Consider the following 136,943-nt stretch of genomic DNA (forward strand, 5'->3'; position numbering starts at 1 on the left):
GGCAGCATGAAAGATGCACTCCATCTTTTCAGTTCAACAAATAATCCGAAAAAGTCCCTTTTGGTTAGAGGAGAGCTACACTTTTCATCTGATATGTGTCGTGATCTCTGCTCAGAGTTGAAGATCCCGAACTTTCAGCGGCAGCCAAAATCCAACAAAGTATTTCTAAAAGCCCAAGGGCAAGGTATCTTTAAGAAGATGTTCCACCTGTGTCCCTAAGCTACCCTGATCACAGAAGGTATCCCAAGCATGAAACGAGAAAATTAAAAATCAACTCAGCCCTCTGGAGTAAATCAGTCAGCATTTTCTGTTAGCGCTGTTGGTCTCTTTCTAGAACATTTCGAGGCAGAATGTGTCACAAACCCGACAGTAATTATTGCAACCCTGCGACATCAGCGATAGACACAGCAGTACCTTTCTGCAGACTGTGAAAACAATAACTTGGAATGTGTTGAATTTCCACTACTTTTGTGCCGCCTCAAGCAGTCAGCACTTCCATCTGTTTTAATGGAATAATACGCACCCTGTCGAAGCGGAATAAAAGGATGGGAATCATTCATATGAGAAATGTTGAACTATTTCTGTGTGTGTTTGGTTATAAGTGAATAAGATCTAAAGTGTTGTGCCTGCAGTACACCCGGGTGTGGATCCCTGACCCGGAGGAGGTGTGGAAGGCAGCGGAGATCATCAGGGACTACAAGGAAGGAGATCCCATCCTGCACCTCAAACTTGAAGATGAATCGGTAAGCTCATTCCAACCCACCAGTTCAAGACACCCATGTAAAAAATATATATATAGGGAAGAGATTACTATTTTATGATCCGTGAGGAGAGTATGCACAGGTGATCGAAACAGCCAGATGACCAGTGGAATGTGGTTTTTATAACGTTGTTCGTGACTGTTGCTCCTTGATCTCAAGAGTGACAGACTGTTCCAACTTCCAACACTACACCTGCATCCTCCACTGGCTCTTTGACTTTGAAATCTCCACCGCTGATATCTTCAGTCTGACAGTTGACCTAACCAACGCTTTTATCCTCTCATCACACGTCTTGTGTTGTGACCTCTATGCCTCCTCAGACTCTGGAGTACCACATCGGGCCCAAACACAACGTCCTTCCGTTCCTCCGTAACCCCGACATCCTGGTGGGGGAGAACGACCTCACGGCGCTCAGCTACCTGCACGAGCCGGCCGTCCTGCACAACCTCAAAGTCCGCTTCCTGGAGTCAAACCACATCTACACATACTGTGGTGAGTGACCTGACCCGTCTGCACATGCTCCCTGACCCGACCCGTCTGCACATGCTCCCTGACCTGTCCCCTGTCTGCACATGCTCCCTGACCTGTCTCCTGTCTGCACATGCTCCCTGACCTGTCTCCTGTCTGCACATGCTCCCTGACCTGACCTGACCCGTCTGCACATGCTCCCTGACCTGTCTCCTGTCTGCACATGCTCCCTGACCTGTCTCCTGTCTGCACATGCTCCCTGACCTGTCTCCTGTCTGCACATGCTGACCTTGAACATCCAAGAAGAGGCCTTGTCAATAAAAACAAGAGTCACTAGAAAAGGGTGTTCCTCAGTACGAATGTTCTTCATACACACTGAAAGTACAACTTTTTTTTACTGGCGGTCTTCAACCGCCAGGCTTGATAATGACCCCAAGCTTAAGTCGCATTGATTTGAAACAGACACTCAGTTATCATGAGCAGCATCTAGAATGCAGCCTCATAGAGGCAGACAAAGGCTGGTTGAGCGAAGGCAGTCTGGGATGGTATCGCTGGCACTGGTCATGGGCATTTTTTTATTAGGGGATGTCTGTCCCCATGGTAACCACGACAAGGCATTGACTGGGTAAATCGTCCACATTCCTCCGGTTATCTGGCAGTTTCTATTAGTGTTTCTGTGGGATTTGGCCTTACTGCCTACGGCCAGCATTACAGTATAACATTGTACCGTACAGGAAACATTTGGATATTACGGTCGATAACAAAAAGCAGTAATGCATCCGGGTGATTCTCCAGAGGAACCCATCAGTTTTTGTAACGTGCGCATCTTTCCCCGTAAACAAATTCCCCATTCTGATCCCGTGGGTGGGATTCCCAGCGAGATACCAAGTGTGTTTGTGCATGCTGGGAGGTGATTGTGAAGAGCAGGCAGCGTGTCCAGATGGCTGAGTGTCCTCTCTGAGTGTCCGCTCTGAGGGTTCTCTCTGAGGGTCCGCTATGAGGGTCTGCTCTGAGGGTTCTCTCTGAGGGTTCTCTCTGAGGGTTCTCTCTGAGGGTCCTCGCTCTGAGTGTCCGCTCTGACTGTCCGCTCTGAGGGTCTTCTCTGAGGGTCCTCGCTCTGAGGGTCCTCGCTCTGAGGGTCCTCTCTGACTGTCCCCTCTGACTGTCCGCTCTGACTGTCCGCTCTGACTGTCCTCTCTGAGGGTCCTCTCTGAGGGTCCTCGCTCTGAGTGTCCGCTCTGACTGTCCGCTCTGAGGGTCCTCTCTGAGGGTCCTCGCTCTGAGGGTCCTCTCTGACTGTCCTCTCTGACTGTCCGCTCTGAGGGTCCTCTCTGAGGGTCCTCTCTGAGGGTCCGCTCTGAGGGTCCTCTCTGAGGGTCCTCTCTGAGGGTCCTCTCTGACTGTCCGCTCTGAGGGTCCTCTCTGAGGGTCCTCTCTCAGGGTCCTCTCTGACTGTCCGCCCTGAGGGTCCTCTCTGAGGGTCCCCTCTGACTGTCCTCTCTGAGGGGTCCTTTCTGAGGGTTCTCTCTGAGGGTCCTCTCTGAGGGTTCTCTCTGAGTGTCCGCTCTGAGGGTCCTCTCTGACTGTCCGCCCTGAGGGTCCTCTCTGAGGGTCCCCTCTGACTGTCCTCTCTGAGGGTCCTCTCTGACTGTCCTCTCTGAGGGTCCTCTCTGACTGTCCGCTCTGAGGGTCCTCTCTGAGGGTCCTCTCTGACTGTCCTCTCTGAGGGTCCTCTCTGACTGTCCGCTCTGAGGGTCCTCTCTGAGGGTCCTCTCTGAGGGTTCTCTCTGAGTGTCCGCTCTGAGGGTCCTCTCTGACTGTCCGCTCTGAGGGTCCTCTCTGTGCTCCTCCTGACTGCAGGGATCGTGCTGGTGGCCATCAATCCGTACGAGCAGCTGCAGATCTATGGGGAGGAGGTCATCAACGCCTACAGCGGACAGAACATGGGCGACATGGACCCTCACATCTTCGCTGTGGCTGAGGAGGCCTACAAACAGATGGGCAGGTACGAACGACCAACTGCCTGCAAACTGCGACGACACAACTACAGTTACAACTACTATTAGAGCTACACAACTACAGTTACAGCTGCACAACTATATATATAGCTACACAACTAGCTTCACTGCTTGTTGCTAGAGCTTCACAATTACGGATAAAGCAGGGAGTGTAGCCACCAGTATGTGTATCAGTCCCCTCGTTAGGTCAAAACAGTTTGTGTTTTATAGAAGCAGTATGAGGGACATGTTTATAGGCTCCCAGCTGAAGACTGGAGGAGCAGCGCTTCGTGTGGAGCTGCAGAACCACAGCGGTCTGCTGCGCTGCGGTCGTGCGGGCCGTGGGCGGATGATTGTAGTGCTCAGCCTCACGTCACTGACGCCCTCCTCCCAAATGCGTCCCTCGCTGCCAGGCGAACTGCAAATCAACACAGGCATCAAGCTATAATAACAACCCACATCGCTTAGGTTTTATCCATGTGTAACAGATAGCGTGTGTGTTAATCTTGTGGCGTTTATACATTGTTTGATGTAGGTTAGGATTATTTTGGACTGGGTTCGATTGTAATGCCAGGTCCATCATTCAAAGCAAGACTGGAACCGGGATCGGTTTTCTCTTTCCGTGTGATTCCGGAACATGCCAAACATGTCATCCAAGCAGCCATGCTAGGCTTCGAAGGAAGTCTGCAGGGCCGTTTCCCAGTCGTGTCTCATGTAGTTCCAGTGGAGATGTCCACGCTCGGTCTCAAGTGTGCCAGGTGCTGAGGGAGTCCATCAGGGAGAGGGAGTGACAGGGGGCTGAGGAGCTTGTCCACTAAGTGACACCATGATCAGAATGTACAATAGTGCTTTTAACAGGAAGTGAAGTCGTGGAGCCACAGCTGGGTGGCTACACAGGGAATGGTTGAAAACATTTGTTCAAAAAGTTGTGACTGTACTCTGCCCACTTTCCCTCCTTCTCTTCCTCTTCACCGTCCTCCCCCCTTCCTGTACACTCTCCTATATCCTGTCCTCTCCCCTCCTTCCTGTCTTCCCCTCCTCCGCCCTCCCTCCTCCGTCCTCCCTCCTCCGTCCTCCCTCGCTCCGTCCTCCCTCGCTCCGCAGAGACGAGAGGAACCAGTCCATCATTGTGAGTGGGGAGTCGGGGGCGGGGAAGACGGTGTCCGCTAAGTACGCCATGCGTTTCTTCGCCACGGTGGGAGGGTCAGCCAACGACACAAACGTGGAGGAGAAGGTCCTGGCCTCCAGCCCCATCATGGAGGTGAGACGAGCTTTGTTTGTTCATGTCAAAAATCATTGTTCTTTTCTCTTTCTCTCTTTCTATCTCCCTCCCTTCCTCTCTCTTCTTTAATATCTATTCATGTGTTTATTTTACAGGCGATAGGAAATGCAAAGACGACACGCAATGACAACAGCAGTCGGTTTGGGAAGTACATCCAGATTGGTTTTGACAGGCGTTATCACATCATAGGTGCCAACATGCGTACCTACCTTCTGGAGAAGTCCAGGGTGGTCTTTCAGGTACGACCTCAACAGAGCGCTGAGTTTCCCTGTTTCCTCCTCCGAGACCTACGTCTACTGCACTAGCTAGGTACTAGCTAGACTGTACTAGTTAGGTACTAGCTAGACTGTACTTGCTAGACTGTACTAGCTAGACTGTACTTGCAAGACTGTACTAGCTAGACTGTACTAGCTAGACTGTACTAGCTAAACTGTACTTGCTAGACTGTACTAGCTAGACTGTACTTGCAAGACTGTACTAGCTAGACTGTACTAGCTAAACTGTACTTGCTAGACTGTACTAGCTAGACTGTACTAGCTAGACTGTACTTGCAAGACTGTACTAGCTAGGTCTTTTGACGTGTGGGACTCACCTATCACCTACGTACGAACTGCAGTGATGCAAGTGCCGGACGAGCAATGCTTATTTATGTAATTATTGGTCTTTTTTTCAGGCTGAGGATGAGAGGAATTACCACATATTCTACCAGCTCTGTGCGTCTGCTACCTTACCGGAGTTCAAAGACCTGGCCCTGAGTAAGTGTCTCTTAGGGACGAGTGATTCAGTTTCTCCTCCGTGGGGGAAATCACTCTGCACAGATTTTGTGATATATTTCAGATATTTCTTCATATTGCCATGTCTTATTCAACAGAGCAGCATGTTCTTAAAAATGAATCTTTTACAGGGTAGTGTTTGATGTGAAATTGGTAATCGAAAATATGTCATGCATTTTTAATACACTTACCATTCTGGACCTCGTGCTTTAGTTTGATTGTAACTTAATATTTCATATTGTTCATGTCACATAACACTGTGATAAACTTCAATAATACAATTTATTTATGGAAGTTCTCTGCTAGCATTAGTTTGCCAGTTGAACTTTCTACTACCTAAACTGTTATTGTAGTTTATGCCACAACAAAACAATTTCCTCCCATGTCGTCTCCCTTCCCTGCGGCACCTCTTAGGTATTAAACAAAGATGAAACTGTTTCCAGAACAGTTGATGTTACCATCTTCTTATTGGTTTAAGGCTTAGTTTAGAGTGTATGTGTGTTGCTGTAGGAGCTTTTGATTTAATAAGAACATGTGCTTTGATCTGGTCCTCTCTCCTCTCTCCCCCCTCTTCTCCTGTCTCTCTCCCACGCTCACAGCAAGTGCTGAGGACTTTACTTTCACCTCTCTCGGGGAGAACATTTTTATCGAGGGGGTCAACGACGCTAAAGACTTTGAGAAGACGAAAGAGGCCTTCACATTGCTGGGTAGGCGTATGAATTAACGGCTGGAACTGTGGCGTGAGACGTGCACAGAATCCAGTACTGAATAGGGTGCCGTTTATTTCCGCCCTAAGCCTGGTAAACGATACTTCTCCACTTCCAGGCAGGATGTGTGCGATGATGCGTTTCCTGTTGTGCTTTGCAGGGGTTAAGGAGAGCAACCAGAGCAGCATCTACCGGGTCATGGCCTCCATCCTCCACCTGGGCAATGTGGAGATCTGCTCCGAGAGAGACGGAGAATCCTGCCACATATCAGTACGTCTCGCTGTGATTGGCCCGTTTTTGTCCGTCTTCGCCATGGAGACCGGAGTTTGTTTATAATTGTTTGTCTGTGTGTGTCTGTCTGTCTGTGTGTGTCTGTGTGTGTGTCTGTTTGTGGATCTGTACGTGCGTTTGCATCTGTGTGTGTGTGTGTGTGTGTGTGTGTGTGCCTGCGTGTGTCTGCTTCTCTGTGTGTGTGTGTGTGTGTCTGCGTGTGTCTGTTTCTCTGTGTGTGTGTGTGCGCCTTCCAATCCCAGAGAGACGACCCTCACCTGGGTCACTTCTGCCGCCTGCTGGGGGTGGAGCTGGAGCAGATGGAACACTGGCTGTGCCGCAGGAAGCTGGTCACCACCTCGGAGACCTACGTTAAGAACATGTCCTGCAAGCAGGCCGCCAACGCCCGCAACGCTCTGGCCAAGCACATCTACGCTCACATGTTCGACTGGATCGTGGAACACGTTAACCTGGCCCTGCAGACTTCCTTCAAGCAGCACTCCTTTATCGGGGTGCTGGATATCTACGGGTGAGTGTGCGGAGTGGGAGAAAGAACGGTCTGTCTCCACCTGTGATTGGACTTTGCAGTCTAGGGAATGGGAATTAGTCAGAGCTGCTGACAGAAGTGAAATGTAACACCGTACAGAACGAGTGGTCCAGATCAAAAACACAAAGGTAGTTTTATTCCTAAATCTTAATCTCCTTCCTGTCTGCCAGTTGACAAACGTATGAATCCGGAACTTAGACAGAAGTCGCTCCGTAAATAGTGGCAGAACTTATTTTCTTTCACGCGAGGCTGCTTTAACAAGTAACGAGCAAGTTCATAAACTCCTAGGCTCAAGTAGAATCTGAAAAGAACCAAAAGTCCTGGCTGGTGCCAGCTCCTGCCTTGCTTTGTGAGTGGCGTGTCCTGGGCCAGGGGGGTCCTCGTCCTCGCTGCTCGTTAGTGAGCTGTGACGTCCACGCAAAACCGCTTCTCTCCATTTTTCATCCGCCCCTCGGCTCTGACACACTGTGTTCCCTGCAAAGGCAAAGAACACAGCTTTCTAGGTATTAAGAGAGAGTGTTTGTGTGGGTGTGTGTTTGTGTGTGTGGTTGTACACAATGGAAAGCATGAGGTGTGGAAGAGGTGAATAAGGTGTGTGTTGTTGAAACACACACACACACACTCCTTTCTCTCTCTCTCTCTCTCTCTCTCTCTCTCTCTCTCTCTCTCTCTCTCTCTCTCTCTCTCGCTCTCTCTCTCTCTCTCTTTCACACACACACACACACACACACACACACACACACACACACACACACACACACACACACACACACACACACACATGCTTAACTGTCCATTGTTTAATGAACTTGTCCCTGGTGTCTTTTCTCATTACAGTTGAGGATAGATCCATATTGACAAAGGTAGCTTCTCCTTTCCCCTGCTAGAGCCTGTTTGACTGCAGACCTAATTGGTTGCCTACTGTGGGCCAGCTTATTGATAAACTGTGGAGGTGTGTGAGGAGAAAGCCAAGCTAGAAACCTCCCAGAAGAAGAACAAATGTTGCGGAGCCTAACTGCCTTACCTGGATTAGGAGACTAATACGGATCGTAACACTTTAAACTGACTGAGTTCTCTGTATTGGATTCAGAATGTATCATTCTTCTCCTTCTCCATCTGTCTGTAGATTTGAGACCTTTGAGGTGAACAGCTTTGAGCAGTTCTGCATCAACTATGCCAACGAGAAACTGCAGCAACAGTTCAACCAGGTAAACCACAGGATCAGTCACAGTATGTACTGCATTGATTTGAGAATTCCCTCGCCGTTACTATGGAAAACAGACGGTTTGTGTCAAATAATTATCTGTATGTGACGGACCGTGATTAGGCATTATTCCTGTGGTGTAACAGGAAGAACTGTATGAATACTTTACATGGTGCATGATGAACAAGGTGTCACGGGTTCCAGACACGAATGTTTCGGAAAGTGGCCCCTTAAATTACATTTACATTTAGTCATTTAGCAGACGCTCTTATCCAGAGCGACAGGGACATTCCCCCCGAGGCAAGTAGGGTGAAGTGCCTTGCCCAAGGACACAACGTCATTTGGCACGGCGGGGAATCGATCTGGCAACCTTCTTATATAAATAAATCTATCTGACCCTGGTACTCTCCCCACCCTGCTTCTCCCAGCACGTGTTCAAGCTGGAGCAGGAGGAGTACGTGAAGGAGCAGATCCCCTGGACCCTCATCGACTTCTACGACAACCAGCCCTGCATCGACCTCATCGAGGCGCGGCTGGGAGTACTGGACCTGCTGGATGAGGAGTGCAAGGTGGGAGGGCAGACACTGGGAGACAGGCCGGAGCCTGAGGCTCTGACCTCTGACCTGTGTCAGCCGTGACACAGGTCAGCAGGTCAGCCGCTGCTGACTCTCTGAGCTCGTCGTCGCTGTCGGAGAAGCATGGGCCTGTGTGTCACTCCATGGCTACGTCCCAGACCATGACTACCAGTTTACTTGCGTTTTCATGCTTCATCGGACAGTTTGGAGGTGAAATGTGACAGATAGACAGAGACACAGAGAGAAACAGAGAGAGACAGAGACAGAGAAAGAGAGAGAGACAGAGAAAGAGAGAGAGACAGAGAAAGAGAGAGAGTACATGCAGTGAAGGGCCGAGAGAGAGAGGGGAGAGGGGACAGGGAGAGGGAGAGTGAGGGGACATGCAGCTAGCCCAGGCGGGGATTCAAACCCAGGCTTTAGTCGTGCTTAGGCCAGTCTATCCTAAAGGGGTCCTATTCACAAATGGAGAGCATTGCTAAGATCAGAGATAAAGATTATCGGTCCTCTATATCAAAGGTGATGGGAGTTTAGAGGAGGTTCAAGGCATTGAGGTGGAAAGCAGAAACTGCAGAGCCATGTTTTCTTTAAATCCAAACATTGGGTTTCAGTTAGGGGGCTTCATCCAGCACTCGTCTGCAGCCTGTCTCTCCCTTTACTCTGCGTCCTGATCTTTATCAGGGTAAACGCCTTCGGAACAAAACAGATTACTTATTTATTCTAAGCATCCTGTCTCATCGCAAAGCCCTTTGAAGTTACTGACAATAACTTGGAGCCTCTTCACAAGGATAGGCTTAATTGTTATTCGGAGCGCAGGTAACCCGGATAAAAAAGTTGTATACAATATCCCATCTCTTTCTCTCCTCCTTCTCTCTCCCTATCTCTCTCTCCCTATCTCTTTCTCCCTCTCTCTCTCTTTCTCTCTCTCCCTATCTCTCTCTCCCTCCCTCTCTCCCTCTCCTCCCACAGGTGCCCAAAGGAACAGATCAGAACTGGGCCCAGAAGCTGTACAGCCAGCACTCCAGCAGCGTGCACTTCCAGAAGCCGCGCATGTCCAACGTGTCCTTTGTCATCGTCCACTTCGCTGACAAGGTGAGCAGAACCAGGGAGTCAGGTGGCTGAGCGGTCAGGGAGTCGGGCTAGTAATCTGAAGGTTGCCAGTTCGATTCCCGGCCGTGCCAAATTACATTGTGTCCTTGGGCAAGGTACTTCACCCTACTTGCTTCGGGCTAATGTCCCTGTACTTACTGTAAGTCACTCTGGATAAGAGCGTCTGCTAAATGATTAAATGTAAATGTAGAACCAGCGGGCATCATGGAGCGCCGTATCGAGTGAAGGAAAGCTGTCCACTGTGACTGTAACCCAGGGGAGGGTCTTGAGTTACACACCAAAACAGATTGGTCCCCCTGTCAGCGTGACTGAACAGCTTCCATATATTCCAGTTATTCATCTGTTGACAATTGACTTTTATAATACATAATACATCCTGATTTAAGGTCTGAAACGGGCACTGAATCTGTGAGTCAGAATGTGTTCTTCTCCCAGGATACTCTGAGTGCTCTCAGAGAACGTCATGTTCGGGGCTCGTTTAAACTCCTTTCCCTGCATTAGATATTTCAGATACTGTGGTGAGAAGAGTGCCTTGTTTGGGAGAGCAAAAATATGTGTGGTAGTTTCAGCTTGTTAATAACCTCAGCTGTTCTTGCCTGGGGGATGATCATTTCGTCACCATACAGAATCCTGTATAGCATCGACAACGTGTAGTGTCTTGATTGCACATTTTCAACATTAAGTTAATCGATTCTTATGATTACACATTATTACGACACAGAATCCCGAGAGGTGTCTTTGATGAACATTTAACATGAAGTTTAATAGATCTTATTCAGTTTCCCCACGACTAAACCCTTGAATCTCCTGCAGGTGAAACACTCTCACATATCACTACTGTACAGAGCCCTTGGCATCTTTTAGTGTTTATTTTCATAACAACGTTTGAAAGATGTTGTTAACCAGAGTCAATCTAAAGAAGCTTCCTCACCAGAGCTCTGCTTCTCCTGCAGGTGGAGTACCAGTGTGATGGGTTCCTGGAGAAGAACAGAGACACCGTCTATGAGGAGCAGATCAACATCCTGAAGGCCAGCAAGGTGAGGCTGAATCACCCAAACATGACTGGGGAATGGCTCAGTGGTTAGAGCTTAACTGTTGATAAATAGGTTGCAGGTTTAAATTCCCCCCTCCCGTATTTTGCATTGTTCCGGATAAATAAAAGCACTCGTTAAATGAAGACATGTATTTAGTAGACAGTTTTATTGCATAAGTTATGTTAATTTGCATTCTTAAACCATAACTGAATACCAACCTTAAGAACAATAATGAGATTGAATTACCTTAGGGTTTGGCTATACTCCCTTGCTCGGTATGTCTTATAAACCAGCCTTCACGCCCCAAATACCTTCTCACAGAACGCCCAATACAGGAAGTCTATCACAAATAGACGGTCGATTTGAATATTTCTTTTTTCTTCTTCTTCGTAAATATTTTTGCGCTCACTGTGTCCGTAGTGTCTGGAAAAACTGGCACCAACATGAGACTTCGATCTAATCAGTTTTGCCGAAGAAGGCCTCAGCATAAGAGAGGTTGAATGCAAATCTAAATCCGTTGATCTGATTTTGAAGGGGTTTTCACTAGGACCTGTGTCTCTATGCCTGGAGGGCGGGGCTCACCATAGAATAGCACTATTGTTAACGCCAGACCGACGACCTAGAAACGCCATGGATGAACTATACATTAAGTCTTTCTATTTGTGGTCTTTGTACATTAACTCCTTAAAACCAAACTCTATATGAACTGTGTATATACTACAGGAACATGTCTTTATATATTAACTTTTTAGATGTGAACTTTGTATATGAACATTTTACGCATTAACTATTTAAATAATGCATCTTTAGAGGGTGTAAAGTATACTGTAAATGCTAATGTATAGTTAGTAAATGATGTAAATCACTGACACTACTAGTTTTAGCCTACTCCTACACAATATGTTGACCATCACCTTCGTCGCCAGTCGCATGACAATTCTCTGCCCACCATTGTTCACACGCTATAGGTGTGTGCTACAGGGAGTTGTCTGACAACTGCTTTTCCTTTATTCAGAAAAGATAAAGGTGCCGTTCTGTGTGACACGAAGGGACGCACAACTAGCGCTTCAAAACAAACCTTCACCTCAGAAGCACTCGCCCTTTTATGGATCACGTGATCTCGTTCGCTTTGCCAAACGCAACCTGCGTGATTGGAAACTCACTTAGCTAAGCTCATGTTCTATCTCTGCCTGACCTTTTTTTTTTACCCATTAATTAACTTTGGATAGTTACGAGATGATGACGTTTGATCGAGAGTTGCTCCGATCTAATTTATCCTCTGATAAACTCCGGTCCGGACTTTTATCTGTAGTGGAACTAATTGGAAAAAGATTCTCTCTTTTTTTTTACGTCGATATCTCTCCACTCATTCTTCATGTGATGTTGTGTTCCTAATTTGCCATCGTCTCTGATTCATCTTTTGCTATACAGTAGGCCTGCAGTTTACTTCAAAGTAACCAATTACCATTAAGCAATTTAGGGGCACTGTTTTGGTTTTGGCATGTTTGGAATAGTTTTGCAATCATACACGTCCTGAAAGACGCCTATCAATTAAAATTAGAGAACTAAAGATTCATAATTAATGCCAGGTGTTGGTCGGTTCCTGAATGAACTTGTGAACCCATTTCTAGTTTTGTTGTTGTGTTAGCATCGCCTAGTTAGCAGTCTGAAATGGCACAGGGCCTCATTCAACCCCCACCTCACTAGGCTGTTTTACAGTAGATGTGCGCTAACTAACCTGGAAACCGGATTGGAAACCAACTCAAGGAGAGCCGCCTGTTTGTCAGAGACAGTTCTGAGACAGTTAGCAGTAAGGATGATGTCTTCGCAGCGTCAGGGAAAGGCTGCACTCTGAGCTTATCTGTGACAGGGCTATTATTGGACCGTGCGTGTTCCCTCCCCGTCCGGCTAAATATTCCGCCGCCTCTCCGCCTTTCATCTCCTCAGATGTGTGATTAGACAGAAGTTTGACTCTGATCTCTCCTCCTTTCTCTGTTTTTGATGCTGCTGTGAAAGGAGAGGGGGAGTGGGAAAAGGAAAACAGAGTAAAGCAGAGCAGAGTACAGTAGAGTAGGCCTACAGTAAAGTCCTCATCAAGTACTCATCAATGATGCAAACGTTTAAATGTTTTACTTAATAATTGAAAAAAAAAGTATACTTAAAAATACAAAAATATCTACCTTTTTGTGGATGTATTTTTTTCAACCTTTCTAAACGTTTCCTTTTTCAAACCTTTTTTTTCCTAAACTTTTTTTGCACACATATTGAAAGGAGAGGGGGGATGAGAACAGAGAAGCCAAACCAGAGTAGAGTAAAGCAGAGCAGAGTACAATGTAATACAGTAGACTCCTCATCAAGTTGTTAAGAAAAATAACTAGTGAAGTAAAGTACTGATAGCAGAAAAATCTAGTTTTCATCTCATTGTGTGTGATGCCATTAAGTTCCGTAACAGTAGCCAACATTAACTCCATTTTGATGGAGTTAATATTGTGAGTCCAGTTCTTCTTTACTTGTAAGATGTACTGCAATAACTTGTTTTGTATGAAACCACCAGCTAAACACCCAAATCACTATCGTGATAATTTTCCTGTCCTCGTCTCTCAGTTCCAGCTCGTGGCCGATTTGTTCCAGGAGCGTAAAGACAGCTCTGCCCCAGGCTTTTCCGGTAAGTCCTCCAAGATCAACGTGCGTCCGGCCAAGCCCGTCCCTAAAGTCCCCAACAAGGAGCACAGGAAGACAGTGGGCCACCAGGTGAGTCTGCCTGTTATGGACAGGGGTTAAAGGTCACAGTCGTTTCATAAGCAAAAGATAACAAGTTATCTTACACTTTATGATTTTTTTACAAGTAGACATCCACATGTGGATTTACTTTAGCTGTATACGATATATGAAATAGTGCATCTTAATTATTTAATTTATATACATGTATATATGTAGTTTGAGCTTTATTAATAGTCATAATAAAGGTAATAATACAAAATATATAATACTTATATAATTCATTATCATTCAATAGTTTAATGATATCGTTTTATACCTATTATAGTCTAAATAAATATTATAATAATTAACTTTTAATTTTTTTTGTTAACTGTTCCTCTCATCCCTGCGTGTGTGTACGTGTGTGTGTACGTGTGTGTGTGTGTTCTGTAGTTCCGTAGCTCTCTCCAGCTCCTCATGGAAACCCTGAACGCCACCACACCCCACTACGTGCGCTGCATAAAGCCTAACGACGAGAAGGAATCATTCATGTGAGGGAACGTCTTAACATTCGACACGACAGCCAATCCTAGTCTCATAATATGGATCAGATGGATTTCTGAAATGGCTTGTGTGTATGAACCTGCCTATGTAGGTTACATGTAACTAATGTAACTTCTGATCGTCAGCATCGCCTTCTCGTTGACGAGCCTGAGGTTAAACAGATCTTGGGGTCGACAGTGTGGCTCTTTGTGCTTGAATCAGAAGTCAGGCTTTCAACTGTGTTCAGTTTCCCTAATCCGATTCATAAGGCTTGTAAAGGGAAGCCTCTTACAGTTTGCCGTAGTCGTAACACATGCTCCCAAATGCATGGGGCTCTGTTGGGTGGTGTGATTATTCTGGAAAGGTCAAATGTTATGTACAGACCCGGGTGAACTGTATTGGCTATCTTTGTTGTCCACTGAGCTTTAAAAGATGAATTTAGCATCGGTTGTAGAGTAACCAGTAATTAGAACTACCACAGGTACCTAGGTACTGATAGCTGTACTGGTATTTGAAACTTATAGGAAATGAGGTTTATGTTTACCGTTATTTATGTTATACGATACGGTCGTGATAAAGGTGTCCACTGCCTGGAAGCACAGAATAAATCAGCAAATTCTAGGAATCAGTGACTAATACTAAAATAAATTGTCGGTTGAGAAGTTGGTTTGCTATTGTATCAAAAAGGTTTCCATCAAAACGGCTGTTTAGTTTATGCGGTGTGGTTTGGCGTCGATTGTTTACTACAGAAACCAAGAAAACTCTTCAGAAGACGAGAGAGGGATAGAGAGGGTGGAGAAATGAGAAGTCCAGTTGTGTTCATCTCGTTGATTCATTCTTTCACACAAGGACTTTTTTCAGGGCTGCTAAATTAGATGATGCTAGTCACATGCTGTGGCTGAGCTGGTAGCAAGGGACCTGAGGTAGAGATAGACAGTCAGGCCAACACACACACTCACACACAAACACACACACACAGCAGCTGGCCACAGCACGTCTCGTCCATGTCTCAGCCAGTACCACGGGGAAAACATCTTAGCATGTGTACAATGATGAAGAAGAAAATCAGGTAGGTTACGTTTGTTATTTTTGTCTTCTAGCTGACATTTTTATCCAAAGCCGACATACAAACCGACCCGTGTTTGTGGTTGGTAGGGAAGGCAGTCAAGGACTAAAACAGGCACAGGTTTAGAACACCTCCACAATCAGCAGGGTCGTGAGTTAGGAGGTTCCCCTTCCTCCCATGGAGGATCTTGTACGTACGGTTGCTTTCGGTGTGTCGTCTGAGTGCGTGGTGTCGTCCCTGCCGCAGGTTTGACTCGAGGAGAGCGGTTCAGCAGCTACGAGCATGTGGCGTTCTGGAGACCATTCGCATCAGCGCAGCAGGATACCCATCCAGGTGATTTCACATCCTCAACACGTCCCACCGGAGTTGAGACTGCCATCTGTTCTTGGGTAGATGATGAGGATTATTAATCCCTGATTAGGGAACGTGACGTCCGTTGCCTCGGTAACTTGGGTTTCTTTTACGTGTTTTTGAACGCTTTCAAGATATGCAGAGGCCCCTATGTGTTTGCTACTTGCGTTCTGTTATTTGAATTCCTGGCGTAAATCAGACTGATGTCTGTGCTATGCAGTACTCCCAACCAATGACCAGCCTCAAACTGAATCATCGCGACTATAATAAAATAAAAAACACATTCTGTGGACGTCCTGTGTTTTATAAACCTTTTGACGATGTTGAGGGAAGCACAGACATGGAATGCAACTGACGAGGGCCCAGGTGGAGTTCTGGACTTCAGACTACCAGCCTTGGGCCCATAGCAGAAGTACAGCTCTTCCTCTCTGTCTGTCGTTATTGTTTTCACATCCACAACAACTCTTTCGCACTAGCCTAAATGCGGGGGGGGGGAATTGAATTTCATCCTCCTCTCCTGAGATATGTTCCCCGAGGCAGCACAGAGGGGTCTGGTCTCAACTGAGCATGAGAAACCGCTCAACAACAATTTAATACTTTTATAACACAGGAGGGGAAAAAAGTACAGCATGAGAGAAATAAGTTTTATTGCGTCAAAGTGCCCTGTCAGTCCAACATATTATGTAAGATGATCATCTTACTTAGGAAAACGTGTAAAAAAACGTTGTTTAAATGTAAAAAAAATAATAAAAGGCTTTTTGTTTCCTATGTCATTAATAAAACAGGTCTCAAACATCAGAAGGACATTAAAACGGCCCTCTCCTTGTCTCCCTAGGTGGACGTACCCAGACTTCTTCAACAGATACCGGGTCTTGATGAAGAAGTCTGACATGACCATCTCAGACAAGAAGCTGGTGTGTAAGAAGCTGCTGGAGACCCTGGTGAAGGTAGGAGGCCCTCTCGTACCCCTCCTAGTTATCACAGCGCCCCCTGTGGAGGAAGGTGGGAGGATGCAGAAGAACTGTGGTATGAAACCTTCAGGGGTTTTCATCCAGTTCCTGTGTGTTTCTGTGTTGCTCTGTTCACAGCTAAACACCTGGTTTTAATCATTGTTCAGTGTCAAACTAGTGCAGGATGTTAATGCTAAAGCACACAACAAGGTTTGCTACTGTTAAAACATACCGTCTGTAGGCGATAGGCTACTGCATGGAAGGGTACTGTAACTATTTTAGTTCTCTATGGTACAGCTACAAATACACAGTGTTACATGCTACTGCTAGACTATACAGGACTGGATGCCGACCTGCATGTGTAACACGACAAGGTGATTTTACACTCAGAGGGTGAAAACACCCGTCGATCAATCGGTCCTCCCTTCCCCCCGTTCCCCTGCCAGGACCCGGACAAGTTCCAGTTCGGCAAGACCAAGATCTTCTTCCGGGCGGGCCAGGTGGCGTACCTGGAGAAGCTGAGGGCCGATAAATTCCGCTCGGCCTGCATCAAGATCCAGAAGTCGGTGCGGGGCTGGCTCCAGAGGGTGCGCTACCGGAAGATCCGCCGGTCGGCCCTCACGCTGCAGAGATACGGGCGAGGGTACCTGGCTCGCAGGTGAGGAGGGGGGGAAGCGCATGTGACGAGGGCGGGAAAGGGAGGGCCTGTGGGTTTGAGGATGTTGGCTGTAGCTCCCCCCCCCCCCCCCCAGAATCAATCAGTGTTGTCAGCTACTGTAGGTGTCTCCTGTTCTCTCTCTCTCTTTCTCTCTCCCCCCCCTCTCCCTCTCTCTCTCTCTCATATCGTGTCTCATCTCTTGTATCAGTGATATGTCAGTAATAGGTGAAGTTCTCTCTCTCCCTTCTTCTCTCAGGCATGCGGAGCAGCTGCGTCTCACCCGTGCTGCAGTGATCTGTCAGAAGCAGTACCGCATGGTGAGAGATCGACAGGCCTACCTGAGGGTGAGACAGGCTGTGGTCACCATCCAGGCCTTCACCAGGGGCATGTACACCCGCAGGATCTTCCAGGAGGTACTGAAGCTCCCTATCTTCCTCCCTCCCTCCATCCTCCTTCCCTCCCTTCATCTCCCTCTCTCCCTCTCTCTCTTTCACTAGTTGTTGAGTTTCCTCCCATCCTGTCCCAACCATCCACTTTTCCTCTCCACTCTCTCTCCTATGTCTCCATTAGAATATTTTTTTTCTCTCCTGGGAATTGATTAAATCAATGGAGAGAAAATAGCTGTCCTCGGTGAAGCTTCTCATTGGAGACGTAGTGTCTCTTATCTAAAGGGAATGTGATCAGGAGGGGCTGTGTGTGTAAACACGGCCCTGGTGTCGCTCTGCCAGTCCCTCGAGACAGAGACATACAAAGATTCCAGGAGCCCTAAGTCTGCGTACCATGTAGGCTGAGGCCCTGGTTCCAATCCAGCCTTCGCCCTTTGCTGCATGTCTTCCCCTCTCTGTCTCTCTCTCTCTCTCTCTCTCTGTCTCTCTCTCTCTCTCTCTCTCTCTCTCTCTCTCTCTCTCTCTCTCTCTCTCTCTCTCTCTCTCTCTCTCTCTCTCTCTCTCTCTCTCTCTCTCTCTCTCCTCTCTCTCTCTCTCTCTCTCTTTCGATTGCCTTTCCTGTCACACTTCGCTTCAAAAACTGTCTGGTAAAGCATGAAAAATTCAGAAACAGAAAGTACATTTTTATTTATGACTACAGTGCACCATAACAAGGACCCTGTCTCCTCTCCTCTCCACTCCTTCTCCCCTCTCCTCCACCCGTCCCCTCTCCTCCACCCCTCTCCACTCCTCCTCCCCTCTCCTCCTCCCCTCTCCTCCCTCTCCTCTTCCTCCCCTCTCCCCTCCCCTCCACCCGTCCCCTCTCCTCCACCCCTCCACCAGTTCCTGCTGCACCACAAGGCCATCATCATCCAGAGGAGCGTCCGTGGCTGGCTGCAGAGGAGGAAGTTCAGGCGGGCGCGGGACGCTGCCGTCACCATCCAGTGTGCCTTCAGGCGCGTCCAGGCCCGGCGCCGGCTGAAACAGCTGAAGATCGAGGCCAGGTCCGCTGAGCACCTGAAAAAGCTCAACAGCGGCATGGAGAACAAGATCGTCCAGCTGCAGAGGAAGATGGACGACCAGGTTGGTGTCTGATCCCAGCAGCTCTAACACACACCACTTCTTAAAGTTTGTCCTTTAACTTAAAACCACTAACCAAGTTAGATATGTGGAATGTTTTAGTTGGGCGAATTAGGTATTTTTCTAGCTCCTCTCTTTGACGGAAGTGATGCAAGGTTATTGAAATGATCCAGTGCTTACGAATCGATCTTGCGGTTCCGAGTTAATCTTGCGGTTACAAACTTATCGTGCAATTCCGAAATTAATCTTGTGGATCTCTCTCTCCTTCTCTCGATAGTCGAAGGAGTTAAAAACGCAAAACGAGCAGCTGCTGGTGACCAACGTCGGCCTGAGCTCTGAGATGACCAAGCTGCAGAAGCAGCTGGAACAGGTGCGTGTTCGCCAAGGAGACGGCACCCAACTGCAGGACGAGCTGGAGAAGCTGAGGGCGGAGCTACAGGAGGCCCACGCCCACAGGAAGAGGCTGGAGGAGGAGTACGGCAGTGAGAAGCTGGGTCTGGAGCAGGTGAGAGGGGGAGGAGGGTTGATTAGAAATATTTTTTATAGTGCTGTCAAACGATTAAAATGTTTAATCGCGATTAATCGCATTAATGTCATAGTTAACTCGCGATTAATCACAATTAATCGCACATTTTTATCTATTCTAAATGCCCCTTGATTTCTTTTTGTCCTATTCTTTTTTCAAATTGTAATGCTCTTATCAACATGGAAAAGTGGTTCGGATTGCTTCGTGCAAATATTTTTTGTTATTGAAAACAACATTGCAATCGCCTGGCTTTGACGAGGGGGCGGAGAATTCGCATCATCTGTGTGCTTGGCCATCAAGTGGTATTTCAGACTGGACGTGCTGCGATGATAGCTCAGTTTACAACGACAAAACACACAGATCACTTTGGTCTTGTCAATGGAACCATTTGGCAACTTTTTAAAAGTAAACTTTCCATTCAGAATCTTATTGGCATCCATTTCGGCGTCTCGCGCTCGCCATCAACTCAAAACGTAACGTTAACCTACTACCAGAGAATGTCTCATATCCGTAAACGGGCTCTGCTACTACGCTTTAGCCGGATCGCAAGCCAAACAAGTGTGTGACGTGCCTGTTGTTTTGTTTCCGGTCTAGCTAGATCCAGTGTGGTGTTGTAGTTTTTCTAACTTCGGTAGTTGTTGCAACAGCATGTGAAAAAAAACTACAAAGTTTGCTAGGCCAAAAAGAGCGTTAATCGCGCGATAAAAAAATTGACGCCGTTAATTTGGGTTTGCGTTAACGCCGTTAATAACGCGTTAAACTGACAGCACTAATTTTTTATTTTATTTTTTATACACCACAACAGATTGACCACACAGCCATGAATGTGGTTAAATAATACCAAATCATTACCTTAACAATATTTTAAAAAATCAATCTTAATATTCTCTGACCGCAGTTAAGTGGTGGACCACATGGCCCTGTGTTTGAAGGAATGAAACATGTAGGGTGGATCATTGAGACAACATCAGCATTACACGACAAGGGAACTGTTGAGTGTTGATGTGTTTACTGGATGTAAAACACTTTGACTTACAGAGATTTTTTCCAAAACTATAGTAGCAGTGATTTACTAAACTAAATCATGCTCACCTAAGAAATGATATATGTTTGTGTGTGTGTCTTATTTCACCACTGGCATAAGGGAATAAGGGCCACCATTTTTTGGCACCAGATTGGGTTCCTCCATGGTATCTGACACCCCTCTGAATGTGTCTCAAGGCCAGCCTCCAGGACAATGGGTGGCTGTCTCCTCCTTGCTGTCCTGCTTACTCACACAGTGACCTCTCATAGAGGAGCTGCAGATTGAGGGTTTCTCAGAGAAACTAACTAGCAAATGTGTGTCTTTTTTTCAAGCATCTTCTGGCACAACTAGGTCCAAGTCCGTTGGAGATTGTCGTAGCGAGTTGGACAGATAAATCATGCTTTTGAGCCTGAACTTGAGCTGGCTTCTTATTTCCTCACTCTTGTTTCTTTTTCTCTAGAGGGTGCAGGAGCTGGAGAAGGAGAATATTCTGTTGAAGAGCGAGAAGGAGGAGATGAACCAGATGATTCTCAAACAGTCTAAGAACACCGAAGGTGAGAGGGTTTCCTTTTTCTCGGCCGGTTGTGTGACGGAGAGAGAAAAGGTGAGCGAGAGAGAAGAGAGAGAGAGCAGAGCAGAGAAGAGAGAGGAGGCAAGTGAGAAAAGACAGAAATAGAGAGAAACGAGGAGAGAGAGAGAGAGAGCGGAGAAGAGAGAGAGAGAGAAAGAGAGAGAGAGAGCGGAGAAGAGAGAGAGTAGGAGAGAGAGAGAGAGAGAGAGAGAGAGAGAGTGAGAGAGTGAGAGAGAGAGAGAGAGAGAGAGAGAGAGAGAGAGAGAGCGGAGAAGAGAGAGAATAGGAGAGAGAGGGAGAGAGAGTAGGAGAGAGAGAGAGAGCCTCCCCTCCTTATCCTGGGGGAAGGATGTCTCTCTCTCCAACACAAGAGCAGTTTTTGTTTAGAAGTAGGATGGTAGAAAGGGACAGACTGCATCAGGTTTCCAAGCAGCATGGTGAGAAAGCGTTCCACCCGAGGCAGTGAAGCCATCTATTGTTCAGCTCCAGCTTCACATGGTAAAAGCAGTACAGCCCTAATATTGTCCAATTTAGCTCTTTATCCGAAGTGTTTTTTAATGATATATATTTATAGTTGGTAAGTGAAGTGTGATAGGAAAGGCAGAGAGAGAGAGAGAGAGACTGAGAGACAGAGACAGACAGAGACAGACAGACACAGACAGAGACAGAAAGAGACAGAAAGAGACAGACAGAGACAGACAGAGACAGACAGAGACAGACAGACAGACAGACAGACAGACAGACAGACAGACAGACAGACAGAGACAGACAGACAGACAGACAGACAGACAGACAGACAGACAGACAGACAGACAGACAGACAGACAGACAGACAGACAGACAGACAGACAGACAGAGACAGACAGAGACAGACAGAGACAGACAGAGAGAGAGATGCAGCAAAATGCCAATGCCTGTTTTAAGACTCTGGCGTCTCCTGAACATGAGCTAACGCTAGGTTCTGTTGCCATATCAACAGCGTATAATTTCTGCTTTTTTGTGGGGAACAGTGGGTTGTCCGGCTAGAACGTAGCGGGTCGTTTCTTAATAACCCTGTTTTAACCCCTGCCTCTTTCAGAATGAATTTTCTCTCCATCTCACGGTTCCCTGTATCTTATGCTCCTCTGAAGCACTTTAATACGGGGCTGTAATGAGCCAGGCTAGAGAGTGAGAGGAGAGCCCATAAAAGAGTTACCACGCTGCCCCGCCACAGCTCATAAAGATGATCTATAAACGCAAATAACACTTTAACGCATTAGTTTCAGGTCAGAAATCGAACACAACCTCTTAAATACTGTATGCGTGCGCGCCGGTCCCCGGAGTTCCATATCTCATCATGGTGTCCTCCCTCTCTCCTCTGGCCGCGGTCCAGAGAGAGCGACTCCACTGTCAGGTCCAGTTAGTAAGATCTGAGCGGCGCGGGGGAGATGGACAGATAAACAGTGGAGATAAAAATGGGAAAAAAGAGCTGACAGCCCTATCCACCGCCTGTTCATCTCACACCTATTCATTCTTCATCAAAGATTCAGAGGTTTCCTTAAGTGAAGCTCTGGCAAATTGCTGTGGATAATGTTTAGCCTAGACCAGGAAGATAGGTCTAGGTCCTGTCCAGATGTTTGGACCTCCAGACGTAACGTGATGATGTTGGGTTCACTGTGAATGAGGGTTCACTCCCTGTCACGATGTACAAATTCAATTTCAGGTTTATTGTCATATCCACACGATGTGACAATTATTTGCGTGATTTTCACGATTCCCCAACAGTGCAGACTTGGAGAACACATGATATAAACCAAAACAATGGAACCTATAGGAATACAAACAATATTGGCACATAATCAACAATATTGACCGACCACACACACCACCAAACAGACCCTGCTGGTCTTGCATTTTAATTCTTAAACTCCACTGCAACTTTTATTTTATTTCTTGCTTTTTTAATGTTTTTTAATGTCTTATTGAATATTCTCAATTGTTTTTTAAATCTTGTTTTCTTTCGCATTATGTTTTGATGCTTTTAACGGTTTTAGGTGAAGCCCTTTGAATTGCCTTGTTGTTGAAATGTGCTCTACACATGAACTTATCTTATCTTGCTGTGTGTGTCCCAGACCAGGAGAGTGGCGTGGTACAGAGGGAAAGCAAGCTGCAGACCGAGCTGGATGAGGAGAGACAGCGTTACCAGAACATGCTCAAGGAGTTCTCCAGACTGGAGCAGAGATACGACAACCTCCAGGAGGAGGTCTCCTTGGCCAAGGTGAGTGTCAGGACAGGCTAATCTCCCCATCACGTGACGCTAAATTGTCATTGTCCTCCTGATCAGAGCACTAACCTAGGAAGCCTGACCGCTAAGCAGAGATACTTTCAACCACAAACCTCTTCTTGAGTATTTTGATTACCTTGTCCCCCCCCCCCCCCCCCCCCCCCCCACACGTGTATAATTGTATACTGTAATGTAACAGTATACAATTATGTAATGTAACTATACATAGTGACGTATATAACCTCCTCACATCCTCGTCTGTGCTCCCCCAGTTCCAGCCCGGCCACAGGAGGAACCCCTCCACTCAGAGCTCTCTGGAGTCGGACTCCAACTACCCCTCCATCTCCACCTCCGAGGTGGGCGACACCGAGGACTCCATCCAGCTGGTGGAGGTGAGACTCAACAGTAGAGGAGAGGGGAGGGAATAGGATACTGTACAGCTGAGTACAGTGGCACTTTCTTAATCCTCGAGGACTCCATCCAGCCGGTTCGATTCCCAGCCGTGCCAAATCACATTGTGTCCTTGGGCAAGGCACTTCACCTCGGGGAGAATGTCCCTGTATTTACTGTAAGTCGCTCTGGATAAGAGCCTCTGCTAAATGAATATATGTAAATGTAAAACATTGTGCTTGCAGGAGATGGGAGTGGAGAAGGCAGCGATGGACATCAGTCTGTTTATGAAGCTGCAGAAACGCGTCCGGGAGCTGGAGCAGGAGAGGAAGAGGCTGCAGACCAACCTGGACAAGATGGAGGAGCTGGCGACGCATAAGGTGGACCTGACTTCCTGCTTCCTGTCTCAACAGGAAATTGCTCTTAAAAGTCTTATTTGCAGAATGCGGCCGTGTTTCTGAATTTAGACATTCTGAAAGAAATAACATTTTGTTATTTGTATGTCGCTTTGGATAAAAGCGTTTGCTAAATGTAATAAAATAAATATAAATATAAAAATACTACTTTTGATTAGTTGAGGTTTAAGTCCAGGAAAGGTAATAAACTTTATCGTTAGACTTAGCAACTTAAATATAAGTTTAACAAATAACAATCTGTATCTGTCCTTGCTTTGTGTATAGATGTTGTTGTTGCAGCCTGCCTCTGTCTTATCATGCCGTCTGTAGTCATTACCTCTGTGTTATTATCTCTCAGGGTATCGAGCCAAAGGGTTCTACGTCAGAGCAAGAGGGAGAAGACCTGGCCTACAACAGTCTGAAGGTACAGATCTCTCTCTCGCGCGCACACACACACACATAGGTGTTGAGACGTTTGTAATACGATGTCGTTTTTTGTACTCTTTGATTTCTTCTTCACCTTGGCTGTTCTGGTGTCTTTGGCTGCTCTGCCTGTCAAACTGTGGGTGAGTGGAGGCTGTTATCATGCTCCCTGGGGTTCACCTGAGAGGAACAGATTGTTAGCGGTTAACTGTACAGTGCAGCCTTTTTTCCCCCCCTAGACATTTTCTCCTGCTTTACCCTTTTTAACAATCCTTCTTGAATATAACCATTGTTGCACTTGGTAGGTTGGGGTGTAAGTGTGTATGTGGTGCTTCTTAAACATGTACTGTAGGAAAGAGTCATATTTGGTTTTAGACGAAAATTACAGACTCTTGCATCTGTTATCAAAACATGTATTTTTAATATATATATATATATTTTGGGCCATTTGTCATGTTTTATCGGACAGTTTTGAGTGAAATGTGACAGGAAAGGCAGGGAGAGCGAGGGAACGCACCGGAGGGTCCAGGCCCGATTCGAAAGCATTTCTGAGAAGGCTTCCCAGGACAATCCTCCCTGCAGTGTTTATGCTTTCAGGGGGGAATGGGAGATGTAGTAGTGCCATGGATACAGTTACAGCAGAGGGCTGTTAACAGACATACCTGACAGCACAATCGATTTATTTGTCTTTTTACTTCTCCGACTAATTCTCAACCTCTTTGTATTCCGAACTTTCAGAGATCCATTGTGTCTATTTCTGTGCTAGTAAATATAGTTATCTTTTCTGGACCATAACAGTAAACAGTTTGATTGACACTGATTATGGAAGATAAGACTTCCTCTCAAAGTGCAGTCCTCCAAATGTACCACTGAGGTGAGGAGACAAAGTGCAAAGGGTTAAAGATCGATTTGTTTTGGGAAGGACAAGCGTTTAGTTAAATGTATGTTTTAGCTAAGTATATATCCAGTGATAGGCTTTTGTCCCCTCTGATTTAGTTGTCTGTGAGTTGTCCAATGTTGCCTGGAGCAATGCTGTGTTCAGTTTTATGATCAGAACTGGACCTGAGAGAGATGACCCTGACCTAGGGCTGCACGATTATGGACAAAATGATAATCACGATTATTTTGATCAATATTGAGATCACGATTAATTATCACGATTATTTGTTGATTTTAACCAAAACTATTTTTATTGGCACATAGGCTAATTATAACTGCTTTCACATTCATATTGTACTACATTCCTGCTTATTTACAAATATGTGCATCAAAATAAAATAGGTCTTCTTATTCACCAAAATTCAGTGCATCTCCTTAAAGAGTAAATACAAATAAATAAATAAAACAATAAATAACATTTAGCAAAACTTCAACAGGGCACCATTTTACATTGTGTAAATATATTTTAAGAAGCAGAAAAAAAACATTGATACTATGAATGGAATGACGGATTTTAAATAGTGCTCGATCACACAAATGTGATCGTGGGAAGCCTAAATCGTGATTAAAATTTGATTAATTGTGCGGCCCTAACCTGACCACTGTCACGCGCCCTGGCTCTGTTTGTCCACAGAGACAGGAGCTGGAGTCTGAGAACAAGAAGCTGAAGAACGACCTGAATGAGCTCCGGAAGGCCATCGCTGACCGCGCCTCCCAGAACAGCTCCTCCAATGAGCTGCAAGACGGCTACAACCTGCTGCTCAACCAGCTCAAGGCGGCCAATGAGGAGCTGGATGTTCGCAAGGAGGAAGTACTCATCCTCAGGACCCAGATTGTCAGTTCAGCCCAGCAGGAGAAGAACACCAATCACATAGTGAGTAGATGCGCTGTGGAGGAACGCAGGTCGACCTTAGCTTGGCTCATCTTCGTTGTTTAATATGCACTGATTGACTAATGTTTATGGCTCTATTGGCTCATTGAAAGGGAATTTTGCCCTCATATAAAAGGCAATTGGTTGCGTGTTCATCTTGCGAAACATATCAGGAGTTTGATTGGAAACAAGATTCGGGTGTTTACAACTTGAAATTGAAACAAAAATTGTGGGCAAACTCTAAATGTAGTTTACTTCAGTTGAACTGAAAAATTCAAGACACATAGTGGTCATGAGCGATGAAGGTGTTGAGCTTACTCAGATTGAAACCACATCCAACACGGCCGAAGGGGAGACGGCTGTATCAAAGGTTACCAAGGTAACACGACCGTGAGGTACTGAGAGTCTGACAGATCAGACCCAGGGCCAAGAAATTCACTGAATGCCTGGGCTGAATGGTCACATTTGCTGAATGAGTCAACCCTTCGTTCAAGTCTCCAACACAAACACAACTGACCTCCACATCTCCTCTCATCTCCTCTTGTCTCATTTTCTCATCTCCTTCTGTCATCTCCTTCTCTCATCTCCTTCTCTCATCTCCTTCTCTCAACAGGACACCAACATCGTCCCTGACTGGACCAACAACAGCAACAAGCCCATCGACAAGGAGGAAGCTCTCCTGGCCTACCATGGGATCTGTGAATCCAAGAAGTAAGTGGGATCATGTCTGCGTTTCCCCTTGAAGAACCACAGTGGTTCAGCTCAGAGCGGTTCAACCCTGCTCCCGGAGAAAGACCCTCCTGTAGGTTTTAAGTCCAGCCCTGCCCCTGGAGATCTAGATTTGACCAAACATGATTCATGTTTGTCAACCAGCTGTTAGAATAATGGATATGTGCTGGAATAAAAACCTGCATAATTGACTAATTCAAGGGGCTTTTTCCGTTGTGGTGAAGCATTCATCCAGTAGGTTAGGTAAGGTTATAGTAAACAGTTGGTTTTCTTCAACTAAGAGACTTAACATTTCCCAGAGGTATGAGTCACTGTACCTTTCAGTTTCCCTGACAACATCTCTTATTGTTGGTCTAACGCTGTACCCAGTTCAGGCACCCACCTCTCCACTCGTATCCAAAGTTAATTTTTGGGGCACTTTTTTTGCACAGTAATGGGTCTTGATGATTCTTCCAGGGTAAAATAATTGGAAATAGTTTGCCCAGCCATCCTTCAAATTAGGTTGCCGCTTAGGTATTTAACACACCGTATGAATAACACACCGTTTTTTTTACCATTTCTAGTCAGCACCACCGTGGCTGACAGAGTAGAATACATCCAGAAGATTCTAGAATCATGGCTCTCAGTGACATCATTAGGAGATGTCTCCCAGTCATTCCGTCAGTCTGACTGACAGGGATGTAAACAAGCCTCAGATTGCAGGGGCGGAAAGACATCTGGGATTCTTATGAGCCAGTCAGAGTGCAAAGATTTATCTTGACTATAGCCATCTCTAACATCTATATCTGTCTCAGTTTATTTATTTTTTTCTTTCATTATTGGTGTGGGGAATGTGATGGCAGTGTAATGTATTCAGTGCTGTTGTCTGGGGAGCCAAATCTCTTAACAGGCAGGGGAAAGTTATGCATCCAGGTTATTACACAGCTGCCCACCAGCTACCAGTAATGAGAGGCTGATGCACATAATTACACTCCTCACCGTGCAGAAATGTCTTTGTTAAAAAGGTTAAACATCTCTTAAGCACCTCAGTATGGATATCTGGCCCAAGGAGGAGTTAAATGATATCTGTGTGTGTGTGTGTGTGTTTTGTACAGTATAAAGGGTTTTAGCTTTGCAATGGCTCTTGTGCTACTAATCTCTTCTGATCTGTTCTCAGCTGTGTCGTTTTTTAACTTCCTCCTGTCACGACTTCCCATTTTTTCTCTCTCTCTCTCTCTCTCTCTCTCTCTCTCTCTCTCTCTCTCTCTCTCTCTCTCTCTCTCTCTCTCTCTCTCTCTGTCTCTGTCTATGTCTCTGTCTCTCTCTCTCTGTCTCTCTCTCTCTGTCTCTCCTGTCCCTTTCGTTTTCTCTCTGTTGCCCTCTGCTGCCTTGTGGACACCAGTAGAGCACAGGACTGGGGTTATTTGAATGAAGATGGAGAGCTGGGCTTGGCCTACCAGGGTCTAAAACAAGTTGCCAGGTTATTTCCCTCTGCTTGCTTGCTTGCGTGCTCCTTCTCTTGCAGTGCTACCTCCCCTTTCCCTGTCTCCTGAATACTCCCGACTGTAACTATCATCTAATTTAGGTTTTTGGTTTTGATTAATTGGTAAGATTATTCTGCTTGTGTTTGAGGCATGTCCCCCTCTTCACCCTCACCCCTCTCCCCCCTCCCTTCCACCCCTGTCCTCTCCATCTCCACCCTCACCCCCTCCACCCCCATCTCCCTGCTCCCCTCCACCCCCTTGTTCCTTACCTCACGCCTGTATCCCCTCCCCTCCCCCCAGGCTGTTGGAAGCCCAGCTGCAGTCCCAGACCAGACAGCACCGGGACGAGCTGGAGGCTCTGCACACCCAGGTGGAGCTGCTGAAGGCCGACCTCCACAAGAGGCAGGAGATGCTGAACCACACCCTGGCCCTGTCGCCCGAGGCCCAGGTGGAGTACAGCGTCCAGCAGGAGATCACGCGCCTCACCAACGACAACCTGGTGAGACTCTGCCAAAAAAAACGATGAATACACAACTAATTATAATATACACACACATACAGTATATACATACAGTGCCCTCCAAAAGTATTGGAACAGTGAGGCCAATTCCTTTATTTTTGCTGTAGACTGAAAACATTTGGGCTTGACATCAAACGATGAATGTGAAACCAGAGATCAACGTTTCAGCTTTTATTTCCAGGTATTTACATCAGGATCTGATGCACACATTAGAAAATATCACCTTTTTGTTCGAACCCACCCATTTGTCACGTGAGCAAAAGTATTGGAACATATGACTGACAGGTGTGTTTTGTTGCCCAGGTGTGTCCTATTACATACATTATTCAATCAATAAATACCACTGAATGTCTACACTCAGGTTCAGATTGGGTAAGATAGGTTTTGTCTATGCAGACTGTATTCAGAGGTGAAAACAACATGAAAACCGGAGCGCTGTCTTTGGGTGAAAAACAAGCAATTGTGAGTCTTAGAGAAGATGGAAAATCAATCAGAGCCATTGCAGAAACATTGGCCATAGCCAGTACAACCATTTGGAATGTCCTGAAGAAGAAGAAAACTACTGGTGTACTAAGTAACAGACGTCGAACAGGTAGACCAAGGAAAACATCAGCAGTTGATGACAGAAACATTGTGAGAGCTGTAAAGAAAGACCCTAAAACAACTGTTAGTGAGATCAGCAACAACCTCCAGATGGCAGGAGTGAAGGTATCACTATCTACTGTTCGCAGAAGACTTCATGAACAAAAGTACAAGGGCTACACCAGAAGATGCAAACCACTCATTAGCAAGAAGAATAGGAAGGCCAGGCTGGAATTTGCCAAAAAGTACAGAGATGAACCTCAAAAATTCTGGGACAAAGTTTTATGGACTGATGAGACAAAGATTAACTTTTACCAAAGTGATGGAAAGGCTAAAGTTTGGAGAAAGAAAGGAACTGCTCATGATCCCAAACACACAAGCTCATCTGTGAAACACGGTGGAGGTAATGTCATGGCTTGGGCTTGCATGGCTTCTTCTGGGACGGGCTCATTAATCTTCATTGAGGATGTAACACATGATGGCAGCAGCAAAATGAACTCGGAAGTCTACAGAAACATTTTGTCTGCCAATTTAAGGAAAGATGCAACCAAACTGATTGGCAGAGCCTTCATCATGCAGCAAGATAACGACCCAAAACACACTGCCAAAACAACAAAGGAGTTCATCAGGGGCAAGAAATGGAAGGTATTAGACTGGCCAAGTCAATCTCCAGACTTAAACCCTATAGAGCATGCATTTTACCTGCTTAAGAGGAGACTGAAGGGAGGAACCCCACAAAACAAACAACAACTGAAAGAGGCTGCAGTGAAAGCCTGGGAAAGCATCAAAAAGGAAGAATGCAAAAGTTTGGTGACGTCAATGGGTCACAGACTTGCTGCAGTTATTGAAAGCAAAGGATTTGCAACTAAATATTAAGTCTTATTCACTTAAATATGTTTTAAGTATATCTGTTCCAATACTTTTGCTCACATGACAAATGGGTGGATTCAAACAAAATGTGATATTTTCTTAGTTGTGCATCAGATCCTGATGTAAATACCTGGAAATAAAAGCTGAAACGTTGATCTCTGGTCTCACGTTCATTATTTGATGTCAATCCCAAATGTTTTCAGTCTACAGCAAAAATAAAGGAATTCGCCTCACTGTTCCAATACTTTTGGAGGGCACTGTATACAGTATATATGTGTCAGTATACCTGATATGTGGTTAAGGCCTGTGTGTCTGGGCTGCAGGATCTGAAGGAGCTGGTTGAGAAGCTGGAGAAGAACGAGAGGAAGCTGAAGAAACAGCTGAGGATCTACATGAAGAAGGTCCAGGAACTGGAAGGTACTGAAGCTGAACCGCCACGGTGAAGGTGCTGAGGCTGAACCGCCACGGTGAAGGTGCTGAGGCTGAACCGCCACGGTGCCTGTCCCAACTGGACGGCAGGCATTGTGTCTCTTGCAAGGCTGTTACTGGGGAAAGAAGAAGAAAAAATAATCTTAATTAAAGTTTACTGCCAAATGAACACAACCGAATTGCAATGAAACGTTTGATTTCCAGACATCCCCCAGCAGTGCAGAAAATAGACTTGTTGGTAAAGTAAGCAACAAAACCAAACCGTCCTGTGTGTCCCCCCAGTGTCCCAGGCCGCCCAGCCCAGTAAGGCCAGGCCGGAGCTGACCCGACAGGTGACCGTCCAGCGCAGGGAGAAGGACTTCGAGGGCATGCTGGAGTACTACAAGGAGGATGAAGCTTTGCTGGTCAAAACCCTCATCACAGGTACGACCCGGTTGCAAGCTAGCAGGCGACGCTGCCTCAGCTGCCTCAGCTGCCTCTGCTGTCTCTGCTGCCTCAGCTGCCTCTGCTGCCTCAGCTGCCTCTGCTGTCTCAGCTGCCCCAGCTGCCTCTGCTGCCTCTGCTGCCTCAGCTGCCTCAGCTGCCTCAGCTGCCTCAGCTCTCTGAGGGCAAAGGCCCTTTTCGGGCGTTCAAAAATCCAGTGGTGTTTCTTTTCTATTTGTGTTTTGATTTGGTAAAGGAACAACAGGATGTTTTAACGTGTTTTTTAGCTTTTTGTTGTTTGGGAATGTCGGTTGTTTCTATGTGGTTTTCAAAATCCAATGGATTCTGTGTGTTTCTTGTGTCACGGTGACCTAATGCAGTGTGTGTCGTTTCAGACATGAGGCCTCACACAGTCTCAGCCACCGTCCCCTGCCTGCCCTCCTACATCCTCTTCATGTGCATCCGCCACGCAGACTACATTAACGACGACCAGAAGGTCCACTCTCTGCTCACCAGCTCCATCAACGCCATCAAGAAAGTCCTCAAGGTGAACATGAAGCTCCCACTACTCTCAGCACCTGTCCTAGACCCACATACCTGTCCTAGACCCACACACCTGTCCCACACACCTGTCCTAGACCCACACACCTGTCCTAGACCCACACACCTGTCCCACACACCTGTCCTAGACCCACACACCTGTCCTAGACCCACACACCTGTCCTAGACCCACACACCTGTCCTAGACCCACACACCAGATGTTCACTGTTGTTTACAACTCTTCCTTTCCTCCGCAGAAAAACAACGAAGACTTTGAGATGACCTCGTTCTGGCTGGCCAACACCAGCCGTCTGCTCCACTGTCTGAAGCAGTACAGTGGAGATGAGGTGAGACCTCACTCCCTCACACAACCACACGCACAACCCTTTAACACTCTAGGGGATGGGGATGGCTCAGTGGTTAGAGCAATTTGACTGCAGATCAAGAGGTCCCAGGATCAGATCCCCATACCTCGCATTGGATAAAATTGTCTCCTGTATGGATACTTTGTTAATACAGTATTCAACCGCAAAGGCTGAACCTGCTGTACTAACAATCACATGATCTGACCTCAACCCCTGGATATCTTCCGATCCTAAACGAGCGATAAACGTCAGATAAGAGCCCCGCCCGTTCACCCCTTGTACAGCATTCCTCCCGTGATGATGAAACCTCTCCCTTGTTTCCGGTGTGTTCCCCAGGCGTTCATGACCCAGAACACGGGCAAGCAGAACGAGCACTGCCTGAAGAACTTCGACCTGGCAGAGTACCGGCAGGTGCTGAGCGATCTCTCCATCCAGATCTACCAGCAGCTCATCAAAGTGGCCGAGAAAGTCATGCAGCCCATGATAGGTGAGGGGGCGGAGTCATGCAGCCCATGATAGGTGAGGGGGCGGAGTCATGCAGTCCATGATAGGTGAGGGGGCGAAGTCATGCAGCCCATGATAGGTGAGGGGGCGGAGTCATGCAGTCCATGATAGGTGAGGGGGCGGAGTCATGCAGTCCATGATAGGTGAGGGGGCGGAGTCATGCAGTCCATGATAGGTGAGGGGGCGGAGTCATGCAGCCCATGATAGGTGAGAGGGCGGAGTCATGCAGTCCATGATAGGTGAGGGGGCGGAGTCATGCAGTCCATGATAGGTGAGGGGGCGGAGTCATGCAGCCCATGATAGGTGAGGGGGCGGAGTCATGCAGCCCATGATAGGTGAGGGGGCGGAGTCATGCAGCCCATGATAGGTGAGGGGCTGGCGGCTGCCGTATGCTGATGTTTTGGGCATCCTACGCAACGGAGTCTGCGTCTTGAGAATGGGCCGGAATGTGTCCTGTTTGGTTTAGTGCCAGCCAGGTCAAGGTTGATGGTAAGATGCTCTTTCGCAGGCGTGCAGCTGTAGGGATGTGCTGCATGCCTGCGCTGTTGTCCCCTTCTGTCAGAAAGCAATTCGACCTCCAGACTATGAAAGAAATATATACCTTATGAAAAGGAATACATTGTGCACATCCTAATAATATGACCCTTCCACCTACAACCCCCCCTCCCCCTCTCCCCACCCCCCCCCCACACCCGCCCCGCAGTGTCGGCCATGTTGGAGAGCGAGAGCATCCCAAGCCTGGCGGGGGTGAAGCCCATGGGCTACCGGAACCGCTCGTCCAGCATGGACTGTGACGGCGAGGGCCCGAGCAGCTACACTCTGGAGGCCCTGATCCGGCAGCTGGGTCAGTTCTACGGCACCATGGGCGAGCACGGCCTGGACCCTGAGATCGCAGGACAGGTCCTACGTCAGCTGTTCTACTCCGTCAACGCCGTCACCCTCAACAACCTGCTGCTGAGGAAGGACGTGTGTTCCTGGAGCACCGGCATGCAGCTCAGGTGCTCACACACACACACACACACACACACACATACACACACACACACACACACACATACACACACACACACACACACGCATACACACACACACATACACACACACACACACACACACACACACACACACACACACACATGCAGCTCAGGTGCTCACACACACACACACACACATACACACACACACATACACACACACACACATACACACACACACATACACACACACACACACACATACACACACACACACACACACACATATTAGTAACAGACACAGTAACACTTGTTCTATTGAATTAACTTTATTAAGTACAGACACAGGAACATTTATTCCATTCTGTTAACTTTATGAGATACTAACCCGGGAACAATTATTCCATTCAATTGACTTCACCAGATATGGACATAGAAACACTTGTTTTGTTCAATTAACTTTATTAGACACACATACACACTGAGCAGGTGCCGTGGAGTTCAGATACTGACAACCTACACAGGAACACGTTTTTCCATTTCAATTAACTTTATTAATCCAATGGAACTAGGGGCACAGTACCCACACACACTCACACAGGAGACGTTACGTAATTGGTCGCCGTTGTTAGAGCATGCGTGTTGTGATTGGCCAGGTACAACATCAGTCAGATGGAGGAGTGGCTACGGGGGAAGAACCTGCAGCAGTGTGGAGCTGTGGTTACCATGGAGCCCATCATCCAGGCCGCCCAGCTGCTGCAGGTGAAGAAGAAGACGTCTCAGGACGCCGAAGCCATCTGCTCCCTGTGCACCTCTCTGAGCATGCAGCAGGTACGGACCAGCATGTTAGGCTGCACAGAGTGGAGGAACAACTCACCAGCATGTTAGGCTGCACAGAGTGGAGGAACAACTCACCAGCATGTTAGGCTGCACAGAGTGGAGGAACAACTCACCAGCATGTTAGGCTGCACAGAGTGGAGGAACAACTCACCAGCATGTTAGGCTGTACAGAGTGGAGGAACAGCTCTATATAACAGCATGTTAGGCTGCACAGAGTGGAGGAACAGCTCTATATAACAGCCTGTTAGGCTGCACAGAGTGGAGGAACAGCTCTATATAACAGCCTGTTAGGCTGCACAGAGTGGAGGAACAGCTCACTAACATGTTAGGCTGTACAGAGTGGAGGAACAGCTCACTAGCATGTTAAGCTGCAAAGAGTGGAGGAACAGCTCACCAGCATGTTAGGCTGCACAGAGTGGAGGAACAGCTCACTAGCATGTTAGGCTGCACAGAGTGGAGGAACAGCTCTATGTAACAGCATGTTAGGTTGCACAGAGTGGAGGAACAGCTCTATGTAACAGCATGTTAGGCTGCACAGAGTGGAGGAACAGCTCTATGTAACAGCATGTTAGGTTGCACAGAGTAGAGAAACAGCTCTATATAACAACATGTTAGGCTGCACAGAGTGGATAAACAGCTCTATATAACAGCATGTTAGGCTGCACAGAGTGGAGGAACAGCTCACCAGCATGTTAGGTTGCACAGAGTGGAGAAACATCTTAACAGACCAGCAAATGAGGTTCCACGGTTTCCTAGTTGTAGAAGTAGTGAAGTTCTAATGACCTCATGAAGACGTGCTGACGTGTGTCCTCTTTGCTCCGAACAGATCGTGAAAATCCTCAACCTCTACACGCCGCTCAACGAGTTTGAGGAGAGGGTCACCGTGGCGTTCATCCGCAACATTCAGGTAGCGTCACCTCGTCACTCGGAACCCTTTTCCGGAGCCTTCTGGCTCCGCCTCAAAGCGTGAACCCCACCAGCTTACCTGTCGTGTGTTTCTACCCTTAGAACCGTCTGCAGGAGAGGAACGACCACCCCCAGCTCCTGGTGGACACCAAGCACACCTTCCCGGTCCTGTTCCCCTACACCCCCTCCGCCCTCAGCCTGGAGACACTGCACATGCCTGCCTCCCTCAACCTGGACTTCCTAAATCATGTCTGAGGCTTCGGTTCAGCCTGTCTGAGGCCTGGTTGTTATCAGAGAGGAGGAGAACCCTCAGCGCTGCCCGGCTGTTCACCTCAAACTGCAGAAAGTGCCAGAACTCAAGGACTCACTGGATGGTCGAGAGCTTTCTCTTCGCCCCTACAGTGAAAGGCATTCAGGTCTTATTTGGTGTGAATTGAGCCCAGTTTCCTTAAATGGGTAAACCCTTGCGCCTGGCCATGACGGGACACTTCTCCTGGGTCCCCCTCTTGGGGAGCCTTGTCATATTCCACTGTCTGTGTGAAGTACCCGGGCAGGTTCATTTGATGTACAGAGAGTGCCAACATTTAGCCTTTTTTTTTTTCCTTTTTTTTTTCCTTTTTTTTAACCACTTCCTAAAACTCCAACAAGGATCTTTGTAAACGGATGCTCGTATCCATCCCCAGTTTGCCAAAAGCATTTCAGCCTGTCTTCTACGACCTCAGCCGTTGTGTTTAGTCTGGTTTCGCTCCTCCGCATTATCATGTCCTCCGTGCCTCCCTGACCTCAGAGCATCACGGGACGCCACAGAGGGAAACAGCACTGCGATGCAGAGTCTCAGTCTGTGAGCCCCTGTGTGAGGCCCCTGTGCACGCCTGCCGTGCACGCCCCTGTGCGTGCCCCCTGTGCACGCCTGCCGTGCACGCCCCTGTGCGTGCCCCCTGTGCACGCCTGCCGTGCACGCCCCTGTGCGTGCACGCCCCCTGTGTGTGCCCCCTGTGCACGCCTGCCGTGCACACCCCTGTGTGTGCACGCCCCTGTGTGTGCCCCCTGTGCACGCCTGCCGTGCACGCCCCTGTGCGTGCCCCCTGTGCACGCCTGCCGTGCACGCCCCTGTGTGTGCACGCCCCTGTGTGTGCCCCCTGTGCACGCCTGCCGTGCACGCCCCTGTGTGTGCTCCCTGTGCACGCCTGCCGTGCACGCCCCTGTGCGTGCACGCCCCCTGTGTGTGGCCCCTGTGCACGCCTGCCGTGCACGCCCCTGTGTGTGCACGCCCCTGTGTGTGCCCCCTGTGCACCCCTGCCGTGCACGCCCCTGTGTGTGCCCCCTGTGCACGCCTGCCGTGCACGCCCCCTGTGTGTGCCCCCTGTGCACGCCTGCCGTGCACGCCCCCTGTGTGTGCCCCCTGTGCACGCCTGCCGTGCACGCCCCCTGTGTGTGCCCCCACAGCTGTCCCCCCTCCCCGGTCTCCTTAGATAACCTCCTCGGTCTCCCGAGGAGCTGGAACGCTCTGGCGTGGAGAGGAGCACACGGTGTGTCTCCACGGCGCTCCCAAGACAACCAGACTGTTTTCTTCTTCTTTCACCTCACCGTGTCTGACTCACCGTAGCATCTCTTAATACTGAGGGCAGACAGTGCTAATCTGCCGTTCTGTGATGGACAGGGGAAGTGTGTGTGTGGAGAGGAAGTGAAGCAGAGGAGAGAGAGAGAACCTGATGAAGGGTGAAAGAAGGGGGTATAACACGGTGAAGGTCATTTCAGGTGAGTCCTGCAGGACACAGGAAGTGAAAGCGAGGGATTGTTTGTTGGTAGGTGTGACAAGGGAAAAATTGAAAGTGACACGAAGGAGAAAGGAAAAAATAACCAGACAGCGGATGATGCCTGGGGATGGGCAAGAGGGGCTGCTGAATTTAAAGCCTGGCAGCTTGAATCGTCTGTGATTGAGATACAATTGAGATTGAGATGCGTTTGACAGGCTCCCTAATGATGGTGCTGTGTCTCTTGGGTTCAATTCCCGGCACTGGTACCCTGGTGAAGTGCAAAGACCTGATGTAACATCGATGTGGATGAAAGGTGGAACTGTCATTCTTGATAATACCAGTAAGCAAGACTGCCACGATGCACAAATCTGGAATTTATATAATAGATATAATAACTAGATAAAATATCTCGTCATCTCTTGTTACTTAACTGTCGGGGAGGCTTCTTGTAAAACCAGAGAATTGTCTCATCTTTTATTGTTAAGAATGAATCAAGAATGAATCAACATCACATTTTATAGAACGGCAAGCTGGTCTGGAAATTGCCCTTCCACCTAAAATGCCAATACAAGGGGTATGTATTTAGTTGGAACTGTGTTTGGTTATATTTAGTTAATAAATATAATTCGTTTTTTAATTTGTTGTTATCTTTTCAAACCACACTTGAGGTTGCAACACGTGCAGAAACACAATTTGAGTGCTACTCCTTTCCAAGTCCAAGCATATGTACAGGACCATACGCTTGCGTAACAGACAGGTTTGGGAGGTTTGCCTGTACGTGTGCCTTTGACTGCCCTCTGCTGTCTGTTGTGGATGCTGCGAATGGAAGTTGTTATTGCAGTCTCCTGCAGAATGCTCCCTGAATTCAGCAGAGGTACTAGTACAAACAATGTGTACCAATCACACACTTGGAGTTACGCCGAATATGACACCTCATCCGTGACCTCATCCGTGTGATACGTTGCTAACATTTTATTTTGAAGGCTTAGTCTTATGTGTTTCAGTCAGTGCACCAACTGTTGTTCAGGACTTCTCACCTGAGCCTGTGCATTTAAAGGTTTCTGTTCATCAAGACTGAGATGTTGACTCTAGTTGGAGACTTTGCTTTCCACCTTGATTTCAAAGTTTGGATAATCGTGTTCTACAGCATAACAATGTTTTCAATTTAAATTCAATGTAAAGAAGCTTTTTTCTTCTCAAATCTTGACAAACTAAATACAAAACTTGTGTTGTTTTATGTATACAGTTACATGATTATGATTATGTTCTGTAATATCAGTGTGGTGACATGCACAGTAAATGTTTGACATCTTGCTGAATGACACATGTAGTAAAGAGAATAATGTGTTCATACATTTAAAGGAATATATTTTACATGATATATTAAAAGACAAAAGATTGTCAAAACCAATAACATGTTTTGTAAGACCAGGCTTATACTGTCTCTGATACCAACTTTGGAATTCATATATTAACATACCACTATTTGCCACAGGGTGGAAAAGAACATTGTGTTCTTCTTGCAAGTCTGTCTTAAATATTGTTTATCAAAAGTTTAATGTTGGGGAGTAAAAAAGAAATTATTTGCTACAAATTTTAAGTTGGGCTATGTATAAAATTACACTTCAGTGTATCATTCAAGTGTGATTGATACACACATTTGGGGTTGTTTGTTTTGAGTGTGTGTGTGGGGCAGGCCAGCATTTCCATCCCTGTCACCCGGGTGAGGTTGTGACAGTCTGAAGACAGACCACAGTGACCTGGCTAGTGTGGTGTGGCATTGACCTCAACGCCACAGAAAGGGAACTAAGGGTTCTCTATCAATGGCCTTTGGTGGGTTTTAGTAAACACACTTACGATGTCAGTCAGGGAGGGAGGCATAGTCACACAAACAGACCCCCACCACACACACACACGCACACAGATTATGTGAACAGGGCCTAGGGTTCTTTCCCATACTATAGGAAGTGTACTTTTGGCTGTGTGTGTGTGTGTGTGTGTGTGTGTGTGTGTGTGTGTGTGTGTGTGTGTGTGTGTGTGTGTGTGTGTAGCTGAGCAGATGTGACAAGTCTGCGTCAGAGGCTGTCCGTGGTTACCCTTCTCTTTCAGGTGGAAGTTCTTCTCAGAAACAGCGGAGCGATTAGGCAACTGAGCGTGTGATGTTGACGTTTCTGTTCGATTAGACGAAGTCTAAAATCCCCGCACTCTTTCCACGGCCGTGCTGTTGGGGAGAATGATCATCGGGGGGGACCTGTTGCTCACTTTGCGGTTGGTGACTTGCGTAGGTAAATTTCACCGTGCGAATAAAATGTGTTTAAAAGGCCCTTGTCAAGTTTGACAAGCATCACCTTCTTAGATTATGTCTCTCTCTCTTCCTCTGTGTGTGTCTCTGTGTGTGTGTGTCTCTCTCTCATATTTGCTGCATCCTAATATCCACCTGACGCTGAGGGGAAAAGGATGTGGTGACAACACCAGTCATGTCAGAACACAGTGTCAATAGCTCTGCCTGTTTGCACCATTTTGCAATAAACATTTTTTTTTTTTTTTTACACCTCACCAACTCTATCTTGCGTACAAAAAGACTGTGCAAGTGTTGCTTCATGTCAGCGCTAGTGTTTTGATTGTCTGGAGTGCAACCTGAGGTAGTAAAACAATTGACAAGCACAGGAAGCAAGCGTAAAGTGGAGAGATTCATGTGGCTGTTGGAGAGGAGAGGTTCAAAGACATCTTTATTTTGGTGTGGCTTCACTGAGAATGAGCCCTGGCAGAGGATGAGACCTTGTGTAGGATTATTTTTCAGAGTAGTCCTGGTAGTGTGAGCTGACGATATGCTTTGTTTATGGCCGGAACGAAGGGTCCATTTGAGAGATGAGATCAAAGGTCACAGTCAGGCTTCACAGTTTGAATGAAGAACTTTTCAAGCCAAATTCTTTTTTTGTGTGTGTTGTTTTTCCTTTATCTCAATGAACTTTGTGTGTAACCCTTCCTCCTAAAGACGTTCAGGCACGGACTGCCTCAAAATCCATTCACCCCCCCTTCCCCTTATCCCCACCCCCGATCCTTCATTGTTAAGAATAATTTAACATCATATTTTACAGTTACAAGCCGCTCTGGAAATTGCCCTTCCACCTAAAATGCCAATACAAGGGGTATGTATTTAGTTGGAACTGTGTTTGGTTATATTTAGTTAATAAATATAATTCGTTTTTTAATTTGTTGTTATCTTTTCAAACCACACTTGAGGTTGCAACACGTGCAGAAACACAATTTGAGTGCATCTCCTTTCCGTGTCCAGTCATATGTACAGGACCATACGCTTGCGTAACAGACAGGTAGGTTTGCCTGTACGTGTGGCTTTGACTACCCTGTGCTGTCACCCACCCCCTCATCCCCAACCCCTATCCAGGCACCGAAGCACAGCCACGGTTGAGGATCCAGACTGTCGGCAACAAGACGAGACAACGAACGCCGAGCATTGCAGGAGAGAGATGCATGTTGCGAAACCACAGCCAGACGATGTTTAGCAAAGAAGGGAGGGAGGGAGGAGGAGGTGCGAGGGGACTCTGGCGTGCGGTTTGAGGGGGGGGGGGGGGGGGGGGTGGGGTGGGGGCTGGCTGGCGGGGGTGGGGTGGGGTGGGGTGGGGGCTGGCTGGCGGGGGGGTGGGGGTGCTGGTGGTGGTGGGGGGGGGGGGTGGTGCTGGTGGTGTTTTCTTCACACTGGGGCGCTGTGCTTCATTCCGCCCTGGCTCCACACACTACAGCGGTGTGCTGAGGGATGACCTTTAACCCCTGGCTCTCATCCCTGTTCCCCAGCGCACAGTTCTTGAGCCGTGGGTCAAAGGTGACTGTGTTCTTCGTCTATGGAGGCCTACATCAGCTTTGAGAAGAGTTGTGGAAATTGCCACCTCCCCCCCCCTCCCTTTATTTACCTTGGTTGTTTTTCTCACATCTTTCCCTCTTTGCTAGAAACCCACAAGTTAAACCACAGCTGCCACCCACGTACCCCGAAGGAGCGCGCTCCCAACTTCCACCCCAACTCCACCCACATGTACTCCCCGATACACATTCTCACGCTTGTTGCACCCTCCACCCCCATCCCCCACAACCCTTGTTTAGATGATATCTCTCTCACTCTCCAAGTCTTCAAACATTTTAAACAATATGGGTTTTGTTTCACCCTTGATATGGTCACAGGAACTATCCGACACAGTGTCTTTCAGTATGTATATATATTTGTTTTGATCCCAGATGGTCAGTAACTGAATTTCTTTTGATGGAATGATGTCCGTTGTGAACATAAACATAGCTGCATGAATTTGTGACCCTGGCAGAAAAAGAAAAAAACTATTCTATCTTCAACTATATTTGATCAATTGACTCACTAGTCTGCTCTGTATAAGCCTTTTGGATTTTGATGAAAAGATCGGGAAGAAATTGAAAGACCACTGCACCTTTTTCTTTCATTTAAAAATAAAAGTTGAGAAGGACAATTTTTCCAGAGCTGTATATTTCAAAATTGAAGTCAAAATGAGCCTCTAACAAGCACCTGTCTGGCCAGCTGTGGCAAGACTTTCTTCAGTAATGAGGAATCAGATCATAGACAATCTTTTACCAGCTGACACACAACCACATTTACTACTATGACAGTTAACCACAGCTGCCCATAAAGTCATAAATATAGGTCAATATTATTTACTCTACCCTATTTACATTTTCCCTGACTGAGTGACAGAATATGGGCTGTTTTAAACTTCTTGCTCACCAGTTTGATTGTTTTGAATCACTGGTAGTAAAGATGATGAAGAAAGAATGTTACTTTAAGAGGCAGACCTTCTCAGAAATTATTTTTCCCTCTTAGACCTTCTGGTGTCTTTTCAGAATGAAACTCTAACCTTAAAGATGGGGGAAACAACTAGAGATGACTTTGAAAGTGGAACAACTCAAATAGAAGGTTCAAACAACAGCTGATGATACAGAGTAACAAGAGTAAACTAAGAGTTGGAATAAAAAAATACAACTTGACATTAAGTTAACAGATATGAACTATCACAGCATATGGCTCAACTGCACGTCCTCAAACGTGTGCGTGTCGTTCAAGCGTGTATTGGGTTAAAGTTGGGTTAGACACAATCCGGCCTCATTGAGTACAAACCAGTTCACTGGAGTAGACAGGAAGTGGTTTGTAGGTAACTGGTTTGTTATTCTCAGGCTTGTTAGTTGTCAGCGATAAAGAACGCACGCTTACGAACCTTAGTGTAGCACCTCAACCCATGTTGCCTTTGAGCCCCTTTCTGTATTCCAATCCACCTAATCAAACCTTCCAACCAAGTCTAACAAGCCAAGGACCCTCAGCCTATAGGGTACAAGACATGTACAATGTTGACCAATGCTCCCAACTTCACCACGAGATACAAACCGAAGACCTCCTTTCTCACCCGTCTCTCCCTCGCTGCAAACCCGCCTGTGGTATGTTATGGTTGTATGATTACTCACAGGAGGGAGATAACATGCAAAGGCAATGGGCTGTGACTGCAGAGGAATCATGGAAGACGGCAGGGAAATCAAGGGACTGGACGGATGTCTGTGCAGGCTGATCCTTGAAGAATATCTCGCATGTTCATCAAAGATCAGCATGGTTAAACAACCATTGTGTTAGGGTAACTCTGTCCTTTTTATGAAGGTAATTCACAGAAAGATAAAAACTGACCATGTGTACTCAATTCAGAAGTCATTTAAAAGTTTAGTCTTAATAATACTTCACTTAGTTATGAATATCAAGTCAGCTAAAAAAAATGTTTTTTTAACCCTGCTCCTCCTCCTCTCATTTCATTTCCTCTCCTCTCTCTAACACTCCCTCTTCTTCTCTCTCTCTCACTCTCACTCTCTTTCTCTCTCTCTCTCTCTCTCTCTCTCTCTCTCTCTCTCTCTCTCTCTCTCTTCTCTCTGACACTTCCTCACTCTCTCTCTCTCTCTCTCTCCTTCTCTCTGACACTTCCTCTCTCTCTCTCTCTCACTCTCTCTCACTCTCTCTCTCTCTCTCTCTCTCTCTCTCTCTCTCTCTCTCTCTGACACTCCCTCTTCCTCTCTCCACCCTCTCTCTCTGATAGACACTGAAAGTTCACAGCTGAGGCAGCCCAGTATTGAATGCCTCATGAGTGTGTGTGTGTGCATGTGCCCCTCCCCACCTCCCTCCGGAGCATCCAACCACAGAGGCTGTGTGTGTGTGTGTGTTGTTGAGGGGAAATGGCCCAGATCTGGTGGATAGCTCTCCTCCTGGTCCCGACCACAACTCTGGCCCAGAGTGGGGATCCAGACGATGATGATGGTGGTGAGCTAAACTAATCTCTTCACTCCACAGGCTGTGACAAGACTACTAGCCCTAGTTACACAGAAGACACTAGTTACACAGAAGATATTAGTGCGAGGTACACAGTATATCTGTGATGCCTCTGACGTGGACTCTGTCATCAAAGCAAGGATGAAGTTTGAGTTTAGAAAAGATGTCCAGAATCACGTCTTTGTGTTTTCTAACTTCGTCCAACCTTTTCTTCCTTCATCTCCTCTCTCCCACAGAAGCAAGTCTTACCTGTTCCTCCGACATCAGCATACACCTGAACAACCTCACCTGCCTCCTGAGTGAAGAGGAAGAGGTGGAAGTCGTGACACTCTGGTAATGTCAGTGTATTCGTTTAATTCAAGAGACTTTTTTATCCGAGGCGGTGGCAGCGGTGGGGGGGTGAACCTCAATACCTCGACCTCTTACTATACCACTGAGCTACACCCATCCACATGTTTACACTTGGGCTGACCCCATAAGCATGGAGGAGGATATCTCCCCCCCCCCCGAACCTGTTATTTCAGGTCAATCATTCTTTAGGTATGAAGATATTTTATTCTATTACTATGTAGGGATCTGACAAGAATTGATGTTGACAGTGAGTGTTTTATTTGCAGCTGGTTCAGCGAACCAGGAAGTCAGAAGACGATCTGTTTAGAGGAAAGCAGACCTGGGAAAGATGTCACATTTTCGAATTTGGAAATGTTGACCGTGTACAACCTCACGTACCGTTTAATGGGAGGAAGTGTTACAAAGCAAAAAATCGAGTTAAAAAAAATAGGTAAAAATAATAATAATTAAAAGATTTGAGCTACAGTATTATGATTTCTTCCAAGTTGTTGACTCCACGCTCTGTGGATTTGTGTCATAAAAGCTTGACGTTTGTGATGCGATCCGTGCTTGTGTGTGTTTTGGTTGCAGTGAAACCCAAGACTCCGTGGGTGGTTAACACCACATACGTACCAGGGTCAGACACGCATCTGATACAGATCGGAACACCGTACAAGAACGATTACCTCAGTCAGAAACTGCAGTTTGAGTTAGAAATCTGGAGTGCCGACAGTCTTCCCCTGGTATGTCACCATCACACATGCGTGATTAACACACAGGTTCTGGGGTTACGTTTTTAACAGGGTCAATTAAACAGTGAAGAACCATGGAATTGTCTCTGTGGAATTTAACTCAATATACTCTGGTTTGGAACTTTACTCTCCCAAGCTGTGCTGAAGCAGACTTGTTACTGCTGGGCAAAGAATTGGAAAAGTGTAAATTGAAGACAAATTATCTCTAGTGAATCTGAGTCAGGCTGGTATGTAGAGTAGAATTTTGTTTTATTTCCAGAGGGGCAATTTGTTGTGCAGCAGTAACAACTATACTAACAATAATAACACTCAATATCAAAACACATACAAATGATTACCATACACACACAACAACAATTTCACGCTTAATCACAATAAACACACAGTGTCACAATTCACACACAATACACACACAATACACACACAATACACACACAACATCAAAAGCAGAAGTAGCGTTGTTTTCTCTTGTGTTGTGCTCAGACCCCGACCATCTCGTATCAGGACTATACCATCGAAGGGGAGTACCTTAAGAAGAACACACTGTATCACATCCGAGTTCGGGCCAAACCTATAGGCGATTACTTCAAAGGCTTCTGGAGTGAATGGAGTCCCTCTGTCAGTTTCACTACCTACAGAGGTAAGACCCAGGCAAGACCCGACCAGACCCCGCATCACATGACACATCACATGACCCACATGACATCACATGACAACACGAAACACGACGTGACACATGCACTGAGAAGTTTGGGGGCGTGGGGGAGAGAAGGGTATAACTACAAAGAGAGAAACTCCACAGAAAGAGACAGCAAAGCGATGATTTTAATGGGGGGCTGGAATTGTTTTGTTGTTTCAAAGGGAGTCCAGACTGAAGCAGTGTGAATGCGTGTGATCTCCAGCTCTGTTCCTGGAGAGATGTAGCCTCCTGTGGGTTTTGCCACTCTAACCCCAGTTTTAACTGATTCAACACATCAACCAGCTAACTGTTAGAATCAGGTGTGCTATCGGTTTGGTGCCACAACAAAAAGAAAACGTACAGGAAGGTTGCTCTTCATTACCAGGGCTGAAGACGAGAGGTCCCAGAGTAAAGATGTGATCACTAGTGCTTTCTAACATGCTCTCGTTACTCTCTCTTTCTCTCTCTCCCCCCCCCCCCCCACCCCTCTTCACCCCAACCCAGAGGACCTGAGGTGGGATCAGCCAGTACTGATGTACATTCTGTCCCTGGCCTTTGTAATCTTGCTGCTCTTAACCATGACTGCTGTTTTCTTCTGGCGGAAACGGTGAGTCGGAACGCTCTCCACCATCACACGTCTCGTTACTGTCGTGAAAGTCTCCGAGTGCTGGATGTGTGTTTGTGTGTTCTTTGTGCCTCTACCCAGGATCAAGTCCCTCATCTGGCCAAGCATCCCACACCCTAAGCACACTCTGGTGCACCTGTACCATCCAAGCAAAGTAAGTTATATACAGAGGACATAACAGATATACAAGGGAATCATTGTTATTAGGGATTAACAGACATGCAGGGGACTAACTATTATATGAAGGAATAATTAATATACAGCAGAGGAATTCATAGGGAGCTGACTTTCAGAGGAGTAACAGACATGCAGGGAACTATATAATATGCAGGGGAATAATTAATATACAGGGATAATTCCCATAAAGAGGTCTGATACTGGGCACTAGCATACATTAGACTAACTCATATACAGGCAAGTACCTAATAAAGGGTTATTTGACCTTTGACCCCCTTCTGACCCCACAGCACCCCCCAGTGAGCTTCAACCCCGAGATGTTCAGCGACCTCTCTGTCCGCCTGGTGCAGAAGGTCCCCGAGCTCTCGACCGACGACAGCTCGGGCACTGGAGCGTCAGAGGCCACCCTGCTGAGCAGCGCTGCCTCAAACGAGTGCTCCGAGATGGGGAGCGAGGCCACGACCATGGGGCTTCTGGATTTGGGAAGTGGGCCGGATACGACTCAGACTGACACGGATGCTGGCGATGGAGACGGGGTTCCTGAGAGCGTTGAAGTGAGGGGACGAGGTAAGGAGGAGGCCTACGTCACCATGTCCAGTTTCTATCAGGTTAAACTACAGGAAGCCAAGTCCAAAAAGGTAGAAACTTGACACATCGCGTACTCTCAAATCAGCGATATTGAGACTTGTGTGGGACCTCAAGATGATACCTTTTTCTTGGGTGCTCACCAATGATCTCGTAGCACATTCTTCTCACACATAGTGGTATTTCGGAGCCACATCGATGCACTTACCATCTCCATTATTCTGCTTGTCTGGGGTTTCTGTTGGTGGTTATTGAGAACAGAGACAAGGGTGTTCTGAAAACGTCACAGTGCCTTCCTCTTATCTATTACTTTGCACTCAACGCCACAGAAAGTCACGTCAATACACAACAGAGTGGAGACACATTATCATCACTGCTGCTTTAAGCGTCATTACACACATTTCACCCTGACAACTGCGATATCAGTTTAGAATGTACTATTCACTTGGTCAGCGCAGCACAATTCCTGATCCAAATATGTCATCTTAATGTTAGACACATGCAATGTTAAGTGGGGTTTTATTACGTTTTTTTTGTGATTATCTTGGCCTATTGTGCTTTGTTGTGTTACTGTGTTGAAATCGGATGTACTTTTCTATTCTGTTTTGTACCATGTTTAAATACATAGTACTTTTTATTTTCCTATGTTCAACATGTCTGTAGGACTTTAGCATTAGGCAACGTGTTTCTATCTATATTATGATTAATGGATGATTAATGGTGGACTTCTTTGCATATTGTACTTTTAATACAGCATCTTGATATATTTAATATGTTGCTTTAGTCTGAAAATGTAACAGGATTACTGTTTTGCATTTTATTATTGCATCTTTAAACTAATAAACACATTAATAAACACGCTTAATGAGGTTATTTGGCGCTACAGTATCACTGAATGTTTCTGTGTCCTTAAGCATTATAAATACACACATTTCAAAGCAAAACACAAAACAAAATCATGTACCACCAGTGTTTAAAAACAACATCATATTCTTGAAACCCCCCCCCATTAATTGGGGCCCCCCAATTAATAGACTCATTACATCCGGTTTCATTGGAAATACAAATGTTCATGATCATCTGCATACAATTTAGAAATCAACATAATTTCTGCAAGGAAACATAAAGAAGCTGAACCTAAAACAAGGAGGATGTGCAGGAAAGCCTTCCACTCCTCAAAGTCCCCACGCATTCCTCATCATGAGGATGAAATAGACATCGTTATCGATGGAGGCGCTGACTCCGCAGTAATAGTTCAGGAACTCCTCTTTGGTGACCTAGCAGAGGAGGAGGAAGTGACACGGGGAGAGAAGGAAGTGACATGGGAAGAGGAAGGGACACGGGAGAGGAGGAGGAAGTAACACGTGGAGAGAAGGAAGTGACATGAGAAGAGGAGGAGGAAAGGGACACGGGAGAGGAGGAGGAAGTGACACGTGGGAGAGAAGGAAGTGACATGTGGGAGAGAAGGAGGAAGTGACACGTGGGAGAGGAGACAAAAAGAGAGAACTGACTGTAGGTACCTACAACATCAGACAGACACCCACACAACCACAGGCAGATAGCAACAAAAACAGCAACTTTCAAAAATGGCAGAGGTAAGAGGAAAATAAAAATCCCACTCTGATCTTTTACCCGTGTTTCTCAGTACCAGTCCCAAAGTCAGCAAGAGCAAGGAAACATGACAAAGGGCAAACTCCCACTAAAGTCTACTAAGCAGCTATAAATATTAGTGAAGGCGTTGGAGAGGTCAAATCAGTGACATTATATGAGAGAGAAAGAATCATACTGGTGCTTCCTGGAGCCACTGGACAACAGCGCCATCTACTGGCTAAGGGGAGAAGCGCAGCCACACCGTCCACAAACGACTACTTGATTTGAAAGAACGGTTTGGAAAAAGAGAGACTACCATATGATTCTATTGAGGGAAAGAATAGTAAGAAGGCATCTTATTGCTGTACATTAGGACTTAAAGGTCTTTGTTTACCCTGATGCCTCAGGGAGACTTTAGTTAAAGTTTCCAGGCATTTTTCATCATCACAATAAAGTAGACGTCTGTGTCGATGGAGGCACTCACACCTGCATAGTAATTCATAAACTCCTCCTGGGTGACCTAGTGTATTGAGAAAGCATTATCAACATAAACACAAGGTGATGAGGCATCCCAATATGTTCAATGACAAGCTGGCGACCAGGAAGGTGCACTGCGGAAGTCGTGAGTACACGAGAATTCATTTGACTAATTCTTTGCATAGCTCCCAGGGTGGGGGGGGGGGGGAAACGAATGCATTTACTCATCGGATATCTGATCAAACAAAGCTAACCATGAAATGAAACGTTGCAAACCATGATGCAAATGTGTGGGTTACCTTTCCGTCTTTGTCATATGGAGAGTCGAAGCTGTCCAGGAACGTACGGAACACCTGATCTTCAGTCCACTCGCCGTTCTGATATTTGGGGTGATGTTTGGGGTTGTAAACCCCCTTCAGGTCCTCCACGGTGATCACCCCATCGCCGGTCTTGTCCAGCTTTCTGAAGGCCTGCATGATCACCTCCTTCCTGGCGTTAGACATCGGAGGCTGGAAGCAGGGGAAGAGCGGGGGCGGAGGCAGGGGGTCAGATGGCTGAGCGGTTAGAGAATCGGGCTATTATTCAGAAGGTTGACGGTTCGATTCCCGGCATTGTCAAATGACGTTGTGTCCAAGGCACTTCACTCTACTTGCCTCGGGGAGAATGTCCCTGTACTTACTGTAAGTCGCTCTGGATAAGAGCGTCTGCTAAATGACTAAATGTAAATGTAAACAGAGAGTGTGGCAGAAGAGGAATAGGAACAGGCAAATAGGAGAACTTTCGCGCCTTCTCCAACCCAAGAACCCTATCAAGTTGAAACCGGGTTCAGAATGGCGACTCGTTCAATAATCTACAGTTACAATGATAAAAAGCACAAAAGATTAGTGCCCCATCTCAGACGTTTACCCTGAGAGTGAGGAGAAATTCATCAAAGTCGATCAAGCCGCTTCCGTCTCGGTCGAATTGCTGGAAGAGATTCATGGCCTCCACTTTCTCCATTAAGACGCCGTAGTCATTCAAACCCTTCATGAATTCCTTCAGATCCAATGTGCGGCTGTTGTCATCGTCCATTATTTTGAAAGTTCTTACAAAACAACACAATCAAGAATCATCAAAATTATACAATGGGGGTTACCTTTCTTAGGTTAGGTAGTTAGGTAGTCAGGCCTAGCCTACATCTTGAACTTTCAAACGAAAAATGTTAACCAATTGATTGATTATTTTGTCGTGTAATAGCCTACAAGCTACTGGCAATACTGTAGGATATTTTCTGTCAGACTCTTAATGTAGCTTTTCAACAGGGTATTGTACATTGAGATTAAGCCCCTCAAAATGTTAACATTTGAAAATAAAGTACCTTATCTTAGATGAATGAAAATATATTGTCATTTAACAGCTTCAGTTTACCTGCCCAGTCCTTTAATTCCAGCAGAGCCCCGAGAGAGACATTGTAGTCGTAGTCGCTCTACCGGGTCTGAGCAAGAAGACAGTTGCTTTTTGGCATTCATCGCCATCTCTCGATCATGTCGTGACGTTCCTGCCATAACTACAAACAGACAATGAGTGAAGTTAGATTCAGAGGAAGTAAAGAGCATGTTCTCATTATTATTATTCGCATTGACGCTTATGACAATAAGTGACTTTAGGTAGACTACAGTATAGTACAGTATAGTAAAGCCCACTCGGGACGTATCTTAACCTTGACAGTTGGCTAATTAGCTATAGGCTTACGTCAAAGTAGGCTAACCTAACAGGTGACTTTAAGTTTAAAATTATCATACTATATCTGGGCGTGTTCCTTGACAGTTGGCTAGCTCTAATGACCCAGTGTTAAGCTAGAGCGACTAATGTATCAGTACAGTACAGTACTGTACTAGCTCTGTACTATTACTAGACTAGAGCTACTGTACCAGCTAATTTCGTACCAGTAGGCAAACCATACACATCAAGTTTGAAGCAGGTATGAAAATACATGTGCAGGAAACGTACCTTGTGATATTACAGAAGGAAACAAGAATAGGTCAATGTTGGGGTTGGTAGTAAACACTTCCTCTCCAAACGGCGACATCTGCCCCTCCCCAAGCGTCTACCGTTTCCATAGAGATGTGATATTCTCGCCCTGGGTTTGTTGATGGGATCTCAGTTTTACTCGCTGAGGAACTCTCATTCATTATCAAAGTATATAGCTAGCACTTGGGACACGGAATCACACTAAAGAGTAGACATTCCTTAAAATATTAAAAGGGAACAGACACGCAAACATGTAGCCTACTATTATACAGTAGCAGGACAAAATGTATTTGCATTGAATCCGGCCCAAGGCATAAGCGAACTAAGCGGCTGCTTAGGGCCCCCGTGGCCACTAGAGGGCCGATAGGAGAGCACAATAAATAATTTATTTTTATAAAAAGCGACTCGAAGGGCCCCCCAAATCAATTCTGCTTAGGGCCCCATTAAGGTTTGGGCCGACCCTGCATTTAATGACACTGCCTTCTTGTGGATATAGCAGACGGTGCACTGCATGGTGCTTGCGTAATTTACACCTGCTGGGGCTATAAAAAAAAAGGAAAATGTTGTTAAAAACTTTGTTGTGTTGTCATGATTACTTTGTTTGTTGAGATTGTTATTGTCGCACAGTGGTTGAGAATGTTAACTCATGGTTACTTTGCACCGTGCAGGGTAATAGACCATATACAAAACGTTCCTTCTTTTCACCATCGAAATACTTAAACTATGCATCGCTGATATGGGGTGCCGCTAGGGTTACTCGGCCCAAAGAGTATAGAAGCACGTCAATACAAGTTCTTTGCTGGGCCCCCGTTGCTAATTTGTACAGCCGACTCCAAATTCTAAATCATACAGGAAAGTATATGGGGTTCTGTTGGGCCTCCTGTCTGACCTGGGCCGGAGGGCCCTTAGAGTCGTCCTCATCTCTAAGCGTCAGTTTGTCTAATAGCATTTTTATTTATTTATCAGTTAGTGGTCATTGTTAATCAATAATCGATAGGTTGATTTTGAATTATATTAATACAAATTTGATATGTTTAACCCAGAGGCATTGAAAAAGTCCTTCAGTACGTCACAATCACAATTGTTTGTTCTGCAACATTAAAAAATTAGGTTGCAGTTTTGTCTGTAATGGGACATAATTTGTATATGGCATTTATTTTTATATTAATGTAGAAGGGCCTATTGTTAATTGAAGAGACTCATTAGAAATAGAAAATAAATGATATTTTAAGGGTTAAAACACAATTAAATATATTTAAGTTAGTTAGTTATTGCACTTTAGTATGGGTTTTAATGTCGGCCAAACAACCCTATCCCTACTTCTAATGGAAGAGAGGTAAACTCTAAAAAGAGAGGGGGCACAGTCCCAGGGGGGCACAGCCCTCAGGGGGGCACAGCCCTCAGGGGGGCACAGCCCTCAGGGGGGCACACCCCTCAGGGGGGCACAGCCCTCAGTGGGGCACAGCCCTCAGGGGGGCACACCCCTCAGGGGGGCACAGCCCTCAGGGGGGCACACCCCTCAGGGGGGCACACCCCTCAGATGAGGAAAGAAGTATATTAGAAAAGACTATAAAATTATAATAGGAAGGAGAGCCTCTCCTCCAGCCTTACACCCCCAACCGCCACCTACGGTCTTCTTCTAACAACCGTCTGGTAGTCCCACCTCTCAAGAGCGCCTGCTCCCAATCCAAGCTCTTCTCCTGTCTGGCCCCCCAATGGTGGAATCACCTCCCCACCTCCATCAGAGACACTGACTATCTCCCCACCTTCACGGAAAGGCTTAAGACGCACTTGTTCCGGGAGTACAACTGTACTTAGGAATGATTTGCTGGACCTGATGTTCCTTTCCTCCAGGAACACAATGACTCTTATTGAGGGACTTGTTGGTTAGTTGTAACTGATTTAACTTCTTGTACTCGCAATAAATTATTTTATCGTTGCTTGTTTTTTCTACAGGTACACTTTTGCACTTCTTGAAGTTCATGTTGTTTAATTGTTACTTGTTGAACTTTTTCCCATTGGCACTTATTTGCTTTTCACAACATATGCTTCATGTTTTGGCTGCCCGCAATGTTTTGGGGCTCGTTGTTATGATCAGTGACCAATGCACTTTTGTACAGCTCTTTCTTGGAAGCTTTGGATAAAAGTGTTTGCTAAATGAATACATGTAAATGCAGAGCACATTTCTATTTAATCTTCAAAGTTGGAATTGATATTTAAAAAATTAAAAAATTGCTGCTCTAACATAATTGTCCAGAAACCAACATTTTACCCAGTCCCCAGGACTAAGTCTCACTCACTCGTTGTGACATCATTATTCTTGGCCCCCTGTTCTTCACGTTTATCAGATTACTAGTTAGCCTGTAGTTTCCTAATTCTCTATATTTGCTTTCAACTGGTCTGATAAAGTAACCCATCAACCTTTAACAATAAGAATTTGTTCTTAATGATTCTGCCTGGTTAAATAAAGGTTAAATCAAATACAAATATATACATAGATGTTTCCCACACTGCCCCAGAGTCACTGAGCAGGGTCTGGTACACGGCTGATGTCCTAGAGACACACTGAAATGCAGGGTCAATGAGGAGTCCAGACAATATGACCAAAGGACTGTTTATTTCAGGAATAACATATTTTCTAAGTAGGAAAATCAAGCAGAGTGGTAAATACAACTAGACAGTAATACAATATTTGAGTCTATGTTACTCATTCTTACGTCATGTACTTCATGTTAACCAGGAAGTGAAAACTCATTATCACAATATTTCAGTCATGGAGCTATGACAGGTATTATTGACAAGACAATAGCTGGGTAATTAAATGCTAGAAGATTAAACGTGTAGAAAACCCACAGTATATCTGTTAGATCCTTCTCTCACAGACCCAGAAATTATCAGAATTACACCTGTTATCATTCCATGTTAAAGGAGGGGGAACGTCAGAAGGTGAGTAGTATATCTCAGCACAGTCCTCACCATCATTGCCTGGTGTGTTAGGGTAATTATCAGGCTGAGAGCCCCACCAGTACCTACAGGGTTAAACAACACACAACCAGTCACACACTGAGGTCCACATCTGGGTCATACAGTATAACAAACCATTCTGTATCAGAGTTGTATATGTTAGTACTGTATATTTCTCATATAGCTTAATGTTGATGCTAATGGGATTGGTTGAGTCTGTCTGGAGGGATTTAATGGGGCGATGCTGCTGATGCACCAAAGTCAGTCAAGCAAGGAAAACATATTAAAACATAATACAAGAAGACATTGTTAGAGTTTAGAGTCAGGAGTCTCAAACTATTCAAAAGAGTAGTTTTCTCTTCCGCTGTGGTCAGAGGCAGTTAATCCCAAATGTGTTTGATGGTATTCAGGGATCTGTGGCTTGGTATTCAGGGATCTGTGGCTGAGTCTGTTTGGAAGAATTTAATGGGGCGATGCTGATGGTTTGTATTGTACCAAAGTCAGTCAAGCAAGGCAAAAATATTTGTATGTCTTACAAGTAGAAATGTTTTGTTTTGAGTCAGAAGAATCAAACTAAAAGAGTAGTTTTGTCTTACGCTGTGGTCAGAGGCAGTTAATCCCAAATGTGTTTGATGGTATTCAGGGATCTGTGCTGCCCAGTCAAGGTTCGTAGTGAGGTCTGTACAGAAATGTTTTGTTGAGTTTGGACTGAAAAAATTGATCAGGCTGCAAAGATCCCTGAACACCATTAAACACATTTGGTATCTAATTCTAACGCTATCAGCAAGCCAGGTCTCATCTCCCAACATCAGTATCCAACTTAATTAATGCTCCTGTGGCTGAATGGAAGCACATTGTCATAGACACACTCCAAAACAGCCTTCCAGAGGAGTGGCAGGTGTTGCAGCCTCAAAAGGGAACTCCATATTAATGACCATGGTTTTGGTATGGGATGTTCAGATACTTTTGGCAACACGCTGTATTTCCTTTATAGCTTAATGTTGATTGTGATTGGTTGGGCCTGTCTGGGGTGATTTATGGGGCGATGATGGTATAATGCACCAGTTAGATGCATTCAAGCAAAGGTGGAATATCTCAAACTATTTCACTAAAAATAAGGTTGTTTTCTGTTAATCCAGAAACTACAGAAAGAGTAGTTCCCTTACGTGGGTGTGGTCAGTGGAGTTCCGTCCACCCAGGCAAAGTTCCCTTCTGTTACTGTGTCATTCAGACCGATCCACACTTTCTTGTGGAGGTTATTGAGGAATTCCTGTCATGGAGGAGGATTAAGGAGCAGTTTTATTACCTTGATCTTGAACTTGACTTCATCCTGTATATTTCTGTTGTTCTCAGTCTTTCTTACTTTCCATCTCTCCAACTGTCTCCATCTCTCACCTGTTCCTTTGGGCTGTTTATGATCACCAGGTCTGCTCCTCTGTCTCTACAGTCCTGTCTGCTGCCAGCCCAGTTTTTCTTCTCAGTAGAGACGTAGTAACAGCTCCAGCCAAACCTCCTCCATCCATCTAGATCCTCTGTTTGATGTCATCAAAACGCAGAATTGATATTTAGTTTTCAAAATTTACAGTAGTAACAGCTACAACCAATCTTCAACCAATCTTATGTGAGCCATCAAGAGTGCAGAACACGTCTGTCCGTGTAATTTGCTTTAACATGTGTGTGCATATCTTCTCAAAGTTGCCATTGTAGTAACAACAGCTTGCAGGCTACTCACAAACCCAAGGCAACAGTGCATAGCAGTTTATTAGCAACTCCTCAATCTAGTAATAATAACTCTTTCTTGTAAGTCGCTTTGGATAAAAGCGTCTGCTAAATGACTAAATGTAAATGTAAGTATTAATCCAAAAAGAATGTGCAAAGCAATCTTTTTTTTGTTGTTGACAAAAACGAAATCAACTTAAGCCTCTGCGTTCAGGGTGTAATTCCCAACAGAATAACGGACAAAAAACGTTTTAGTTCCAAACTAACTTAACATAACTTCCTTTAGCACTATAACCTTTCACTGATCATGTTGTTCTGATACTAATGCACATGTACAGTAACCAATTACAGACTCTATGGAATCCACAAATCAAATAATATGTAGAATATAGACACTTTATCTTAAATACCTACAAAATTAGGTACTACAAAAAAAATAGCCTACAAAATTATTAATGGATCATTTGTTACCTATCGAAGTAGAATAATCAATATCAAAACACCAATATTCTTAACCACAACTATGAACCAAATATTACCAATTAACTGAAACATTATTCACCTGAATCTGGCTCTTACACACACACACATTCACTCTCTCTCTCTCTTATTTATTCTGTCACTCGCTCTGCACTAAACCCTGCTCTGCATGGAAGCAGTTGCAGTTGCAGTTTCGACATTCACTTTGTTGCACCTTCCAACACACCTACACACACACGTCTCACACACACAAATCTCTCACACACAATCACAAACACTTGGTTTTGGTTAGCCATTTCTGTCAATAACAAAATAGTTTCCTTTGAAACCCACCTTTGTCACAACCTAGAGCCAGATGTGACAAACACAATGAGTCATTAAGATATTACAATAGCAATTGTTCGATAGTTTACCGCATCACATTAACAACAACTTTTATTTCATACATTTTACAAATAGACAGTATATTAATTAAAATTGTGCTTATGGACTTACCACACATCCTCCTCTTAAGGTCATCGCTCTCTCTGGTCAGGGTGTTGTAACTGGTCTGTAACTGGTCTCTCTCTTTGGTCAGGTTGGTGTAACTGGTCTGTAACTGGTCTCTCTCTCTGGTCAGGGTGTTGTAACTGGTCTGTAACTGGTCTCTCTCTCTGGTCAGGTTAGTGTAACTGGTCTGTAATTGGTCTCTCTCTCTGGACAGGTTGGTGTAACTGGTGTTCAGCTGGTCACTCTCTCTGGACAGGTTGGTGTAACTGGTGTTCAGCTGGTCTCTCTCTCTAGTAAGGTTGGTGTAACTGGTCTGTAACTGGTCTCTTTCTCTGGACAGGTTGGTGTAACTGGTGTTCAGCTGTTTTCTCTCTCGGGTCAGGTTGTTGTAACTGGTCTGTAACTGGTCTCTCTCTCTGGACAGGTTGGTGTAACTGGTGTTCAGCTGTTTTCTCTCTCTGGTCAGGTTGGTGTTGTCTTCACTAACTCTGGTGACTGTTATGGAATGAGACAGAATAACGCGTCATGTTACAGTCATCTGCAGAAATGATTGACATGTTATGTTGAACAATGCCACAAATATAGTACATACATGTACAATGAATGATGTATGTTTACTTAAACATACTCACAGATGACTCCCAGTGCTGTGACCGCAGCCAGTATGAAAATACACAGCAGCCCCAGACAGACTGCTGCGGCTCTGTAGACTCTCTCCTCTGGACGCTCAGCATCTGGACACAGTCGGGACACTGTGTGTGTGTGTTTGTGAAAGGATGAGAGAAATAAATGTAGAGGTAATCCTAAAGGCTACAGTTGTATATGACTGTACAGTACGTATTTGTGATCATTTATGTATGTCATTTGTGTGTATGTGTGTTTGGTGTGTGTTTGGTGTGTGCTTGGTGTGTGTTTGGTGTGTGTTTTACCTGAGAGCTGATCTTCTGCTGTGTTCTCTGCTGTAGGGTCCTCAGCCTTTGAGCAGAGGTCGTGACCTCTGAGGGTGTCAGCACTAACGTAAATGTCCACCATCCTCTCCTCCATCTCCCCCCCGTCAGACTTCACCTTGTGGGTCATGTCTGGTGTAGCATAGATGTCCTCAAATTTCACCTTCTGGGTCATGTCTGGTGTAGCGTAGATGTCCTCCAATTTCACCTTCTGGGTCATGTCTGCATTAGCATAGATGTCATCCAACTTCACCTTCTGGGTCATGTCTGCATTAGCATAGATGTCATCCGACTTCACCTTCTGGGTCATGTCTGGTTTGGCGTAGATGTCCTCCGACATGTTTGCTGTATTCCTGTCTTCCCTGATAATATTTTAGGCAGGTTATAGATTTAGATTATTATCTAGTAACCCTAAAACTACAGTATCAGAGCTGCAGTTTAACATCCACTGTCACAGACAGACTTGTCATCTGTGCTGTCAGTCCGTGTGTGTGAGGAACCTAGAGACACTATTTGGTTACCGTGCTATATTTTCACCTTACATGCACGCAGGGGGATATGTTGAAAAGAGGAAGATGAGTGCATGTTTTACATATATATGTAAATATATATATGTGAGCACTCACATTATTTTCTGTTTTATGATAGCCAGTCCTCTATTCACTGTAGGATGTTACATACACGGTCAATCCAAGGTGTACATGTAATTTTATTGTAGGGTAAAAATTCCTAAACGTATCACATGATTTTTGTTCAGCCCCTTGAATAAAAGCTGAGTGTTTGCACTTCAATTGCATCTTGGCTGTTTCATTTCAAATCCGTTACTGTGGCATACAAAGCCAAAATTATCAAAATTGCGTCACTGTCCAAATATACTCCAGACTTAACTGTATGCCCACAGTGACCTTACAATGTTATGACAGCAGTTTTTATTTTTGCTTGCTAGGTTGCTGTGTGTGTGTGCGTCTGTGGATGTGTGCATGTGCGTGTTGTGTCCTAGTTAGTGAAGAGCCAGACATCCCCCCCTCACTGAGACCTGGCCGGACGGCGCCCTGCTCATGGCTGGAGAGAACGAAAAGCAAAACGAACACTGCTGTCACAACATTGTGAGGTCACTGTGAGCAATCACCTTTATCTTTTCAAAACACGGATGTGGATGTTAAACTGCAGCTCTGATACTGTAGTTGTTGTGTTGTAGTGATCCAACCTGTTTTCCAATTTCCGACACTGAGAATCTATCTTGGTGCAAATTTGGCCCCTTAAACAGCTCTGTTCCTGCATCCTAGGTCAGGGGATGGTTATGACTGGAACAGTCCTCCAGGGGGCGCTAGTAGACCATGGAGACACACCATGGAGTGTCCTTGGGCAAGGCACTTCAACCTACTTGCCTCGGGGGAATGTCCTTGTGCTTACTGTAAGTCACTCTGGATAAGAGCGTCTGCTAAATGACTAAATGTAAATGTAATAAGAGTGAATGTTGACCATGCGGGCCAGAATTTTGAGAACCACTGAGAACCGTAAGTAGCGGTTTAAAGGGCCAAATTTGCACCAAGATGGATTCTCAGTGTTGGATATTAGAAAATGGGTTGGAAATTCTCACGTTTCCTGGAGATGGATGTATAGAATGAGAGAGAAGAGGAAAAGAATGAGGGATGGTAATGCAGAGGATCTGTCTGTATATTGTTATGAAATAGGCAGTACACAAAACTGGGGTGGGGGAATGGAGGAAATGGGATTAAAGGGTGGGGAAAAGGATAGGTTGGCAGCACAGGAGTTGGCTAATTTAAAACTGGTGCAGTCAGTCAGTCAACCAATACTTGTACCTTGTACATGGTTGTAATTAGACTAGCAACCAATCAGTGTGGCAGTATCAGGCTGAACTGAAGTCATCACACGATACAGTTTTTTTTGTATAGCACAGCCAGAAGTATTGACTTCTGAATTATTCCTGACTTCCTGGGCTCCACTCTGCCCTCCAGGTGACCGAGAAAGTCACGTCCAGCATCTGTTCAGAAAGCCTGTGACTGGAGGTGTGCAGGGGGACAGGGTGGTTGTGTGTATGTGACCCAGTTTGACCCCAAACTCCCAGAGTGGGGTGTGGTGTGAACTCCAGGACCTCTGCGCACCCTCTACGCTGCCCTCATCTCGCTCAGAAAGACCCCCCTTTAGTGCAGCAAAGTCTGCTACTTACAAATATAATTCTGGATGTAAGAAACACTAAGCCATACTCATGCATGTAAACACACAATGTTAATGTAATGTACAATGTTAAATACATGAAATAGGCTACATGTGTTTTTGTTACATGTTCCGCAGTGCTACACATTGGCGGTCCTAGCACATTTGGCACCCGGGCATGTCCCCCCCCCCGCCCCCCATGGCGCCCCTGGCGGGGCCTGAAACCGCCCCTGGTGCTACATCACATGCACCACACTGTTTCGTTTCCTTTTATGTAATATAACATTTGTTACAACAACAAAAAACATGAATCAATACCATATAATCATTGTTATTAATAATTATGTAGTTGTGAAAAGCAAATAAGTACCAATGGGAAGAACCATAAGACCAAGTAGTTAAACAAGTTACAATTAAACAACGTGAACCTCAAAAGGTGCAAGAGTGTACCTGTACAAAAAAAAGCAATCAACAATAATATAATTCACAGCGAGTACAAGAAGTTAAATCAGGTAGGCCTACAAGTCCCTCAATAAGAGTAATACCGCACTAAGGTATTGTGCAACTAGGACAGGGGTATAGTGACAGAACACTAAAAATTGTTAGATAGATCACTTGCATTTTATAATCAAACACCAACAATATAAACTCAGGTTCATGCCAATGTCAAAAGAGAGAAATATAGCGCCGGTCGTATTTTCGGTTTGTCGGTGTGTTGATGTTTGGGTCAAAAAGGGCTTTTTATTCATTTAGCAGAGGCTTTTATCCAAAGCGACTTCCAAGAGAGAGCTTTACAGTTTACAGTTTTTCCTACTAGGAATGAAAGTAACAATTTAACCAAAATACCACTTGTAAAGATCGGAAACAACCCTGTATTCTCTGTGTCTTCCCACGTGGTCACAGGCATAGCAGATGGCCTGGAGGAATTTTTGGTTCCGTTTAATCAGGTGAGGCCTAGCAGAGTAATACTGACGCCAATTGAAATAGCGCATATAGGCCTCATCATTCTTGTCCAACTGCAGGAGAAAGTCAGCCAAAGCTTTTGCATCAGGAAAGTCATTTACATGGATGAAGGAATCCCCTGGTATAAAGTTCTCATAGTTCTGTCTGGGGGGACCCAATACAATAGGTACTGTTCCTGCTGCTAGTGGTCCATTCAGCTTTTCTGTGATGTAATCTTTGTCAACGGAGTTCTCAAAGGAAAGGTAGAATTTGCAGCTTGCGATGGTTGAGAAATAATCTTCATATTTTAAGAAACTACCAAACACCTTGCCAAACACATCCACCTTAATATGTCTCACAAGCTCTCTGTAGTAGTTATACCTCAGCTCTGTCCCAGTGTGAGAGTCATTGTTGCTCACAATCCAGCAGACCATTCGTTCTTTCTTGGGCAGCGCAAAGTCATCTTTGGTCTTTTTAGACAACTGCCAGCGAACAGGAATGTCTGCATCCTGCCGGTAGTTTAAAGTCACATTAAAAAGTTTCTCGATACCTGGAACTTTCTGTGTGTTTGTTGGTGATTCCACATTAAACCAAATCCACTTTTGAAATGAGGGTCTTGGTGAGGGGGGTAGATTTGATGCATTGTGGTTTATGGCTCTATGAAAGATGAGCACTGCATCAGATTCACTGTACAGGGTCCTGTTGTCTGTAAGCTTGCAACCGTCAATGTTGAAGAACGTCTTGCAGTCCTTAAAATTAAACCTATCATTTTCAGGCCAGAACCAAAGCAGCATGATCGGTTTAGTTGCCGATGAGTAAGCTGTGTTCTTAACTGAGTAAGAAGGCTGGCTCTGGCAAGGTAACATTGGAGTCTTATAGTACATAGAAAACAGTGTTAAGAATCCTCCGATAATTAATAACACATAAACTATGTTGCTTGAAATTCCAGCGGTGGCAGTTTTCAGCATTTTGAGACCTGCAAAAAGACAAACATGTTTTAATTTTCTCGACATTAAAGATGAAAAATAACATCTCCATCTCATTTGATTACATTAATAAATGTCACTTTTAACCGTCGCTCGCTGTTCAGCGGCCGTGTCAACAGTGACATTGTTACACCGTTCAGGTTATTCAGGTTACACTTGCTGTTTTGACCTGTTTTGACCATCCCCACCCCTTTCTGACGAATGCAAATTCACAATAGTTGCTGCCCTAATTACCCGTTGGGAGCATTCCGATGGATCACTGGACTAATGCAAGCACCATATAGGCGAGGTCTCGCACGTGATCCTCTCCCCCTACATTTCCTCTCCTCTCCAAACACACAATATAGGCTATCATAAAATAATAAAGGCAGAAATGCCACACAAGAAATGTATTTAAAAACATGGACATTACCCTTGTAATTCTCTGACTAAATTATAACCCCATTTGACCCATAATTTAATGGTTAAACTGCTTTTAATGGTTTAAGTGCTTTATTATGGGTCGAATGGGGTTATCGTTTAGTTGGAGAATAAACATTTTTGAAGTAGGCTACACTCTTTTTTTAAATTTAAATTTCTCTAAGCATAACCTTCTTTCAATCAATAAATCAGGTTATTTGGTTAAGATAAAGATGGAAGGAGAAATAAACTAAACGTGGAAAAAAATTGAAATACCGTTCGTTCTCCAACAAATTAGTTGAGTGTAGACCCTGTCAACGATGTGCAATATCCCCGATCCTCATTTCATTAGCGTGTCCACTCAGTGAAATCAATGTGCGTTTTCTATGGCACGTATCTGTGTTGTGCACTTGTGTGTTGTGTTGTGAGAAGACAAACAGCAGAGGCCTGTTCCATAAAAGCCGCTCAAAAAAGCTGGATTTAAAGTCCCAAACCAGACTTGAATAAGTTTAATTAATCAAGCGGGGCTAAAGCGGTGCCATAAAGGCCAATTTTAGCTCACGCAATCCTACAAATTCAAGTCAGATTTTGTTAGTCGATCTAATTGCGCGTGCACCCTATTTTTAAACAGCCCAAAAAGTAAACATGGATCATACAATCCACCACGGCAAAAGCAATGCACACGGCCACGTAACTTCTTCCAGAAAGAACGTTCCCTTTAAGCCGTGTACTATGACAGCTCTCAATCCACCGCTTCATATAACTATAATGACACGTCATGATTGACATGAACGATGGGCTACGTAGGTCGAGATCGTCTAATAAAAAGCCTTTGTATTTATACATTTTGTAAACGTTTGAATACAAAGGCTTTTTATTCATTTAGCAGAGGCTTTTATCCAAAGCGACTTCCAAGAGAGAGCTTTACAAAGTGCATGGTTTACACTTTTAGGTTTACAAACAAATCGTTTTAACAAATCGAGGCGACAAAGCGTTTGCTGAAACGAGTCATTGTGATCCTTTAGGAAACTAGCATTGGGTTCAAACCATTCCTAAGTACCGTTGTAGCCTACTCCCGGAATAAATGCGTGTTTGCGAATTAATGTTCTAATCAACAATAAATGACAGTTCATGCGATTTCATTAATGTAAATTTAATAACATTTTAACAATTTTAAAACTGCAGTAGTAGAACAACAAAACAGTGCTATTTTGTGAAATTGTTATTCCAAACGAATTTGTCACATGTAAAACAGTCATTATTAAATCATTGAAAGTACCACTGGTACAGATCATTAACAACATTGTAGTGTTTGTCTCTTAGCATGTAATCACAGGCTAAACAAATGGGTTGGATGAACTCATCATGAGGAGTTAAGAGGTGAGCTTTTGCACTGAGGTACCTCCTCCATTGGAAGTAACGCATGTACATCTCATCATTCTTATCTAACTGGATTAGGAAGTCAGCAAGACCCTTCACATCAGGAAAGTCAGTAACGTGTATGAATGAATCAGCAGGAACAAACTCCTCGTAGTTCTTTCTGGGTGGGCCTAGTACTACTGGTACAGTGCCTACTACCAGAGGTCCATTCACCTTCTCTGTGATGTAGTCCTTGTGAAGTGAGTTCTCAAATGCCAGATAAAACTTACAGCTAGCAATGGTCGAGTAATAGTCTTCATACCCTAAACGAACCCCTGTGAAGGCAGCACCATAAACATTTACCTTTATATGTTTAACAAGCTCCTGGTAAAAGCTTGCTCTTGTACCTGTTCCGGTTCTTGGATCATTGTTAGTCACGATCCAGCAAACCAGTTTATTTTTCTCAGGCAGCTTAAAATCATTTTGTGACTTGGATTTTTTACAAGCAGCAACTCATTTCGCACCGTGATGTCAGCATCTCGTCTGTAGCTCAATGTCAGGTTGAAGAGGTTTTCCAAGCCTGGAATTCTATATGTATTTGTTGGTGATTCAACGTGAAACCAGATCCATTTCTGAAAGGGGGGACGTGGAGACGGGGGAAGGTTTTTCAAGTCCCAACTAATATCTCTGTGAAACACAATAACCCCATCTGCTCTGCTGTACAGAGATCTGTTGGCCGTCAACTCACAACTATCAATGTTAAATTATTTCTTACAGTCTTTAAAGTCAAACGTTCGTCCAAGGGGCCAGAACCACAGAAGCACGAGAGGTTTGACTTTCTCTTCAGGGTGCCAGACACCATCGTCCTGTTGCAAGTCAAACTGTCTGGATGCACATTCAGAATGTCCAGGCTCAAAGTAAATGAAAAATGCTACTATTGAGCACACAAGACCAAAAACAGCTATGCTCATTGCAAAAAAGGTTTTGTTTGGTAGTGTGTGTGACATTGTTGTGTTTGTGTTTTCCAGAAAGTTGCGTGCATTGTCCTTGATGCAAAATAAAAATACAGAAATTGGAAAAATCAGTTACTATGTCAAATAATAAAATTTTGTAATTGAAACAAAACACAAAACAAATGATATTCAATCCACAGTCACCTTTAAATGACTTTTATTATATTATTATTTATATAGAATGGGATTGTATGTCAAATAGGCCAACCACAGGGCTAAATATTTATTTTATGAGACCAGTCAGTGATTGGACATTTTTTTCATCAAAGATTTACATGAATTATATTTACCAATCAAAACATGTTGTAAAGAGATACTTTGATACATATACTTCACCAACCTTCTAGAAAATTACAAATATACTTTTTAAATATATTTACATGATGAAAAACAGTACAATATTGTGTGTTGCTCAATTACCATAAAAGCAATTAAAAGCAAACATCTTTCTAACTTACCACTGGAAACTGTTGCTGGACTGCTTGGTTCCTTGTTCGGAGTTTGATTTAGAAGCACCACACCTGTGTCTCCCTCTCCGTCCTCCTCTCCCATTTCCTAACCAATGGGTTTACTGTATTATATTTCATAGAATCTGAACAAAGAAACTCTAATCTTTCTTTGTCAACATATTCATGTACTTTTACATACTCTACTGTAACTATCTATGATAAAATCAAGCAGGTTATATCATTTGAAAAGAATAGTTAGTGTAAAAGTGTTTTACATTTTGGTTTTCATACATGATTAATGTATGAAATCTGATCTGCAAATTTGCACTATTGTACTGTACTCCACTTAGGTTAGAATAGGTTATAGGGTTGAAACAGGTTTTATGTGCATTTAGGGTTAGTATAGTGTACTATTTATTGTTATCTGTAATTTAGGAAGTTTTAGTATTAGGGTTAGTATAGTCGATTATTTATTGCCATCTGTATATTTAGGAAGTTTCACTTATTTAAGCCCAGTTTAGATGTAAATTATGTTCCGTGTACTTATATGTTATGTCATGCCAGGTGCTTGCGTTGTCTTGTCTTAAGAATTTCAGTGCCCAGTCTAACTTTGTGTTGTTCTGTGTACCTGACAAATAAAAGACTTGAACTTGATGATTGTATAGTTTTGAACGAAGTGTTTAATTTAGCAAAAGATTGGAGGTGTTGTGTAAATCGTGTGTTCTTCGTGTGAAACCGGAGTGGCAACCGTCTGCTGGTAGGGCTTTTGAAACTCTTTTGAAAAGACTCGTTTAAAGTATGAACTCTGGAACAGGGTCGAACTTACCTATAAGGCAAGGTAGGCAACCGCCTGGGGGCCCCAGATGCCAGGGGTGCCCTTGAAAGACTCAAGATCATCAATAACTAACATAATTATACAAATCGATTAAAAGTCATAACCTCCCCCAAAAGTATAAACAGAAATACCAACAGAGCGTTTATTCTATTTGTGTCAATGCACGCTTCCCCTCCCACCACATAGGGCCTACCTCTATGGACTACTCCATTGCAGAACCGCCACAGCACGTCATATCAGTAAGTTATCAGAGAAAGTTGAAGAGTAAATACGAAGTTAACTAAATGAAACACAATTACCCGAGCGAAGCACAAAAGAGGAAGAAAAAAGAGGAGAGTAATAAAGTAGTTACGAAACTGAAACTCCAGTTGGGAAATTGCCGCCCCCCTCATAATCCCCCTTAAGCAGTCATACTGAAAACACGAAGCAAAAAGAACAACATATATTTGGTGAGTCCGAGTCCATCTAGAATAGGCCTATCTTACAATTTTTTTTTTGAACGGAATACTATTCTATTAGTAGGCTACTACAGTAGCCTAGCCTACTAATAACATAGATTTTTGTAAAGTTCACATGATGTATTTTCTTCTTGATCGAACTTGTACCCTTCATTCTGCCAGTTTTCTATACCTTAGCTCACATGCTCGCGACTGATTAGGTTCGTTCGACATGACCCGACTTCATGCGGGCGGTGAGGGAGTTGGGCTAGGAATCAGAAGGTTGCTGGATCGATTCCCCGCCTTGTCAAATGATGTTGTGTCCTTGGGCAAGGCACTTCACCCTACTTGCCTCGGGGGGAATGTCCCTGTACTTACTGTAAGTCGCTCTGGATAAGAGCGTCTGCTAAATGACTAAATGTAATGTAAATGTATTAAGTCTATGTATGAAACTACAGTAGAATTGCAACCAGTTCAGAAGCCGGAAGTTTCCAGAGAGTGGTAGTCCTCCCTATATTAAACATTGTCTGCTATAGCCATAGCTATGTGTGAGGTGACCAGAAGCATGACCCTGAAAAGGAGGACACTTGGGTCCAAAAAGGAAGACAACAAGTTGTTGACTTGGGGGGGATGGGGGCCATTAGTATGAAATAAAGACAATAACATTATTCATTTTAGTAAGTCAACAGTCTAAACTGCAGTCTAAACTCCTGTAAGAGTGGTGATGTTTCACAGCATGAAATAATTTGGTCACCTCAGCAGCGGTTGAAATCCGCTGTTGTTGTGTTTGGAGCAAAAAATTATGTTAAGGTCGTTGTATGATCAGTGCTGCTGCCACCCTCCACCGTCCCCTTCTCCCCCATGCTGTCTGTATCTATCCAACAGGGGGATTATATCTCTATTGCTCCCTGCCTCATATGTCATGTATGTATGTGTTGCATCGAGGAGGCAGGGAGTGCTTCCCTTAGATCATCCACTCCGCCAAAGTCAAATCTACATGTCCATGTCATGTAACAATAAATGCTCAAATCTAATACGTGATTGTCTTGACTGAACTATCGTTATCCTTGTGCCGGTCTGTAGCGGCATGCTGCTCTAAAGCCCCTTTCCCCCTACTGCTCAGGTCTATATCAATGCGATAGAGCTTACAAAAGGAATTATATTGATCTGTGCTGCTCGAGTGGCAAAGTGGAGTTCTGAACTCCACGTAGGTTTGAAGGAGGTCTTTCTTTTTGGCACTGAAGCCCACGCGAGTGGTCAATTGCAACGGTGGGCAGGAAGGATCAAAAAGGACAAAAGAGCAAAAAGGAGGACACGCAACAGAGGTCTGGACAAAGGGCTGGAAAACCGGACTGTCCGGACTAAATCCAGACGAGGAGGAATGTGCGTGTGAGGTATGTGTGTGTGCTTTTGTGTATGTGTGAGTGTGTATGAGTATGTATATGAGAGTGTGTGTGTGTGTGTAAGAATGATTATGTGTATTTGAGTGTGTGTGTGTACCTGCAGGACAGAAGGTTGACGTACCCTGAGGTGAGCAGGCCCTGCTCTGTTAGCAGAACAACTGGTTCATCAGTAGAGGGAGAGTGTGTGTGTGTGTGTGTGTGTACGTGTGCGTGTGTCTGTCCAATGAGCAGGGTATGTGCGTTATGTGACAGGTCAATGAATGGTAGGTGGGGAAGAATGTTGACACTGACACACTGACTCAACCTTCTTTCATTTCGAACAGAAACACCGTTGTCTATGCAAATGCATATATTATTTAATAAGTATTTCCTTTAATAATTTATCCTTCAACAGCTGGAGAGACAGTCTGGCCCAGCTGCTTTGTGGTGGTTCTGCCTCTTGAAAAGTCTGTTAACTTCTCTCTCCTGAATGGAGAGAGTCGTCACTGTGTGTGTGTGTGTGTGGGGGGGGGGGGGGGCTGAGGGGGGGGGCTCTAGGGTGGGGACGTGCAGTTCAGGACAATCCAATTGTCTTTTAAATCTGCAGTAGAACTCGTTCAGGTCGTTGGACAGGTAAAAGTCGTTAACAGTGGGGGGGGCTCTGGGCTTGTAGTTGGTAATCTGCCTGTGCCCTCTCCAGACAGAAGCAGAGTTGTTAGCAGAGAACTGTTTTTTAGTCTCTTTGAGTACAGCCATTTAGCCTCTCTCACCACCTTGCTAAAACCTGTTCTTCGACTCTTTGAATCTGTTTTCTATCCCTACTCCTATGCTCATGTTTGTCTGGGACACATGTCAGTTGTTACAAAACTAACAACAGGTGCATCATCTGGTTAGGGTTAGGGAGTAGGGCTATTAATCAGAAGGTTGTTGGTTCGCGGCCGTGCAAAATGTTGTGTCCTTGGGCAAGGCACTTCACCCTACTTGCCTCTAGGGGAATGTCCCTGTACTTACTGTAAGTCGCTCTGGATAAGAGCGTCTGCTAAATGACTAAATGTAAATGTAATGTAAATGTAAATGACTAAATGTAAATCTGACTGATGCACTAGATCAGATTTTCAAAATCATCTTTATTTTCTATGATTGGTGTTGTGTTGTGATAAATGACAACACAACACCAAGCTTAGGTCTCTTAATCATGTTCTCTCCGCTCTGAAGGCCGGAGGACCGTCTTGTGGCACAAGAATGTAAACATAGAAAGTGACCGTCAGGCAATAATGGTGTCACAACAGTCACAGAGAAAGAGATTCACAGCTCCCACACCATGACCAGTCTCAGAGCAGAGAGCGATCACCGACAAAGCGACAAATAGACACAATCTACTCTTATCAATAGCAAACTCACATGAGAACATAACTAGGCTACTACTACGTCTGTACTTTGGTGACCTATTTACTGAGTTATTTGCCCCCTTTCCATGAATCATTATGCTCACATACTGTAGGTCAATAATTAACCTACTCTCAGTGCCAGTCCTAGCACATTTGGCATCCTATGCAAGGTTTGCCTACACCGCCCCCTCCCCCCCCGCCCCCCCCCCCCCCGAGGTAAAACCGAGGTGAGCTGAAGGGACAGGTGAGGTGAATTGTCACTGAAGCCCATGCGAGTGGTAAATTGCGACGGTGGGCAGGAAGGAGGAGAAAAGGGCGTCTGGTTAGGACCAGGCTAGGCCTACTTACATGATTCAGTAAAATAACCCGTCATTGGATAATGGGGGGGTCAGATGGCTGAGCAGTTAGGGAATCGGGCTATTAATCAGAAAGTTGCCGGTTCGATTCCCGGTCACGCAAAATACATTTGTGTCCTTGGGCAAGGCACTTCACCCTACTTGCCTCGGGGGGAATGTCCTTGTACTTGTTGTAAGTTGCTCTGGATAAGACTGTCTGCTAAATGAGTAAATGAAGTAGCCTAGTTATGTGCTCATGTGAGTTTGCTATTGATAAGAGTAGATTGTGTTTATTTGTCAGGTTGAATAGGTGATCGCTCTCTGCTCTGAGACTGGTCATGGACTTGGAGCTGTGAATCTCTTTCTCTGAGACTGTTGTAACATCATTACTGCCTGACTGTCACTTTCTATGGTCCTCCGGCCTTCAGAGCGGAGAGAGACATGATTGAGACCTAAACCTGGTGTTGTGTTGTCATTTATTGTCAGAGGTCTGGTTCTTTACCAATCTGGACAAAGGCCTACATTGACTCCAGAAGAAATAAAGATGATTTTGTTGTTAGTTCGTAACAACTTTTTTTTCTCCTTGTTGGGACATGGTGTCCCAGACAAACATCAGCATGGTGTACTTCACTTTGTTACTAAGAGCAGCAAATATCATGCCTTCTGTAAGCATTGATATAGACGTGAGTAGTAGGGGGAAATGGGCTTTAGAGCGGCATGTCGCTACAGAATGGCACAAGGAAGCATGACCCTGATAATTTTTGAATTTGTATTCAAATGACAAATGTTGACTTACAAAAAGGACTAATGTTATTGTCTTAATTTCAAACTAATGGCTCCCATCCCCCCCGGTCAACAACTTTTGGGGATTGTCCTCCTTTTTGACCGTTTGTCCTCCCTTTTCAGGGTCATGCTTCTGGTCACCCTAAGTCTGGGGGTGATGCAAGGTTAGCTCCCCGATCTGTCTGTTTGCTCTTGTCTTGTCAATGTGATGCTTTCTTTTGCTGCTTTCTTTTCCCGCTGTAGCCTCGCTCGCGTCGTGACTCGTGATTCTGTGAGTTGAAATATTCTCTCCTTGTTCTCGAATATAAAAATGTGATAAAGGATATCTTAATAAATGCTTCTTTGAACAACATGAATTAAATGTTAATCAGTGTCAAATTGGCAAAGATAGTGAATTATGTTTTAGGGTGGCACCCAGCAGGGCAAATCATCAGACGTGTCCATTGTCAACCAGACACTCCTCTGACTCCGCGACAGCAAAAGAAGATGGTGTTCTTTTGAAAAAAATATTACCTTGGAAATCTGTATTTAATAACATTTATCAAAAAATTAATGTTGGGGAGAATTTTTTGGGGGGATTTGCTACGAATTTTATGTCGGGCTATGTATAAAATTACACTTCAATGTATCATTCGAGTGTGATTGATACACACATTTGGGGTTGTTTGTTTTGAGTGTGTGTGTGGGGCAGGCCAGCATTTCCATCCCTGTCACCCGGGTGAGGTTGTGACAGTCTGAAGACAGACCACAGTGACCTGGCGTGGCATTGACCTCAACGCCACAGAAAGGGAACTAAGGGTTCTCTGTCTGTAGCCTACATAGCCCAAGTACATCTATTGTACAGATACAAATTGTGACATCTTGGAATATAACAAAAAAGCAAAGAACGTCCGTACTTTGGTGACCTATTTACAGAGTTATTTTATCCCTTATCCATTAATCATTATGAAGCCTCAGGTCACATACTGTAGTTCATTAATTAACCTACTCTTACCATATACCAGTCTTTTTAAAGCAAGTCAAGGCAAGTTTATTTGTGTAGCAAATTTCAACAACAAGGCAATTCAAAGTGCTTCACATTCTAACTCTAAAGGTGTATTATAAACTAGTTGTATGGTTATAATTTATAACCATACACCTAATAATATAACATGACATTTGAAATTATATTACATGCAGCTTCTTCTTTGATTTATTTTTATTTAAGTAGGTTAGGTTTTTAATTCCATAAAGAACATTTGTATTTATACATTTTGTAAACAATTGAATACATGTTATATTCAACATTTAATTACAGTTCATGTTAATTTCATATATGTACATTTCATAAAATGTAAACAAAACAACTGCTGTAGTGGAACGACAATGCAGGGTTATTTTGTGAAATGATGTTATTCCAAACGAATTTGTCAAGTCAAACAGAAAATCATTGAATGAAGAACCACTTGTACAGATCATTAACAACACTGTAGTGTTTGTCTCTTAGCATGTAATCACAGGCTAAACAAATGGGTTGGATGAACTCATCATGAGGAGTTAAGAGGTGAGCTTTTGCACTGAGGTACCTCCTCCATTGGAAGTAACGCATGTACATCTCATCATTCTTATCTAACTGGATTAGGAAGTCAGCAAGACCCTTCACATCAGGAAAGTCATTAACATGTATGAATGAATCAGCAGGAACAAACTCCTCATAGTTTTGTCTGGGTGGGCCTAGTACTACTGGTACAGTGCCTACTACCAGAGGTCCATTCACCTTCTCTGTGATGTAGTCTTTGTGACGTGAGTTCTCAAATGCCAGATAAAACTTACAGCTAGCAATGGTCGAGTAATAGTCTTCATACCCTAAATGAACCCCTGTGAAAGCAGCACCATAAACATTCACCTTTATATGTTTAACAAGCTTCTGGTAAAATCTTGCTCTTGTACCTGTTCCGGTTCTTGAATTATTGTTAGTCACGATCCAGCAAACCAGTTTATTCTTCTTAGGTAGTTTAAAATCATTTTGTGACTTGGATTTTACAAGCAGCAACTCATTTCGCACCGTGATGTCAGCATCTCGTCTGTAGCTCAATGTCAGGTTGAAGAGGTTTTCCAAGCCTGGAATTCTATAGGTATTTGTTGGTGATTCAACGTGAAACCAAATCCATTTCTGAAAGGGGGGACGTGGAGACGGGGGAAGGTTTTTCAAGTCCCAACTAATATCTCTGTGAAACACAATAACCCCATCTGCTCTGCTGTACAGAGATCTGTCGGCCGTCAACTCACAACTATCAATGTTAAAGTATTTCTTACAGTCTTTAAAGTCAAACGTTCTTCCAAGGGGCCAGAACCACAGAAGCACGAGAGGTTTGACTTTCTCTTCAGGGTGCCAGACACCATTGTCCTGTTCCAAGTCAAACTGTCTGGATGCACATTCAGAATGTCCAGGCTCAAAGTAAATGAAAAATGCTACTATTGAGCACACAAGACCAAAAACAACTATGCTCATTGCAAAAAAGGTTTTGTTGGGTAACATTGTTGTGTTTTCAATCTGTCTCCCAGAAAGTTACGTGCATTGTCCTAAATGGACAATAAAAATGCAGAAATAGGAGTAAATCAGTTACTATGTCAAATAATTACCTTTTTGAATTGAAACACAACGTGAAAAAAATCATATTTAATCCACAGTCACCTTATAAATTAATTTTATTTCTGTCAGATATGGAATGGGATTTTATGTCAAGTAGGCCAAACCCAGGGCTAAATATTTATTTGATGAGACCAGTCAGTGACTGCATTGTAAAGACTGACATTTTCTTCATCAAAGATTAACATGAATTATACTTACCAATCAAAACATGTTGTAAAGAGATACTTTGCTGCATTACTTCACCAACCTTCCAGAAAATTACAAATTTACTATTTTTTATATTTACATTATGAAAAACATTACAATATTGTATCCTGCACAATTGATAAAATAGAACATCTTTCTTACTTACCACTGGAAACTGTTGCTGTAAGAATTACCGCTTAGTTCCTTGTATGGCGTTCACTGGATTATAGTTCCTGGAATCTGAAAAAATAAAATTTCTTAACCGCCCAGGCCACACCCCTTTTTGAGCTTTATCGCGACATAATCACAGGAATGTCGATCTCATGAGAGTTGAACTATAAACACAACGAGTAAAAAGAACACTCTTCACGTTAAACCTTTTGACCATTTGTTTATTATTTATACAAAGTATACGCCCTTATCGCCCCCATCTTATATTTGAAAGTGTGTTAAGTTTATCATCTATTCAATATTCATATTATCGTAATAGATAGTTGCATATCAATAGTGTTTGGTGCATGCCGAAGAATACCCCTTCCCCTCTGAATCGCACAAACACACACACACACCGAGCACACACACTCACAGAGAAAGAGACATGCACACACATACACCTGCTACATTTAATCACCAAAAGGCAGTCTGCTCCCGCTAATGCACTCTTTACCCTATGTAATGTGGGAACCTGCAAAAGTTAATTCGAAAACATTCTAAATATTAAACTTTTTATTGAATTGTACGTCTCACAACTGCACATTGGGGGAGGGACAACATGTATCCTAAATTAGTTATTTTGCGCACTTTAGGTAGACTAGAAATGTAGGTAACTTTTCATTAAGTTATGAGTCTTCAATTATAAAAATAAACAAACACACACAAAATTATTGTTTAATAATAATTACAACCGTATCATTACAGTCTTTAAAATAAACAATTCAGATACAGAGACCCTAGTGTGCTGTGTACTTGTTGGACCCCTTTGGTAGGCCTACTGTTCAGGTCAAATTGAACCAGAATATTCAATAAAAGAGGAATACAACTATTATTGTTTGTCTCTTGCCATGTAACTAAAGGCAGATTTTTTTTTTTAAGTAACTCATCGATGAAACTCAGGGAATCAGATGTGAGGTCCGGCATTTGCCCCATTTTATCATTGTCATCTGACGAAGGAAATCAGTGAGCTCCTGTCATCAGGCAAGTTCATTAAGGTGTAAAATTAATCAATTATTATTAATCATTAATTCTGTCTAGGTGGTCCCATTACTACCGGTTCATCATTGGATATGAAGGGTCTTTACTTAGCTTGATATAATTTTGTCATTTGTCGTTGGTTTGTGACAGGCTTATTTGTTGCTATAGTAAATTACTCTATAAACCAGTGTTTTATAAAACTTCACCACTAGATGGTGGCACCGTCCCACTATCTAGTAATAACAAAGTAATAACAAAAACTATGGTTGACCTTCACACATTGATATCATTGATCGAATGACTAGTTATAGGTTAAAGCACCGTTAAATCCTGAGAACAAATATAATTAGGATTTCTCCATCTGGAGGAAATCTATTGTTGTTATGATTGTATAATTATTATTATTCATATTATTATTTTCCCCTTAAACTGCCTGATTACTCAAGATAGCCACAAATCGTTTTGTCATGAACCATAGGTTGGCGAATTGACACACGTTGCATGTGTCAGAGTCTAGTACACGGATGCAGGGGCGGTTCTAGAGATTTTCGTTCGGGGTGGTAATGGGGTGGCAGAAGGAAGTCGTTGGGTGGCCTCCTGGAGGCGAATCAAACCCAGAGTGGGGGGTACAGTACTCCCTATGGTAAATGATTAGGCTAGAACATTAACATCAATTAATATTATTTATTGAAATGTTCTGTAATGTACAAATAATATTTTTCCATGGGAAGATTGAGGTTCATGTTGTTTAATTGTAACTTGTTTCACAACATGCTCTTATGGTTCTTCCCTTTGGGACTGTTTTTTCACAATGTATGCTTCATGTTTTGGCTACCCGCAATGTTTGGGGCTATCTCGTTGTTATGATCAGTGACCTATGCTTTTTTGTAAAGCTCTGTCTTGGAAGTAGCTTTGGATAAAAGCGTCTGCTAAATGCATTTAAAAAAAACTTGGGGTGAGAGTTTTTTTTTGGGGTGGCAGCTGCCACCCCTTGCCCCCCTTAGATCCGCCACTGCACGGATGATGTCATAGAGACAAGTTGAAATGCAGGGTCGATGGCCAAAGGACTCTTTTATTTCATGAATGAATGTTACTGGGAAGCTACATACAGTTTAAGCCTATGCAACTCATTATAACATGATCTACTCTGTTAGCCAATAGGAACGAAAGCTCATTATCACAGTACTTTCACTCCTACAGCTATGACAGGTATTATTGACCTGACAATAATGTACCTGGAGCATTACTGTAAATGTATGAATAGATCGATTAGATAGATGGATGGATTAGATAGTCCGTCAGTCAGACAGACGGATAGACAGTTTACTATACAAAATTCCAGGACAATTTTTTATCTGTATTCCAGCCATTCTGGGTCATGTCTGTATTCTGTATTCCAGCCATTCTGGGTCATTTCTGTATTAACATGTCATCTGACTTCACCTTCTGGGTCATGTCAGGTTTAGCGTAAATGTCTTCCGACATCTACTTGTTTGCTGCCATTTCCTGTCTTTCCTGATAATGCTTTAGGCAGGTTATAGTTTAGATTATCATCTAGTAACACTGCAGAATGCAGTATCAGACGTATTCAGTATTCAACGTCCACCATGCTTGACAGGCTTGTCCTCTGTGCTGAGGGAGCTGGACAGTAAGAACTGAATGGAGCTGTTTGTTTCCCTTCTGTAAGCAAAGGGAAGTGTTTTGTAAAGAGGAAGATCAGGAGACGGGTAACTAATATGCATAAACAGGTACAGAGATAGTGTAACTGAGTTCTGTTGTCTGAGATGCTTTATGTTTCCACACAGTTCTACTGTATGTCACGTTTAGGATAATATTACACATGCAGTAAATCTATGGTATTGTAATGTGTGTATAAATGTGTGTCTCTCTGCGTGCATATTTGCTTGAACTGTGCTCAATGCACATGTGTATATGGACTATTTTCAGAGCTTCTCTGTCGAGAATTATTTTTATTTAATATGAGGCACTGCATTCATGTCAGGTAATTTGATACACACAGTATCAAATTGAGTTACACACAAAGCAGAGAAGTATCAGTTCTCCACAGGTTAAATTCTGCAAATCTATACTTCTTCATTCACATTTTCTTTTTCATTTAACTACCGCTTTTATCCAAACCAACATACAAACAGTGCACTTGCTTTGGACCAAGAGCTATAGGCGGGAGGTCAGGTTGTTTAAGGTGGAACGCATTGGCCGAGAGACCTACCATTTATACAAGGGTTCATTTAGTACTAAGGTAATTAGATTAGCCAGTGATTCCCAACCTGTGGACCACGGCCCACTAGTGGTCCATTAGGGTAATGCAGGTGGGACGCCATACCAATGAAAAATAAAATATGAAAAATAAATATCAAAATATTGATATATACTGTTGGTAAATCATAACAATTCGTACTCATTTTAAATTTATATTTTGACTTTAGTTCATCAGTCAGGGTTAGGGTTCGTAGCCCCCACCTCTCCCAAAAAACGTTGACGGTGTTTTAACTGACATTTCATTTTGCATTCGCCCACTATGCACGCATTAGATCTGCATATTGCATAATCCAGGAAAATTTCTGGTTGTGAGCAGTTAAATTAGTTCTTGCTCACTCGCTCACCGTTTTTTATGAGGAGTACGGGTTGTTGTCCCAAAATGACAATAAATGATGTACATAGGATTGTTGCTTCCCTTCAAGCAAGAGGGAAAAGCACATTAAAAATCCCAAATTTCTCCCACACTGGGATGATACGAACAGTCTAAGCCGCTGTAACTTGTCACATAGTCTACTTTATGTTCTAAAACTGGTTGTTCCCGTCCTTGATTGTGATTGGCTATATCGCATTCCATGCCGTTGTAAAATCCAGCATAACCTCACAGGTTGTCCTCATAACATTCTTTAACATTACTGCGCATCGAATATTTCAAATTGAAAAAGACGGCAAAGAAGTCCGTCTGGCTGTTGCGTGGCAACGATTTATGTTGGAACTATACTTTGTAGTAGCGGAAGAATGACGGTTTATTATTAAACTATTTTGTTTCTAATTGTTTTTATTGATGAAACCATATCAAATATTTGTAGTAACAGTTTTAGAATTAAACAGGTAAGGGGGTTTTCGACACTCCGCTTCGCGTCGTGCCTAACAACTCCCCTTACCTGTTCTAAAATCAGCATAAACCACGGCCTCTTGGGGCTTATTGCTTATTAGCCAATAAGAATGGAAAGCTGAGGTGCCCCTAATGTGGTATTAATAATAACTGGAAACATGATGAGGGATCGAACAGTAACCTTTTCTTCCCCAACGTTATAGTGAATGAATAATAATACAATAATAAATAATCTTCCTCTTTTCTAAAACTTCCTGTTTGAAAGAGGGGAAACAAACATCTCCAGTCAGTTCTTCCTGTCCATCTCCCTCGTACGGACAGCACAGAGGACATGCCTGTCTGGCGTGGTGGACGTTGAAACGCAGCTCTGATACAGCAGTTGGAGTGTTACTAGATGATAATCTAAACTATAAGCTGCCTAAAGTATTATCAGGAAAGACAGGAATGGCAGAAAATATGTCAGAAGACATCTACGCTAAACCAGACATGACACAGAAGATGAATTCAGATGACATCTACGCTAAACCAGACATGACACAGAAGGTGAATTCAGATGACATCTACGCTAAACCAGACATGACACAGAAGGTGAATTCAGATGACATCTACGCTAAACCAGACATGACACAGAAGGTGAATTCAGATGACATCTACGCTAAACCAGACATGACACAGAAGGTGAAGTCTGACGGGGGGGAGATGGAGGAGAGGATGGTGGACATCTACGTTAGTGCTGACACTCTCAGAAGTCACGACCCCTGCTTACAGGCTAAGGACCCTACAGCAGAGAACTCTGCAGGAGATCAGCTCTCAGGTAAAACACACACACACAAATTACATACATACATATATTAACATAAACACACTGTACAGACTAATACACAACTGTAGCCTATTGGGTTACCTCTACCTTTCACTTTATGCTCCTGTGAAATCACATAACACTCACACACTGAGTCCCCACTGTGTCCTTACACACACACACACACACACACACACACACACACACACACACACACACAGATCATAACTGTCTCCACTGTGTCCAGGTGCTGGGGGTCCAAAGAGGAGTCTCTCCAGAGCTGCAGCAGTGTGTCTGGGGCTGCTGTGTGCTCTCCTACTGGCTGGGGTCGTAGCACTGGGAGTCATCTGTGAGTACTTCTAATTAAACATACATCATTTGATATAAATATATACTGTACATATATATTTGTTTTATTTTTTTGTGGCACTATTAGACAATATGTTAATCATTTCTGTAGATCATTGTAACATGAAGCTTCATTTTCTCTTCCTTATTCTTTAACAGTCACCAGAGTAAAAGATGACAAAACCATAAAGACCATGGAGAGAGACCAGTTACAGACCAGTAACGCCATCCTGACCAGAGAGAGAGACCAGCTGAACACCAGTTACACTAACCTGACCAGAGAGAGAGACCAGTTACAGATCAGTTACACCAACCTGACCAGAGAGAGAGACCAGTTACAGTCCAGTTACACCAACCTGACCAGAGAGAGAAACCAGTTACAGTCCAGTTACACCAACCTGACCAGCGAGAGAGACCAGTTACAGACCAGTTACACCAACCTGACCAGAGAGAGAGATGACCTTAAGAGGAGGCTGTGCAGTAAGTTCATAGGGACAATTTTAATTAATATACTGAATAATTGTAAGCTGTATGAAATAAAAGTTGTCGTTAATGCAATTGTTACATGTTACAGTAAAGCAAATTACACAGACAGACGTGTTCTGCACTCTCTTGATGGCTCACAAAAAAATTGGTTGAAGATCGGTTGTACTGTAGCTGTTACTACTGTAAATATTGAAAACTAAATATAAATTCTGTGTTGTAATGACATCAAACAGAGTATCTAGATGGACGAAGGAGGTTTGGCTGCAGATGTTACTATGTTACATTTTATTTGCGTCTGTATAGACTTTAGGTCGGAAATGAACTAGTGCTGTCTAAACATGTTCTCTAACTGTTGTGTTTTCAGATGTCACTTCCTGTTCTGTTGACTGGCTGAAGTTTGGCTGCAGCTGTTTCTATGTTTCTACTGAGAAGAAAAACTGGGCTGAGAGCAGAAAGGACTGTAGAGACAGAGGAGCAGACCTGGTGATCATAAACAGTCCAGAGGAACAGGTGAGAGATGGGGAGAGAGAGAGTGAGAGAGAGGGGGGGGAGAAAGAGAGAGAAAAATATGTATATATAGAGAGAGAGAGATGGAAAGTAAGAATGACAACAACAGAAATGTACAGCATGACAACAACAGAAATGTACAGCGTGAGTTCAAATTCAAGATCAAGGTAATAAAACTGCTCCTTAATCTTCCTCCATGACAGTTATTCCTCAATAACTTCACCAAGAGAGTGTGGATCGGTCTGACTGACACAGTAACTGAAGGGAACTTTACCTGGGTGGATGGAACTCCACTGACCACACCCAAGTAAGGGAACTACTCTTTCTATAGATATTCAACCTTTGCTTGACTGCAAAGTCAACATGCATGATACCAACATCATCACCCCATAAATCACCCCAGACAGGCCCAACCAATCACAATCAACATTAAGCTATAAAGAAAATACAGCGTGTTGCCAAAAGTATCTGAACATTTACATTACATTTACATTTATTCATTTAGCAGACGCTTTTATCCAAAGCGACTTCCAAGAGAGAGCTTCACAAAGTGCATAGGTCACTGATAATAACAACAAGATAGCCCCACAGCATTGCGGGTAGTCAAAAAACAAGAAGTACATATTGTGAACAACCAAAAAATAGTGCTAAAAGGAAGAAACCATAAGAGCATGTAGTTAAACAAGTTAAAATTACACAACATTAATCTCTAACATCCCATACCAAAACCATGGGCATTAATATGGAGTTCCCCTTTGAGGCTGCAACAGCTGCCACTTATCTCGAAGGCTGTTTTGGAGTGTGTCTGAGAATGTGCTTCCATTCATCCACAGGAGCATTAAGTTGGATACTGATGGTGGGAGATGAGACCTGGCTTGCTGATAGCGTTAGAATTAGATACCAAATGTGTTTAATGGTGTTCAGGGATCTTAGCAGTGTCGTGGATAATTTTATAAGTTCCCGTGTATAGTGAAAATAAATCAGAGTCTCGAAGTGAAGAAAATCCGAAGTCCGTACAAGTCAAAAATAAACAAAGTCCAAAGGTTGAAAATGATTCTAAGTGTTGACAAGTGAAAAATAAACTAAGTCCAAACGTTGAAAATTATTCCAAGTGTTGACCCGTCAAAAATCAGGCTAGGTCCCAACAAGTGAAAATTATTCTAAGTCCCAACAGATGAAAAATAAACTAAGTCCAAAACAGACGCACTGGAACTCAGAGTCTGATGCAAAGGTTTATTCCAACACGGGGTAAAAAAGTGAGTGAGCTCCGAAGAGCAGACTGTCCGTTTCTCTCCGGACAGTCCCTTTTATACTGTATTTTCTGCCTATTATTTGTGTCATTTTTTGCTATTGGTACAATACAGTTGGTCACAGATACGTTATGCATCCTCACATTATTGGTACCTTTCTGTTGATGACCATTTCTACGCTTTGTCACCCAATTGGCCCCTATACTAGGGTTTCTGATTACAGAACCTGGGTCACGTTGGCATCTCTGTCCTTACATTAATCTGACCATGTCCAGGCTTGTGTTGGGTGCACACATCTTAGACTTTCTTCTAGTTGGTATGGGATGCTCGTGCTTTATAAACATAGGAAACCCCTAGACACCGACCTAGGCCTGACCTGGGTGACAGCTTCAGACTTGGTTTGCAAGAGTTCCTGAAGCTCGGCCATAAATGTACGTTCTAATTTACGGCTAGGCCTCTGCATTCCTTTGAGTGGTACTTCCCCGTCCTCCTTTGCTAAAACCAATGTCTCACACTTCTATTGTTTTTACTCAGTCACAGCTTAGAATCAAATTTCCCATAATACAACTTCGAGTATAATATAAGGAATAACTGAGACATTCACTTTTCAATTAGATAGTTCCATAAGTGTAACCCATCTCCATCATTTCAGCAGGGTGATATAATTTTCTTCATCAGCAGCCCAATCAAGTGTTTTCTGGTCCAAACTCGACTAAACATTTCTGTACAGAACTCACTCCAAACCTTGACTGGGCAGCACAGATCCCTGAATACCATCAAACACATTTGGGATTAACTGCCTCTGACCACAGCGGAAGAGAAAACTACTCTTTTGAATAGTTTGAGACTCCTGACTCTAAACTCTAAAAATGTCTTCTTGTATTATGTTTTAATATTTTTACCTTGCTTGACTGACTCTGGTGCATCAGCAGCATCGCTCCATTAAATCCCTCCAGACACTCAACCAATCACATTAGCATCAACATTAAGCTATATGATAAATATACAGTACTAACATATACAACTCTGATACAGAATGGTTTCTCATACTGTATTACCCAGATGTAGACCTCAGTGTGTGACTGGTTGTGTTGTTATTTAACCCTGTAGGTACTGGTACGACAAACAGCCTGATAATCACGTTTACGCAGGCAACGTTGATGAAGGCTGTGCTGAGATATACTACCCGTCTCCTGCTGATACAAATGTTGTTCTTCCCAAGACATGGAATGATAACAGATGTGATTATAAAAATTACTGGGTCTGTGAGAGAGGGATCTAACAGATATACTCTGGGGTTTCTACACATTTAACCTTCTAGCATTTACTTTCCCAGCTATTGTCTTGTCAATAATACCTGTCATAGCTCCATGTCTGAAAGAACTGTGGACACACCAATCACAATCAACAGAGCAAGAGTGTAAAAATACAATATTTACACATGGCTCTGAGTCTGTCTCAACATATTCAGAATGGCCTCACATACTGCATGACCTAGATGTGGACCTCAGTGTGTGTGTGTGTGTATGTGTATGTGTATGTGTGTGTGTGTGTGTGTGTGTGTGTGAGGGTGGGTTTGTGTGTTGTTATTTTACCCTGTAGGTACTGGTCCAGCCCAAACCCTGACAATCACAAATCAGGTAATATTGACGAGGTCTGAGATATACCCTTTCTACAGCCCAACTACTCGACCCCTGACATGGAATGACAACAGATGTAATGAAAAGAGTTTCTGGGTCTGTGAGAGGGGAATCTGACAGGGGAGATCCACTGTAGGTCCTCCATGCATTTCATTCTCTTGCTACTTTTTTTTCATTTTGATAATACCTGTTTGATTGAAAGTGAATAATTACCTTTGACTTCCTAATGGCTAACAGAGTCAATTATATAATACGAGTTACAGTGGCTAAAACAGTTTGTCTCATTGATTGTGGCAGAAATCAGAGGTTTTCTATGTGTGTATTCTAATCACAATCAGTACATCAGCTATTGCCTTTTATTATGTTTTCTCATGTATTGTTGATTTATGTGTTCCTACTGTAGCCTACCCCACAGCCTTCTCAGAGACTGTAACAGATTAAACGCAGATTATATACTTTTATTGGTAAACTGTTATATTTCTTTCATTTAATATTATATTTTAAATTCCTTTGATTAATACAATCCAAAAGACAGACAAAAGACAGACAAAATGAAAATAGAATTTACTGTAACCAGATCACTTCCTAGTTATGGTTGCCGTGCTGAGTGGAGATGTGAGGACTTCAAGTGGTTGAAGCAAAGAGTATATAAGCAATGTCAATGTAAGTTCTTTGGTTAGGGTGAGTAGTCACCCTGCTAACAGTTCCGAAAAAGAGGAAGAACAACAGAGGCAGAAAGAAAAAAAAGTCACATAGACATAGTGATACGCGGTACATATTTTGAATATATATGTATACATAATAACCCATGTTTTAAAGCTAAATTCGATCATGCTTACAGTTTTTGCCTTTTTCGCTTTGTGAACTGTATCAATAGGCTACATCACATTCACAATATTAATTTAACACCAAAGTCAGACGAAGATGCGTACACCACAGTTCCATCTTTATTGATTTTTACCCAAATCCATAAATCCTTCAAAACGTTGCTTTACACATAACAAGCGCCGTATCCTTATCACATCTTCGGCATGGGGCCAGTATAACGACTTACACGGTGGCAAAATTGTATCCATATTAATTTCAACCAAGAGCGAAAACCAGAATTAGTTTGGATGATTATACATGATGATTGATGACTATACATATACACACCGTATATATAAAAACATTGTAAGAAATCAGAAATTTGTGGGTGCTGGACATGTAAACTCCCCTCGTGGCCACTACCATGATTTCATCAGCAACAGAGACGAGCTCTTCCCCAAGTCTTCTTTATAGTAGACCCCCTAGGAGCAGACAGAACGCGACACCCAGCCCCAGCCCCAGGGACAGCGAGGCACAGCGCCCCCCAGAGGATGTTATGGCAACTACAGGGCTGCCTGTGACATTGGCGCCGGGAGCCGATGTAATGGCGAGCGTCGTCGCGGTAACGGCTTTGCCGATTGAGGCCGCGCACCTGCCGACATTCCCTGCCCGATCGATGACCACGAGCTCCACCGCGTCGGAGCAGCAGGGGGCGGTGTAGGACACCACCGTGACGTTTTCCCCCCCGGCCCCGGTCGCCGTGCTGGTATTGAGGGTCCCGTTGCCGAGGCGGAGGGTGACCCGGTCCACACCGGTGCCGTTACCATCGGTGACGTTAGCGGAGAGCTCCCAGATGGCGTCGCCATGGCTACAGACAACGGGGCAGTTGGAAGCCGATACGGTAACTGCCTGGCACTGGGGAGGGGTAAAGTCTGTGATCTGGAGAGAGAGAGAGAGAGAGGGAGAGGGAGAGGGAGAGGGAGAGGGAGAGGGAGAGGGAGAGGGAGAGGGAGAGGGAGAGGGAGAGGGAGAGGGAGAGGGAGAGGGAGAGATAATGGAAGAGGATTGAAAGACAAGGGGGGTGAGAAGAGATGAGGAGAGAAATAGACGAAAAGGATAGGATAGAATTCCTCTTTCGCTCATCATCACATCCCTCCATTCCAAGTTACCTTGGTGACCACGGAGAGTTGTAGGACGGCGTAGTTGGTGTCTGACGTCCCAGTGTTCTCCATCTCAATCGTCACGGTGATGTCCGTTCCCGAGGCGGTTGACGCGGGTGCTGTCAGGGTCACCGTGCCCTCGGCCGTTCCGCCGGTTGTCATGGTGACGGTGGCCGGGGAGGCGGAGACGAAGCCGCGATCGTTGGTGGCGCGGACGGCAAACGTTCCACTGGTTCCGTTGGCGGCCGTCACCGTGAAACGGAGGGAGACAGTGGAACCGGGTTCTAGAACCGTGGAGTTGGACACAGCCTTGGGAAGGTGGAGGAAGAGGAGGAGGAGGAAGATGAGGAGGGAGGGTAGTAGATGGGTAGTGTGACCTTTACTAGAATCCTCACTAAAAGGTGGGCGTGGTGAACTTTGACCCTGGGTACTCACAGTGACAGAGAAGCTGGAGGTCTTGACTTGTGTGGAGGCCTGTCTCTGGAAGCCACCACCTGTCTGTGACCTGGAGGGGGCGCTGTCTTCCCCCCTCAGGCGCACCACAAACTCTCCTTCCGGAACATCCGCGAGCGTTACCAGGAAGCTGCCTTCCCCTAGCGACCTCAGGGTTCCGTTGACCTCTCGTGACCCTGAGGCATCCACCAGGGAGACCTCTGACACAGTGGCCGTGTCACTTCCTGTCACCGTCACCAACAGGCTGGCATTGGCGCCTTGGTGACGGAGGAGACGAGGAGGGATAGAAAGAAAGATTGAGAGAAGTAATGACAGATGGAAGCGGAAGTAAGTGAGGGAGGAGGGTCGAAAAAAGACGAGAAAAGAGGTGTAGGACTTTTAAAATAAAGACTCAAAAATGTGATCTATTACTAAGTGTGCTACCCTGCTAGTAGGTGACCATCATTGGGATAACTGTTGACGATGACCTTACCTGAGAGGGGGCGTCCCTCTTTCAGACTGAAGTCCCCATGAGCTCCAGGGTTTGCTGCCTCCACAAAACTGTAGATGAAATTAAAAGAGCTCTGGCCTGGAAAAACACCACACACACACACACAGACACACACACACACACACACACACACACACAAGGACACACACACACACACAGGGACACACACACACACACACACAGGGACACACACACACACACACACAGGGACACACAGGGACACACACACAGACACACACACAGACACACACATACACAGACACACACATACACAGGGACACACACAGACACACACAGGGACACACACACAGACACACACACAGACACACAGGGACACACACACAGGGACACACACACACAGGGACACACACACACACACATACACAGGGACACACACACAGACACAGACACACACACAGGGACACACACAGACACAGACACACACACACAGACACACACACAGGGACACACACAGACACACACAGGGACACACACACAGACACACACACAGACACAGTGACACACACACGGACACACACAGACACACAGACACACACACAGGGACACACAGACACAGTGACACACACACAGACACACACACAGGGACACACACAGGGACACACACACACAGACACACACAGACACACACACACACACACAGCGACACACACAGACACAGTGACACACAGCCTGTGAATTGTGCTGGAAGACCTCTCAGGAAGCTAAGGGTTACTTAACATTAGGAGATTGCTGACCTATGACCTTCAGTGTATAGGGTTCTGTTGAGATGATTCTGATTTCCCATGATCCTGTCTGGTTGGCGCTGTTGAGGCTGATGCGGCGAAGGTTTCCCACGGTTTCCATGGTACCCAAAGGACCGCTGGTCTGGCTGTTCTGAGACACACCTGGAAGGTTGGTTACACACACATGCATATAGTTACACACCCACAAACACACAGCCCCTGGCCTGAACATTCTTCAGACACACACACACACACCTGTTGGGCTGCTCATGGCGAACGACAGGGATCCTCCAGTAATGTAGACGGTCAGGTTTTGAATGGAGCTGTCCACAGTGAAGGTGAAGTTCTCAGGCTTTCCTGGTGTTCTGGAGACCTGGAGTACTGTCACCTGTGATATTGAGTACAGGTATAGACCTGAGTCTAGTAAGATAAGTATAGACCAGAGTATAGTAAGAATGTGCCAGAATACATTCAGTACAGACCAGAGTATAGTAAGAATAGGGTGCCGGAACATAGTAATTATACACCTGAGAATAGTAAGTATAGACCAGAGAGTATTGGGTATATATGAGTATAGTCAGTAGGCACCAGAGTACCAGAGCGTTGCCGGAGGCGTCCTGGATGACGCTGGTGGCCTGGGGGAGTTCGGCCTTTGTGACCTCAATGGCCTGCCCTCCTGAGGCCCGGGCCAGGTCCCGGTACAGCTGGGCATCCGATTCGGGCAGACGGTTGGAAGTCCCGCCCACCGTGTCCCTACGACGCCGGCGACTGGAGCGGAGATTGTCGGTCAACATGAAGGTCACCTTGAGGAGGGAGGAAGGGAGGGAGTTGTGGAGAAGAAGAGTGAGGAGCTTTGCAAAGAACAGACAGAGAGAGAGAGAGAGAGAGAGAGAGAGAGAGAGAGAGAGAGAGAGAGAGAGAGAGAGAGAGAGAGAGAGAGAGAGAGAGAGAGAGAGAGAGAGAGAGAGAGAGAGAGAGAGAGAGAGAGAGAGAGAGAGAGAGAGAGTGAGAGAAGACAGAGACAGAGACAAGACAGAGTGAGAGAGAGAGAGACAGAGAGAGAGACAGAGAGAGAGAGAAAGAGAGAGAGAGAGAGACAGAGACAGATTGAGAGAGAGACAGAGAGAGAGACAGAGAGAGAGAGAGAGAGAGAGAGAAAGAGAGAGAGAGAAAGAGAGAGAGAGAGAGAGAGAGAGAGAGAGAGAGAGAGAGAGAGAGAGAGAGAGAGAGAGAGAGAGAGAGAGAGAGAGAGAGGAGAGAGAGAGAGAGAGAGAGAGAGACAGAGACAGAGACAGAGACATAGAGAGGAGGTGGAGAGCTCACCACAGACTTGGTGCTCTCTATGAGGGCAGGTGGACTGTGCTCTTCAAGGCGGCGTCTTTGGCCGGAGCATCCCGTGAACCACAAAGATCTCAGAAGACGGGGGTGCCCCCGTGAGGGCAAGGCTGGGAATCACACACACAGTGAGCCGTTAAGTACACACACATGCACACACTAATCAGGGGGTCAGGGTGGCTGAGTGGTCAGGGCTATGAATCAGAAGGTTGTTGGTTCGTGCCAAATGACGTTGTGTCCTTGGGCAAAGCACTTCACCCTAATTGCCTCGGGGGAGAATGTCCCTGTACTTACTGTAAGTCGCTCTGGATAAGAGCATCTGACAATGTAAATGTATATAACAAATAGTCATCAAAAGACGCACACACACCTAAAGTCCAGACAAACACACACACAGACACACACCTGTAGTCCAGACAGACATAACTCTGGTATGTCCCCCTCCGCCTTTTGCTTGCAGCTCATTGATCTTCTGCTTGAAAATGTCGGCATCTGTGGTCGTTAATAAAGGGCCAAAACCTACACACACACACACAACGAGATTACAAAACACAAGTGAACAAACACAACCTCAGTTGTGTCTTTTGAGTTGAATGACAGAATTATCGAGAATGGTCGGTCCGATCCACACAGACACACACACAGACACACACACAGACACACACACAGACACCCACACAGACACACACACAGACACACACACAGACACACACACTGTCAGCCCTACCAGGGTCGTTGAAGGGCACCAGGATGTAGGCGGAGGGCTCCTGCTGGCTTCCTCTCTTGCTGTCGATGATGGAGAAGGAGACACGCTTGGCCTCTGCGATGTCATCCTTCATGCTGCCTGTGGTGTCGATGACGAAACACAACACCGAGGACTGGGATAGGCCCATCAGACTGTGAGGGAGACACACAGAAACTGTGTGAGCCTCACCAACAAGTGAACACTTCCTCACCCTGTAGAGAATTCTAAATGCTCTATTCTAAACTCTTTATGCTAAACGCTCTATTCTAAACTCTTTATGTTAAACTCTCTATTCTAAACTCTCTATTCTAAACTCTCTATTCTAAACTCTCTATTCTAAAACTGGTTGTTCCCATCCTTCATTGTGATTGGCTATATCGCGTTCCATGCCGTTGTAAAATCCAGTATAACCTCACAGGTTGTCCTCATAACATTCTTTAACATTCCATATTACTGCGCATCGAATATTTCAAATTGAAAAAGACGGCAAAGATGTCCATCTGGCTGTTGCGTGGCAACGATTTATGTAGGAACTATACTTTGCAGTAGCGGAAGAATTACAGTTTATTATGAAACTATTTTTGTTTCTAATTGTTTTTATTGATGAAACCATATCAAATATTTGTAGTAACAGTTTTAGAAAAGCAATAAGCCCCGCAAGTCCGTGGTTTACGCTGATTTTAGAACAGGTAAGGGGTTTATCGGCACTCCGCTTCGCGTCGTGCCTAACAACTCCCCTTACCTGTTCTAAAATCAGCGTAAACCACAACCTCTTGGGGCTTATTGCTTAATTTTAAACTCTCTAGTCTAAACTCTCTATTCTAAAATCTCAGTTCTTAAACTCTCAGTTCTAAACTCTTACAGTAAATCAACTGTTTCAATTCTAAACTCTCAGTTCTAAATTCTAGACTCTCAGTTCTAAACTCTGGACTGTGTCCTCTCCAGGTTACCGTAGGAAGCCTCGGTCACCAGCGAAGGCCCTGATGTCCTCTAGCAGCTCTGTCGTAGCGGCAACCGCCACCTCTGCTGCCACCTGGTGCATGTGACCATGACTTGCACCCACGTCATCCTTGTTAATCCCTCCCACCGCATCCTGACCACTGGTCTGGTCGAACGAGCCCCCGTGACTGCATTTACCTGGACGAGGAACGTGTGTGTGAGATATGTGTGTGTGTGAGCAAGTAAGTGTGTGTAAGTATCAGTGTGTGTGTGTTTGAGTGGAGGTGTGGGTGTGTGTAAATGAGTCTGTGTATTTGAGTGTGAGTGTGAGTGTGTATGAGTCTGTATATGAGAGTGTGTTTCTGTGTTTGTCTGTGTGTGTGTGTGTGTGTGTGAATGAGTATGTGTATTTGAGTGTGTGTGTGTGTACCTGCAGGCTTGGCGGAGAACAGAAGGTTGAAGTACCCAGAGGTGAGCAGGCCCTGCTGTAGAACCTCAGACAGGATGTTGTCATTACAGTTTCCTGCCACACAGTTCCTACAAGTCGGAGTACTGGGATCTGGGCACAGGGAGCAGCTAATCAAAACGTGTGTGTGTATGGGTGTGTGGGAGTGTGTGTGTGTGGGAGTGTGTGGTGTGTGGGAGTGTGTGGTGTGTGGGAGTGTGTATGTTTGTGTGAGTGAACTCAAGGATAACCATGTACATTCTGTTAGCGGAACAACTGGTTCATCAGTAGAGGGAGAGTGTGAGTGTGCACGTGTGTGTGTGCACGCGTGTGTGTGCACGTGTGTGTGTGCACGTGTGTGTGTGGGTGTCTGTCCTATGAGCAGGGTTTGTGCGCTGAGTGACAGGAATGTGTGTGCGGGAGGTAAGTACATCCAAACAACTGAACTCCGATCTGATAGGTGAACCTATGAATGGTAGGTGGGGAAGAATGTTGACACTGACACACTGACTCAACCTTCTTTCATTTCGAACAGAAACACCGTTGTCTATGAGTAGACAGTTTCTCAATCGCTTGCACTGATCTCAATCACTGAGTTTCTTTGTCAGAAACATACAGAAATATGCATTCCGTATCACACACAAACCTGCCAGGTTGGTGAGAGGAAGGTCAGGTCGTATGAGGGTTGTGTAAGGGACCCTGTTTCCCAGCTCCACCCAGTTACTGTGACTGTAAAAATCCTACACACACATCATCATCATCATTAACATCATCCTAATTCATCACTGTATTCATAATGTATATAGTAATGTATCACAGACTGTCCTCCCCCTCTTCCTCTTCCTCCTCCTCTTCCTCCTCGTCTTCCTCACCTGCAGTGTGTGACAGACCCATCCCAGAACCAGTCTGCCTGAGAGGAAACGCTGAGCTTTCACACTCTCCTTCACGGCAGATACTCCTAGAATAGAGCAAAGCGCAGTAGCATCAGGAGGAGAGCACAGCAGCATAGAGTAGACCAGGGTCGAGTAAAGTAGAGTAGATTGTACACATAGATATGCAACTAATTAATGGCCATCCCCCTCCCCATCTCACTGCTCCCCCTCCCTCTCTCCCTCCCTCCCTCCCTCCCTCCCTCCCTCCCTCCCTCCCTCCCTCCCTCCCTCCCTCCCTCCCTCCCTCCCTCCCTCCCTCTCCCTCCCTCCCTCCCCCTCTCCTCCCTACCTGAGGTTATGACATCACGGCCTCCCGAGAACGCCTCGTCATCAAAGTGGTGCTTTTCACTCAGCGCCATGGCAACATCCACAAGCGCGTTGCTAAAATACAGTTTGGCTACGGCGGTGTGGAACGCGGTGAAGGAAAGGAGGGCTGAGCCGTCGGAGGAACACGCACTCTGAACCTTAGTCACCGTCAGGCTGTCATCAATCTGGAGGCCAGGAGGGTTTTGATTGGTTAATTGCTCAATTTAAAGTATTAAAGTATTGATTGATTTGTTGATTGATGGCATTGTACTATCTACCCTCCAACCGGACCGCTCACCGTCAGGCTGAAGCCCCGCCCCTCGGCCGTGGCGAGGGATTGGCAGGCCTCCGCTGTCTTCCGCAGGACGGCCCTCACCGTGATCTGACGGTGGGTCAGGGACTCCCCGTCCAGGGAGAAGAGGGGTTTGAAGGCCCTGAAGGGGCTTGGGAGGAGAAGACACAGCGCCACCCAGAGGAGGGAGGACGTCATGGCAGCAGACAGGAGCTCTGCACAGCTACGGGGGAGGATATCCCAGGACCGGGATGTGTGTGATAAGTATGTGTCTGCTAAGGTGTTTTGATGAATTGTCTAATACAGGCTCTATCAACCTGTTTTATTCCTCCCTCTTTCTCTATCTATCTCTTCCCTTCCTCTTTGCCTCTCTCTCCTCCTCTTCTGCTCCCTCTTTCAATCTACGAAACAAGATTAGATCCAGAGCTGTAAAAGATGGTACTACACAGAGACATACCCCCACTCTGTTTTCACAAACACACAGTGCAGTTGTCTCAACCTCTACTAAACTGTTTTAGGAATTTAAGGAAATTAATTATTAGAGTATAGTAGACTATGCAAGAATAATCAGTTAGCAGAGTGGTTAGGGAATCGGGCTAGTAATCAGAAGGTTGCTGGTTTGATCCCAGGCTGTGCCTGACTGTGTCCTTGGGCAAGGCACTTCACCCCACTTGCCTCGGGGGTATGTCTCTGTACTTACTGTAAGTCGCTCTGGATAAGAGCGTCTGCTAAATGACAAAAATGTAAACATTTTTAATGTAAATATGCGAGAGCAAGGGTGTTCAATCCTGGTCCTCGAGGTCCGCTGTCGTGTGTGTTTTCCCTGCTGATTCAAATGTATGATCGTTATCAGGCTTCCATAGAGCTTGATAACGACCCATTCATCAGGTGTGTCGGAGCAGGGAAATGTTTTAAACACAAAGACATAAAGGGCAGGGGTCCCCGAGGACCAGGGTTGAGATCCACTGTACCAGAGTATTCCCCTATCTTCAGACCTCACTACACCATGGATATCAGGAGGTCTGATCTGGGCAAACAAGCCCAGTCAGACCAACAGCCCACCTTTAAAGTCTCTCTTGTACAGTACAATTGGCTAAAGTAAAACTATTACACTTGGACACAGAAACACTGTAACAAAAAACTAAAAATCACAGAAATCCAAAAGTGAATCTAAAACAAAGACTAAACACATTGTTGTATCAAATTTGAGATAAAACAGAGGCATACCTGTGAGAAGAGGTGGGGTCCAGACCTTGACTAAGTGGAGTTCAAGTATGTGCGGATGTGCTTCAGAGTGTGTGCGAATGTGCTTCAGTCAGACTGTGTGTATTTATTGAGCAGGTGTATTTGCCTCCCCTTTTCGTGAGTCTGTGTATTCTAGCATTTTCTGATTCTCCTTGCTTAAGTGTGTATATATGTGTGTGCGTGAGTGTGTGTGAGAATATGTGTGTGTGTGTTTGTTTGTGTGAGAATGTGTGTGTGTGTTTGTGTGAGAGTGTGTATTCTCACTGTCCGCTCTTTTCTTCTGAGTCACTCCTGGTTGCAGTGATAAGAGTTATCTTATTAAAAGTTACATATCACCTATGTTGGGGTTTTTACCATAGGTGGAGAGAGACAAGTAGAGAGAGACAGGTAGAGACAAGTAGAGAGAAAGACAGGTAGAGAGAGACAGTCAAAGAGAGAAAGCCAGGCAGAGAGACACAGGGAGAGAGAGACAGGTACATTTATCCATTTAGCAGACGCTTTCAGAGGGTAGAGATAGAGAGACAGGTTGAGAGAGACAGGTAGAGACAGAGAGACAGGTTGAGAGAAACAGTGAGAGACAGGTAGAGAGAGACAGGTAGAGACAGAGAGACAGGTTGAGAGAAACAGTGAGAGAGAGACAGGTTGAGAGAAACAGTGAGAGAGAGACAGTTAGAGAGAGACAGGTTGTCACGAACCCGGCTCAGGGGTTGAGACAGAACAAAGGGGAACACATGCGCGAGAACTATATGCTGTGGTAATTTATTAAAGAATACTAATTTAACATAACTAAACGTGAGGTATGCAAGTCAGTAAGTCAGTGGTGTACATGTGTGTGAGTGTCTCATGATAGCGAGCAGTGTTGAAAGGTGTATTAACAAAAGTCAAAAGATTGCCACAACTCAAAACAAAAGCGTGCTGTGGACAAACGGAAGGGTTGTCTCTCTCTTCTGACGTCCTCTTAAAGGGGAGGAAACCACCGGGCCCAGGTGTAGCCACTTGACGGCTGAGGAGGCCATCACACAGGTAGAGAGACAGGTGGAGAGAAAGACAGGTAGAGAGAGACAGGTAGAGAGAGAGACAGACAGAGAGACGTTGGTCAGGTGAGGTGAAACAGAGAAGCAACAGAAACAACCACCAAGTAGGAATGTCCATTGTGACAAAGCAGCTTTAAACTAAAGATACGGTTTGGCTCAGGAGGTATTCGTTGTTGATGTTGAAGGAGTGTACAGTTAGTGTGTGTGTCACTTGTGCATGTGTGACAACTGGGCAAGTGTATGTGTGTCTGTCACCATTTGTCACTTGTGCATGTGTGTGTCAATTGTGCATGTGTGTCATTCATGCACGACTGTGTGTGTGTGCCAACATAAGTGTGTGTAACTGGGTGTGAACTGCTCAGCAAGACTGTGAGTTATAGTTCCACAGTCCTGCTACTGCCATGGTGTAACTCAGAGGGGTGGTGTATTACACTGATGATGAGCAAGTCTAATGACCTTAATATTCTGTGCTATTTATTGGTAATGGGAACTAAGGTATGTGTGTGTGTTCAGAGCAATGGGTTTTGACATTTACATTTTACATTTACATTTAGTCATTTAGCAGACGCTCTTATCCAGAGCGACTTACAGTAAGTACAGGGACATTCCCCCCGAGGCAAGTAGGGTGAAGTGCCTTGCCCAAGAACACAACATCATGTGGCACGGCGGGGAATCGAACCGGCAACCTTCTGATTACTAGCCCGACTCCCTCACCGCTTAGCCATCTGACTCCCTACATTCAGGTGCATATGAAAGGTAGGCATCCTCAGTTGATGATGCAAAATGACAAACACACACACACATCAGAGGCATGATGACACACATCAGAGGCATGATGACACACATCAGTGGCATGATGACACACATCAGTGGCATGATGACACACATCAGAGGCATGATGACACACATCAGAGGCATGATGACACACATCAGTGGCATGATGACACACATCAGAGGCATGATGACACACATCAGAGGCATGATGACACACATCAGAGGCATGATGACACACATCAGTGGCATGATGACACACATGAACGTCACTTTACATTGCAGCTGGTCCTGTGGAACAATTGACCACATTTGATTTGTGTGTCTAGAGCAAATTGCTTGTTTAGCTGAAAAAACTGAGACTTAAACCAGGACCCAAGACTTTTCTGTTGTGAAATAGACGTTTTTACTATATGCTTCTGTCAATTCTGAAACAACCAAACCTTATAAATGTATTTATTTATACAGTCTTTTTTAGTCTCTGTCACGTCAATGTCACAAATATTTATCTGTCAGTTGAGCATGTGTGTCTCAGTCATTTCTGTGTGTGTGTGTGTGTGTGCCAACAAATGTGTGTGTGTGTGTCAGGCGTGTAGCCAGTAATGGGCCAGGCCGGCACTGCCCACATTACTCACTGGCCCACCCAGGCAAGTTTAATCATAATACATTTTTAGTTTATTTTTATTAGATAAGAACTTGAGCGATCCACAGACACGCACTGGAGCTCCGTATCCGGAGCAGTGAGTAAAGTACTGACGTTACTCTACTTAGAAGTGCTTGCTGAATATGCTGAAAGCAGCAGCCAATCGAAGGTTGAGGCGCAGTCCCTGCTGCAACAAATACAAACAAAAAAGTTCTGATTTAAATTTTTACTTGTCACAGTTATTATTTCAGATGAGCAATTTTAGCACACACAGGGTTTAAAAAGCCCAAAATTGTCAGTCTCAGAGTGCATCGACCTAATTGGGCAACTAAAAAAGAGAGCTTTGCTCGGTTTAGAGATAATTCAGGGTGTGACATTTTTTTTCTAGGAAAAACTATAGGCCCAATTTTGCACTGGCCCTTCTGCCTACGCCCCTGATCTGGGTGTGAAAAGTGGTGTGAACTGCTCAGTGAAACTGTGAGTTTCAGTTCCACAGTCCTGCTACTGATGTGACAGAGGAGGAGACACCAATATGTGTGTGTGTTGCATTTTTGGATTGCAATTGCATCTGCGATGGTAGTTTGAGTTGAGAATGTGGGTCAGACACACAATAACTGCTGATCGAGTGTGTGTGTGTGTGTCTTGTGGGCTTTCTTGGACAAGTACATAAGTAGAGCCCGATGACAGTTTGCTAAAGACCCCGATACTCCGTCACCCTGGTAAGTTCACCTTCAAAATTAAATTAAATGATGTGTGTGTGTGGTGTTGGATGGGGGGTTAAGGCAGAAGTAAAGGGAATACTTTCTATTTGACTGCAATGAGAGGGGGTCCCAGTTTGCATCCATTTCTGAAGAGGTTCCTGTCTTGTTGGAAGCACAGCCGTGGTGACAGGTGTTTTCAGAGCCCCGTGTGGAAGCTTCCAGAAGGCTGGTTCTCCATAGTGGGGGTGCGGGTGGTGTGAGAGCTTCCAGAAGGCTGGTTCTCCATAGTGGGGGTGCGGGTGGTGTGAGAGCTTCCAGAAGAGTACAGTAGAGTATAGTACAGTACAGTAGAGTATAGTAGAGGCATCATCAAGTACTCATCACTGATGCAAACCAATTTCTTAGTTACTTTTTTTCAAAAATATTTTTGCAACTTGTTTTCAAAACTTAAAAAAAAATACAAAAAGATACAAAAGAAGTAAACATTTTTTTTCTCCTAAACTGTCTTCCATTTTTTTTCAACCTCAAAAGGATTTTCGGCAGGCAAAATATGAGCTTGCCAAAATGTACCCCCCTAGTAATTATGAACAAAATGTAACTGAAGCATTTTTCCATTTATATTACACTTTGATCAGAATGTTTAGGAACTCACAAGCAGTAATCCATGACCTCCTGTTTCACACACATATAGTTGAGGTGAGACACAGAGGCAATATTCCTCTTTTCAAACATCAACATGGGAAACATAACAGAACACACTAATCAAATGAGGAGAATGTGTGTTGAGCTTCATAATGTGTCATATAATGTGTCTCCAGCTTCTTCTACCCTGGTGCAGCTTCAACCGTCACACCTGGAGACAAGATGATCTTCACCCTGCTGATCCTTCTCCATGTCTGCATCCTGACTGTGGACTCTATGGTGGTGAGATGCTGTTGTAGTCACACCGTGGTTAAGAATTGTAATCTTAATTTAAGATGCTGCCCTGTTACTGTGTTAGTGTATGTATGGTTCTAAGCAGGCACGTTGCTAGACATAGATCTCTACTGGGGTACAGGCCTCTACTCATTATACGTACAGTTCAGAGACACCAGTTTGATTTCAGCTTTGGTGGGGACATCAATAGTTTATACGACCGCGTGGTAAATCAAATAGGCCTATACTGTTTTTTGAGTTTCAGGTAATAACATACGTTGGACTCATGTTGTTATTATGTTTGAGTCAAAATAAGATGATCGTTAGGCCTGTTACTGAGAAACTGCCTTTAGTTTTGTGATGTGTGTGCGCTGCAGTGCCTGTTATAGCAAGCACAGAGGAGAGCGCGGGCATGGAATTCTGCAGCATCAGTTTGTTTTTTCGGTTAAACTGCGTTGATTTTACAAGCGTTGATTGGGGTACTGCGTTTCTTTTTCCTGGATTATCAGTCTAAATTAATTTACTAATAAAGGAAATTGTTAAAACGGTTTTTAAAACAAATACAAACCCCGGTAAAACGGGTCTAGCGACGCCACTGGTTATGTGTGTGTTTGAGTTTATTTGAGTGAATGTTTAACCAACAGAAATACAGATGAAGAAAAACAAAGAGGATGTTAAAAGATGTAGCATGTAATCAGTGCTCTGTTTGTGTTCCCTCTGTATAGATCTCTCCACAGAAGTCCGGCATCCATGAGTGGGAGGGGTTTCCTTTGGACATGGCCGATGAATCCGTTGATGACATGTATGAAGGCTGTACCTCAGAAATGTATAACAAAGTAAATAATTATTTAGACGAGGAATTAAAACTAAAAAGTACAAATTTCAAACCAAGCTGGGACATGTCTAAAGCCATTGCCAAGGCCTCCTATGACAAACGAGAGTGTGTTGACGAGAAACTTACATTGAATCATTTCTATGCGTTATTTACTTACACAGGTAATACATTGGTTTACAGTGAATTCACCAACGCAGTAAGAACTGATAAAAAAGTGTACACAAGTCTTAAAATTCCAAAGTTCAATTTCCATGCTCTGCATTTCCTGTTGTCTGACGCAATCCGTCTCCTCAAAATTAACCAACAAGCCTCACCTCATACCGAAGAACACATCTTAGTTTTAACGGTAGAATGAATACTGAAATGCGTTTTGGAGGCTTCGCTTCCAGTTCGAGGAGAACGAACCTGAAAGGTTTTGGAAACACGTCATGCTTTGAGATAAAAACGTGCTACGGCGCTTATATCAAGAAATATTCCGTACTTAAACATAAGGAAGAAGTGTTGATTCCGCCCTATGAGACGTTCAAAATAATTGAAAAAATTGAAGGTAGAGACAACATTTTAAATTGTGATGTTCTGTACAAACTGACAAGTACTGAAACTAAAACAAATTTGAACTGTAAAGTAGCCAGTCAGCAAAGCAAACTCTGGAGAGGCAAATTGTAGAGCTGCACATGTGTATGCCACTGTTCCACAACACACATTTTAAAGTGTTTTACTTCATGTAGGTTACTTAAAAAAAAAAAACTTTCTTTGGGATATTTTGCAAATAACTAATCCTAATAACTATTTAGTCACGTTGTTTCTAGTTGCTTGTAATAAACAATTATGTATTTTAAAATGACAAGGCTCATCTCAGCTTTAATGAATGTGTCATCGCTTATTGATTTAGGCCTGAACATAAAAATGTACCGTTTTGCATTTGCAGTGCAAACCTTCAGTTATTTTTCATCAAACATAAAATAAATAAAATAAATATATTTTTGTAAAGTTTCAAGAGGTAGTGTGGTATTGCATGTGTATGTATTATAATGTATTGTGGGTGATAAAGGACATGTAGAACCTGCCTAAGGAGACTGTCGTGTGACATCTACTTCTGGATAAGTGGCCTACGTCGTTGCATCTACTTGTGGATAAACATTCAATGGTTTAGCCAGTTATCCTGGCAAAACATGTTGCCTAATGTCCTTTATAGTTCTTTTTAGTTCTTTGTAAGGTGCGATTAGGAAAGGCCTGTGTCACTAGTGTAAGTCAGAGGTTACAATATTACCAAAGTGTGTAATGCCATGCAACTCTGAATGAGGAAAATAAGAGGAGCATCAAAGCAATTTCAAGGAGCCCTAAATACCTAAACACAAGCTATGTAGCATGTAGTGTCCTCTATCTGTGCATACTATTTACCGCCCTTCATTCCTGTATTCTCTGTCCAGTCTTCTGAGATGCTTAACTTGAGTGTATCAGACACCTGCAATTTATAGATCTATAATAAATATATTGATTTTGTCTTGAACTTGTAGGCTACTTGGTGATTCACTTCATTGACTTTGTACTTATATTTGTTTTGTCATTTTACTTTCATAGCAATTGGGTACTATCTAATACATCTTCAGTATTAACCCTATAAGTTTGTCTGCAGTTGTGAATTATATACCAATACATTTGATTTGATTTGAATGACTTTAGTATTCATTTGTAGTGCAAACTAAGGTGTATGTGTGTTCTGACCTATTTGTTCCCCACAAGGCTAGTTAAACAAGGACACACAAACACAGGGGCAGTTTTAGGTACGGGCCGACCGGGCAGCCCCCCGCGGCGCCACGAAGATAGGGGCGGCATTTTCTGCAATTGTGTTTCTTGCGCCCTCTGCTGGCCCAAAACAGGTATTGCGATTGTGTTCGTGCCACTCGCTGTGTGTACTGTGCATAGAGTTAATATAACTAGAGTAAGCTACTTTTGTCTTCCAAGATGGCGTCCCCATTCATTTCTATGAAAAATGGTCAGTGGCGCAGTGAGGCAATCGAGAGCGCGAAACTGGACCGCGCCACTTCCGACTCTTCCGGTCTAGCTTTAAACAGTGGCTCTTTTTTTCCCTAGCTCCAAGACCTTGTGCACACTTGCAACTAGATGTACACGTCATACTTTGCGACAACCAGTCGCGAGCATAGATTTATATGGTCGCCAGCGTGTGAGCTAAGGCATTGCAGTGGCAGAATGGGGTACAAGTCCGATAAGAATCAGACATGATGCAAACTTTAAGGAAATGTATGCTGTCACTGTATTGTATTCCTTTCACTTGGTTCTTAGAAATTGGCTATGGGGCTAAAAATAGGGCTATTCTAGATGGAACTCATCACATATGTTTTTCTTTGTGATATGAGTATGATTTCCAACGCATTGTATCAGATGAAATAAACTGTTAACATGAACAGCTCCGTTGTTGTTCTCGCCAGACAAAGAAAGCTTGGGGGGGGGGGGGTGTAGGGGGGGGGGGTTGTAGGGGGTTGAGCTGGTTGAGGGGGTACATCATGCGTGCGGATTGTGCGGGGCACCTCCCAAGAAACAGACACACTCTCTAAGCAGTTCTTTGGAAATGTATGTCTGGTTCACATCCGTACAATAAAGAAATGCAACACACACACACACAGGTTAGTAGGTGAGTATCTTGGTGAGAGCAGTTCTCTGGAAATATGACTCACCAACCCACAGAGCTGACCACACACAGACACACTAATGTGTCTCGGCACACACAAACACATGCATGATTGACACACACATGCAAGAGTGAGGTACACACACTTTTGTGACATTGAGGTAACGCATTAAAAAATGTATACATTCACAAGGTTATGGTTGCTTCAGAGTTGACAAAGACTTTAAGGCATCTTTGACACAGAAAATTGCACTTTTGTCTTCTTGAGGGGTTTTAATCTCAGTTAACTCTGCTATGCAAAATGCTCTTGACACAAACACACACACACCGTATGGCATCAAATGTTCCACAAGATAAGCTGCAACCTAAAGGGATGTTGGGTGTTCCAAATATGTGTATCTGTTTGTTTGTGTGGCCTTGTTTAACTACCTTTGTGGGACCAAACTGGTTTGAACACACACACACCTTAGTTCACACAACAAATGAATATTAAGGTCATTCAAATGAAATGAAATGTATTTGTTTATACCGGGGGTACTCACTCAATAGGCGACCTCCGGATACGGAGACGGACCCAGACGCTAGTGATGGGAAGTTTGGATCATTTTACTGACTCAGTTCTTTGAATCTCGTTCAGTAAAATGAACGAGTGGCCCAAATACGTCCACTGCTAACATTTATCATATTCTCATGTATATGGGGGCATATGGCTGAGCGGTTTGGGAATCAGACTATTAATCATAAGGTTGTCGGTTTGATTCCTGGCCGTGCGTAATGACGTTGTGTCCTTGGGCAAGGCACTTCACCATACTTGCCTCGGGGGTAATGTCCCTGTACTTACTGTAAGTCGCTCTGGATAAGAGCGTCTGCTAAATGTAAAAGTATATGTAACCGAGGGTTTCTTATATTGTCTATACTCTCTAAACTTGAAAATAAAGTCACAGGCTTCCAATGCCCGAACTAAGACGGCACTGCACGTCTCACGCCAATGCCAATACTCTCCAGTCGCACCGTGAGAAACATATCCCCCCTTTAACACCACTTCCTGTCTTTCTCGTCACAATAACAAATGTTTTCTGTAACTTCCTCTTAAGCTTCAACTGAGAGGTTACACAATAAAATATCTTACATATATGTTAGTGCATGTCAACCAGAGATATTATTTTAAAAGAAAATGTGTTTGTGTCAAGAGCATTTTGGCTCGTTTAGCAGAGTAAACTGAGATTAAAACCCCTGAAGAAGACAAAAGTACAATTTTCTGTGTCATGTATGGCTTTAGGTCTTTGTCGACTCTGAAGCAACCATAACCTTGTGAATGTATATGTTTTTAATTTGTTACCTCAATGTCACAAATGTGTGTATCTCATTTTTGCACGTGTGTCAATCATGCATGTGTTTGTGTGTCTGTGTGTGGTCAGCTCTGTGGGTTGGTGAGTCATATTTCAAGAGAACTTCTCTCACCAAGATACTCACCTACTAACCTGTGTGTGTGTTGCATTTTTGGATTGTAATGATGTTAACCACACAAAAGAACTGCTGAGAGTGTGTGTGTGAGTGTGTCTTGCGGGATTTCTTGGACAAGTACATAAGTAGAGCCCGATGACAGTTTGCTAAAGACCCCGATACTCCGTCACCCTGGTAAGTTCACCTTCAAAATCAAAGTCAAATTAAATGGTGTGTGTGTGTGTGGTGTTGGATGGGGGGTTAAGGCAGAAGTAAAGGGAATACTTTCTATTTGACTGCAATGAGAGGGGGTCCCAGTTTGCATCCATTTCTGAAGAGGTTCCTGTCTTGTTGGAAGCACAGCCGTGGTGACAGGTGTTTTCAGAGCCCCGTGTGGAAGCTTCCAGAAGGCTGGTTCTCCATAGTGGGGGTGTGGTTGGTGTGGGTTGTGATGGCCAGCCTCTGTGTTTATCTGGAGCTGCACTGGCCGGTTCTTATACGCTGCTTTCTGCCTGCCTGCATGGCCAGGACTCGATTGAAAAAACAAGCGTAGTACAACTAAGCAAGTTACACAAACAAATACATTTTGAATTAAAAGTATGGACATAATTGGACACAGAAAAATTATTTGCGGCTTATAGCTGTCTATATTACTTTCTTTCTTTTCTCAGTCACACATACTTTTTGGTGGTGTATCTATGTTGATGGATACCTGTAGTTGTGTCTCCAGCTTCTTCTACCCTGGTGCAGCTTCAACCGTCTCACCTGGAGACAAGATGATCTTCACCCTGGTGATCCTCCTCCATGTCTGCATCCTGACTGTGGACTCTATGGTGGTGAGATGCTGTTGTAGTCACACCGTGGTTAAGAATTGTAATCTTAATTTAAGATGCTGTCATGTGTGTGTGTGTGTGTGTGTGTGTGTGTGTGTGTGTGTGTGTGTGTGTATGCTTGTCTTAAAGTTTGTTTGTAAAAATGTGAGTGAAGGAGAGATGACCAACAGGAAGACACTTGAAGAAAAACAAAGGGGTAGATAAAAGATATAACCTGTTATCAGTGCTCTGTTTTTGTTCCCTCTGTGTAGATCTCTCCACTATCCAACGTGTCCGGCGTCCTAAAGCAGAACGACATCCCTTTAGACATGGCCAATAAATCAGTTGATGACATGTATAGAGGCTGCGCCTCACAAATGCACAATAAAGTAAATAATTATTTAAATAGTGAATTAAAAAACAAAACGTTCAAAAACATATGGACCAAGTCTGAAGAGTGGACCAAATTTAAGCTAAAGTACAGGAGCAACAAGGATCTCAAATTAGATCATTTCAAGGCTTTATATTGTTACACATCTATTAAACAACATTTTTATAATAATTTCGTGACCGCAGTAAGAACCAATGGGCCAGTGTACCCAAGAGGCTTCAGTTACCACGCTATCCACTTCCTGTTGTCCGACGCGATCCGTATCCTCAAAAAGAGTCAACAAGAATGCTTCACCACAAACCGAAGAACCAAAGACACTTTTAACGTTCAAGGTAATACTGAAATTCGTTTTGGATCCTTCACTTCAAATTCGCTCCAAAATAATCTGGTTAAATATGGAGAGCAGGATTGCTTTGAGATTAAGACGTGCCACGGCGCAAACCTCAAGTGTAATGAAGTTAATGATCAGGAAGAGGTGTTGATTCCGCCGTATGACAAGTTCAAAATAACGGCAATTGAACACAAAAAAAACATTTTAAATTGTAAGAAATTGTACAAACTGACGAGTTCTGGAACTAAAAGCAATTTTAACTGTTTGGCAGTACGCAGAGCAAATTCTGGAGGGCAACATCTGAATTTGAAAGCTGCAGATGTGAATGCAATTGTTCAACCAAATGCATTTTAATCTTTTTTATCCATGTAGGGCTACTTTTCTACTTTCTTTGGGAACTTTTGCAAATTACACATTTCCAGTTGCTTGTAATAAACAATGATGTATTTTATAATGACAACGTCAATCTGTTTAAATAAGTGTAAATTTGAGTAGTTTTTGTTATTTTTCTTCAAACATGTTCAATTCATCTACAATTAAAAATGACACTCGAGACACATTTTACAAAAATATAAGTTCATTTACAGTCATTTTTACATTTCGAGACAAGGTGGTGTGGTACTGCATGTGTATGTATCATAATGTCTATCTGTCCGTCCTTCACTCCTGTATCTTTCTGTGTGTCGGTGCGTCAGCGAGAGTGTGAACATCCTCTACATCTTCTCGTAGGTGAGCTCATGTCCACAGGAGGTGCACGTCTTCTTGTAGAGATCCTCTTCCTCGTCCAGCACCTCCTCAGGTCCATACTCATGCTTGTGGAGGCTGGTGTCCTTAGTCCACATACTGCTGCGCACTGCCCTGCGTAGCTCTACACACACACACACACACACACACACACACACACACACACACACACACACACACACACAGACACACACGCACACACACACACACGTATAAATCCTACAGTGATGCATGAGCAACAGAAGATAAACTAGAACTTTTCTCCAACCAGATCTAATCAAACTGTATCAACCAACCCTAACAAGCTGACCTTTGACTTTCTTGTTGAAGCGTTTCTGTTTCTGGACCTCTTTGTTTTCCTCGCGTGTCTCTTTAGCTTCATCGAGGGCCTCCTCTGAACCCCACACCTCCATACACCTCTTCTCTACCTGGACACACACATACAGGAGAACAGAAACAAACACACACACACACAGAGGAGAACGGGAACAAACACACACACACCGAAAAACAGGGACACAGAACTGAGTGAAAGGAATTGAAGTCTGAAAGGATGCAGCAGGCTGTCTGTGAGATGCTACAACACACACACACACACACACACCTGCAGCTGGAGGTAGAGCTTCATGTCTCCCCAGTGGGGGTTGTGGGGGTTCTTCCTCAGCACGAACCTGAGGGGGGGCTCCCTCTTGTCCAGGTCACAGTCCTTCAGCAGGTACTGCTGCTTGGCCTCCGTACGGGACACCAACTTGTGCTTCACGTCGTTGTCTCTGGGGGTGGGGGGGGGGGGGGGGGTGATGTGGAGGGAGGGGGTGAGGTGGAAGGAGGGGTGAGTTGGAAAACAGGAGAGATGGAGGGGGAGAAATGTGAAGGCAAAGGGTTCAGGTGAGGGGAGGTGATAGAGATGGAGAGCAGAGGAAGAGCAAAAGGAGTTTCGAGAGATACGTGATGGTAAAGACAAACAAATCAAATTAGCAGGGTGCCAGGTTTGATCAGGAGACGTTTTAACGCTTTTCCAAAAACTTGGACATTACCGGCACTTGTCACAGACAGACAGGTCAAAGCTGTTACTAAGGTAGGAGTCCATGAAGGGTTTGTCACAGTCATCACACACCAGGTAGTCTGCCTCTATCACAGGAGCTAGGGGGAGAAGAGCAATTACTTATCGTTGTCAAAGCTCTAGGAATGACATTTGGCAAGACTGAATTCGCTTATTGCTAAGCAAATGTATAAATGTAAAGCACTGCAGGTGCACCTAATTGTGTAGTGTGGTATGCCAGACCCATTTAATACTTTTGTGAAATAAACCTAAAAAGTATCCTATGTTTACGGTTTAAGATTCCATTCGTTTGCACCCGGCAACTTGAGTGGTCGCGCACGGATAATTCTTTGAGGGTATCTGTACTGTCTTGCCTTTAGAACTATATGGCAGAAAACAACCTTTAACAAAACAACACGTACTGAAGTTGTCCAAGAATATCACTCTCTTCTATTACCTGGTTGGTGAACCACTTTAATAACTCTCTGCTCTTGTTCACCGTCGTCATCTTCGTCAATGAAAAATCCCGAACCAGTATCGATAGTTTTTGCCACTTTGGCCGAAGTTGCCCCTTTAACGACAGCGGAGCCTCGACTTGCCAATCGGGCTTGTCTGAGCATCAGTGCCCGTTGACGGTTCCGTTCAATTTTTGCTCTAACAGCGGCGGATAACTCCATGGTCTTGGTCACATTTTTGGGTTCCAACGTAGCAGCATCCACCGACGGCTCAGGCAGATCCATTCTGTTAGCTACAATAGACAGCTAGTAATAGGCTATCTAGCGTTAGCGTCTCGAGCGTCTAACGTTTTCAGAAAACGTGCGGTAATTGTTTATTGATTCAGGATTTACAGGTTCCAAGACCCTGTTAATTTATTTTTGACAGTTCTATTCAAAGTCCTGGCTGTGGGGTTATGTTAGTTTGCCTAGCAATAACAGTACTAGATTCACTGGTTGTACAACAGCTTGCTTCCGGTTTTACTTTGTTTTTATTCTTCAAAATAAAAGCCCCAACAATGTGATTTTCTTTGTTTTTATCAGTGACAACGATTAGAAATTACTATCTAGCTCAAGAAAATATTTCCTCTGACTGATAAAAATGTGTCTAATGGTTGTGTAAAAACAAGTTATTTTAAAAACAGTCATTTGAACGGAGTGGTTTGTTTCCACAAAAGTTTCATTGTAAAAAAGCTTAACATTTTTGTATTATATTGAAGAATATTCCGACGCACGTTGACTAACTAAACCATTAAATGGCGTCTTTCTCTTCCGATTGCACACCCTTCACTTGTAACAGCAGCGCTAACTAATTAAACAAGCACATTTTATTCCACACCACACCAGTACGGACACATACTGATTCCGTTGATAATTTTAGTTTACATATTAATGAACAAAGGGCTGGGTTAGAGTTAAAAGCTTTCACTACTGGTAGCTTCCTACTACCTGTTTAGGGTCAATACAATAGATGACTTGTCTCAACCATCATATATTCAATGTAGCTGCCTGTAGATTCATAAACCATTGGAGTTTAATCTCACAGCTCTGTGAGTAGGCTACAATAGCTATCACTGTTGGGTTAGAATGTTGTTTTGTAATTTTTTACAATCATGTAAAAGTGAATTTTATGGTAGAAAATCAGTAAAATCATGTTTTGAATTTGTAAAGCCATTGAATACTTAATATTGAAATGTGAACACTACCAAATTTGTTGGTTTTGAAAACCACCTCTTTAAAATTGAAATATATTTCAATGTAAAAAAAATATCTGATCCAAAAATTAAAGGTTCGGAAATTCAGGTTGCTGAAATTCGAACAATAAAATTCAGATCCCCAAAATGTCATAAAAAAATGTAAACTTTAGAAATTCAAATCGAACAATAATCCGGCTGCTCAAATTTGAATGCTGAAATTCAGAACCAAAAAGTTTGATCCCCAAAAAATTTGAGCCGAAATAATTCAGATTGCAACCTCCGGGATACCAAGAATAGATAAGGCAATTAAGCCTGAATGCAATCAAACCATCTCACTTCTCTGAGAAGGGTCCAACTGCAGATCTCTCTGCTCAGGCCTCTCTCATCCAGGTGTAGCTGCAGATCACTCATCCAATCACAGCCTGGGGTCTGAGGAGAGAGGTCCGGTCTGAGGCAAGCAAAACCTTGGTATCCTGGATGTTGCAATCAGATTTTTTTTGGCTTTAATTTTTTCGGCTAGGATATTGGCCTATTGGCCAAGAAATTAGACACCAGGTCAGATTTAAAATTTACATTTTTATTTATTAGCATATGACACTTTATACAGAAGGACTGATATAATGTTGCAAAGGTTTTAGGGGGGTTTGTTTTTACAGTTTTATTCATGATTAAAGTAGTAAATGATTATGATTGTATACAGTATCTTTACAGGAGATACAAAAGTATTGACCTCTATTGTGACCCTTCTGACCTGAAACATATTGCTGACATGTTCTCTATATTAATTCATACTTTACTAACAGCACTCGCATAGGAAACCATGGAAACCATTCGAAAACAGCTTGGAGTTTGAAGTGTACGTGTGGCTCTGGCTCACCTATCTGTGGTTGCTGTTTGAAATAAAGGTAAATATAACCATTTTGATTATGTCCTCTAAAATGGTTGCACACATTCTACAGTAAAATTATTATCAAAACTTACTGAGCCCAGAGTTTTATAAATATGTGATGCGATGAGTATATTTCTCATACCACCTTTTATAAAATAGCTTTTTTCTATTTGGAAACTGAATTTGGGCTGGTGACTCATCCATCAGTCTGATCAAAGGTTTACAACGGTGTTATGTCATATATTAAATCTGGAATGAAATTCTGTCCACAACTCAAGCTCCTGAATAATATTTTTCTATAGAAATATTGGAAACAAAAAAAAGTTGCAATTGGATTTAATTGCTGATCCCTTATAAATCAGAAAGCAAAGTTTCTTATTTTGTATATTTGATAAAATGACTGAAAACAACTTTGAAAATAATATAGAATAACAGGTCTCAATCTACTTGTGAGCTACACTAGAAAGTGGTATTTTCTGGTTGTTCTGACATCATTATTGTGTGTTTTTTACAAAGGGTAAAGCTTGGGTAAAGCAGGGAAGGGTGTATTGCATTTATCTTATACAGTGCTGTGTGAATGTCACCATAAATAAAAAAAAAGTGTTATAAACAACACAAGTAGTAACATAAATGGATGCACCTTAGTTGTCGATGTTGACAAGTCTGTGAAGATAGGGTTGAGGACTTGGGGAGGGATTCTTATGACATGTTATGTCTATCTAAAATTAGAAATACAACATTTATAATTATTTAATTACGAATAGATGATCTGTCCCACAACAGCACAGACGATAGGTTTTGTTCAAACTTTTGCAAAGGAAGACCTGAGAAAATGACATACTAGGAAAATAGTAAATCATTGTGGGACACAAATACAATACAATCAAAGCAAAAAATAAGTATTAATCATGGAATGATGTTTCTGAATAGATTCTCCTATAAGTTAACGTTTGCAAATCGCAACAATACTAATGATTGGAAAACAAAACGATCACCGAAATCCTTTCCTGTCACATGGTATACTTTGCAAGAAGCCCCAATAGTGACGAACCATGAAAAAATGACCTCCATTTTGATGAAGCGGAAACACCCTAACCTGCACCCAAAGTATACGTTCATATTGACAGAACTAAACTACTTGAGAACAGAACAGAACATGGCGTCCGCAGAAACGCACCGCGTCACTGGACGTCGCCGAACTAGCATTCTACGATAGTTTGCGTCACTGAACCATCGTAGAACATGAAGTTATAAACATCTCGTTGTCTGCACCAGTCCTCCTCTCTCCCTACTCTTCAATTCCCCCCTCATTCTCCTGTCTCCCCCCCCCTCCCCCTTTTTGTGACTTTGTTTCTGTCACACAGGAAGCACAGGAGCAAACCCAAATACCTCTTGTCAACGTTTTCAAAGCCTCACCATGGTTTAGATTCAGTGTTGCACTAATCTGGGTGTCTGGCTGGCGTTGCTACAGCGACACAGGTCTTCCAATCCCCATCACAGCCTGGACTGTCATCAACAGCTTTCAAAAATAAAAAAACATGACGGAAGGAGCTCCTCTCATTGGGTAGAGTGAGGGTGTGGGAGGGCCTCAGGTTGTCCTTCTGTCCAATTGTCTCTCCCTGTCCCTTTTCAGAGGGATGCCATGTGTGTGTGTGTATCTTTGCTTTTCTCTGTGAATGTAAGTGCTGTTTTTTTTTGTATTGTTGTCTTCCTTTCCTATGTGTTTCTATTTGTGCATACAGTTCATACGTGTTTGTGCGCATACCTTTTATCCACATTGATACATATATATATATATATATATATACATACACATATACGTGTGTGTGTGTAAATATGTATACGTGTGTATGTGCGTGCGCGCCTGCGTGTGTGCGTGTCGTCCTCAGATGGACACAGGGCAGACGATGATCTTGTCCTCCAGCATCACGCTGACGATGAGGAAGACGAAGTACAGCATGAACATGAGCATGCCCAGAACCTTGCTCATCCTCCACTTGCAAGCCGCGATGGAGATGATGACGAACAGGAGCATGAGGAAGAGCAGCACGATGGCACAGAACAGGCCGTTGCTGCTCACCTGCACCGGGCTTATGTTGTTCAACAGAGTCCACAGCAGCCAGGGGAACGGCAGGCTGGAGGGAGGGAGAGAGAGAGAGAGGGAGGGAGGGAGGGAGGGAGGGAGGGAGAAAAAAGAGTGTCGCATGCTAGATGTCACCCTACTGGGACAAAGACAAGAAACTGACTGTCACTGGGTACCAGACTTGTATCAATGAATGTATGAAGTGAAGGTGCGTTTGAATCGCCTCTCGGCGTGCGGCTGCGGGACATACCCCACGGTGATGTCGAAGATGTTTGAGCCCACGGAGCTGGACACGGCCATGTCGCCCAGCCCCTTCCTGGCCACGATCACGCTGGTGATGAGGTCAGGGATGGAGGTCCCAGCTGCAAGGATGGTCAAACCCATGATCTCCTCCGTCACCCAGAACGTTTCTCCAACCTGCACGTGGATGAGAAAGAGAAAGAGAGAGGGAGGGAGAGAGATGGAGTTAGAAAGAGAGACAAAGGGGAAGAGAGAGAGAAAGGGAAGGAAGACAAGCGAAAAGGGAAGAGAGAGATAGAGGAAGAGAGAGACATGGAGTTAGACAGAGAGAGAAAGGGAAAACCAAGGGGAAGAGAGAGATAGAGGAATAGAGAGAGATGGAGTTAGAGTAGAGTGGAATATGAAAAAGGTGTGGGTCGAATTCCATACGGCGAGGAGTCAGTTAGGCTATGGCTGCTTTTGCAGACTTGTTGCTCTGATTATTAGCAACACCAGATGAAGTCACAGGCTGTACCGATGGGGGATCTGATGATATTACAGGGAAGAGAGAGAGAGAGACAGAGAGAGAGAGAGAGGGAGAGAGAGAGAGAGAGAGAGAGAGAGAGAGGGAGAAAGAGAAAGAGGGAGAGGGAGAGAGAGGGAGAGCGAGAAGGAGAAAGAGGGAGAGAGAGAAATAGAGAGAGAGAGAGAGAGAGAGAGAGAGAGAGAGAGAGGGGGGGGGGGAGACACACCTGGTGAGCCCACCACACCATGAGGTAGGAGAAGATTGCGATCCAGGTGATGGAGCCAATGAAGGTGATGGGGAAAAACTTCTTTGACGTCTGAATGAGAGAGAAGAAGAAGGAAGAAAAAAGAGAGGAACAAAGACAAGGCGAGAAAAAGTCTGAATTTGAATCTTGTTCCGAGAGTAGTTATGTCAACAGCAGACTGGTTCCTGTGTTTATAAAGTGCATTGGAGATGGATTCTTTTTTTTGTCCTCTGGGATTGCTCTAATGGTCTGACAGTATAGGTCAAAATCAAACTCCCCCATTATTCAACTGTGTGAGTGTGTGTGTATGTCCAGTAGTCCTCACAAGGATAATAAACTTGCACAATATTGACCTTGTCTTGTTCTTGAGCCCCACAACTTCAAGTGCTCTTTCTTTGGGGTTTTAGGGGGTGTATGGTTAGTGTTAGAAGGGATAGAATCATATTAAGGGCTAAGATCAGGATTAGGGGTTAGGAATAAGACAATTTTGAATGGGAGTGAAAAGTTGGTCTTCAAAGGTAAACAAACCTGTGTGTTTGTATGTAACCAGTTTGTGTGTGTGTGTAACCAGAGAGTGTGTGTAACCGGAGAGTGTGTGTAACCAGAGAGTGTGTGTAACCGGAGAGTGTGTGTAACCAGAGAGTGTGTGTAACCGGAGAGTGTGTGTAACCAGAGAGGCCGGTAAACGTACTTCTCTCCTGACGTCGGGCAGAGTGAGCCAGAGCGGGAGAATGATGGGCAGGATGAGGAGATACGTCACACGTTTGCGGTTGGTCTCTGGCCATGCCAGACTCAGAGGCTGGTCCTCATCCTCCTCCTCTTCCTCCTTCCAGAGGAGAGGGGAAGGGGGAGGAGGGGGGAGGAGGAGAAGGGACAAATAATGTTCTTATTACTGCTAAGTGCTGGATGTTAACTACGATGCGAATGATGGATGGATGGATGGATGGATGAAAGAAGGGGAGTTGTCGTACTTCTCCTCCTACGGTGCCATTCATGGGAGGAGTGACCTCCACCGCCACGTTGGAGCTGTTAGGGATGTTCCTCTCTGGAAGGTGGGAAAGGAAGAGAAGGATGGGAGATGGAGTAATACATGGGTGGATGGAGACGGAAGAGGTAGAGTTGTTAATGTTGTGAGTTTTGTGATGAGGTGGGTGAGCAGTGTAAGCATGCTTTTTTATTTAGCTACACAACTGTGTGTGTGTGTGTGTGCGTGTGTGTGTGTGTGTTAAAGAAAAGGCTAGTTGAATTTGACTGTCCTGAATTACCTGAAATACCGTTGGCACCATCATCTTTGCATTTCTTCTTGGCCATCTTGTGGAGAATGGAGGCTTTCTCCTTGAACCGACCTTGGAGGACAACCAGTAGAGCTAAGTTAGGTGTTCGTGTCTAGTAGTGTGGACTGCACATCAAGTCAGTGTATGAGTTTGTGTTTTGTAAGAATTTCTATGTATATGAGTGAGTGTCAGTGTCATTGCGTCAAAATGTGTTTTACACACAAATCTGAGCAGGTGTCAAATCAAATCATTGTATGGTGTGTGTGCGTGTGCGTGTGTGTGCATGTGTGTGCGTGTGTGCGTGTGTGTGAGAGCGATCGTCACTGTGTCGGAAAGTGCTTTCCATACAAATCCGGGGCCGGTTTTGTATGTGTGACACATACTAGCTAGTACAGTACAAGTCCTTAGCATGTACCGTCATTACCCTCGTGGAGGGGGTCCAGGGTATGGATCATCAGCTGGAAGATGCTGTTCCTCATCAGGGTGTTGTGCAGCGAGGCACAGCTTCCTTCTCTCTGCAGTCTGGGCTTAGCCTGGCAGATGGGAACCATGAGTTACCCATCGCCTGTCATCCACTCATACTAGTTGCTTGTAAAAAGGGCTATACAGATACATTTGATTTGGTTAACTAGCTGTAGTCTGTGTCACTCATTCAACGGAATGGAAATGAACTATTAGGTGACCATCGTTAGTTAGGGTCTCTGTTTTTGTTACCATCTTTTTATTATTTAACCTCTATAAAAATAAAAACAAACTTTTAACTTTGCAACAGCATTATTTGTCACAAACCGTACATCAAGTCAATATGAGTGTAATTTCCTCTCCTGTGCAGATGTATTTTCAATTACAAAAAATATTATAATAAGTTCAACTTTTTATTTTTTATACATACCACTCGTGCACACATACATACACGGACACATAGAAGCAGGTGCACGCACACACAAACACACACATACAAACACACAAACGCACACAGGACCTACCGTCAACTTGTTCTCATCATCACTGGGTTCGATTGCCTTCAATGAAAAGACAGAGAAAGACAAAGACAGACGACATCTGAATGTGAAGCACACAGTCTTACTTGCGCTCACAACAAACAGCTGTTTCAACTGTCAAACTATGTTTGTTTTTAAATCTCCACATGGAAGTTAGAAATTAAGTGTTTTTTGTACACTGGTGGTAAATCATACAATTTCAATACCCACAGTATGAATAGACCAAAACATACATTTTCATTTCTAGGTTCTATGGACCCATATAAACATATTTAAATGTACTTAAATCATGAAATTCAATGAAATAAAGGTCCCAAAATGTATGTAAAAATGTGATGGTATTGGTAACATTGTCATAGCATAACAATAGAAATACATTTTAGAAATCATTGTAGTAACTGAGGTCAGATCTCCTTCAAATCAAAAAATAAATCCAGTTCATCAATCAGGAAAAAAAGAGAGGCATTCATTATCAATGATTCTTCAATCAATTGAAATGAATAACTTTTTTTCCCCTTCCAATTCTTAAAACCAGGATTTCAAATCTTTGCCTCGGATTTGAGTGAATTGATTGAAGTGATCGATTGATTGTTTGAACCCACAGTTCATAAAGCACAAACAGGGTTGTTGCAAGACTGATGGGGACCAAGATGGTGGAAGTGAACTAGGGATCCGAAGCCAACACAAAAGGCCTATGATTCTTAATTTTGGGTGAACTATTCCTTTAAAGCTCAACGGGTTCAGCATCCTTTGTTCTACAGCCAGGCAGGTCTTCAGAGGACATACAGCACACGTGTTGTTAGAAAAATATATATCTACACACACCCCCCACACACATTTAGTGTGGAGCGTGTGTTGCCCGAAACCCCTCTCTCTCTCACACACACACACACACACACACACACAGCTGGTGGACGTACATACAGATAGATCTAAGCATTTTAAGAGAGATTAGTTATTGATTTATAACACAAAAGGGTGTGATTATGGGACAGTATGATTTTGGAGCAAGAAGAACAGTAGGTTGTCATGGCTACTGAGGAATGCCAGTTGGTGTGCATAGTAGTTTGTTGCTGATTTGATAGAATTTTTTTTAATTTCATTTCTTTCTATTTCTTGTAACATTGTCAGATCTTTGTCCGTGCGTTCTATACATCCCGTTGTTTTTATGATGAAGGGATGGAGGGATGGACGGAGAGAGAGAGAGAGAGGGAGTGACAGAGCGAGTGATTCATGTAGTGTTCTTCTATTTCAGTTATCTCAGGTAAATCTTTAGCCCCCTCACCTTTTGTGACTATCCCCTATAAGCCTATAAGGGTCTTTTTAGCCCCTACACCTGGCTGCTAGCACCTTAGCCAGGGGTCCTAGCCACTAGCCAATCAGCCATAATCCTTGGTTCCTAGCCCCTTACCCAGAGGTCCTAGCCACTCAGCCATAATCCCTGGCTCCTAGCCCCGTTGTCCATGACCCCTAACTCCTAGCCATTGATCCTTAACGCTTTAGATCCGACCGTAACTTGCGATGGGTCTGGGCTTAACTTCTTGATTCAGTCCGCCACATGTGGAGTTTGTTTTGAGATTCAACATCTTGTTGAAGGAACAGTGTAGACAGCATCCTGGTGTTAATAGGTGTCTGTGGTTGTCAGGTGTTGGGTATATCTCAGTGTTTAGAGCATTTGCAGATCACAAGGTTGCAGGTTCCGATCCCACCTGTACATTGCATTGGATAAAAGGTAAACAACCACATATTGTCTGCTACTTCCTCTTACATGGTTTGTGACATGCCATGTTCTTAGCATCAATCTCAACAGAGTTACTTACAAAAGATGGAATGATTCATTGTTACGGACCAACCAAACGACAAAACCAGATTTCCATTATTTTAACAAACACCAACAGACTATTTTCCTGAGGAAGACTGATTAGACGAGAGTTGGTTTGTAATCTTGTATTCCACACAGAATCTCTACTGGAGATTGCTTCTGGACTAGGATTAGCCCCAATAACCTGTGTCTGTGAAAACTGCTACAAACAGAGACAATTAGAAGACATAATCCCTGTCTGTGATTCGCCCACACACACACTAGCTAGTCATCTTCCTGTACTCACTCAAGCCTTAGAAAAGCACGGTGCTGCTGACACTAATCATCCTAAAGGAAATGTTAGGCTGTCAACTAGATCCCTACTGGCTTTAGAGGTTTGTGCTAGCAGGCTAAAAGTTATCATATACACAAGATTGTTGAGGTGTGATGCCTGTTTTTCTGCCTACCTTTCTGTCTGCCTGTACAACCAAGTACGTACCTACCTACCTACCTGTCTGTCTGTCTGTCTGTCTGTCTGTCTGTCTGTCTGTCTGTCTGCCTCTAAGGTATTACCAAGTACCTACCTACCTTTCTGTCTGCCTGTACAACCAAGTACGTACGTACGTACCTACCTACCTGTCTGTCTGTCTGTCTGTCTGTCTGTCTGTCTGTCTGTCTGTCTGTCTGTCTGTCTGTCTGTCTGTCTGTCTGTCTGTCTGCCTCTAAGGTATTACCAAGTACCTACCTACCTGTCTGTCTGCCTATAAGGTACAACCAAGTACTTAGCTACCTATCTGTCTGCCTGCCTATTAGGTACAACCAAGTACTTACTTACCTGTTTGTCTACCTGTAAGGTTCTACCTAGGATCTACTACCTACCAGAAATCTCTCTGTCAATGGCTATGCTAAGCTAATTTTAGCATGATGGCCAGCCATGTGAATACCTAACTGTGGCAAAGTCATGGCGATTGCTATATTTGACTTAAATATCGCTCACATGGCGTCCAAGGTGCATGCTGGGCCAGTGAGCCAAATGACCCTGAGCATCTGCTGTACAGGGCTTAGGTTTAAAGAGCTCCCTCTTTAAGGAGGGGGGGGGGAGAGACATAACTGCCGCTTTGCTTTTTGACACAGGTCACATTGCCTGCTGTCCTGACACACCCTCTATCCCTTACCTCTCGCCTTTCTACCATCCTTCAAACCTTTCTCCTGTCTTTCACCCCGTCTCTCTCTCTTACCTCACCCTCTCTCTCTCTTACCTCACCCTCTCTCTCTCTTACCTCACCCTCTCTCTCTCTTACCTCACCTTTCTCCTGTCTCTCACCCCCCCTCTCTCTCTTACCTCACCCCTCTCCCTCACTTACCTTAACACCTTTCTCTCTTCCCTCAACCCCACCCCCTGTTTCTATCCTCACCCCTCTCTCTCATCTCTCACCCCTCTCTCTTTCATTCCTCATCCTCACCCCTCTCTCTCATCTCTCACCCCTCTCTCTTTCATTCCTCATCCTCACCCCTCTCTCTCATCTCTCACCCCTCTCTCTTTCATTCCTCATCCCCTTTCTCTGCTCTTACTCCCTCTTTCCCTCTCCTAACCCCCCCCCTCCCTCTCTCTCTCACCCCTCACCCTGCCTCTTTCTCTTACCTCACACTCGTTCCCCCCTGACCCTCTCTCTCTCCCTTCTCTGCCTACTTCACCATGATTCCCTACACATTAGCATGTAACCTTGGAGAGTCCGGTAGGCCAACTGTGATTTTTGGTGAGCCCTAATTTTACAAGTTAGGCCAAGATTGACCTGTATAACCTAGGGTTAGGGTTATAAATAGGATGATGCTTTGGCCTAGAGCCATAAAGGGTTATTTGGGTGTTCAGTGGTAGAACCGTCTGTACGATAGTGTCTTTTAGAACACTTGACACGATATAACATCGTACCAAACTGAAGACATGAATAAAATGTTATACGAGGTTCAGGAAACTTTGCTTTTGGGATATAAATAATATCTACTTGTGAATGCAATGGATCCATCTAATAACATTAATTAATTGGAATCAAAAGTGCATGCTGCACTTCATGAGACTTGTTGTACGGAGCCTACACAATAACATGATGTGAAGAGCAGGTTATGAAGGCTTTTTGATCCTCACTCGTCTCTCCGTCACTGCAATCAGCTATTTATTTAGCAGTTAAAAAGCCTAACTGAGAAACAGTAAATACAGCAAGTTGATTTCTCACGCTCTCTCGCGCTCTCTCTCTCTCTCTCTCTATCTTTCTCTCTCTCTCTCTCTCTCTCTCTCTCTCTCTCTCTCTCTCTCTCTCTCTCTCTCTCTCTCTCTCTCTTCTCAGCGCAGTCCACCTGACTCTCCAAGCTCTCGGATTTAGTTAGGATCAATTCAGACAGATAACCGCATTTAGAACGGTAATTTCCGAATGATGCGTGTGAACTCTTTCAGCAACCTTCACAAGTCACAACATGAGAAAACATGCTTTCTGCACTTTGTATTTTATTTTTTGTATTGTCCTCCCCCCCCCAAAAAATGGGACACTGTGGTGGACAAGTGGACGATCACTATATCTCATTAAACCATGACGATCCTTTAGATAACTGCCACTTCAGTTGACCATTGGCTAAGAGATGGTGAAAGGAGATTTTAAGCTAACATTTATGAAAACAACATTGTTGGTCCACCCTCTCAAACACCCAAGGTAGGCTAGGCTATATCACCGTAAACGGCACTGTCGTGCAAGTCAAATGTTTACATTCGCTATTTGTTATTGGACGTATTAATTCAATAGCCTACATGACAAGTGATTACCCCAAACCCTTTGTTTACATGTAACTCAAATCATGACCAACGTTAGGACGTGTCTCAGATCTAATCAGGGAGAAAAAGAGAAAAGAAATCCATTGCAGTATCAGAGACAAGAAGCCACACCACTCTGGACAGCTGACCCTATATTTGCTGTCGTCACCACAGGTTAGCTGTTAATAAGGGATCAGGACAGGATTGCAATCTCATAATAATCTGGCATCAACCGATGACTTCATTTGACATCCACAAAACTCCCCGGCCACATCATCCAATGCTCAACAGCACGCAGCTCAAAAGTCATAAAATAAAACATTCACTCTCAGTGACCGTTAAATAAATAATTTAGGGGGAATAGCATGATTGGCTAACGGGACAAAGTTGCGCAGTAGGCGCATGTGTTCTGCTCGGCCGAGCCGTGATGTTACCTGTCTATAATTAGCGGCTGTAATGGGATTGGAGGATTTGGTCAGGGATTACAGAGGGCCTGGAGACATACGAGGACGGGCCAGTCGTACGTTAAGTGGCGAGGACCAGAGAACAGCCTGGGGGAGGAGTCAGACTCATGAGGGTGACTATCTCCTTGAAACAGACTATTCTCAGTTGAGTCCAGATACAAACGGGTACAGATAGGCTCGCCCCATCCTAGGTGAAGCTATTCATGTCCATCAGTTAATGAATGGGAGGTTCTAGATATCTTACGGTACCACAGTACTTCAGTGTATTTGTATAATACCGTCTTGCTTTGGAATAGAAAGAAGTATCACCTGGAGTAACCTAACAATTATCTACTAAATACAAACTTTTGTTTAGTTAAGCACTTAAAACTGCAAATTAAGTAGGCTTACTGTAATTTGAAACAGAAACAGATGGTTTGGGATCTATCGGAATATAACAATATAAGTTTAGATTAACTGATTTAAAGCATAGTTAAAGCAGGAGTTTGTTGTACTGAAAGTCTTTCTCACTTTCCCATTTATATTTTTTTTCAACATAAATTCTTAAATTCAGGATATATTTTTAATTCAGGTTTCCGTTAAACCTTGATTTTATCCCAACTTCACACCCTCATAACAAATATGTCTATGTCTTAATTGTTAAATAATTTTGTCAATTCGATCTTGAAGTAAAAAAAAGTCAAATCATCAAAATCAATTTAGTGTGAATCCCTCTTAGATTTGTTCAATTTACGACCTAGCTCCATTCTGCACCGTGCATGTCCCTGAAGATCTGCCCTTGGGATGGCGGTTGAACTAAGCTACAGGCTAGCTGTTATAAGAGACAGCCTAAACAACCAACTGCTCGTTCACCTGCCCTCCGTACGTCAAAACAACATCTGAAAGCAAAGCGTCTGACTCCAACTGTACGGAGAAAGAAGGAGAGTTGGGGTAGGGGGAGAAGGGTGTAGGTGGTCATTTTGGGTACATACATTGACCATCATTGTTTTAGTTTTTTACCCCTTTTTTTCCACAGCATTCGTTTTGTCTTCTTTGGCATGGCAGCAACAACAGCAGTTGTTGAACATGTCAGATCAATAGTGATCTGACGTGTTCTTTTGAAAAGCTGGCCTGTTAACACCCACACCTTACGTCGCATCTCATCTTTAGACGTATTTTCTTAAAAACATATTAGGTTTCCTGCATACACACAAGATCTCATTCAGGACCATTCACAATTGGTTTAGATGCAATCATGATGGCACACAAGGATTGTGATGGATCGTACGATTCATCATAAGGTAGGTTAGGGCTGCCACTATTTTGCTTGTCCAATCTTCTCAGATCTGCACTGGTCCCAAGAGAGGAGGATGGGTTGCAACTGGGTTCGAGAAATGCCTCAACTCAGATGTCAGGCTGGATACTTCGACAGGGTGCGTGTGTACTTGTGTGTGTCATGGATAGCTACTTTTGTTGTACCCATTGACCACAGACTCGCCATGTTTACTTGTGTTGCATCCCAAGGAGATGGTAGAGGTTCCATACCATTTGACTCCAAATGCTACTTTAGCCATGACAAACCACTTTCAAAAGACACCATTACCTGTGTGTGTGTGTGTGTGTGTGTGTGTGTGTGTGAGTGTGTGTGGTAAATGGATGAATCATTCGATGTTGGACTACTTTACCTAAAGGCATCCACATCTTTCATCCATCAGGTACCCCCAACCTCTATCCAAGATTGACAGTTGATAAGAAGTTAAAATCCACACAACCTCAACAAATACTGGATGGTTTAACATTTTGCTGTATAAATTGACTGAATTGGATAAGATGAGCTACCCCAGCTTCTGCATTAACTCTAAGAGGGAATCAGTAGTGTCCGAATTGTTAGTTGGCAATTACATTTTGAGACCGTAGAATTAAATGTTGAATTTTGAGAATGGACCTAGGTTCCTTACACTTTATGGAACGGCCACCATATTGGTTGGGACAACGTAAATCCGGTACCTGAGGGGTCCAATCAAAACAGGATGTTGTCTGAACACTAGTAAATGTATGCTTGGGACATTCCAGGGACCAGCAGGTTGTCAAAGCGGTTGTGACTTTGTCAGCACGAACAGGGCATGCATGGCTATGGCCTTACCCCATGGTGGAAGCACACACAGATGACAGGCTTAAAGACAAATCTTAATCCCCCACAGATTCAGATGGTTTGGTTGGCAGTCTCTTTGTCCGGCAGTCAGCCAGTTCCTAAATAAGCCTCCCAATTCTTGTGAAAGACCCGTTTTAGACAATAACCCTTGAGGACATGAGAATTATCACCCGGGGTCATACTGCTGAAGAGGAAGAACCATCTTCCAACCACCTCGTCCACCTATATAAACTATTTATGTGCAAGTTATGGTGTTGGTGTCTTTTGTCACTGTTACCGATAATGGACAGTGTTTATGGATATTTGGTGACACCCTTTTCTGATGGCAGAACAGGATTGGTAAAAAAACCAAGTTGGTTTCCTATGGTGATTGTTTCCTATAGGTGACTGACTGACTTCTCATGATTTCCAATGGTAACTGACTGATATTTCCAGTCTATTCTGATAGATTCAGTGAGGTGTTTTATCTCCAGCAGCATGACTAGGGGTTCAGGATGTGTTTGTTATGGGATCTCGGGGCTGTGGGGTTGAGGGTGCGAGCTGATTGGAGGGAGTGAGGAGGCTCACCTTGGGGGCCGCCTCGATCTCGTCCACCTGGTTCCCTCCCAGCCTGCTCTTGATAACCTGCTCCACGCTGCCGTTGAACTTCATGAAGGTGACATACGCAAAGTAGCACAACAGCAAGCTGATACTCTCATCGATGGTGATTTGGTTATCCAGAAAGAAATAGATCAGCATCAGTAAGCCAATGATATAGAAGGACACATCCCTGAACAGAGGCCACCAGGTCAGGTTCAGGATCTCCCTGGAGAAGATGGCGCACATCCCGATGACAAACAGGATGTTGAACACGGCCGACCCCACGATCGTTCCAATGCCCACGTTGCTGTGGGAGACGAAAACGCCAATCACGGAGGTAAAGAGTTCCGGGGCAGAGCCGCCCGCCGCCATGAATGTGGCTCCGGCCACGTCGTCTGAGATTTCGAGCTTCTCTGTGATCACAGTCAGCGCTGGCACAAAGAATTCGTCGCACACAATGGCTAAGGCGATGAACATGTACAGCATGCCGAACATGTGAAAAGACACTGCTCCTTGGCGCCTTTGCTCAAGGCTGAACAAATCCGTTGGATAGTCCCCATGGTTCATCTCCTCCATGGACGAGCGCATCGCTATGGGCATATCCTCTTCGGCCCTCATCCCTGGCTTGGATGACAGCAGAGTTCTTTGGGGCACAGCTGTCTTGGACTGTCCTCCTCCTTGACCTTGGTCTGTGGGGTGCGCTGTCGTCGTGTTGGTGGACCACATTCCCTGGGTGACACCGGTCCAGGACAAGGCACTCCAGGAGAACACTGCAGTGAGGCCCAAGAGGCCCAGGGTGAAGGTGAGGATCCGGGCCGGTCGTAGTTTTCTACGGACGCGCCAGTAGTGTTGCCTCTTACAGTGGGCGCTCAGCAGGGATGAGGTCTTTGACGACTCCATAGGTGCACCTCTGGATGGTAGCATCATGTCCATGGGCCTGGATGACTGGGGTGTGGGGGTAGGGGGGGGCAGGCAGGCAGGCGCGAGCTGGGGCGGTGTCTGGGCTTGGCGTCGAGGGGGGTGGGACGTGGTTTTACCGAGAGCTGGGCATGCTGCTCTCGGCTTCTCTAAACACAATGATGGAGGCGTCGCTGTGAACCTGGGTTTCGACCAAACAAAGGTTTCCTCATATTAGTTTCTGAAACCACAGAGACAAAAGAAAAGACAGCGTTAGAGAGAGAAGATTTATTGTCGTTGTGCCAGCATACTTTTGAGGTTTAGCAGCCTCTGACACTTCTTGACAGAAATAGATTCAACAAGATATTACCTGATTTAGTACCCATAGACCCCATGCTGTACAACTGTATCCCAATTTAGATCCACATGTGCCTGTTAGGCATCCTAATCCTGGGAACCAAGCGCTTCCACTCATCTGTTCTAAACTAACCTTTAAGCTCTAACCCGTGTGTGCCTGTTGAGATCCCATGGGGATTTAACAGGTGTTTGCAATATGCATGCAGCTCCAACTACTGCCTTCTTGAAACAGTAGGTGATTGATTTGTCTCAGTTGCTGCATACAGAACTTATGGATCCATCCCCTAAGTGTCGACAGTGGTGAAATTCAAAGGCGCCTTACTTTCAAATACTTGTGTATGATGTAATCAAATTCTGTGATAGACCCTCTGACCTCTGTGGTAAACTTTTTCTTTTCTTTACCCCCAGAGAAATTGGCATTGAGAGCTAGTTAACTCTGAGACAAGGTGACTCAAAAACAACCCTTTTGTGGAAAAGACAGTTGTTTGATTAGAAACCAAATTGCTTCATTACATTTCTCGTACTACAAGCCTCTATGCAGCCTGTTTTGACTGAGTAGGATGTCAATCAGAATTCACATCACTCCAGTGCCCCTCACCAACACTTCAATAATAATGTAGTCTTTGTTTGATATTTGAGTCACAGGCTGTGATCTTTAGAACAGCTCTGTTATCCTGTGCCAAGCTTAGCTCCATTGACATTAGGGAAAGCAGCTTAGGTAATGGTATTACATGCTGTAAAAAGTAGCTGTCAATTACAAACTTTATACTTTCCGTCCGTGCTTCTATAAGACATCAAATTTACAAACGCAGAACAGTGGAGGTCACAGTGGATTCAGAATAGCAATCAATTAACAAGCTATCTGAACCTTTCCAGACTGATCTGCTTATGCAGGAACATTAAAACCGAACCTGCATGTGCAAAGATGTTCACTGAAATCACTATGACAACATACTTGAAAGGAATTAAATTTATGTCTTGAAAGTACCCAAATGTAACCACTGATCTTTTATCTGACCTTGTGACGTCAGAGGCCACTTTGCAAATCCCATCGGCCTGCCTCACTAACCGTGCAATGCTGGGGGACTTTAGAGTGGAACCAATGCAATATAGAGAAAAAGAGCAATATATAAAAAAGCAATATCTACCACACTTGCAGGCTCCAAATGACGGTGTTGTGAAAGTCCTTGCTGTCGCTTAGTATCCTCCAGGGTAAGCCAATCCCAAGCAACAAGAACCTCCAGCTGCCAACTGCAATGTGAGCATCTCCTAAGCAAATCCCCTGTGAGATTTCATGAGAGGTAGTTGAGCTCCAGTCAAGAGCACAGTAAAAGGCTCCTCCCTCCCTCCCTCCCTCTCCTCTAAACCCTCACTATCCAACCCAACACCCAACCAACCTCTCTGTCTACACTGGTTATACAACGGCTAAGATTTTCGTTTATGTTGGTGTTAGCTCCAACGATACCCATTAATCCAACTGGGCCTACCATAATGCATCGCATGATAGTGGATGGCATGCAAACATGGTTTAACTCTGCTCACCAAGGGAGAGGGGATGCTAAAGAGCCAAACTGACCAATAGAAATAAAGGCACGTTTCGAAACAAAAGAGATGACAGTTTAGTTTGACACAATTTACATTTACATTTATGCATTTAGCAGACGCTTTTATCCAAAGCGACTTCCAAGAGAGAGCTTTACAAAAGAGCATAGGTCACTGATCATAACAACGAGGTAGTCCCAAACATTGCAAGCAGCCAAAACATGAAGCATACATTGTGAAAATACTAAACAAGTGCCAAAGGGAAGACCCATAAGAGCATGCAGTTATACAAGTTACAAATTAAAACAACATGAACCACAAAAGTGTAAGACTGTACCTGTAGAAGAACAATCAACAGTAAAATATTTCACAGCAAGTACAAGAGTTAACTTTGTTATAACTAACCTACAAGAGCAACAAGTCACTCAATAAGAGTCATTGTGATCCTGGAGGAAACTAACAACAGGTCCAGCCAAGCATTCCTAAGTGCCGTTGTACTCCCGGAACAAGTGTGTCTTGAGCCTTTTCTTGAACGTGGGGAGACGGTCAGTGTCCCTGATGGAGGTGGGGAGCTGGTTCCACTATTGGGAGGCCAGGCAGGAGAAGAGCTTGTTATTGTTTTTTTTTTGTATAATGAGATGGTTAAAAATGGAAAACACCATAGACGCAACACTTTGCTCAGAACGGTTCAAGAGAAATAAAAATACTTTCAGGTACTCATTGCATATTGCTAATAGACTTTCTGTTAAACACCGATGTTATTTCAGCAATACAACCTGGAGTCTTTATTTCTGTCAAGCATCAGAACAGTGTGACTAACTCTGACTCACACTGACTATTGATGTAGAAATACAAAATAGACTGGATCTGTTGTTGTGTTGTTTATGGTAATGGTGGTGGATGGGGGGAGGGCATGGAGGAGAAGAGGTGTGGAGACGAACATTAAATAATTTTTCCCTGGCATTTGACCAGGGGCGGTTTTACACGGGGGCCTACAGGGGCCAGTGTCCCTGTAAATATGTCCCTGGCCTGCCCTGTGGCCCCCCCTGTGCCCCCCACCCCTGCGCTGACTGAATATTTGTATTTATTTTTTACACATTTTTTTTCTCCTAGTCATCATGAAACGAGGAAGGGACATCGCAGCCTTTTCTGTACCAGTAAATAAAACAGTTTGAGAAACATATCAAGGTATTGAGAGTGCTGAGGAGTTGGAAGAGATTTTTTGGCCCCTCTGATTAAACAATGCGCCCCCTTGGCCCCCCCAGTAAAATGTGTCTAGAACTGCCACTGCATTTGACATTGTAAAAAAAGAGGAAGCAGGAGAAGTAGGAGGAGCTTACACGTGAGTGCTTCTCTAAACCCTACAATATATTCAGCTCCTTCTGCCTCCCTCTCTCTCTCTCACTCTCTCTCTCTCTCTCTCTCTCTCTCCCCCATCTTTCTCTCGCACCCTCCCTCCCTCTCTCTTTTTCTCTCCCCCCCTCTCTTTCGCAACTCGCCTCATCCCTCCCTCCCTCCACAAACCTCCTTCTCCTCCGCTCCCTGCCAGCACCCGTGCTATTACATATTAGCTGGAGATCTTGTCCCAAGTTCACCTCCTACTCCTCCAGTCCACTGCAGACACGCAGGCAGAGCTGTCATGTGGTGTGTGATGGGAAGACTTGGTGTTAGTTACAGTTCTGAGGATTTGAGCTCAACCTTTCAGAAAGATTGGGGCTTTCATAGTTGGCCTTAAAAGCATTTTTTCTTAACAAACACTAACATACATATAGTAGTGTGAATCAAACTATAAGAGGTTGACCTTAGACAGGGTCATGTTCTGTCGTCATCCTCTTTATAATAAGATCCATCGCAATCCAGAAGCCCTAGGTAGCTCAAGATATTATGTAAGAGCAGCCAAACTGTCTTTCTAGGTAAGCTCCTGAACATGCATGCACTGTCGGCAAGCTGGCAACCGACAGAGAACAGCCCTGGAGCCAGTAAAGTAAAAATAGATTTGGTGTTTATTTCAGTTTGAACCAGTTAACATCACCTTCACCTAACAAGGGGATTGCAGTGATTGACCTCCAACAAAAATGAAAAAGATCAGTCAAAAATATCACGTGCAAAGGTAGACTTCTTTATTGACATTTACCTCAAAGGAATTAAAGATCTTAACTGTAAAATACGCTAATCAAAAAAAGCTAAACCCACATACATGATTCACGTCTGTGTCATCTTGTGTTCTGTTCATCCCCATTCTGTCTTGTCCATTTTGGCATGACTGGCAATGATATTTAAACGAGTCGTAGATAAATGCATATGTGGGTAAAAGAGATTATCTGGCTAAATCCTAAAAGCTCCTATGCTCCTACAAATAGCCACTAAGCATTGTGGAGGCCTATGCTCCTATCGTTTCGTTGGTGGAGAGTTGACGTTTAAGTGTTACCGCTACAGTGACCCTCAAGACGAGCATTAGATTAGCGACCCATCTAATTTCTTCTTGCTGTACCGGGGATAGGGCCATGACAACCTCAAACAAGCGGAGCCGCAGCATCACTGGCACTGGCGAGTGCTCGTGGCTTAATGCAAAGCAGTCAAGGACATCGTTATGGGAGGAGGAAAGTTGAAATGATTCATAGGGGTCAGATGGCTGAGCGGTTAGGGAGTCGGGCTATTGATCAGAAGGTTTTTAGTTTGATTCCCGGCCATGCCAAATGACGTTGTGTCCTTGGGCAAGGCACTTCACCCTACTTGTCTCAGGGAGAATGTCCCTGTACTTACTGTAAATCGCTCTGGATAAGAGCGTCTGCTAAATAACTAAATGTAAATGTAAATTCATGAGACCTCGTAGACATGCCTACTCTTGCGCTCTTGAATCACAGACACGTGGCACACACTCTCTCTCTCACACACACACACACACACACAGCACTAAGACACACACACACACACAGCACTAAGACACACACACACACAGCACTAAGGCACACACACGTTTTGTGACAGGTTACAGATGTGCTGAGGCAGGATCTCAACAGTTGGTCAGTGGGGTCAATCCCAATGTCAGTAGGTTGTGTAAAATCGCAAATCACTAATCTCCACACCTGTAATCTCTGTTTGCTGGTCAGTTCTGACCTGATTTGACGTACTACTGCCCTCTTGTGACCAGATGGGTAAAATATGTAAATTCGTGAGAAGCCAATTTGAGAAGTGAATTGAATCTACATTTATTTTTGTGTCATAAACAAAAGCAACCAAAGTACATTCAGCCACTATGGTATCAAAAAAATTAAAAAGCATTTAAGCAAACTTAATTTGTGACGTCAGAACACATTTATTTCCCTCCCACGTGCTGACATGAATAATAACCCACTGCCATGATTTTTATGTCACCTATTTTAAGGTGACTGCCACTGTCTAATTAGGCACTTGCAATCTGAAACACTGTATTCTTACTTTCAACACTAACAAAAAGTGTGCCCAAAAATGTAATGGCAAACATTTCTTTCCACTCCCAATTTGGCCTCATAGACAATAACGGTTTAATTTGGTTATGAATGAATGGGCACGTAATAAAAATAATTTGAGGCACGAATGTTGCAATATAACTTGCAGGGGAACCAGATTAGTGCTTTTGAACTTATTCCACTGTTGGTAGTTCCAGCATACCTAGCAGGCTAAATCAAGAGAACCTCAAGTGACAAAATATCAACAGAACATTAACTTCAACGCTTGGTTTCATCCACAATTTCCGGCTGTCAAACCTCAGCCCACAAGTGGAGGTGCAGCAGGCATGGGTGGAGCTAGGGCTGATCATGGTGAAGGCCTTAGCATTTGGCCTTCTTGCCGTAGCTGTCCACCGCCTCTGGAGTGACGCTCTCGTCCTCCTTCAGGTCCTCCAGCACCGCCTTGCCCACCAGCTGGAAGATGTCCTCGGGGGGGACTCCCTTGGGCTCGGCCACCTTCACTGCCAGCATGTCCAGACTCAGCAGTGTGCCTTTGGGGATGGACACCTTGGCCACCACAGACTTCCCCAGCTGGAGGGAAGACAGGGGTGAAGAGGACGGTTTTTGTTCTGCTTACTTTTAAACGCAACAGACCAAAGTCTGATTCGGTCGAACCTTACCCAAACCCAAGGGTACCCCCCCACACACACACATTACCGTCATCCTCCCCTAGGGTAACGTCAGTCCCCCCTAGGGTAACGTCAGTCCCCCTTACGATAACACTCGGCTCACCTTATCATGGCACGGCTTCTCGCAGGGCAGCATCTGCTTGATGCCCGTGCCCAGAGCCCTCTCCACCAGCCGGACAGAGCGCACCAGCTCGGCCAGCTCCCCGGGCTCCAGGGACGCCTCGTGGTCACTCCCCTTCCAGCTCTTGTCCAGGGTCACGTGACGCTCAACGACCTTTGCCCCCATCGCCACGGCGGCCACTGTGATGCTGATTCCGGACTCGTGGCCAGAGTATCCGATGGGAATGTCAGGGAACTCCTTCTGGTATTCCTGCCATGAGTGTGAGACCAGACTAGCATTTTTCAAATGTTTTGCTCGCCCAGCCCAAACCGCAATTCTGTCAATGTCATGTGCAGTGCCTTTTTAACTGGGATCGACTACACAAAAGGAAATTATTAAAAACTACACAACGGAAATGATACAATAAAATGATTGATCCCAAATCAGATTGGTCAAGTAAATCAATGATCAGGCTAAAATGGCTCCCACTAGGGCTGGCCCATGGTTCAGTGTTTGGATCAATGTTTACGGGGGCCTTGTTTTGAGTTTGGGCCGGGTCGGTACCGTGATGACCCTGAGGTTAACATCCTCAGCCTCCAGGGGTTGGCGCTGGATGAGATTGGATGGAGGGGGTGGTCTGAATGTGTACCGTGATGACCCTGAGGTTAACATCCTCAGCTTCCAGGGGGTAGGCACTGGTGCACTGCAGGATGCAGAAATTCTGGTTGTGTTTCTTCACAGTCTGGTAGACCCTTCGCATGGTCTCCATGGTCTGCATCCCGCTAGACACCACCATGGGACGTCCTGCAGCACACACACACACACACACACACACACACACACACACACACACACACACACACAGAGAAACACACACACACACAGAAAAACACAAATAATGATGACAATGCTAGGAACTTGAGGCCTGATTGTCCATTTGTGCTGCCGTGTGAGGTTGTAAGTGTGAAAGGCATTGTTTATACTGAAAATACTGTGCTAAAAACAGACCTTTCTTGGCCGTTTTCTCGAGATAAGGAAAGTTATTTGTGTCTCCAGAGCCCACTTTGAAGAATGGCACCTTCAGCTCGTGTAGAAAGTCCACTGCCATCTAACGATTGAGATCACAGTTTAAGTACCCATGTATGATCAAACAGTATCACATCTTCTGACAATGACATCACACCATGTTTCCAAGTTTAACTTCATACTGATGCTGATTCGGTGTCATTCAGAATCACATATGGATTGCCAGTTTACCTCATCCATTCCGGAAGCTGTGAAGAAGATGCCAACCTCTTTAGCGTACTTCTGCAGCTCCTTGTACTGCTCGTGACTAAACTCTAGGTGGCGCTTGTGGTCCCCGTAAGTCTTTCCCCACGAGTGCTTTGAAGTGTACGGACGCTCCAGGGCACGTTTGTTGAACTTGTACTCCAGTTCGCTCTTCTGGAATTTTGCGCAATCGGCTCCACAATCCTTTCAATTGAAAATATCAAAACCACGCACATAAAACGTTAAAGAGTGACTAAATTGTTAGATTTTCAGGCGTTCCATCTTTAAAACTCACAAGTCTGATATCTAATCATGTAGCTATACAAGGAGACCTCCGCCCACTTTTCTGAGCCATTTGCATGAACCATTGATGACAGTTGCATAGTCCATAGACTCAAGCATGTTACTAGTAAAAAAGCTAACGTTACTAAATTAGCTGCACATCTTAATCAGGATATAAAACTGCGTGAACAAATTCAGAACTCATTCAATAATCACCTTAGCCATCTTAATCATCTTCTTGGCGATTTCTATATCCCCTTGGTGGTTTTGTCCGATTTCGGCAATAATGAAACAAGGGTTCGAGCCCCCAATCATTTTACCAGGACAAAGTTCGAATTTCAGAGGCATTCTTAAATGTTATTTTTTAACAAGCACAGCCTACGGATAAGTATGAATCCCTCTAGCTGTTTAGCTTTTCAATATGTTTTCAGTTATCCGGGTGCAGAGTTAACGTGTAACCGGTCAGTTCCAACGTTACACATCCGGGATGACGTACCTTTTCTCGTTTCAAAATAAAAGTCCTCAATGAACGCGAGTTTCTTAACAGAAATTGTCTTTGTAAAACATTCCTGAGCTTCTTAGCGTGTTGATGATAATAATAATGATCAGATGTAAATGCATATGTTGTAAAAAAAAATATATATATATTAAATAATAAAATACATGAGGGGGGGGGGGGGGTTAAGAGACATTCTTCAATCTGATATAGTATCCTATTTATGTTGCAGATTATATTATTACAAGGTCTCGGTATATGCGTATAAACGTTTATATGGGATGCAAAAACAAAAAAAATCTGCAAGACAATCACCTTGAGATTTTATGCAGACCTCTGGCATGCTGCAGATCATGGGACGTGTACGTATTAGATCGCCCGCCCAATTTAGATAAATAACATGCACAGTTGGATGGTAGACCAGTCAATCAAAATACCACGAATCTGATTGGTTCATTATTGGTTTCCGCTGCATTTGCTATTCTATCTGTCGTCCACTCTCCACCCCTTATCTTTAGAGCTGATCGGGTTGGTAGCTTGATAGATTGAGCTATACGATAGATAGACCCAAACGTTATATAAAAACGATCATTCAAAATATTAAGTAAATATGGACGATTTTGATATGCTTAACGCGCCCGCTGCCGGGAATGGAACAGAAGAAGACCCTGCTGCCGCATTCTTGGCCCAACAAGAAAGCGAGATCGCGGGGATCGAAAACGACGAAGGTTTCAGCATCCTGGACGGTGGAGAGGTTCCTTCGTCGCTTAGCAATAATTTGACAGGCGACGTACTAGGTGAATTTAAAGTCAAATCATGAATAATGGTTATATTTGTATGATACATATATTGTCGAATTTGAAACTAGATAAGGATTATTATAGCGAGCCATAAAAACCGATGTAACGTCACCTAGTCTTTCAGCTTCTGTTAGCGATATGAATGAATGGAGGTTAGCTTAAGCTAATGCGGCTAGCACCGCTAGCTAACCAGGTCAAAGATCTAGCTAGGCTAACTGTAGTCAGCTTGTTAGACTACGTCGACTTGCTTTTTAAATACATACATATGCTAGTTTACAAAGCCACCAGTGATTGTGCGTGTGACTTTGTCTTTTTTTAAGGGAACATGTTGTTTGTAATGACGAGTGAACAATTAACGCTAAGCCCTACTGTACTCTTGTCAACTAGACTTTAGCTAGTAACTAGCTAGATACATGTAAGACTAACTACAGCTAACGAGTTTGACCAACTGTACTTATCAATGGTATTTTTTCTCTAGAGGTCACTTGTCAGTTTTTATAACACATTGTTATTTGACTATCATCTCGCAAAATGATCATGTAGTCTCAAGTTAGGTATGAATGACCTTTAAACCTCAGGAAACTGTTGCCTTTAGGAAGTGAGATTCAGGAAGTGAGATTATTGACCAATGTTGAGTAGGCTAGTGCCACCGAATCTGTCCATTGACTAATCAGCAAATTTGGGTGCGGTTGTGTTAAATGCATCACCACATCCTTTCCATATTTTGACACCCTATTGGGTGCTTGTGGCAGGTTAGGGTGTAGTAGGGTTCATCGTTAACCAGTTGTATCCAAACACTTGTTATTTGAACTTGTATATGTAACTCTTATATATTTTTCCCAACAGATGGAGCTGTCAATGGGGATCTCCATGAGGTAATATCTGTCTTGTTATTAACATCAGTGAAAAGATAACCATGTTCACATCATGTCCCTTCATGAATGCTCAGTTGGGTCTATCTGCGTGTGTGTTAACCAGGAGAGCAACGGTCCTTCTGATGCGTACGCTGCTATCTCCAGTGCCGACCGTCTGCAGGCTGAACCAGAGAGCCTGCGCAAGTGGAGGGAGGAGCAGAGAGACAGGCTGGAGGCCCTAGGTACACACACACAAACATACAGAGCCAGACACACACACACACATGTACAGAGCCAGACACAAACAGACAGACACTCACACACTCACAGAAACACACAGTGGAGGCTTTAGCTCTCTGGGTCTCTATTGTATTCAGTGTCTAGAAGAAGAAACAGAATCTTATGAACAGTGGAGGGAAAGATTGTGCCTTGCTATCCATATATGAATATCTCTCCATCCTCTCTCTGTCTCTCTCTCTGTTCATCTCCCCGTCCCTCTCCATCTCTCCCCCGGTCCCCCTGGTCCTCCTCCTGGTGCTCCTGGTGCTCCTCTGATCCCAGATGCCAACTCCCGTCAGCAGGAGACAGAGTGGAAGGAGAAGGCCCAGGTGGAGCTGGAAGAGTGGCACAGCAGACAGGAAGAGCAGCTGCAGAAGACCAAAGTCAACAACAGGTACAGTCTCACACACACACACACACACACACACACACACATCTGGACCACTGGTCTGCCTTTGATCATATGTGGATAGTAGTTTCAGTTAGCGGGTTAAAGGTTCAAACGTATTTCTGTAAGGCATGGTGGTTTGGATATGGATGACGTATGGCTAATTATAGAGATGTGGGGTGAGAAAAAAAAAGGTGTAATACTGTTCAAAAGGGTTCTCCATCCCTCTTCACGGAGACACCCTCCTGTAGGTACTACACCTTACTACAGAAGCCTGGAGATCAGGGGTCTACACCCCAGTAATCGTGCCTCATAGAGGCCTGAAGATCAGGGGTCTACACCCCAGTAATCGTGCCTCATAGAGGCCTAAAGATCAGGGGTCTACACCCCAGCACAGTACCTCTATAGATTGGATTGTGAGGAGAAGCTCTGCTGAGATGCTCTGTAATCTAAACCAGCCTTAGCTGGTCATCAATAATGCACAAGCTGTAGGCACATCCCCAGACTAACCCTGTCTAATGTTCTACCTGGGGGAGGGGGGGGGGGGGGGTCAGCTTGATTTCAATTCAGTCAATTCAAGATGTTTGAGGAAAATTATATGTTCACACACTGAGCCCCATTCAGTGATTTCCTGTAAAAACCACCCCGGAGTTACTTGAATTGAAATATATTTTAACACTTACTGACACATATTTGTTTGTGATATCTCGTATCTGTCTGTGTGTCTATGCTCCTTTTTACCTCTGTCTCTCTTCTCTCCCGCTTTTTGCGCTGCTCTCCTTGCGGATAACCCCACCCTGGTGTGCTGCCCAGGGTGTTGGACGAAGACTTCTACAAACAGCCCTTCTCTGAGCTCATTGGTTATGTGTATGTCGCTAAACTAACATCCTTTCTTTTATCACTCCTTGTCTTCACCTTCATTCCCATGTCACACGTCCCACCATTAACACATCTTCATCTTTTGTGTTTGGGTCTTCGTTTAAATTTAGAAGACTGTTTTTTTTATTTTTTTTATTTCCTCGTACTTTGTTGTTGTCCAGCGCTGCAGTGCTGAGAATCCATTGCATTATAGTGCTTTTTTTAGTTGTCACGACTGCATGTGTTTTTGAGAATATGAACCTACTGGTTGGTGATATACATGCAGTGGGTGTGTTAGATTGTCATTGCACCAACCAGCTCCTCCATCAGATGTCCCTGGCTTGATATTCAGTTGTCTTCTCTGTGCTTCAGAAGCATTTTTTATTTTATTTTTTCATCCTCATGCCCATTACATCACACCATTTGCAAACCATTTTTAGTCTGTAGATCTTCAACTTCTTATTTTGAAATGCTTTTTTATACTTGAATTACTTTTCATGTTCAGGACTGCTCATAGGGAGCTAGCAGTTGTAGAATAGTTTTTTTTGGTCTAGTATGACAACACTGACCCACACCAGCCTTACAATACATAGTAGTATACTAGTTTACCTAGGCCTAGTATTGATGCATACCATATGTCTAGTGCTAGCAGAAATAGGACTGGAGGTTTGTTTGTAGTAACCGTGTATCCATTTTGAACTGTGCAGTGCTGTCAGTTCAGCCTGGCCGTATACAGCCCTGTATCATCTTCTAGACATGAGAAGCTGTCAAAGAAGCCGTCATTATGTAGCCACCCGCTTAAGCTGCACCAAACGTCGTTACACAGCAGTATGGCACCACAGGATTAGAACCGTTTGTATTCTAGAATGGTATCCATGTCTACCAATTCTAGAATCGTTATGATTCTAATTGTAAAAAGCTTGCCCCCCCCCCCCCCTCCTCCTCGCTAGCTCACAGTGTACTGTACTGCACCCTTTGGCCAAACAGGCAGTTGGAAAAGGATGGAGTGTTTCCTTCCTCTCTCTCTTCTGCTGTGTCATCATGTCTGAGAATAACCACAACCAGTCTTCCCTGGGGTTGGGTGGTGGATGGGGTCAGAGAGAGAGAGAGAGGGAGAGAGAAATGATATAAGGCCTATTGTTCTGGAATGTGTGCAGGGCTCACACTGTTTCCTGAAGCAGCTATGAACTGCATCGTTGTGGGGAAAAAGCTTTAAAAGTCGTAGCACAATTTTGTTTTATTGCTTTGAATGAAGACAGCTGAGCTCATAAATGGATGCACAGTTGCTTCAAACATTCTTCAAAAATCTGCTCATCTGACATTTTCTGATAGCAGCCAGCTAGCTAGGCACCGCAGCTCTGTAGTTGTAGAAAGCGGGCTGGGTTGGGTTCGCTAGCCGCCTTAGTACTGCAGCTCTCATTGGGCGCCACTGGGTCGAGAGGAGAACGCCTCTCTTTCCACACTATCGTGCTAAACTCCGCTGTGCTGTGGTTGGATCGTCCAGATATCACCTTCTAACACGGGCCCCAATTCGGCACGGTTTCTCTGGCAGATCCGAGGTGCGTTGTCGGGAAAGGCCAGCGCAGCACAGTCGAAACCACCGCTCACCTTAGCTCTGCTGCCTGACGGTGTGAAAAGAGTGGGCTAACAGACAGCTAACCGTGCGCTCGGATCGCTCGGGTCCTTGTGCGCTGTGACCGAACACCGAAGAAGGATGTCCTCGTGTCTCGTTTGCCTCCCCCAGAGAACCAATGGCGTTGCAGTTGAGGTCTGCACTGCTAAGCCCTCCAGAGCAGCGGGGGTGGAGGGGGTAACGGGAAGAGAACAATTAAAATAAAAATATGAATGAAACGTCTTTTTCTTCTCTCACACTCTTTCTCTCTCTGTCATTCTCTTTATCTCTCTCTCGCGAAGTGCATGCTGGCTTATGTCATCTGCATAAAGCTCTTGTTTTGCGTCCTTTTTCCCTCTTATCTGATGTGTGATCTTTCTCCTGTTTTCTTTTCCTGCGCACCTTTAAGCACTCATATAAACCATCCTTGCTACCGCCTAGACCAGTTAAGTAACAACATGACAGAACACCCAAAATATCTTTGCAACATCTAGCCATCTATATATCTGTGTTTAGATTAGCAGTACAGGTGTGGTCGTAGAGGTAAAGACAAACAGTATGTTTTAGAATCCTAGATGTGTCTTGGAACTAGATCTCTCTAGAACCTGGGTGTCCCCTTTTTTGTGGTGTGGTAATCGTACTTTCTAGTGGCGTGCGCTTCTGTGTTTTTGTATATTGTAGTCGTTTAGTGACGGTGAATCTTCCATTGGCTTCTCATCCTCATTTTTGCTGTGTCTAATGTGTGCAAGTTCCGAGGGAGGGAATATCTGTTTCCTAGACCAGATTGTCAGTGAAAGTGTTTGGCTGTCCGGGTGGGTGGGTGTCAGACAAGCGGCCTGCATTTAAAAATGTCCTCCTTTTAGTTCCTGTGACGTCAGCACGTTGTTGTTGTTTTTGTGTTTTTTTTTTAGTTCTGTTAACGTTTCGTTTGATTTCAGGTGTCGCCGTGAGCCCCCTTTTCCAGGAATAATCTTCTTTTTTTTTTTAGCTGTTTACGTAAAATGAGCAAGAAGCCTGAATAAGTCTTTTATCGGATTTATCTTAGGACACAGGCACAATTTCCAAGTTCGATCAATATATTTTTACACGAGAAGTTTTAATCTGAAGTTTCATATATTTATATACTGTATTCCTACAAAATAATATCCAGTCTTTTGTTATTTTCGATTTCTTAGATGTTTTGCTAAATTTCTCTGGCTTCCTAGTCTCAGATGAGCGCTTGGTAGCTTCCTGGCCTATGCAGGCAGGATGTTTGGTGTTTAAAAAAGCCCTTTGTCATCAAACGCCACTCTTTTCACGTTCAAGCATAGGGATCCATATCACCATTCCTATATTTGGATCTTGGAATCAAGAACAAAGTTCTTCTCTTTAAGAATAAAAAATAAGAACTGGATTTTTTACCAACCGAAACCAACAGAGCATGATTACGATCGTTGCAAGTATTTTCAGTTTGTTTCTTTAAACTTTTTTTTTTTTTTAAAGCTGTGCATTTATTTATGTGTATATGTTCATAGACACTTACGCAGGCTATCAGTGCGCTGATTAGGGATAAGGGCATGCTACTGTATCCGGAGCTTTCTGTCTAGCTGTTGTGGTTATGGCCCAAACTGTGAATGATTGTTGGTCTCACATGTTGGTCTGGTATAATGGGATGTAACTGTAGCCTAGCCTTTCTCAATCCTGGTCCTCGTGCCTCCCTGCCCTGCATGTTTTAGATGTTTCCCTGCTCCAACACACCTGATTCTCCGAATGGGTCATTATCGAGCTCAGCAGAAGCCTGATAACGACCAATTCATTTGAATCAGATGTGTTGGAGCAGGGAAACATCGCAGGGCAGGGGGGGCGTAAGAGGACCAGGATTGAAGACCACCGCTAAGCTGTAGACAATGTAGATGTGGGGTGCCCACGGCTCAGGCCTCCTTTCACTCATTCAAGTCCAGCCGAAAAAGAAAGAATGCCAACCAGTCCTAATTCTGGGTGTACATTTACATTTAGTCATTTAGCAGACGCTCTTATCCAGAGCGACTTACAGTAAGTACAGGGACATTCCCCCCGAGGCAAGTAGGGTGAAGTGCCTTGCCCAAGGACACAACGTCATTTGGCTCAGCTGGGAATCGAACTGGCAACCTTCAGATTACTAGCCCGATTCCCCACCGCTCAGCCACCTGACTCCCAGGGTGTAGTCCTGGTGTTAACAAAGCAGTAGCAGCATGTCTCTGTCTCCCAGTGGAAGGAGAACTACAGCTGGAGGCACTTCACCACTCTGTCACTTTCTGGGTATCTCCTCCTGGTCTCCTCTCCTGCTCTAACTCTACCCCCTCCCTCCCTCCACGTGCGTTGCAGGGCAGCGGAGGAGGCCATGGTGTCGGACCTGGATGAGAACAACCCTGGAACAGAGTGGGAGCGTGTGGCTCGTCTCTGCGACTTCAACCCCAAGTCCAGCAAGCAGGCGAAGGACGTGTCCCGCATGCGTTCTGTCCTCATCTCTCTCAAACAGTCCCCCCTCGTTCGCTAAGAGGAGTGGGGGAGGGGAGAGAGAGAGACCTCCATCATCTCTCCATCCCTCTATCTATCCCCTAGCCTTCATTCCCAGACCCTCCCATACATTCCGTTATTGTAGGCCAGAGACCAGTCTCTTAGCCCCAACTCAGAGGTGTATAGATCTGAAAGGGTTAAATGGGGTTGAGCAACATGGCAGCATTATTGTGATTAATGTGGAGATCTGAATGCCATGTTGATGACACCTATCCAGTCCTGTCAGATCAGAGATTATAAGAGAAGGAAATTATTTAGGATTTTGTGTGTCTGTACAGGGGTTGTGAAGAGACTGGTGGCAAATTCCACATTGACCTTTTGAACTTTTACCCAAACGCCCAGAATTACACTACAACCTCTGTTGGGGCGATAGATGTCATTCCCATTTACCTCTTTGCTGTTATTTCCAGAATATTGGACTTGTGATTGTTGTAAATGGTTTAACATTCCCCTATCCTCATCTTCCCTCCCTTCCATTTACAGTTTTCCATCATTAAAGAAGAAGAAAAAAAGTATTTACAGATTTATTTTTGTTCGTATTCTTTTAAGGACCAAACTCCATCTTTCCTCATTGTTTGGTGTGGTTGAGTCATGTTATAGAGCCAAGCTTGTGGCGTGATGATTTCAGATCTATGCATTCACAGCAACCCTTTTTGAAGACTTTCCGCGTATCAAAACACCCCATTAAATCCATGTGACCTATGTATAACATGGTGTGTGTATGTACCCCTAAATACGTGTACCTATGTACATATACTGGCAATATTATATATATATATAAATCAACACAACGTTAGCCATTAAATAGGAGAAATTATGGTTTAAGTAATAGTCATTGGCCGATGTTGTGGCACTGTGTATTGTCAATGATTTCAATTTCAATAAAGATTGAATTTAACTTGAATTGATGTAGTTTCTAATGTTTATCAATGGTAACTTAGCAACTTATCACCACTGATAACGTAATATTCTTTACAAAGATGCCTTAACATGCCTGTGTGTGAGGAAAATGTATTTACTGGCGCTTAATTAGGCACTACATAATTAGTTA

At 44.3% G+C, this 136,943-nt stretch overlaps 14 protein-coding genes and 1 long non-coding RNA gene across 29 annotated transcripts in view; 5 read left to right on the plus strand and 10 right to left on the minus strand.

Annotated features, from left to right (window-relative positions):
- myo5b (myosin VB) overlaps positions 1-35,687 on the plus strand; it is a 48,137-nt gene extending 12,450 nt beyond the window's left edge. For 2 of the 3 annotated variants that reach the window (XM_047045021.1, XM_047045022.1), the window contains exons 2-39: positions 633-743; positions 1,082-1,253; positions 3,090-3,234; positions 4,331-4,487; positions 4,604-4,747; positions 5,182-5,263; positions 5,881-5,988; positions 6,149-6,258; positions 6,522-6,787; positions 7,932-8,013; positions 8,438-8,578; positions 9,551-9,673; positions 10,645-10,728; positions 13,330-13,476; positions 13,879-13,976; positions 15,281-15,367; positions 16,221-16,332; positions 16,782-16,993; positions 17,250-17,406; positions 18,262-18,501; positions 18,776-19,003; positions 20,509-20,602; positions 22,731-22,876; positions 23,155-23,274; positions 23,518-23,652; positions 24,026-24,091; positions 25,664-25,903; positions 26,514-26,611; positions 28,393-28,591; positions 30,388-30,481; positions 30,776-30,916; positions 31,312-31,463; positions 31,715-31,804; positions 32,159-32,309; positions 33,030-33,324; positions 33,957-34,131; positions 34,967-35,047; positions 35,149-35,687. In XM_047045021.1, coding sequence (XP_046900977.1) covers positions 633-743; positions 1,082-1,253; positions 3,090-3,234; positions 4,331-4,487; positions 4,604-4,747; positions 5,182-5,263; positions 5,881-5,988; positions 6,149-6,258; positions 6,522-6,787; positions 7,932-8,013; positions 8,438-8,578; positions 9,551-9,673; positions 10,645-10,728; positions 13,330-13,476; positions 13,879-13,976; positions 15,281-15,367; positions 16,221-16,332; positions 16,782-16,993; positions 17,250-17,406; positions 18,262-18,501; positions 18,776-19,003; positions 20,509-20,602; positions 22,731-22,876; positions 23,155-23,274; positions 23,518-23,652; positions 24,026-24,091; positions 25,664-25,903; positions 26,514-26,611; positions 28,393-28,591; positions 30,388-30,481; positions 30,776-30,916; positions 31,312-31,463; positions 31,715-31,804; positions 32,159-32,309; positions 33,030-33,324; positions 33,957-34,131; positions 34,967-35,047; positions 35,149-35,301 — 5,436 coding nt within the window. In that variant the 3' untranslated portion in view covers positions 35,302-35,687. Of the gene's footprint in view, positions 1-632; positions 744-1,081; positions 1,254-3,089; positions 3,235-4,330; positions 4,488-4,603; positions 4,748-5,181; positions 5,264-5,880; positions 5,989-6,148; positions 6,259-6,521; positions 6,788-7,931; positions 8,014-8,437; positions 8,579-9,550; positions 9,674-10,644; positions 10,729-13,329; positions 13,477-13,878; positions 13,977-15,280; positions 15,368-16,220; positions 16,333-16,781; positions 16,994-17,249; positions 17,407-18,261; positions 18,502-18,775; positions 19,004-20,508; positions 20,603-22,730; positions 22,877-23,154; positions 23,275-23,517; positions 23,653-24,025; positions 24,092-25,663; positions 25,904-26,513; positions 26,612-28,010; positions 28,089-28,392; positions 28,592-30,387; positions 30,482-30,775; positions 30,917-31,311; positions 31,464-31,714; positions 31,805-32,158; positions 32,310-33,029; positions 33,325-33,956; positions 34,132-34,966; positions 35,048-35,148 lie in introns of all 3 variants that reach the window. The other variant, XM_047045023.1, reaches the window with a different exon arrangement.
- A 7,217-nt stretch (positions 35,688-42,904) lies between these two features.
- il7r (interleukin 7 receptor) lies at positions 42,905-47,146 on the plus strand. 3 transcript variants are annotated; one of them, XM_047045239.1, is made up of 8 exons: positions 42,905-43,131; positions 43,380-43,473; positions 43,758-43,921; positions 44,062-44,213; positions 44,706-44,862; positions 45,406-45,508; positions 45,608-45,680; positions 45,994-47,146. In XM_047045239.1, exons 1-8 carry the CDS (start codon positions 43,047-43,049, stop codon positions 46,351-46,353), a joined length of 1,188 nt encoding a protein of 395 aa, XP_046901195.1. In that variant the 5' UTR covers positions 42,905-43,046; the 3' UTR covers positions 46,354-47,146. The 3 variants fall into 3 exon arrangements, with proteins under 3 accessions (XP_046901195.1, XP_046901196.1, XP_046901194.1); XM_047045240.1 differs by having other exon boundaries at positions 42,906-43,131; positions 43,377-43,680; XM_047045238.1 differs by having other exon boundaries at positions 42,908-43,131; positions 43,377-43,473.
- Positions 47,091-50,449, minus strand: capslb (calcyphosine-like b). Of its 3 annotated transcripts, none has more exons than XM_047045242.1 (6): positions 50,345-50,449; positions 49,763-49,901; positions 49,262-49,439; positions 48,655-48,864; positions 48,273-48,398; positions 47,091-47,565 (listed from the first exon to the last, which is right to left on the minus strand). In XM_047045242.1, the coding sequence occupies exons 1-5, from the start codon at positions 50,421-50,423 to the stop codon at positions 48,297-48,299; spliced, it is 708 nt and encodes a 235-aa protein (XP_046901198.1). In that variant the 5' UTR covers positions 50,424-50,449; the 3' UTR covers positions 47,091-47,565; positions 48,273-48,296. The 3 variants fall into 3 exon arrangements, with proteins under 3 accessions (XP_046901198.1, XP_046901200.1, XP_046901199.1); XM_047045244.1 differs by lacking the exon at positions 50,345-50,449 and adding an exon at positions 50,281-50,299; XM_047045243.1 differs by lacking the exon at positions 48,273-48,398.
- Positions 50,450-52,974: 2,525 nt separating this feature from the next.
- Positions 52,975-57,478, minus strand: LOC124484580 (C-type lectin domain family 4 member M-like). The gene is made up of 6 exons (XM_047045549.1): positions 56,947-57,478; positions 56,650-56,769; positions 56,024-56,512; positions 54,725-54,861; positions 54,496-54,599; positions 52,975-53,394 (listed from the first exon to the last, which is right to left on the minus strand). Exons 1-6 carry the CDS (start codon positions 57,302-57,304, stop codon positions 53,229-53,231), a joined length of 1,374 nt encoding a protein of 457 aa, XP_046901505.1. The 5' UTR covers positions 57,305-57,478; the 3' UTR covers positions 52,975-53,228.
- A 2,101-nt stretch (positions 57,479-59,579) lies between these two features.
- Positions 59,580-62,201, minus strand: LOC124484591 (4-galactosyl-N-acetylglucosaminide 3-alpha-L-fucosyltransferase 9-like). Its single transcript, XM_047045570.1, has 2 exons — positions 61,746-62,201; positions 59,580-61,060 (listed from the first exon to the last, which is right to left on the minus strand). The coding sequence occupies exon 2, from the start codon at positions 61,050-61,052 to the stop codon at positions 59,976-59,978; it is 1,077 nt and encodes a 358-aa protein (XP_046901526.1). The 5' UTR covers positions 61,053-61,060; positions 61,746-62,201; the 3' UTR covers positions 59,580-59,975.
- A 411-nt stretch (positions 62,202-62,612) lies between these two features.
- LOC124484612 (4-galactosyl-N-acetylglucosaminide 3-alpha-L-fucosyltransferase 9-like) lies at positions 62,613-63,586 on the minus strand (the record flags this gene model as incomplete). Its single annotated transcript, XM_047045603.1, is given in 2 exon segments — positions 62,613-63,329; positions 63,332-63,586. Coding segments are annotated over 2 exon segments (849 nt in total), but the record flags the coding sequence as incomplete, so codon positions are not given.
- Positions 63,587-70,454: 6,868 nt separating this feature from the next.
- On the minus strand, positions 70,455-72,502 carry LOC124484588 (4-galactosyl-N-acetylglucosaminide 3-alpha-L-fucosyltransferase 9-like). Of its 2 annotated transcripts, none has more exons than XM_047045567.1 (3): positions 72,435-72,502; positions 72,281-72,329; positions 70,455-72,012 (listed from the first exon to the last, which is right to left on the minus strand). In XM_047045567.1, the coding sequence occupies exon 3, from the start codon at positions 71,966-71,968 to the stop codon at positions 70,877-70,879; it is 1,092 nt and encodes a 363-aa protein (XP_046901523.1). In that variant the 5' UTR covers positions 71,969-72,012; positions 72,281-72,329; positions 72,435-72,502; the 3' UTR covers positions 70,455-70,876. The 2 variants fall into 2 exon arrangements, with proteins under 2 accessions (XP_046901523.1, XP_046901524.1); XM_047045568.1 differs by having other exon boundaries at positions 70,455-71,983; positions 72,435-72,498.
- A 4,110-nt stretch (positions 72,503-76,612) lies between these two features.
- LOC124484584 (C-type lectin domain family 4 member M-like) lies at positions 76,613-82,025 on the plus strand. 5 transcript variants are annotated; one of them, XM_047045555.1, is made up of 7 exons: positions 76,613-77,079; positions 77,125-77,385; positions 77,621-77,722; positions 77,881-78,201; positions 78,572-78,717; positions 78,918-79,021; positions 81,075-82,025. In XM_047045555.1, the coding sequence occupies exons 1-7, from the start codon at positions 77,016-77,018 to the stop codon at positions 81,244-81,246; spliced, it is 1,170 nt and encodes a 389-aa protein (XP_046901511.1). In that variant the 5' UTR covers positions 76,613-77,015; the 3' UTR covers positions 81,247-82,025. The 5 variants fall into 5 exon arrangements, with proteins under 5 accessions (XP_046901511.1, XP_046901512.1, XP_046901513.1 ...); XM_047045556.1 differs by having other exon boundaries at positions 76,614-77,204; positions 77,250-77,385; positions 81,075-81,979; XM_047045557.1 differs by having other exon boundaries at positions 76,614-77,249; positions 77,340-77,385; positions 81,075-81,976.
- Positions 82,026-82,194: 169 nt separating this feature from the next.
- On the minus strand, positions 82,195-91,935 carry LOC124484613 (von Willebrand factor A domain-containing protein 7-like). Its single transcript, XM_047045604.1, is given in 20 exon segments — positions 82,195-83,350; positions 83,581-83,880; positions 84,007-84,281; positions 84,497-84,592; positions 85,270-85,419; positions 85,513-85,645; positions 85,854-86,060; positions 86,581-86,610; positions 86,613-86,654; positions 86,657-86,702; positions 86,996-87,033; positions 87,035-87,111; positions 87,320-87,489; positions 88,288-88,474; positions 88,707-88,835; positions 89,368-89,461; positions 89,594-89,679; positions 89,943-90,144; positions 90,258-90,474; positions 91,479-91,935. Coding segments are annotated over 19 exon segments (2,925 nt in total). The 5' UTR covers positions 90,450-90,474; positions 91,479-91,935; the 3' UTR covers positions 82,195-82,879.
- Positions 91,936-100,594: 8,659 nt separating this feature from the next.
- LOC124484599 (erythroblast NAD(P)(+)--arginine ADP-ribosyltransferase-like) lies at positions 100,595-102,496 on the plus strand. 2 transcript variants are annotated; one of them, XM_047045581.1, is made up of 3 exons: positions 100,595-100,683; positions 101,207-101,324; positions 101,573-102,496. In XM_047045581.1, the coding sequence occupies exons 2-3, from the start codon at positions 101,265-101,267 to the stop codon at positions 102,374-102,376; spliced, it is 864 nt and encodes a 287-aa protein (XP_046901537.1). In that variant the 5' UTR covers positions 100,595-100,683; positions 101,207-101,264; the 3' UTR covers positions 102,377-102,496. The 2 variants fall into 2 exon arrangements, with proteins under 2 accessions (XP_046901537.1, XP_046901538.1); XM_047045582.1 differs by having other exon boundaries at positions 101,219-101,324.
- On the minus strand, positions 100,677-101,617 carry LOC124484618. The gene is made up of 3 exons (XR_006957987.1): positions 101,536-101,617; positions 101,201-101,316; positions 100,677-101,018 (listed from the first exon to the last, which is right to left on the minus strand). It is a non-coding gene; the product is annotated as an uncharacterized LOC124484618 (long non-coding RNA).
- Positions 102,497-102,577: 81 nt separating the features above from the next.
- xpa (xeroderma pigmentosum, complementation group A) lies at positions 102,578-104,777 on the minus strand. Its single transcript, XM_047045588.1, has 5 exons — positions 104,263-104,777; positions 103,801-103,906; positions 103,371-103,536; positions 103,077-103,194; positions 102,578-102,890 (listed from the first exon to the last, which is right to left on the minus strand). The coding sequence occupies exons 1-5, from the start codon at positions 104,543-104,545 to the stop codon at positions 102,736-102,738; spliced, it is 828 nt and encodes a 275-aa protein (XP_046901544.1). The 5' UTR covers positions 104,546-104,777; the 3' UTR covers positions 102,578-102,735.
- Positions 104,778-108,207: 3,430 nt separating this feature from the next.
- On the minus strand, positions 108,208-120,406 carry slc24a2 (solute carrier family 24 member 2). Its single transcript, XM_047045367.1, has 9 exons — positions 119,495-120,406; positions 111,717-111,752; positions 111,146-111,263; positions 110,722-110,802; positions 110,428-110,501; positions 110,148-110,282; positions 109,439-109,528; positions 108,718-108,884; positions 108,208-108,519 (listed from the first exon to the last, which is right to left on the minus strand). Exons 1-9 carry the CDS (start codon positions 120,404-120,406, stop codon positions 108,270-108,272), a joined length of 1,863 nt encoding a protein of 620 aa, XP_046901323.1. The 3' UTR covers positions 108,208-108,269.
- Positions 120,407-125,253: 4,847 nt separating this feature from the next.
- On the minus strand, positions 125,254-128,574 carry nansa (N-acetylneuraminic acid synthase a). Its single transcript, XM_047045569.1, has 6 exons — positions 128,287-128,574; positions 127,777-127,992; positions 127,528-127,627; positions 127,169-127,323; positions 126,523-126,789; positions 125,254-126,321 (listed from the first exon to the last, which is right to left on the minus strand). Exons 1-6 carry the CDS (start codon positions 128,416-128,418, stop codon positions 126,112-126,114), a joined length of 1,080 nt encoding a protein of 359 aa, XP_046901525.1. The 5' UTR covers positions 128,419-128,574; the 3' UTR covers positions 125,254-126,111.
- A 469-nt stretch (positions 128,575-129,043) lies between these two features.
- Positions 129,044-136,796, plus strand: clta (clathrin, light chain A). 3 transcript variants are annotated; one of them, XM_047045591.1, is made up of 7 exons: positions 129,044-129,363; positions 130,213-130,241; positions 130,345-130,462; positions 130,782-130,893; positions 131,701-131,754; positions 133,767-133,802; positions 135,701-136,796. In XM_047045591.1, the coding sequence occupies exons 1-7, from the start codon at positions 129,177-129,179 to the stop codon at positions 135,870-135,872; spliced, it is 708 nt and encodes a 235-aa protein (XP_046901547.1). In that variant the 5' UTR covers positions 129,044-129,176; the 3' UTR covers positions 135,873-136,796. The 3 variants fall into 3 exon arrangements, with proteins under 3 accessions (XP_046901547.1, XP_046901549.1, XP_046901550.1); XM_047045593.1 differs by lacking the exon at positions 133,767-133,802; XM_047045594.1 differs by lacking the exons at positions 131,701-131,754; positions 133,767-133,802 and having other exon boundaries at positions 129,049-129,363.
- Positions 136,797-136,943: the final 147 nt, after the last annotated feature.

This window comes from Hypomesus transpacificus, chromosome 22 (genome assembly GCF_021917145.1).
Source record: "Hypomesus transpacificus isolate Combined female chromosome 22, fHypTra1, whole genome shotgun sequence".
Taxonomy (NCBI): Eukaryota; Metazoa; Chordata; class Actinopteri; order Osmeriformes; family Osmeridae; genus Hypomesus; species Hypomesus transpacificus.

What these genes read in the sequence shown, in the direction of transcription:
- il7r (XM_047045238.1), top strand. Translation starts at nt 43,047, where the DNA reads ATGGCCCAGATCTGGTGGATAGCTCTCCTCCTGGTCCCGACCACAACT. An exon ending in GTGGAAGTCGTGACACTCTG is followed by an intron (nt 43,474 to 43,757) that starts GTAATGTCAGTG and finishes TTTTATTTGCAG; the next exon opens with CTGGTTCAGCGAACCAGGAA. An exon ending in CAGTTTCACTACCTACAGAG is followed by an intron (nt 44,863 to 45,405) that starts GTAAGACCCAGG and finishes ACCCCAACCCAG; the next exon opens with AGGACCTGAGGTGGGATCAG.
- capslb (XM_047045243.1), bottom strand. Translation starts at nt 50,423, where the DNA reads ATGTCGCCGTTTGGAGAGGAAGTGTTTACTACCAACCCCAACATTGAC. An exon ending in AATTTCTCCTCACTCTCAGG is followed by an intron (nt 48,865 to 49,261) that starts GTAAACGTCTGA and finishes CCCTGCTTCCAG; the next exon opens with CCTCCGATGTCTAACGCCAG. An exon ending in CATATGACAAAGACGGAAAG is followed by an intron (nt 47,566 to 48,654) that starts GTAACCCACACA and finishes CTCCTCTGCTAG; the next exon opens with GTCACCAAAGAGGAGTTCCT.
- LOC124484580 (XM_047045549.1), bottom strand. Translation starts at nt 57,304, where the DNA reads ATGTCGGAGGACATCTACGCCAAACCAGACATGACCCAGAAGGTGAAG. An exon ending in CACAGCACTGGGAGTCATCT is followed by an intron (nt 56,513 to 56,649) that starts GTGAGTATGTTT and finishes ATTCCATAACAG; the next exon opens with TCACCAGAGTTAGTGAAGAC. An exon ending in ACTCCACTGACCACACCCAC is followed by an intron (nt 53,395 to 54,495) that starts GTAAGGGAACTA and finishes TTAACCCTGTAG; the next exon opens with GTACTGGTGGGGCTCTCAGC.
- LOC124484591 (XM_047045570.1), bottom strand. Translation starts at nt 61,052, where the DNA reads ATGCTGAAAACTGCCACCGCTGGAATTTCAAGCAACATAGTTTATGTG.
- LOC124484588 (XM_047045567.1), bottom strand. Translation starts at nt 71,968, where the DNA reads ATGTTACCCAACAAAACCTTTTTTGCAATGAGCATAGTTGTTTTTGGT.
- LOC124484584 (XM_047045554.1), top strand. Translation starts at nt 77,016, where the DNA reads ATGGCAGAAAATATGTCAGAAGACATCTACGCTAAACCAGACATGACA. An exon ending in TGCAGGAGATCAGCTCTCAG is followed by an intron (nt 77,386 to 77,620) that starts GTAAAACACACA and finishes CACTGTGTCCAG; the next exon opens with GTGCTGGGGGTCCAAAGAGG. An exon ending in CGTAGCACTGGGAGTCATCT is followed by an intron (nt 77,723 to 77,880) that starts GTGAGTACTTCT and finishes ATTCTTTAACAG; the next exon opens with TCACCAGAGTAAAAGATGAC.
- LOC124484599 (XM_047045581.1), top strand. Translation starts at nt 101,265, where the DNA reads ATGATCTTCACCCTGGTGATCCTCCTCCATGTCTGCATCCTGACTGTG. An exon ending in TGACTGTGGACTCTATGGTG is followed by an intron (nt 101,325 to 101,572) that starts GTGAGATGCTGT and finishes CCCTCTGTGTAG; the next exon opens with ATCTCTCCACTATCCAACGT.
- xpa (XM_047045588.1), bottom strand. Translation starts at nt 104,545, where the DNA reads ATGGATCTGCCTGAGCCGTCGGTGGATGCTGCTACGTTGGAACCCAAA. An exon ending in TCTGTCTGTGACAAGTGCCG is followed by an intron (nt 103,537 to 103,800) that starts GTAATGTCCAAG and finishes CCCCACCCCCAG; the next exon opens with AGACAACGACGTGAAGCACA. An exon ending in AGCTCTACCTCCAGCTGCAG is followed by an intron (nt 103,195 to 103,370) that starts GTGTGTGTGTGT and finishes GTGTGTGTCCAG; the next exon opens with GTAGAGAAGAGGTGTATGGA.
- slc24a2 (XM_047045367.1), bottom strand. Translation starts at nt 120,406, where the DNA reads ATGGAGTCGTCAAAGACCTCATCCCTGCTGAGCGCCCACTGTAAGAGG. An exon ending in CCTCCACGAGGGTAATGACG is followed by an intron (nt 110,803 to 111,145) that starts GTACATGCTAAG and finishes TTGTCCTCCAAG; the next exon opens with GTCGGTTCAAGGAGAAAGCC. An exon ending in ATGGCACCGTAGGAGGAGAA is followed by an intron (nt 110,283 to 110,427) that starts GTACGACAACTC and finishes CTCCTCTGGAAG; the next exon opens with GAGGAAGAGGAGGAGGATGA.
- nansa (XM_047045569.1), bottom strand. Translation starts at nt 128,418, where the DNA reads ATGCCTCTGAAATTCGAACTTTGTCCTGGTAAAATGATTGGGGGCTCG. An exon ending in CAGCTTCCGGAATGGATGAG is followed by an intron (nt 127,628 to 127,776) that starts GTAAACTGGCAA and finishes CTCAATCGTTAG; the next exon opens with ATGGCAGTGGACTTTCTACA. An exon ending in CGAGAAAACGGCCAAGAAAG is followed by an intron (nt 127,324 to 127,527) that starts GTCTGTTTTTAG and finishes TGTGTGCTGCAG; the next exon opens with GACGTCCCATGGTGGTGTCT.
- clta (XM_047045591.1), top strand. Translation starts at nt 129,177, where the DNA reads ATGGACGATTTTGATATGCTTAACGCGCCCGCTGCCGGGAATGGAACA. An exon ending in AAGACCAAAGTCAACAACAG is followed by an intron (nt 130,894 to 131,700) that starts GTACAGTCTCAC and finishes TGTGCTGCCCAG; the next exon opens with GGTGTTGGACGAAGACTTCT. An exon ending in CCTTGCTACCGCCTAGACCA is followed by an intron (nt 133,803 to 135,700) that starts GTTAAGTAACAA and finishes CGTGCGTTGCAG; the next exon opens with GGCAGCGGAGGAGGCCATGG.